A 144,179-nucleotide genomic window follows, 5' to 3' on the forward strand; every position below is an offset into this window, starting at 1 on the left:
ATAGATACGTATATTCACTTTATTCTATTTTGTTTTGTTTATCTTTTGTTTATCCAAATTATTTTTCCCATTTATTGATATATAATAGATGTATAGCACTGTGTAAGTTTAGGGTGTAGAGCATAATGATTTGACTTACACATATCATGAAATGATTGTCACAGTATTTTTAGTGAACATCCATCATCTCATACAGATACAAAATAAAAGAAAAAGGAAAAATATATTTTCCTTGTGATGAGACCTCTTAGGAGTTACTCTCTTGATAGCTTTCACATATAACACACAGCAGTGTTAATTAGGTCTACCATGCTGTACATCACATCCCTAGTGCTTATTTATCTTACAACTGGAAGTTTGTATCTTTTGACCACCTTCCTCCAATCCGCTCTCCCCCAGCACTTCACCTCTAGTAACCACAAATCTAACCTCTTTTTCTATGAGTTTGTTTGTTTGTTTGTTGTTGAAGTTTAATTGACCTACAACACTATGTTAGTTTTTAGTGTACAACATAGTGATTAAATATTTCTATACTTTTCAAAATGAGCATTCAGAATGGTTATTATTGACTATACTCCCCACACTGTGCAGTTCATACCTGGGACTCATTGATTTTGTAACTGGCAGTTAGTACCTCTTAATCTCCCTCCTATTTCTCTCTTAGAAATATCTCATAAGAAATATGTTTCTTTATTGAGAAATAGGCATGGATATAAATTCTAATTTATAATGTGCACTTCTTTGAGCATAATCATAATTGAAGCATTAAAACGTATTTTGCTTTTCTCTACGTTTTTATGCCTGAGGAGAAAAGGCTGAAAAACCTGTGGTCATCATCTGATAGTCAACTTTTCAAGCATTTTGAAAGAGCCTCACTCTATTACTAATTAACTGTTCTTCAGCATTTATGTCATATGTTGACTTCTGAAATCTTGGTTATGCTATCAAAAATGTGTGCAATAAATCATTTTAGTTATGTGAATACTAATTTTAAATATGACAACTTTTTAACACTTAAATGCTATAGCTTTAATATTATACTAATATTCATTTTACATTGATATTCATTTGTCCAGGTTTTGGAGTAAGTTTTATGTGCTAATTAGATTCTTCCATAGCATATTTTCTGTAGTCCAAAATGATAGAATTCAGAAAATTTGTGTGTGGAGTCACAGGCACTATATTTTCATAATCTTAGTTAACATTTCATTATTTCTACCCAGTATTAATCGAGAAGGAAAATAAGGTAGTGAAATTTACACAATGATCCCCACAGTGAATTAAAGCTGAAAGTCAGAAGAGAGAATAAATGTGGAGTGAAGGCTGAAATACACTTGGGTTATCACCTTCCTACACTGCCCATTACATTTGACACAGGCCCAAAAGAATGAACTCCTCCTGATCAGTGGGAAAAGAAGACCAGATTTGTGTCTGGGTAGGTAGTGATTGAATTTTTCAGTCTTCTGGAAAATTAAAGCCTGACCCAAACATACACTTCTGTTTTGTTTCCTTTGAGACAGCCAAGAGTATGAGATAATAATTCCAAGCATTTCAAATACCAAGAGATGCCAAGACTGATGCATTGTTTCCTGTTTCATGAGCTCAGTACAGGATGCTCAGCTCATAAACACTCTTAGGGAGCTTTGTGGGACACAAAATCACTTACCCAGCACTGTGAGCCTCCATTTTTAATTCCCCTCCAAATTAATTTTTATGACTTCTCAGGGAGTCTTTTCAATTCCCTATACAGGTCATGAAATTTTGATTAAACATTTAATGAGATTCTTTGCATAGATCTGTCTTATTTCCCAAGCTCCTTCATTCCACCATGTCTATTCAACTCAGTGCCTCATCTCTAAAATAAACTATTAAAAGAATAATTACTCCTTCACAGTTTTACAGCATACAGTCTTTTCAGTCTTGGCCTCCATAGTTACAAGTTTTTTAAAAAATCTGTTTTTATCTAAACCATTGTTGGGAGCCTACCATTTGCTAGTCATGGTGGTGGAGGATAAAAAAGACAGAGATGAATAAAAATGGTGATTTCTTCTCTCAAATAATTCACAATATTATTCACAGACATCAAAAAAGTATTTACAGTATGAAGGTGAGATGAACCAAATTGCTACGAAATACCTGGTGCCCTGGTATTTTCTAGCACATTTTTTTTCCAATATGGTATTCATATGAATTTACTCAAAAATCAACATAGATTTATCTGTTCAGTGCAAACAATAAAATTTAATCAGTGTGTGTTCTAACCACCTTGACTCATCTACCAGTAAACATGCAGCGTATCACATATACATATATTTGTTTTTATTATGGTGATAGTTCTTAATGTGTGTCTGGTATTCGACATTTCAAGCATACACACAGATTTTAATGTTAAAACAAGGTAAAATAATGATGGAAGAAGAAATTAAACATCTCTGATATAAAAGTAGAGAACAGAGAATAGTGAAGAGGAAGCAACTAACGGAGCCTGGGGCTGAGGAGTTAGGCAAGGCTTGACAAGGGAATCACATTTATATTGAGATTCAAAGAATAGATATATAGATTAATATATAGCTAGCTAGTTAGCTAGATGATTAGATAGATAGACAGGATTTCATGGTGAAGAGATTGGAGAGAGAATACCCTCGTCAGTAAGAAGAGTAAATGCATTAAAGTGTGAAAGATGCCCTGGTGTGGTGAACATTGGTTTCTGCCAAACTAAGAGAGTCTTTATATGCAAACAATAGAGTGTTGAGAATGTGAACTTGTCTTTTTTTTTTTTTTTTGTCAGAGCTGTGTAAGAATTTATAGATTTTGTTGAGCATTTTTTTTGTTTTTTTTTAAACATTTTTTATTGATTTATAATCCTTTTACAATGTTGTGTCAAATTCCAGTGTTCAGCACAATTTTTCAGTTATACATGAACATATATATATTCATTGTCACATTTTTTCTCTGTGAGCTACCGTAAGATTTTGTGTATATTTCCCTGTGCTATACAGTATAATCTTGTTTATCTATCCTGCAATTTTGAAATTCCGTCTATCCTTTCCACCCTCCGCTCTTGGCAACCACAAGTTTGTATTCTATGTCTATGAGTCTATTTCTGTTTTGTATTTACGCTTTGTTTTTTTGTTGTTGTTATTTTTGTTTTTGTTTTTTAGATTCCACATATGAGTGATCTCATATGGTATTTTTCTTTCTCTTTCTGGCTTACTTCACTTAGAATGACATTCTCCAGGAGCATCCATGTTGCTGCAAATGGTGTTATGTTGTCGGTTTTTATGGCTGAGTAGTATTCCATTGTATAAATATACCACATCTTCTTTATCCAGTCACCTGTTGATGGACATTTATGCTGTTTCCATGTTTTGGCTATTATAAATAGTGCTGCTATGAACATTGGGGTGCGGGTGTCATCCTGAAGTAGATTTCCTTCTGGATACAAGCCCAGGAGTGGGATTCCTGGGTCATACGGTAAGTCTATTCCTAGTCTTTTGAGGAATCTCCACACTGTTTTCCATAGTGGCTGCACCAAAACATAGGCAAAACATTATCTGACATACATCTCAAAAATTTTCTCCTAGAAGAAATAAAAGCAAGAATAAACAAATGGGACCTAATGAAACTTACAAGCTTCTGCACAGCAAAGGAAACCATAAGTAAAACAAAAAGACAACCTACAGAATGGGAGAAAATTTTTGCAAATGAAACTGACAAAGGCTTGATCTCCAGAATATATAAGCAGCTCATATGACTCAATAAGAAAAAAATAAACAACCCAATCCAAAAATGGGCAGAAGACCTAAACAAGCAATTCTCCAAGGAAGACATACAAATGATCAAAAGGCACAGGAAAAAATGCTCTATATCACTAGTTATCAGAGAAATGCAAATCAAAACTACAATGAGGTATCACCTCACACCAGTCAGAATGGCTGTCATTCAAAAATCCACAAATGGCAAATGCTGGAGAGGCTGTGGAGAAAGGGGAACCCTCCTACACTGCTGGTGGGAATGCAGTTTGGAGCATTGTTGAATGACTCTGGTTGTCATTGTGATTTCTGATGGAGAAAATGGCTGAAGGTAGACCAATTATGATATACTTGTAAAATACTACACAACCAAGAAGGTGAAATCTAATGTTTTGGAGAAGCAGGGATGAGTTCAAGAACTATTTTCAAATAAAAAAAAAACAAAAACAAAAAAACTCAGTGACTAATTAGATAGAAGAATTAAATAAGAAACAAAAAGTGAGATTTGGTGGGTGGCAGTTACTGATTTGTTTAATCAAAGTAAGGAATTAAAAAAACAGATTTTATAGGCAAAATGAGATTTTAAAATACAACTATTTGTTTATGATGCCTAAAGTGCATCTAAACAGGAATATCCAAAAAGATATGACAAATATAAACTGGAGATCAAAAGACAGATCGAGATTAGATATGATGGCTCTTTTGCTGTGATAAGAATTGTAGTTGAAGCTGAAGAGAGAAGGTACAGAGCATTTTTTTCAGTAACCTATACTATGTTTATTGTTTTAGGCCAAAATTACTTTTGACAAACCAAATTTTTGTAGTTATCTTATTCAAATAGCAGCGTTGAAAGCTAGAAGACCATTGTTTGAAGAGTAGGTCAGACCTTTAAATTTTCTCCGTTGCTGTTTCCCCACTTAGAAAATGTTTATAACAATATTTGTTTTACTGAGTTATTGAAATAGTCAAGGAAATATAAAATGAGAGAAAAAATTCCTGACTAAAATACCTCTGCAAGAGATCCATTTTAAATTTAATATCTACATATATTGAAAATAAAAAGAAGGAAAAATATATATGCAAACAGTAAGCATAGAAAAGCTAGAGTGGTTGTATCACTGTTAGACAAAATAAATGCAGGAGAAAAGGTATCATAAATAAATAGAAATATTGCATAATGATAAAATAAATTTTCATGAAGATATTACAATCCTACGTACATGCAAAAATGACATAAGTAAACAGAAAAATAATAAATAAATTCAAAATCATAGATAAAGATTTTAATACTCAACTCTCATTAATTGATAGGTCAAGAAAAAAATCAGAAAAATATAGATTTGATAACTTTATCAACTAATCTTGAACTAATTGACATTTATAGAACACTTCACTCCAAAACCATGGAGCACGTGTCATTTTTAAGTGGCCATAAAATGTTCACAAAGTTAAATCATATGCTGGGCCATAAAATAAATATTAATACATTTCAAAATAATTAACTCATTAAGAAGATGTTCTCTGAACACAGCAAAATTAAACTAAAATTCAGTAATATTATTATTAAAATTTAATAATATAAAATATTTAAATATTCCCTCAAGTATTTTGAATTTAAATAACACATTTCTCAGTAACTCAGGGTCAAATAATAAATCATAGAAAATTACAAAGTGTTGTTAAATGAATGATAATAAAATACAATATATCAAAATATGTAGGGTGTGGCTCTAGAAAATAAGGAAAGCTTAAAATCAGTGTTATAAGTGTACGTGTTAAGAAGTCAGAAAATAAAAAGTAAACAAAACTAAGAAGAAGAAAGAAAATAATAAGAGAAGAAATTAACGTAAGAAAGATGGACAGTAGAAAAGAGTCACAAAGATGAAAATTGGTTCTTTGAGAAGGTCAAAAAAATTGAAAAAAACACTAGCAGGATTGATTGAGAAGAGAGGAAAAAAGGGAAAACACAAATTACCCATGTAAATTACTGATGAAAGAGAGGTTATCCTTATAGGTCCTACAGACATTAAACAGATAATAAACAAATATTGTGAATAACTTAGGTCAATGCCTTTGACAATCTAGATGAAATAAACAAATTCCTCAAAAAAATGAAACTTTTCAAGACAGATGAAAGGAGAAATAAAAAACATAAACAGCTTGATATCTCTGTTAGTGAGATTAAACTTGTTACAGAAAAAGTTACTATAAAAAAATTCAGATGTAGATGGTTTCATCGATGTTTTCTACCAAGTGTTTAATGAAGAAATAATACCAATGTTATCAAAACTCTTTTGGGAAATATAGGAGAAGAGAACGTATCCAAACTTGTTTTATGAGGCATGCTTAGCTCTATTACCAAAACTTGACAAAACTCGAGTAAAACTAGAGTCCATTATACCTCACGAACATCATCACAAAAATCCTTAATAGCAACAAAAATAATAAGTCAGCATTCAAGCATGCAAATAAAAAATCAGTCAGTGTAATTCACCAAATTAAAGAGACTAAAGAAAAAAAAATCTAAATAAATGCAGCAAAAGCATTGGACATGATTTAAAACATATTCATCAAACTTGGAATCAAAGGGAATTCCTCTATTTGATATAGAGCATCTACAAAAAATACCTATATCATATTTAATAGTAAAAAAATTTAATGTTGTCTCATGAAGATTGAAAGAGGAGAAAAATAGCTCCTCTCATCATTTCTATGCAACACTGTGTCAGAGGCCCTAAGCAATGCAATAAGATAAGATAAAGAAATCATAGCCATAAGGTTTAAAAGAAAGAGTTAACACTCTCTTTAATAGATACCAAAACTAGTTATGTAAAAGATCTTAAAAAAGATTCAAAAACAGGCTCATAGAACTCAAAAATATTTTTAACAAAGTCACAGGCTAGAAAGTCAATATACAAAAATCAACTGTGTTTTTTAATGAAAGAAGCACTAAATTATAAAGGAAATTTTTTAAATCCATTTACAGTAACATAAAAAATGTAAACTATTTAGGATTAAATTTAATGAAAGACGTTAAACCACTGCACATTGAAAACTGTAAAACATTTATGAGAAAAAAATGGAGAGATAAACCATGGTCAGGGATTAAAAAATTGTTGTTAAGATATCAATTCTCTCCATTGATCTATAGAGGCAACTTAATCCCAATCAACATCCCAATAGATTCTTGTAGAAATTTAACAGTCGATTTTGAATTTATGGAGATGCAAAGGATCTTGGATAACTAAAAGAATTTTTACTAAGAACCAAATTGGAAGAACTGCACTATCTGGCTTCAAGACTTTCTACAGGGTCACTTCAATCATGCTAGCATAAAAATAAAGTGACCAGTGGAACAGAGAGAGTTATTTGGTTTTTTTTTTAACAAAGATACCAAGGTAATTCAATTGGGATAGAAAAAATCTTTTTAGCAAAGTGTGCTGAAACAACTGGCTAATAAATAGAAACACAAATTTAAACACTTGTTCATATAACACATGTATGTGCAAGTGCAATTCAGTTGGATCATAGACTTAAATGTAAAAGTTAAAACTATTAAGCTTCTTGAAAAAAAAAACAACCCATAAAACCTGGAGTAGGCACAGTTTCTTTCAAGACAACAAAGAAAGCATTACTCATAAAAGATAAAAATAATAAATTCTACCACATCAAAATTAAAACCTTCTGCTGGGCCAAACTTAGCATTAAGAGAAGGAAAAGGGAAGTCATAGACTGGGAAAAGATATTTTTAGTTCATATATCTGACGTAGTCTTGTATCCTGAATATGTAAAAGACTCCTATAAACCAATTTGTAAAACAGCAAGCAATTCAGTTAAAAAATGAGCAAAATACTTTGTTTCAGTCGTCTAACACTGAGTAATGAGCTACCCCAAACTTAATGACTTAAGGCAAAGACTGTCATTTATTTTGCTTACAAATCTGTAATTTGAGCAAGGCTCAGAGGGGATAGCATATATCTGCTTTAGATGGCCACAGCTCAAATGGCATGAAGACTAAGGGTAACTCAATGCCTGGAGGTTGGAATGAATCATCTGAAGGCTTACTGATTTACATATGTGGAAGTTGTTTTTGGATGGAGACTGGTGCCTCATCAAGGACTATTGTGCATAACACTGCACATGTCCTGTCCATGTGGCTGCTTGGCTTCCTGTTAACAGAGCAGTTGGGTTCCAAGAGCAAGCATCCCAAGAGAAAATGGAAGCTTCAGGTTATTAAGGTCTAGGCTCAGGAACTGGCGCTGTGGAGCGAGTGGCATCTGTTGCCTATTATCAGGAGCAGAACTTTGAACACTTCTGCCCACCACGTCTTGGTATTGGAGTTTCCAAGGCAAACACAACACACTCAAGTACTCATATAGAGAAGAGACAGAACTTGCTTGAGCAGTGTGGGTCTGTCTCTCATAGCCTGTGAGCTCCTCCTTGCAGTTAGCCTGCACACATCCTTCTTGTGCTGCAGCAGAAGGATCCCATAACCTTCCTACAAGTAACAGATATTGCAGTGGGATTGGCCAGGTGCTGTGTGACATGTTTAAGCAGAACAAAGGAGTACGCATTGAGTCTGAAACAGGGAAAGATATTTTCACACAAGTTGAAAAGTCCAGCACAGGCTATGAGCAAGGAGGTGTTTGGTGAGGAAGTGTAGGTCCTGGGGCCCATTCTTAGGTGATTAAGTGGGGGTTGAAAGACTATATGCATGAGACTCTTTCCCAAATGTCACAGTGTTTCTTCTGTCGTACTATATTGGTCTAACACCCACGGAGCCTAGATCCAATGGAAGGAGCTATAGAATCTATCACTGAATGGAAGAAGTGTCAATGAATTTGGGGATCATGTTTTAAAACTGCCCCAGCTGACCCTGTAGCCACAAATTACTAGCATTCCTTTTACAGCTGAAATATACTCAGGTCCTAAAAAAAGAACTTTAAGATCCATATCTCACCCATTACCTCATCAGGCTCAATTTTGAAGTCCAGGATTTTGTCATCTAAATGAGATACTGGTAAAGACAAGGTGAATGTTTCAACTTCTAAATGTGGTTTATTTTAATATGAAGATCTGTGAACTAGAGAAACAAAAGTTATCTGTCCTGTCCCCTAACCCCATCCAACATATATTAGTGAAAGAAGCAAAGAATAACTGAATACCTGCTACAGACACATTCAAAAGGAGGGAAAATGGGAGACACACATCAGTCACCAGTCAGTAGCAATCTGGAGATCCAGCTGGCTCTGTGTTGTCACTTTCTTGATTAGGGTGAAATATTGCTCCCTGAAAACAATTCTCTGTTACTCATGGCTTCATACCTTTTTTCTACTTAAAAGATTTTATGAAGCATCACCTTAGATCTTCCTGAGATCTTAACAATGGATCTTAAGAGAATGACCCTAGATTGAATCTTTTGCTTGAAATGTTGTCTTACTTTGAGAATCTTCTGCCATCTGGAGAGGCTGGGAATGAGGAACAGTTCCATTTTCAAATCCAGAAAGTCCTGGCTCCTTTGTATTTAACAGGTCATTCTTAAACTTATCTTTTTCCTCTTGCATTGTATCACAAACAAGAATACATAAGGTAGACCTTGTAGTATCCTACCTGGGTATCTCTTTAGCTATATGAAGGCAAACTACGCCCTGTGAGGTGGTACCGATTCTTGTAAACAAAGTTTTACTGTAACAAGTTCATGGACATACATTTATGTATTTTCTATGCTCGTTTTCCCACAATAATGGCATAGTTCAGTAGTTGTGACAGAGATTGTACGGCCAGAAGGCCTAAAATATTTACTTTTTGGCCCTTTGAGAAAGTTTTCAGATCCCTGATTAAGTTAGCCAATTTCCTATTTCCCTTTTTACCTCAGAGGCCGGTATGGCCACATATCTCACCAATGAATTACAAGGTTCCCCTTTCATTCTGGTGCCAGTATTTTCTTTACATAACTTTAAACTTTCACTAACAGCTTCTCTCAAGCTTCTGCCTAAGGTCTTTAGGATTCTACTAATATTCTTTGGTTTTCTCTCACCATTCAATCACAAAAGCCATTGTCACGTGTTTTAGTTTTTGTTATGAAGTAGCCAAAATATATTCTAATGCTGCATAGCAAACCATTCTACAGCTAAGTGGTTCAAAACAAAAACATTCATTTTTTTTTTTGCTCATGAATCTGCAATCTGAGTAAATCTCAGTGGAGACAGCTTGTCTCTGTTCCACTTGGTGTCAGCTAAGGCAGTTCAAATGGGGCTAGAGGACTGACACACTTACATGATACAAGTGTGCTGGCTGTCTCTTCCTATCCACACGGATCTCTCCACAAGGTGGTGCAGGTTTTCAAACTGCATGATGGCTGGGTTTCAAGAGGGATCATCCCCAGAAAACCAGGTAAGGTATATAGCATTTTATAACCTAGCCTCTGAAGTTGTAGAGCAACACTTCTACTATACTCTGTCAGCCAAGACAGTCACTAAACTTCACCTATTTTTTAGTTGATTTTTTAAAAAAATTTACTTTTATTGAAGTATAGTGGATTTACAATATGTTAGTTTCAAGTAGACAGAAAATTGATTCAGTTTTATATATATATATATATTCTTTTTCAGATTCTTTTCCATTATAGGTTATTACAAGATATTGAATATGGTTCCCTGTGCTATATAATAGGTCTTTATTGTTTATCTATTTTATATATAGTAGTGTGTATCTGTTAATCTCAAACTCTTAATCTGTCCCTCCCCCATCCCTTTCCCCTTTGGTAACCATAGTTTTTTCTATGTCTGTGAGTCTATTTCTGGTTTGTAAATAAGTTCAGTTGTGCCATTTTTTTAGATTCCACATATAAGTGATTCCGTATATTTGTCTTTTTCTGACTGACTTACTTCACTTAATATGGTAATCTCTAGGCCCATCCATAAGCTTCACCTGTTTTTAAGATGAAGTGACACATACCCCACTATCTGATGGCAGGAATGTCAAGAATGCATTATACAAGAAACATATGTAATGGGAGATATTATTGTGGCTATTTTTATTATTGTTATTTTGGAAACTGTATCTGCAACAGATTTCAAATAGATCCTTCACAGAAGAAGATGGAGAGATGAGGGATAAGCACACACAAAGAGATGCTCATCATCTGTCAACAGGAAAATGCATATTGAAACCACAGTAAGACATTATTTTACCGCCACAACCATTTTATATGGCTCAAATTAAAAAGGCTGATAACACCACACTAAACACTGGCAAAGATACGGAGAGAGGGGAGCTGTCATATATTGCTGGTGAGGACATACTATGATACAATCACTTTGGGAATCTGGTTGTTTCTTAGAAAGTGAGTAACAGTTCCACACCTAGATATTCACCTAAGAGAAGCAAAACATTGTCCACAAAAACCCTGTATAAGAACTTTTATAGATGATTTATTTATAAAAGCAAAAATACCAGAGACAACCAAAATGTCCATCAGTAGGAGAATGGATAAACAAATGTGGTGTGTTCATACAAGGATGAATAAATAAAAAGTAGTAAAGTATTGATATGTTCCACAATATAAGGTGACTCTCAAAAGTACTATGTTAAGGCAAAGGATCTAGATACGAAAAAGTACATAATAATACTTAATATGTTCTATAGAATTAAGAACAAGCAAAGCTATCCATGGTGATAGAAATCAGAACAGCAGTTGCCTTGGGGGATGACATTAATGTGGGGTGGTGAATATGATCTATATCCTGATCAAAGCAGTAATTGCCTGGGTGTATACATTTGTTAAAAGTTATTATGGGGTTTTTTGCATATAAATGCGTCATTAAAATAGCTTTAAAACTCATTGAGTTGGACACATGACTTGATCATTTTTCTTTTATGTTACAGTGAAAACATTTTGAAGAATATTTGAGATAAATCTGTGAGTTTTTTAAAGAGAAATGTGTGTAAGGTATCTGTCCTGTCTATGACCCTGCTCATCTCAGCCCCTCTTTAAGGGTACGTGGATGCCCCTGAGTTATTCTTGGCAATTTTATATAATTTGAACTTGCTTTTGAACTCTCAGTCGCTGTATGATTCTGAATTCTGAACTCTCAGATTTTCAACATCGACTACATCCTTTGACACTGAAATCCCAGCTCTTGCTAATGTAGCACTTTTCAAACTTTAATGTGCCCAGGAAATTTTGTCAAAATGCAGATTCTAACTCAGGCAGTCTGGAGTGGGATCTGAGTGTCTGTACTTCTAACAAGCTCCCAGGGATGTTGCAGCTGCCGGTCCAGGGGCTGCCTTGGAGTGTCAAAGCTCTCATGCACACGGGTGTGGCTTTCCTCTGACTCCCACTGCCCTGTGTAGTCTCAGGCAGGAATCTTCTCCAGTTTCTTGCACCATAAATACAAATTATGACACCACCCGCCAGACCACTTCCTATGCCAGGCTAGTCCCACGCCCAACCTAAGGATGTTATTTAACCACTATCCCCATGGAAAGTATGTAAGTATCTCATTTATCTGGGGATAAACTTTTCCACTTCTGTTAATTTTCCAAATAACTGAAATTTACTCTAATCTACATCCAATATTATTTTTGTGATCTAACTCTTCGTAAGACTCATTACACTTCCCCGAGGTCTTAATCAGAGAATACTAAAAATGATTTGACTCTTGCATTAGTAACTCAGGGACATTAATAGTCTGAAATGCAGTGAGATAATCTGGAGCTATTGAAATCTGTTTATTCCTACCTAAAGAGGTCCTAGACTGCCATTCTTTCTGCGCTTTTGTGCATTTTTGGGAATAGTTTTTGTTTTTCTCTTTCCCCAATGGACTCTCAGCTGTTAGTTCTTATTATTAGACTTCAGCTTGCCTGTCTCTAGCAGGCATCTTTCCCTCTCCTAATTGCTGCTTTGATTCAATTATAAAAAATTAAAATAAATGATTAAGCAATGGTATTATTCATTTAAAATAAAAGTAAAATGACTCTTAATGAGGATATAAAACTTTCTCCTATTGGAAGACACTGGAGCTTTAGTGTCTAACTTTTACCAACTCGGTAACTTAGAAGCTAATTTTGCCTTCTTTTTATTATGGGCTGTGTTCTACTACAATGTTTGTATTTGGTTTATAGACAATTTACAATAAAATCAGCTGTGGTGCTTACACAAAATTAAGATTCTAGGACCCAACCTTAGAGATGTTTACACATTAGATCCTGAGTTGAACGCAGGAGTCTGCATTTAGCAAACACTTCAGAGGATTCCTGTGCCAAATTTGAAAAACCACTATTCCTGTGTAAGTGCCACTACTGAGTTGAAGATCATGGTGCCTTTTTAAAATTCTCTTTACAATGTCTCCTTAAACGCTCACCTTCTCAATTACAGCTGAGACTAACTCTTCATGCTGCATTAGAAGACTTGTTTCTCACAATTAGGAAGCTTCTTATCACTTAATGGTTCAATCTTTTCCATTTCTTGGGAGTGGAAAATTAGATGGGAATGTACTAACTCACATATCAGGACTCCATGCCTGGTCTGTGACCCTTCAAACTTAAACACTGACTGGGTAGAGCATCAAAGCAGCAAATTCACAGGTCTGCCAACAAGTACAAGTTGTTCCTAGACAAAAAAAAAACACGTGTGCAACTTAAGGTCTGAACTGAAGCTCACCTCGTGGATTAGAACACAATTTCCTGTATTCAAAATATTTATCACACATCTAACAATTAACAACTCCCGTCTGAATTTTAACAAGCCCTCTAAAAGTGACTCATCTTTCATCATTGTCTGTCTAAAGTTTCATAAGACATAAAAAGAAACCCATGATATTGTTGAAGGTAGAAAACAAGAAAGACATCTCTGAGACAATGTCTGGTGGAAGGAAAGCACTCTCCCTCCCCTTCCTGCCCCTGTCCCCTTGCAATTACAGCTGTAGAGGAAAATCACATACTCATGGTCACCACCATCAACTTGGGTCCTGCATTACTAGATCTCTTAGTACATTTTAATAAGCACCTGACTCTCTCACTCTCTATAACAATTCATTCACTCAACAAATATTTATTGAGCATCTATGAGCCAGGAGCCGCTAGCAATACAGGAGCAGAAAAGCAGACAAAAAGCTCTGCTTTTCTCACTTTTACATTCTAGTAGGAAAGATAGACAATAAACAAGACCAAAAAATGAAGTATGTAACATGAAAGGCAATTATAAGTGCCAAGGAGAAAACAGTAAAGAAGGCATGGGGATAAGAGATGTCGGTGGGATCGTTGACATCTTAGTGTGGCCAGGAAAGTCTTCTCTGAGAGGCAAGTTTGGGGCAAATCCTGGAAGATGTGAAGAAACTAGCCTGTTGGGTGTGTGAAGAGTGAGAATCCCAGGAGGAGGACGAAGTACACTGAGATCATGACTTGTGTTTTCATGGAAGGCAGAAGCTGAGTGAACAAGGAAGAGAGAAATAGGAGATGATCTCAGACAGGAGACCAGCAGGGATAGAATGAATTGCATGGTCTTAATTACTGCTCGGTTCTTCATCTGAACCAGACAAGTCATTGGTGAGTTGGAGCAGAGCGACAGGATGTGAACTGAGTTTAACAGCTTCACTCTGCTGCTATGCTGGGAACAGACTGGAGAGAGATGAAGGTACAGCAGAGTGATTGGAGGTTACTGCAACAGCCGGAGCTATAGATGAAATGATTTCTAATTTGATTTTATTGTTATCAAATCCCCAACATACCCTTTCCTGCTCACTCTTAGTTGATGGTGCAGTCCACTGGGAAATTCGGAGCAATCTGATGGGAACTCCCTCACCTTTCTGTCACAAACACCTTCATATCCGCAACTGTGTTGAACCTCTCCTCCTTTCTTCTAATCACAATGGAGGAGATTATCTTTTCCTAATAAAAGGGAAGTAGTAAAGTCCACTGAGTGAATACTGGCTCTGGGAATGGATGCTTGAAATATAGTTTCTCCCCTCCACTTAAAGTCTCTGTGACTTGGGAAAATTCCTTAAAGTTCTCTGTACCTTAGTTTCTTCATCTGCAATATGAGGACAATGGGGAAGATTACTTTAACAGATTGTGTGAGAACTAAAAAAGAAAAACAGTATATTTTTATCATTGAGAAGGGAGCCTGGCACATAATTAGAGCTTAATAAAACTCAGTTTCACTTTCCACGTGTACTATGGGACCCCTCATGTCTCTGTACTCGAAAACCACACCCCAGTGATGAATCTCCCTTTCTCCTGCATCTTCAGTGTTTCCTTCCTGACAAGATTCTTCTCTTTGGTAGATAGACATGCTCAGGTCTCCCTATCTTTAAAACGAGGCCCCCTGATCTCAGTTATACTATCAGCGAGGAAGCCTAGCCATTTTGTTCAGTTACCAAAATTGAAGCACTAATGCCACATATGAAAGGGGAAAAAAAAGTGAGGCAAGGGAGGGCATAAAGCAACAGCAAACAAGGTGTTATCAAACAGCTGCCCCCTCCCTGTTAGCTCTGAAGTGTGCAGAAGGTTCTTCAACAGACATGACTGCTTGACTCTTACAATTTCTCTAGAAAGGCTACAGGAAGCAAATGTGCCCCTGGTAGTCCCTGGAGAGGAAGAAGGATGAGGGGTTGATTTGCTTAACTCCCTTCTAGCTTTGGTTTTCCACTGGGCAGTGCGTGGCCTTTGAGGAGTGCAATTCTCTGCTCTTTGGAGTTTTTTGTGGTCTGATGCTCTGGGATGCCAGAATCCACACTGGAATCTGTTAGTATGATTGTGGTTGTGATTCATCCAAGTTCAGAAGTGACAGGAGAAGCCAGAAAATCCTGTGGTGCAACTGGTCAGCTTGGCTGCAGAAGGGATCCGAGAGAGAGAGCCTCTTAGGCATGTGACTGGTCAGGCCCAGACAAGGAACCCGTGTTGTTCTAACAGAGTTGCTTGGCCTCCACTGAGGCCAAGGATCTGAGAGGCGGGCAGTGTCAAAGGAATATGAGTCACAAACTATTTACAGCGGATACAGCCTTATAGCACCTCAGATTTCCTCCTGCCTCTTCAACTCTTTAAAAACTTCTTGAAATAATAGTCTATACACTCTGTCTGTTCTTTACATCTGTTAACTCTGACATTGGTTTTCACGCTAACCCTAACCGCCAACCCTATATTCAGCTGGCTCCCAGTTTAGCCATCAATGACCTCTATGACCCTAAATCCAGATAACATTTTTCAACCCTTCTTTCTCTCTTCAGAATCATTTGCTGCAAATTGATCATTTTCTTCTCTAGTCATTTTCTGCCCTTGGCTTCCAAGACAGGGACCCCTTCTACATTTCCTCCTGTCTTTCTGCTCACTGCTTTCCTTCTTCTCCTGTGTCTACTGTGATTCCTTTAAGTGGAAGAGTGCCTCAGGCTTGCATTCTAGATCGTCTTCCCTCCTGTCTCTGCATACGCTTCCTTGATATCCCATCTATTCCGTGGCTTTAACTACCACATAATCCAGAGCTGCCTCCTACAAAATTATATCTTTGACCCAATCCTCTCTTCTGAGCCCCAGTCCAACTGAAGACAGTCTACTTTTATTTGGTGCTTTTACAGACACCTCAAACTTTATCCATACTCAAAAGTTAACGTTCAACATGCTGGACTTCAATTCCTGCTCTGCTCACGAAGCCGCTCCTCCTATAGTTAGTTCTTCTTTTTAGTAAATAACTCAATCACTCATCTGATTATTCAGACCAGAAATCTAGGAATCATCCTTGACTCCTCTGTTTCCCTCTGATTATACAAATAATTGGCAAGCCTTGCAAATTTTGCTTTCAAAGTATTTCATGAATTTATCTAGTTCAGGCCATATCTGCCCTAGTCAAGCCATCTTTTGCGTGTATGAAAACAGTGACCTTGTCATGAATTCCCTCTCCTGGGCCGTTCCAACCTATTTGTCACCCTGCAGTAGAAGTAATCTTTTCAAAAATATTTCCTAGGCTCTATACCCACCTCCCAATAATAATTTCCCTTTTGACTCTACTTCCCAGTGGAACAGAAAAATCTCTCATATGTACTTGCAATCTACATTTTCTGTTTCCCATTTCCTGATCATAATTGGCCCAGTCCAAAAGAGTTTCCACTTCCCAGTAATTCCTCTCCCTTCTATGATTCTCCCCAGTTAAACTCAAAAAATTTCTCCTATGATTGCAGCCTATATTTTCTCACAATAATTCCCAATCTTCTGATCATGTATTAAACCATTCCATTAAACCATTAATATGGCTTCCATCCACATTACCTATTGAGATATTGCTAAATCCTTGGGGTCATTTAAGGGCCTTATCTTACTTAATCTTTTTAGCAGCGTTCCAGGGTGTGAGTCTCTCCACTCTTTTTTTTTTTTTTAATCATTTTTCAAAATTGAAGCATAGTTAATTCGGGTCTCTCCACTCTTATTGAGACACTTTTTTTGTCAAGAGGTTTCTGTCTTATCTTTTGGAAGTTCTTTTTGTCTTTGTACACTGCTTATCCTTCACCTAACAATTAAATGTTAGAATTACTGTAGGCCCTTTCTTCCTTTTCAGTTTTATCCATTGCAGTTACTTTAAATGACCATGTATACATAACATGTACTAAATTCATACCTCTAGCTCATGCTTTTCCTCTCATCTTTCTGGTCCCCTATTGTACTGTCTCCCTCCTGCTCATTTCTCTCTAGCCACAATGACCTATTTTCCTCTGCGTTGAATTTAATGAGATTTTTCTGTTTCCAGACTTCCACAGTTTCCCAACACTCTCTTTCTTTGTGTATCTAAGACTCACTCATCTTCCAGGTCTTGATTTAATGTCTAGTCTTCAGAGAATTCTAAATTACTAGAATACGGTTTCCTTGTTATATATTTTCGTTGCATAACTTCCCTTGTTAGTCTTACTTGTTACTCTGGAGTGTAACCAGAAAAGCATTGGACCAAGAGCAGGAGACTGGTTCAGAGCCTGACACTGCCCTAGTTAACTTGTGAGCCTCTAGTGTGAGTACTATACTAAATGAGGACTTCTCAAGCTTATTTTAGCATAAACCCATCCAGCTGGATGCTTTTCCTTTATTTCAAAGACTGTGGGAAAAAAAAAATCTAGTCATTAGTTTTGTAGATTCAGTTATAAGATCTATTCATCTGATCAAGGAGTATCTTCCTTGTGGTTTTCCTGGGGAGAACAGAACCTTTCTTCTGCGTGATTTTGCGCTGTGGTCCTGGTTAGCATCTACAGCATAAATAATTAAGGACAGCTGCTCAGAAATGTAAGAGGAGTTGAAAGATCACACTCAGAAACCCAGAGCAGATAAACATTGTTTAGGGACATAGAGGCTTGAGAAGGGTGAACTTTCCACGTAGATGTGGAGTCAATAGAGGGGAAGTATTATTTGGCCTTTTGTGGAAACAAGAAAACAAAGTTACAGTAGAATTCTTCCACTGAGGCTTAGTGATTGTCTATGCAAATTACAATGTTGAATGGAGAGAACATCCATTCTGTTCTTTAAGGTATGAAAAGCCTAGACAGCCTCTGTGTGTGTGTGTGTAGGGGGGGGGGGGTATGAGAGAGAGAGAATATGAAATTGAAAAACAGAACTGGTACAGTTTCATCTGCCTTACACAGATTTAGAGACATTCTCCCAGAACCACATTATCTTTTAGTTAAATATTTTAGACATTTTAACATCCTCCATTTAGCTCCCCCAGGAAGGACAAGAAAAAGATTTTGTGGGGACTGATACTTATAAAAAGTGATAGTCATTATTAAATAAAAGATCTAAGGTATGGAGGTAATTATTCATTTAGAGTGAGAGAAAGCACAACGGTTTACATGTTTTAAAAGCCAACAAATATCACAAATGTCAAAAAAACACGCTTCTGTAATACTTATTTTCTGCATATTTTGGCTTTATAGTATTTGATTACTCCTTCAAATGACAAAAATTTTGTAAAACCATTTTTTTTACAGGGAAAAGAGAAAGATAATCAGTCTTTCTCTGGCTGGGCTGAACAAAATTTGTTTTAGGTTACTTACAGCTGAGACGCCCAAACACGTGACTGCATACACATTTATACTTGCTCTTTGTAAAATTAACCCAAGAAATACTAGCCACCTGATAAATTCTGTTTCTCATGAATCCTATCAAAAGAGAAAATAAATTACATTGTGTTTTAAGTGAATATATGGCAGATTGTTTTCCTGAGAAGAGAACAAAAGGAAACGCATGGTCAGCATGTAACTTGATGCATCTCATAATTAGAAATTATTCACAAACTACTATTTGACTCCATAGATTTCACACGTTGTTTTGCTTCCACAATTCACAAAATTCCATTACCAAGAGCTATCAAACACATTCATATCACAAGCAGACAAGGGGCCTTGCTGATTCATGCACAGCACAAGGCCAGTCAGTGCAGGGACCAGTAAAGACATTCCTTGAAAGGCAGTGGTACATTGGAGTAGCCAGTCGTAACTTAATAATACATAGAAGTGACTGCAAACCACAGAAAATGCATACCACCAAATCCTAAATAAATTCTGAACTCAATTTCCTGTAACTCATATGCTCATAATATCCATTCCAATGCTACCCAGCAGGAAAGAAATGGAGACAAGGGAAAGAGAGACAAAAATCCTAACTGGTTTCAGTGAAAGCATCTTCCTTTTACAAATTTTACAGCAAAAACACATAACTACATGAAAACATTGCTAGGTCCTGCCCAGATGACCTTGAAAGTAGTATATGCAAGTGAAAGTCTCTGAAGCATAAATTTCATTAGCTTTGTGATAAATCTGCCCCCAGATGTGTCTCTGGTAGAAGTGCCATCCATCAACTGATGGTGTTTCACACAGAATGAAGACAGGGGGAAGGACAGTAGGTGGAGAGGAAGTTTGGCCTCCTGCAGGGTAGAGGTTCTACATGGCCTCTTAAAGGACCATTAGTCCCAAGCCTCATATTTTATCTTCTAGATCTTTGTCTCCTGGAATGTGAAAAGGGAAAGTATGCTCAGTACAGCGAGTGCTTCCATTTTTCACTATGTTCATCATGAAAAAAATTGACAGAAGGAATAGGCACTGCTCTTCCAGTGATGCCCAGGCTGAACTTGTGTGGAGGCACGACATGGCTGGGCTGCAACAGATCAGCATCTAGCCTTCAGTTCTGTAGACCCAGAAGCTCAAATGTGTCATATCTGAAGAATTAAACCAGGCTAGTTATATTCCAGTAAGCTGGTTGTATAGAAACACAAATGTTAACTTACTAATTTAATAGGATGTAATTACTGCTAAGGAGCTGAGACACTTACCTTATGGGTTAACATCTTTTTTGGTTTTGTTTGTTTGTTTGTTTCCCAAGATAATTCTACTTAGGTGGCAAAGGTATAGTTAGAAGATTATTTGGACAACATAAAACAAAATATGGTACTAATAAACTGATTAGACAGAATGACATTTTAATGGAATCACACCCTGGTGACCATATCTCAAATTTGAGTGTTCACAAAAATATCTCAGCCAAACAGAAAGGAAAAAAATCTAAAACCATTTAAAATATAATCATTACTTCAAGAGCTGGAGGTATTTTATTCTTGTTCTATAAATCAGGATGCAAATATAATGAAATTTAAAAGGGGATTCATGAACAATTATTCAAGGCAGTTTGGAATGTTTGGGATTTAAGGGCTCAAAATCATAAAAAATTTAACTATATCTTTCAATAGGCTGGACTCATTGTCACTTGAAAAGATCAAGCCAGGCTTAATTAGCTGTGGGTTTGATGATATAAATGGAATTTATATTTTAATTTAAAGCAGTAAAAATTCTGTAAAAGTGAGTTTCTGAGATTTTATTGCTGTTTTTTAAATCTTTATTTTGCTGATACTGAGAAGGCCTGCTAGAAATCAATTAGAAACACTTACAGATTCTTAAAGCAAAGACTTTCGGAAAGGATGTTGAAAGTGTGGACTAGGAAATATAGCTACTTCCTTTTAAAGAATAGCAAGCAAACATTTTTTTCAAAAATCTTTTTATAATAGTCTAGATCAGTAATTATTAACTGAGGGTGACCATCAGAATCACCAGCGTATATATATATATGTTTATTTTTTTCTCATATGTATGCCTGGTCCCCACCCTGGACTTCCTGAATAGAAATTTTATGGGTGAGGCCTAAACATAACATGCTTTTGAAAAATTCCATAGAGTGATTCTGATATTAAGATTCATAGATAACCATGAGCAAAACTGCCAGTGGTTTAGTGTCAGGATATCACTGTCCAGGATATAAGAATCCAAAACCTCCTAAGACAGGAAACTTGGATTCTGTGATTGGAAATGTGCTCAGATGCAGCACTTTTCTGCTTGTGAAAGTCATTGCTATGTCACTTCCTCCGACCAAAGTCTGGATTTGGAAGAATGGGTCGAATTGTGTCCCAGCTTTGTTGTTCATCCAAGATATTTTTGTCTTTAATTATACAGGATGGGAAAATACTAAGCCAGTGCTAGTTTAATGAAGTTGAAAACATTTATAAACAATTTTATATGTGATAAAATGGAAATCACTTATTTTGAGAAGCTTGGTGCAAAAACCATTAGCATTTTGCTAAAATTGTTAGCATTCTGGCAAGGCGAGTCATTTAATAATGGCCATGTTCTTAACTATTAACACCCTATTCCTAAAATTATTTACATTACTTTATGAAGCATATTTTTAATTTTCAGAAAACTTTGAAAAAAAATCTTACTTCTATATAGAAATGAATAGGTTTTAAAATACTTTCATTCAAATCGTCCTAAACTTTTGAAACAACTGCATAGTGTCAGAACTAAGAGCTGTCTTTGTCATTCTGTAGATGAGTAAACTAAGACTCAGAGAAAAAGTTCTTTCTCTCCTGGTGTCATGCAACAGGACTGGAATGTGAGGAGTATCAACTGCTCTGGGTAATTACATATACAGATCTCATGTATTAGTTTGATAGCTCCTGAGAAAATTATTTTTTCTCCATTTTAAAGACAAGAAAAGGATTAGCAGCCTTTATTAACTTCCCTTACTCATGCAGAGAAAATAACAGAGCTAAGACTGTCTGCCCTCAAAGCCTACGTTCTCATGATATACTAACTCCTTTCAGTAGAATGAGGAACCCTACATAATCCTTAAGAACCTATCTGGATCTCCTCTCTCCCCACTCACCTGAGTCCATCAGTGAGCCTTTAATTGGATCAAGAAAGCTTCCACTGCATTTTACTGCTGAAGGAAAAACAGAGCAGATTAATGTGGAGGAGAAAATAAAGCTCAGTATAAGACCTTCCTAAAAGGTTAGAATCAGAGCTGAGAAATCAATCTAGTAGATACAAAAATTTAATTATTTTGCATCAGGCACTGTGTGAAACTATGGGGATAAAAGATGAATGCTTTGCCACTGAGAAGTCTATATCTGGTGTGGGAGGCTAATGATGTCTGAAAAGTGTGACCAATTTGGTCTTACTTCTATCAAATCAAGATTTTTGAGAGAAGGTAATAAGTAGCATCTTCTATTTTTCAGAATAGGCTTCAATAGCAAAATAAACAGGAAATCTCAGTGGCTTAGTACAATAAATATTTATGTGCTGCTCATGCAAATTCAGAACAGATCTATGGTGATGGAAGTGGAGGCTCTTCTCCACACAGTCACTCAGGGGTCTAGACTGCACCATCAGGGACACATGGTCTCAAAGGTTGCCATGGAAGGGAAATAGAAAACAGAGGACTCATACCTGCTCTTTTATGCATTGTCCTGGAAGTAACTCATGTTACTTCTGCTTAAAGCCTCTGGCCAGAACTAGCCACAAGGAGCTGGACATTATACAGGGAGCTGGACATTCATTAAGCACTAAAATTCTCGGCTACCGATTTCAGCCAGTTTTGACAAGAGTCAAAGTGGAAGGTATAGAACAGCATGATCTGGGAAATCTTTCCACAGGTTAGTAGAATGTTGATCTGAGATATGACATCCAAGGGGAAACCAAACTAAAACACCAGTAGGTAGAGGCCATAATGAAGGGCCTGGACTAGATCCTAGAAAGGAAAGACCAAAGAAGATGGGACTTGATGCAGACAAAGAGCAAGCAGCAGTTTCTTGAATCCCTGGGATACAGCCCAGGAGCCATTAGTAAGGTAACTAACTCTTTGCCTGAGTTATGTGTAAAGAGTGGTTTATTAAGAGGAATGAGCCAGTGCAGACACTCATTTCTAACTTTACGTTTATATGTTTCTATGAATACCAGAAGGCTGTGCCTGCAGTTGGCTTTCTTTATTTGGAAAAAAGAGAGAAAAAACAACCCAGTTTCTAGAGAATTAACTTCAACTTCCATTTGTCTGGAAGCTTGGAAGAGAGAAGTAAATAAATCACCTCATCATGTTTTTAAATTGTTTCAGATCTGGTGCTATGAAAGATTCCTTTGAGTATTACGAAATGGCCACAGAGGTGAACAATGCATAAAGCAATTTGGGAAACTGAAAATAAGAACGAAAATGGGTAGGAAAAAAAGGAGTAAAATCTGAAATTAGTAAGACTGGATGGAGCATATATAAACAGCAGAAGCACTTAGATGTCATTCACTTATGTCACATTTTTGCACGAACATATCTGTAAAAAATCACTGGCATATACCACTTGCCCAATTTTATTAGGTGTCATTTGACATAAGAAAAGAATATTTCCCTAAGATACTATTTATGGCACACCAAAAATAAGACATCTGTGCAGAAGTCTTGGACGTGGGGTATATGGTAACAGCTGAGCTAAATGGAACGTTGAGTAAATAATGAAGTACTTTATATTTGCCTACTTATTTCTGAATTCATTTACATATTCCAGAATTCCAAGGAAGTAATCATACCTGTGCTTCACTAGATATAATTAAATGAATTATACTCAATCTTCTTCCCCAAAAGTTCTTGCAAAAATCTCATTTCCTTATTAATGTATTTACATGGTTAATGGAAAAAAAAAAAAACCCTTAAGCTTCAGTTTTGTACACAAAAAATTAATTGATGACAGTGATTTCCAGAACTTTTTAAGGCAGATAAAGATGGAGAATGGTGTTTAAACTTTGTAGCAAGAGGAGTGGTCCAACAGAAGAGCTGCCTTAGAGAGTAATGAGCTCCAATCATTTCAGCTCTTGACATGAAAGCTGACTCATTATTTGCCAAAGGGATTCCTAACAAATGATAAGGTTACTTAAGAATTTTTTCTAAAGTAACTTTTTGCATATCTTCTCTATAAGCTACTGTGTTTTTATGATTCCCTCATATTTATGCCCTTATATATTGAGACTTAAGAGATTGATCCCTTTCAAGTTAGGGAGTTAGTGTGAGATGAGAGAATTGTCTATATGTGTTGATGTGTAAAATTGTAATGGACCACTGCAGAACGTAAAAGATAAGCTCTTTGGAAGCTTCAGAAATCAGCTTGCCATGCCTTTTCATTTGAACAATAATGAAATAGCACTGGCCCTAGGCCCCTGGGAGTTGATTAGTAGAAATACAGTAAATGAAGAAGATATTTTACTAACATAAGTTTGGCCAAATGGCTGGGCCTACCCACTATTGATGCTCATATCCATTTTGGCTTTCCAAGAGTGGGACTTTATATCTCTAGTACCATAAGCCTGTTTGTCTTCAGCTCTGTTCCGAACACCTTCAGGATATCCCAGCCTCCATTTCAGAGAGGCAAGTAACAAAAATAATCTGTTAGATTCTATCTTCAGTGAAGAAGGTACCTGATATTTAAAGTACCTTAAAGTGAAGCATGGAATAAATTCCTGAAAATAAGAGTTGGGAGTCTGTTTAAGCTGTTTTGCAATGATATTTTGGGACTCTCATCATCTGAATACTTCTTAAGAAATTGGTTAGTCACTCTGGAAAAATATGGTTTATTTAAAATCCTAACAACCTGAAAACATACCGCTGAACTAAGACAATTTATTTTAGCCCAAACTAGAAGTTTAAGGCTTAATTGCTTGCTTTAATATATGCTTTCTGGACTCTCACTTAATCCTCTAAAAACATTTGAAGTTGCCATGGTAATTATCTCCATTTTTTCATGGGGAAACCAAGGCATAAAGAGGCCAAGAAACTCAGGACTAAGGGAAGGAACCAGGATTTGAACACAGAGCTCATGCTCGTTGCCAGTTCATGAGATCATCTTTTGGCATTTCTACCATTTCAGATGATTTTTTTTTTCTGTGACAAGCTGGCAGAGAGAAAGAAGGCAAATATGGAAAGGAAGTTTAATTTGGGTGCTTACTAATGGTGCCCCCTGAATCAATCTCAGCACCACACAAGTTAAATTAGCCTCATCAGTGTTGGAGTCTCCATTATACAATTTCTTCAGTATCACAGATGTCAGTGGCCAACTTTGAGATGTACTTGGATAGAATCCTGAGATTGCTCTGGTATGACCTCACAACAGCTTACCTTTCAGATTCAACAAGGATACAGAAGATGGATTGTGAAAAAACACAAGGAAAAACATCTTTTCATCTCTCAGGTTAAGGTGGTGTAGGTCTCTTCACGTATTTTCTTTTATTAAAGTGCTCTTAAATCACACACTTCTCAATAATTAAAATACTCAAGGAGGTTAGAATACAAAATGTTTGTATAAATATTACCACTCAAAATATTAAATTAAACAAAAAGTATCAGATTAAACAAAAGCTTTGTTTTTTTAAAGACAGAAATAATGTTTTACTCTGAAATCTTTGTAAGAAAAATAAACAAATATAAGATACACACCATCTATAATTCACTACCTGGAGATAAGCATTGTTAACATTTTCTATTTTATATGTATATATATATTCAAACATATATATATATATGCATATGTGCATTTAAATACATATGTACATGCAAAGAAATATCATGAATATATTTCCACATCTATAAAAATTTCTCTAATACTATTTTGTGGCAGAATATTGCATCTTATTCCCCAATAATTAATGTTGTTGACAAATGTGTGTAATAACATAAACTTTAACGAGCACCTTCATTTTCAGAATAAGTTCCTAAACATATTATTGCAAGTTCAGAGTATGGTTCTTTAACTTAGACATACATTGCTTTGATGTATCAATAACTTTGATGTATACAGCCAAGTCACACCTCAGAAAGGTTATACATACACCAAGAATAAGACAGTAACTTTCTTTGAACATTCATCAAAATTGGGTATTGTCAGAAAATATACCTAATTATATTTGAAAGACAAAAACTGTTATCTCAATTATTGAATATCCATTTCTTTGATTTCTTCTGAGATAACTATACTCTTCCATTTTATTGGCCTTCTGTTTCTTCTTTGATGACTTATTTTGTCCATTATTCAGTTGCAGAGTCATTGTTTTATTGTTGGTCAAGAGGTCATTACATATTAAGGATATCAAATCTTTATTATGTATTGTTTTTCAAGTTGCCTTTTCATTGTATGGTGTGTTGAGTCAAAAATCTTTTAACTTATATGTAAGAAAACAGATCAAGTCTTTCTTTTATGTACTGTGCTTTTGCTGTCATGCATAAAGTGTACTCTCCACCCCAGTTATATGCAGATAGTCACCCACGTTCTCTTTTAACATGTAAGAAATTTATTTTGGTATTTGAAGTAAAATAGATACCTAACTTTAATTCTTAAAAGATTATTAATAACTTGTCAAAACTCATTTATTAAAGAACGTATCCTACTCATCATATTTGCTATATGTTAAATTCACCTATATCTAATCTCTCTACACACACACGTCTAATACACAAACATATCTGGAAATACATCTATGTAAATATGTAGACAGCTGTATATATTTCTGTCCGTACTTTCCGTTTTATGTCATTGATCTGTCTGTCTCTTCTGGTAATCACCTCTGTTTCAATGAATTATTTTTACCTTAAAAATACCTTCTTAGATAAAAAACAAATTTCTTCTGTATAGCACAGGGAACTATATTCAATATCTTGCAATAACATTTAATGAAAAAGAATATGAAAATGAATATATGTATATATCTCTATGACTGGACATTATGCTGTACATCAGAAATCAATAGATTGTAACTGAATATATGTCAATTAAAAAAAACCTGATCTATTAAGACAAAGCTGATCCATCATATTACTTCTATTTTTCCCTTTGTTTTTTTTTGCCTAGCCATTTAAAAATGCATTTCTTAGATTTTGTTTTTTATTTTTTCATCTACAAGTCTTATCCTTTAAATAGACATCATATTCTACCATCAAGCCTTCTTGGAATAGGAATCTAGTTTTTCTCATAAATGTTTAGCAGTCAGCCATGAAAATCAAAGAAGTCAAAATGCTATGGAATCCCTTCAGCAGTGATTGTGACCAACATCAGTGGTAACCATATGTGTTGAAAACTCCAGAGTTAAAGCAGAACAAGGAGCAGGAAGTGTGGCCATGCGAGTGTTCCACTGTGAGTTCATGGCCACACCCCAATTTATTTCTGGAAAGTACATGTGACATCTATTCACATACATTGCTATCTTTATACTCTCCAGGATATGCCAAATAAAGTAACAACTCCAAAGGCTGTCTGTTTTAGAAAATTAATTAGAAACAAGGGTAAAATTAAGTTGTATACACACAATAGAAACTTGGAGGCTCTTCTGAAACTTGGTATAACTTAGGATGAAAGAAGCTAGTGTTTTGATCAGTTGACTTGGTCTAACCACCCTTATAATGGGTCCTTCCCAGCACCGTGCAGCAGTGAAACGTGCGTCCTCCTTATGAATAGGTAAAGGTATAATTTTGGAATAATTTTCTTGGTGGAGCAGATGAATCTATACTGATCCATCGACACCCATTTGTCCTGGAGGTTTCATGCCTAAAGATGCATGACAGGTTGATTGGCTGAGATTAGATGAGCAGCCTGTGGCTGAGGAAAAGTATAGAATTACTCGGCATACACAGAGATTTTAGCTGAGACTATGGCAGCATCATCATCATGTTCTAATCAATTGTTCCTGACATCAAAGAGGCCTCTGATACACACAGTATCTTGCCTGATTGGCATTCTGGTCTGAAGACTCCATCTCTCCTGACCTCACTGGTTACCCCAGTGCTGTTCAAATCACATTTCCTAGAGAAGAGTATCCATGGGGTTTTATAAGTAATTTTTCCTTTTTCTTCATCAAGTTCCAACAATAAGACCAGGAACGACCAGTGGACATTCACACATCACTGCTCAATTCTATCAGAAATAGCCTGAAAAATCCCCCTGACCACCTGTCAGAAGTCTCTCACTTACCCAAGTCAGAGTGTAATCTGTGTTTTTTGCACTTTTCTCCAGAAAGGTAGTCTTTCCCAATCTGGGCTTTCAAGTTGGAAAGAGAGAAGAAAAGTGGATTCCTTGTGGATTCTGCTCTAAAATTTAACCCTCAGGCAGCTAAAGCCTCTTTATCCAAACCCAGTCGCTGTTTAATGAGGCCCCTTGATAATCACTCAAAAACACACTTTCAAAACAAAAGTTAGAAAGCCTGTATGACCCGTTCCCAAGAAAGATCTCTTTCTGTTCAAAACCCGTCCTGACCTTTTTGTTGAAGAAGAACAAAATAATGTAGTAACAAAAACACAAGTGGCTGCCAAAGGAAGAGAAAAAAAAAAAAAAAAGTTCCTGTAAGGGACTGAAACAATAAATCTCCTCTCTGCTGAACTCCCAAAGGGAATGTGTGCATTTCCTCCCGTTCTTTATCAGAGCCCCTGCAATAAGTAGGAATGGGCAGTGGCTGTTCACATGCAGCACACCTTTTCCATTTGCTAAGAAGGACCTGCCAGGCCAGGAGGGAGTTGTCCCTGCCTGACTCGGGAGAGAGGAGCCACGGTGACCATCCACAGGCACCATGAAACGGCTTCAAGTGACCATCCTTTGTCTTCTTCTGTCCAGTCTTTGTAACAGTGAGGACAAAACAGGTACTGTTTTCTCTTATTGCTCTGTTGGTGTGGATACTAGTAGGGGAGCTCTGAGCCTCAGTTTACCTCCAGGGAACTTCCCCGGCAACGTAGATGCAGCAGCTCATTTGCTGAGTCGAGTGTGTGGATGGTGAGTGGGAGTCGTGGAGAAGGCTCCACAGAGAGGATGCTTGTTTCACTGAAGGAAAATGTTTGGTGTTGCAGTGGCCGTGAAGTGTGTTCCATGGCATCAGAAAGGCACTGGGATTATACACTAGCCTTCTTGGAGAATAAAAATCTAGGGAGAAAATGCTGGCTGAAAACATACTATTTCTCAAAAATGTGCTCTTTTCAGACATAAGTCTAGAAGTAACAAGATCGTCACGTATGGGTGAAAGGCTGTAATCAGAAATACTGCATTTCAAATGTTGGCCTGTATTTGTCCCAATTATCTTTTGGCTCTAATAAACTGAGAAGTTGGAGAAGGCTGCCTAGGGAAGTGAATCTTAATATCTTGAAGGAGCAGAGTGAGAAAAGAGGAAAGTCATTTGATTAAGGTTTATAGATGCTTGCTTAGAAATGAGCACATACCTACACATATATGTACAACATTTTGCATAACATTTCAGTGAATTTATAGACATAAAAACCCTACCCGTTGACGGCAGGTTCTGAAACTTAGGTAAAGGATATACACGCACCTACCTAAGCCCTGACTATATTAATGACCAGTAGCAAGAAATGATTACATATGACTTTTAACCCTTCGAGAGGGGTTTACTGTGAGCAATTAAATTTAATCAATATTTATTATGCTCCCTCCATGTACAAGGAATAAAAAAAAAGAGTAAGACATTGTCCTTGCCCACAGTGATAAATGTACTATTGGGAGAAATAACTGTGTAATTCTAATATAAGACCAATTTAATAAGTGTGAAAACCAAAGTACACACTATCATAAAAGAACACAGTTGGGACACATTGATTCTGCCTGTGAGGAGCCCTGGGGAAAAAACTCAGTTCTAATTTTATTTTGCATGTGTTCTTTACAAAAGTTTACTGCATACAAAATTCAATTTACAGTGATTACGTAGGAAAAAATAAGCACAACCCTTGAAAAATATTTATCATTAATTTCTCAAAATGTGTACATAAATTTAGGACAGATTCCCAAACACTTCAAAATCACACACATTTGCTTACCATCCATCTGGGAGTTGCCAGCATTAAGTTGCAGTGGGTATCAAGCCCAGGAAATTTAGATGAGTTACTAAGTTACGATTTTTTAAAATAAATAATATTTATGAAGTGACACAGAAATCAATGCACTAGCTTGTAAGTAACTCTACAGTATGCATGGGAGAGATTGATAGGCTCCCGATGCTGTGAGAAACACTGTTCATAAACGTGTGTCAGGTCCATATGAATTCTGAACGTCTGGGTTCAGTGGCTCCCCATCCCAGGTCTGCAAGCATCACTAAGTACACTACTTTCCCGGGCAGTGTTAAACTCTGAATGGATGACATGTCCTTCTGAAAGCAAAGTGGGATAGAATCAATAGAAGCAGCCTGCAAAATCTGGCCATAAGGAAGATGAAAATGTAAAGGATAACCCAGAAAGGACCTGGTAGATTTTTCTCTTACGGTTGTTTTGGGAAAATACCAATGTCCTTTAGATCACTGGTAATGAGCCCAGTCTCTCTGTTACTGGTATCTTCTTTCTAATGAACTATTCACCCAAGTAAGATAATTTCTCATGTGAGCAGAGACAACTGTTACATAATGACTATCGCCTTTACCCTCTGCCAACAAGGCTTTGTTAATTTAAGGCAAGTGTCTGTAAAATCTACCTTATTTATCCTAGAAAAAGAAGCTCTAGCTCAGGAGCATAAATTGACCATCTAAGGGGTGCCTAGAAGGACCTGTAAGAGATTTTCCCATCCGTGTGTTTGATTTTGTTGCCCCTGGCTCTGCCTGTTTTATGTTTTCCTCCCCAGATACGGCACAGGAAATGAAACATTTCCTAAGCTGATTTATTAAGTTCTTTTCCTAACCCCCTGTACCGGAAACACATTGATTTCAAAGCTATATATGTTCCCCAAGCTTAGAATGCTTAACATATTTCATCAGCAGAGATGATTATAGGGGTACAGAGGGAGGCAGTTCATCTGCCTTAAATTCACAAGTTGTCAAGAAGATCCATGCTTTTTTGCATAGTAATTTATTCCTAAATAATAATCTTTTAAAGAAATTGACTACTTTTTTTTTCTTTCTGACTTTTTTGTCAGTCTCAGATTTAAATAAATACAATCTAGTCTTTTGTGCTTTTTGTGAAAATCAAGGAAATCTTTGTACATGACAGTGAGTGACTTTCTATTACTTGGTTGGTGGTATAATATTTTACAGTCTCCAATTTGGAAAGCTGTTCTATTGAAATATGTATGGGAGGTTCCTGAAAAGGAACTGTCATTCTTTCCCAAGATTTTCTAAATTGTATTGAAAACTGAACAGACCCCTACAGTGGCTTTTAAGCTCCTTTGGCTTTTAAGTCTAGATCGATGAGTTTTTCACTGTCAGGACTGAGTAAAATTAAATGAAGAAGGATTCCAAGAAAAAGGAGGCTCTGGAAGCAATTTACTTTTCAAGTGCCATTTGCTTTTTTGAACTTTACATTAATTTAGGAAGGATTAAAATGTTTTAGGCATTTGCAAGCTGGAACAAACATCACTTTATTGGTCTCTGAAGAAGAATTTAATTGCTTGTAGAAATTCATTTGTTAGTGATTGAACATTCAATTTCATGGGGTAAAAAATGGATTAAACACAGTTATAAGACAGATATTATGCTAAACACTGTAGGTTTATAGACATCAGTGACTCAGCTTTTGCCCTAGAAGAGGGGGAGACAGGAGGATAAGCCAAATCATTACAAATTTGATTCTATTGTAAGCCTTAAGTGGTAAATAAAGACTGCTATGGAGAATTCACAACTAGCTTAGTTTTGAGTATAGGGACATCAGAAAAGCCTTCATATGAAAGTGGAAATTATAATAAACTTTGAAACTTAAAAAACAGGAGATTCTAGATGGATGAAATTTCTTGAGTAGGAACATTAAAACATCAGTCAGTATGTTCTAGTATAAAGATGTAGGGAGGTCACAGATTGGACAGAGTGACCAGAGTGTTGGGAAATACAGCCCTCAGATATGTTGAATCCTGGAATGAGACATATTGACTCATATAGCTAATTAGTTTAGAGTCTCTAAGTGTGTTTGAGCATGAGAATATCAGAAATAGGGAAATGGACTTGGAGGAGAAATTGGAAAAGATAAGAGGAGATGGTTTAGGGAGAAAATGATGAATTTGATTTTGAACATAGTGAGCGTGAAATCCTAATAAGATACTCAATAGAGATGTCCAGTGGTAAATTAAAATTGTCTGCTGGGTGGTTGGAATGCCCCTGGAGCTGCAGATGATGGTGAGGGGTTGAATGGTCTTTATGCTTGTCTCCCAAGAGTATTTTAGTCTCATCCTGCCCGCTGGGAGATTTAATAACATAGAGAAACAGTTTATTTCTCTTCTGGATGCCCATCTTTATAACTCTCTCATGGCACTTACTTTCCAACCTTATCATAGTTATCTGTGTGCATATCTGATCTCCTTTACCAGACTGTAAGTACCTTGAAAGTCAGGGTCATATTCATTATAGTTTGTCCATTAACAGTTCTAAACACATAATAAGGATACAATTATCTGAATGAATGCAAAAATGAATGATATAGTAGTTGTCTTAATGTTTTTTCATTTTTTAATTTTTTCCTATAGTCATCACTTACCAGTTTACTACCTTGTCCTTGTAAAAAGCTTATGGACAAGCATGAATCACAGAACATAATGTGCAAACAGGTGGATTATTTTGGTTCCTGGCTATGAAAGTGAGCAACAAATATAAAAAAAGGGGGCTCTTATCAAAGTAAATCAATTCCCAAACTCCAGCAGAAGTGAAGATGACAGGGATAGGTGGATAACCTAGTGCCAGGTGACAGTAATTTACAGCAAACCTGGAAGAATGAACTGCTCTGACTATAATCACTAGGAGGAAGGATATCTAAATATGATTGACTCTACTTCTCCTTTTGGGTATCAAATACTTTATGTAATATCTTCTTATGGTTATAAATATTCAAGGAGAAACCTTATTCCTAACCAACTTCTCAAAAATACAAACTGGCTTTTTTTAAAAAAAAAAGCAAAGTTCACCAAAGAAAATTTGGAAGAAAATTAAATATTGTACATCATTAATTCATGTGTTATCTTACTTATTACTTCTGCTTAGCTTAATCACTATCAACTGGTCTTATATGAAATGGGTGATGTATTATATAGGAAGAGTGAACCAATATGGAAGCAAATTCTATGGAAGAGTATTCAGTCTCCAAGCCATTTGTTTAGTATGCTTTTTTCACTACTCTTTTCTTTTTTTCCTTCAATGATCTCTACCTAAAAGTATAAGTGATCATTCTAATATTCTTATTTTCAAGAGATTCATAACAGTTGTCATCAGCAAGTTGTCTGGCAGTTTTATCTTGCTGATTGTAATTATTCAAATACTGAGGAAAAAAAGAATATTTGAAGGTTTCAAAAAGCTTCTAACTTACTGAATAATTGCCCATCTTTTCCTTATTTTTGAGGAAATTATATTTCAAGCTTCAGATAAATATTTTAACTTGTGAGTAATTATCTAACTCATGTTGTTTATACTCTTTTTTTTCTTAGTCACCCTTTCCAATTTCCTCTTTACCTTTGAGAAATTTGAGATGCTTCTTTCTGAACATTGAATGTCAAAGCAGGAATTTACTCTAAGCGACATTCCATTCAATTCCTGTGTAGTAAGTGTCTCCTTTCCTGTTACTGAATTCCTGTGGGTCATTATAGCTTTATCAGGTTAAGATAATAATGCCTTTTTGGTGTTAAAAGAAGCTCTTTTAGTTAGCAAATAAGATCCTTTTTGTCCTGTTGCACACAAAATCATCAGTAGCATGGGAAACAGTGGTGTCAATTAAAAACATGGGCAAAACTGCCAGTGGTATAGTGTCAGGATACCACTGGCTGGAATGTAAGAATCTAAAACCTCCTAAAACAGGAAACTTGGATTCTATGATTGGAAATGTGCTCAGATGCAGTACTTTTCTGCTTGTGAAAGTCATTACTATGTCACTTCCTCCAACCAAAGTCTGGATTTGGAAGAATGGGTCAAATTGTGTCCCAGCTTTGTTGTTCATCCAAGATATTTTTGTCTTTAATTATACACTATATGATTCCCAAATTTCAGCAACTATAAAAATAATAATGCTCTAAACTTGAATAGAGGTTTTGTGTCTTGCAGAATGCTGTAACGGTAAAGATAATCATAACTAATCTCTGAATAGAAGTAGCCACCATATGAGTATTAGACACCTGTTGTGCCTTTTCCTACATCCTCTCTGGACATGTTTGGTCCAACCATTGCTATGGCAACCTGTCAGGTGTCACCTGACAGTATCTTGTCTCATGAGAACGTGTATCTCTTGCTTTCCTGTCTGCTGTTGTTCTGATACTAAGGCATGTTTCACCTGCAGAACCCTGCCTGGCACTGGTATGTGTCTGAGCTAGAAGTGCAGCTGCCTTAGCACTCTAGGAGACATCCTTTGCCCAAAAGAAGAATGGGGCCGGTGAATAAATGCTTTCCTCTTCTATTGCTGTTCTAGTTCCACTATTTTAGTCCTCTACTCCTTTTCCTTAGATCACTTTCCTTAGATCACTTTCCTTTACAGACTGTCCGCATACAAACCTTTGTCTCAGGCTCTGCTGTTTTGAAACATCCAGGATTTATTATTTTTCTTGATGGGAACATTTTGGTTAGGGTGATAATGTATATATGTTCTACCAGAGTTTCTCTGACACTCTGATATTCACTACCTTTCTTCCCCTTCACCTAAAAAAAAAAAAAAAAAAAATCTTGAAAGCTTTTGTTGAATAAGTTCAATAATATTCCACACAGGTCCTGTTCTAAGGCCATCATTAGTCTGTTTGTATGGAGTCAGTAATGAATTATATTGTGAGGTTAGTAGTCAAAAATGTCAATATTGTTGATTTTATTCTGAGCGTACTGCTCATCTGACATGTAAACTGTTTTTTATTCTGTTAATCACTCATTTTCTGGCCTAAACCTAAACTAGGTGTGTCAAAAACCAGAGAATGGAGATCACAGTTGGGTCTGGTCTACATCTCCCAGATAAGTATTGTCACAGCGTCTGCTGACATCCACCATTTGTCGTGCCTGGCACTTCAACGTTACTTCTATCAAAATGTTTCAAGGCCAACTCTGTCATTCCCATTCTACTAATTAGGACACTGAGATTTGGAGATGGTATAAAGTTATCCTAGAGTGATATGGCTTAATATCAAACTAGAGAATATTGTTCTTCAAAATCTTCCCTTATAGCTTGCCACTTTCCAATGTAGTGAAACTGCAGTAAGTTGAGTCTTCCTGGTGGAAAAGAGTAAGAGTAGAGACTTCCCACTTGACTAATTTAGAAGCACTGCTGCCTCTCCTGGCACCTTCAGCACCTTTAAACTGCAAACTAAGACCACAGTGCCATGAATGAATTTCTACTCAGTGATCATTAGCCTCTTAATATCCTGGATTCAATTAATTATTAAAGGAAGGGTTGAAAAGAATTTTAGGCATTTCCCTACTTACCCATTATTATGTTGTTAGGGAAAAAAGTGTGCTTGGCTCTAAAATAAATGTAAATGCAACTAATATGGGATTTAGAGGAAACAGCAAGAAGCAAAGAGGAAATAACTATTAGTGAATTAATTACTTAGTGTCACATTTATAATTCTTCTGGAGCCAGACTGTCTGGGTTCAAATTCCAGCTCTGCCACTTACTATCTGTGTGAACTTGAGCAAATTACTTAACCTTCAGCTTTCTCAGCTGTAAAGTAGAAATGAGTATCATCTTATCTCACAGGGACATTGGGAGGATCATGTAAGGTAATATACATAAATACCTAGAATAGTGTCCAGCGTATGGCAACTCTGTAAGTTTCACTGAGTTTTGGAACTCAGAGTCCCACAGTTTATTACATCCCATTCCTTAGGTAAGCGATTTTATCACCAAATTGATTCCAATCTAAAATCAACAAATATTTAAATAATTATGTTGATTCTCACAAAGAGAAAAACCAGCACATGAAAAATTTTCACAATAGAATTGATATAGGATACTAGAAATATGTTTGCCTAGTTATGTTCTCAACCACAGTTTATACAGGCATAATTTGGCATACACAGACTGATGTATATGTTATTTAATGCACTGTATAAACTAATCACTCAAATCAATAAGCAAAATTGTATTTGTGTTTAATGAGAACTCTAATTTTTTTGGTCTGAGAATCATCAACATCTTTGAATATTATTTCCTATCTTAAAGGATTGAGCATTGCTTAATCTGAGAGATGGACTATGTTAGTAGAAGGAACCTTGGTCTTAACATGAGAACCAACTTTGGATCTAGTATGTTGAAGTTGGCCAAGACACTAAATGCTTGTTACACTCAGTTTCTTTATCTAAAAATGGGAAAAATGATCATTGCTGACACAGTATTGGCGATACACGATAATCAGGAAATCTATTTTAGAAACTATAAATCATTATTAAAATGTGGTTATTAGTTTGTATAAGCTAGCATTTAACTTGCAGAATCAACTGATGAAGAGGAATGCATTTCTTAAATTTGAAGGTTCTTCCTTACTGGCTGGACTTTTAACTTTTAACCAGTCCATCATTGCTCTCTTAGTCATACACCTTTACATATTTTTTATGGCTGCTACACATTCAAGTCACCAAGTGTTGAAATTATGCTAGAGTTACAAAAATCACACACACGAAACACAGAAAATTATTTGTATCACACATTGAACTTATTTTTAACTGAAGTAGGAAAAGAAATAATTTTTTGTGGTAGGAATTGTGAAATCATTCTCCTAGAGCATTCAGCAAGTGTGAGGACCTAAACGCTGAACTCTTGCACACTGTCCCTAGGGAACAGGCCACTCCTGAATCTGTCAGCTCAAGGCTATTGTGACAACTCCTCTGTCCAACAATGAAACATCCCCCACTTACCTCTTTCCCTGCAAATCCCATTTTAAAAAGTAGAGAATTACCTTTTTAGATGCACAGAATTAACTAATTTAAAGATTTTTCATGGTAATTGCATTAGTGGGATTAGGATAATTGAACCATATGAATAAATAAACTTTTTTTTTCTTTTCTTCCTTTTTCATTTTCTGACAGCCTCATTTGTTGAGTGCAAGTTTTATGACAATTAAAGTTTAAAACTCTATAGATTTGTAAAGTGGAAGAAAGAAATATGACAATGCTGCCAACAATTTAAAAACCTGTTATTAGGGTCGATTACAACCTGACTGAATATAAATCTCTTGGAAGTAAGGACAATGTATAATTGATGGATTTCCCCTCAGTGATGTCTTACTAACTAACTCTTGGCTTTAATTTGGAGAACTGTATTTCTTCAAAAGTCAACAGAGTTGGAAATACCCAAGGCATTCTTAGCTTTGTTTTCAGTGACTTGAGGACAATAGTAATTTTTATCCTTGACCTGGGTCATAGAGAAGTTGTGAGTGTCATTTTGGGATACTCTCTTGGTGGGCTGAACTTATTTGATTTGCTTTATGAAGTTGACCACTGTCTTACTATTGTGCCTGTCTTTGGTTTATATCAATTGCCCAGATCACAAAAGAATGGAGTGATTATCTGAACGCAAGTGTTGAATCATTGCTGTGTCTTACTCACAAGAAAATACTGGTATCCTATTATTCCATGCACCATTCATCAGGTAATCCTGAATCATTTAGTTCTGACTAATCCTCACCCCAACTAGAATAAAATGTAAAATTATGGAAATTCAAGACACATCGATTACAGATTTTACCTCTCTATCTCTGAAGCCTTAGTTCAGAATGTTGACTTTATTCTAACTAATCCTGTTCAGAAGTAAAGGCATCCAAGAATTCAGTTATTCCCAGGTGTTAAAATTTTCACTGATTAATAGCTAGTCAAAATACCCTGTGAAGAGTTGACATGGGACTAACATCATTTTACTTTGTCTAATAGACACAAAACTCCTACAGTGCATATACTATTTACCAGCATGTTACATAAAAGAAAATCTACCTTAGCTCTCTCTATATATTTGGAATATAATGATATTCTTATATTTTTTTCTCATTGAGCTCTGGCTGGTGTCACACGCCAGAGCCCTTGGTTTTTAGTCACCAACGACCACAAGCTTGCTATGTGATTGAGCCAAGCGATATATTTTTTACCTCTCAAGGCTCTAATTTCCCGATCTGTGAAGTGATGTGGTTTGACAAAATGATGTTGAAGTTTTCTTTCAGATCTACAATCGTATGATCTTACTGTAACAAGCACTTTCTGTACATTTGGCCTCCAGTTATCTTGCTTCATTTTCATTCTGTTATTCCTCGATATGTTCATTCTGGAGCAAGATGTTTAATTCTATCTCCCTCATGTTTACCTCCTTTGGGAATTTTCAGATAGGGCTGTTAGAAAGCATCTACTTTGCATGTGAAAAGCCAATTCTCTGCCATGAGTGACATTTCTGAGTGCACAACAAAAGACATTTTTTTCTATTTTTCTATGTGGCATTATTTGTATCTAAATTGTAGAGATTTGGTAGCAGGAGGGGTAGAAAACAGGATTGAGAGAGAGAAAGAAGGTAATTCATTGCTATCAGAAAAAGACTGAGAGTAAGAATGAGAATAAAAGAGATTGAGAAAGTGGCAGAGACTGGGAGAAAGAGAGCGCTTCTCTGACAGGGTTGGGATGGAGAAAGATGCAGAATGAGACGGGGAGGGAGGCTGGTGGACAGACGGGAGACGTACTCCATGCTCTGATGAGTAGGGAGGAGCTTTCCCCGCAAGCCCTCTGGCCGCTCTTACAGCCCCGTACCTTGTGAACGTCTTTCTTATCATTGTATCTCTTGCCAGTTCTTCAATCCTTCATCCATTGCTTTTGCTGAACACTAAATTTTTCAAAGCACTTCCACTGATCAAATATCTCGTTTAATTCTTGCCATCACCCAGGGGATTGGGCAGGCTGGTATTATTTATGCTCATTATCAGAGGAGAAAAGCCCAGGGACACACACTTTGTCCCTCAAACTAGTAGCCCTTGATGCTTCTTATTTATAAGAGTCACCTAAAGTATCTATTAAAATATTTTTTCCTAGTGCTCATTTCTCATGATCTCCAGGTCATTCCCTTTCAGTCAAACCCAGAAAACTGTGTTTCCAGCAATTACTGCAGATAATTTTTATATACTGATATAATGACACACACTCTGAGAAATTCTGGACTAGACTCAAATTTCCTGACTAGTCATCTGAGCTCTTTTCACTGTCCCATACCCGGGAGATAACCAGAGGTGTTTATCTTTCAGAAAAGTGTTAGGGTGTAGTGCCTGCAGGGAAAATTTTGGTATTGATCCAGTGTAATCTAATTCTTTTTTTTTTTTTTTTTTTTTGCTTATACTAGTTTGGGATAATAGGAAATTCAATTTGGCCAGGACAAATATTAGTAGAAACACTGAAATTTCCCTAGGCACACAGGCTTACATTCCAGCCTTTTGGACCATCTTTTCATAAGGAGATACTCTTCACTCCCTTCTCATTTTAAGATCTTATTGATTGTTTTCAATTCTACTATTAATTTCCTTTCTGTTTTCATTAGCACCAAAAGACCCTGAACCTCTACCATAGGCTCAAGAAAAGTGGCCACCTTGAGTAATGGTTTGATTAGGGAAACAGCTACAGTGATCCTATCACAGTTTCAAATGGGGTCAGGATGTATTTGATAATTCAAATGCAAGTATTTTTGGTCCCTAGAGAAACTGGCAAGAGCCAGAGGAGTTTGAGAAAGTAGGGAGGATTCAATGAGGAGCATTTGAGCATGAAGAGAAATGGAGGCACTACAAGGTTATGAACCTGGGCTAAAAATCCAGGGAAATTTCTAGTATTAGAGAACAACCAACTGGAGTTTGTAAACTGGTCATTACCCTGCTGTTACTTAATAAATCAGGATGAGTTACAGGAAGAGGTCAACAGCCTCTCTTTCAGAGTTCACAAACTAACGTCTACCTCTGCAGATGTGTGGTGTTTGTCCACACAATGCTTTCTGACGACAGGCTGTTATTTAAAAATACTCTAATTTCACAAAACAACAACAACAAAGAAAGAAAGAGAAAATCTTACTTGCAGCTCTTCTGGCAATGCCAGGTCTCATATTTCCTCACGGCAGCGTTCAGTTAAGCGTGAGTAGTAAGTGCCCCCTTTAAACCAGGGAATGCTCTCTTTCCTACAAGTGCGTGTGCACTTATACCCTGTCTGACTCTCTCATTTACTGCTCTTCCAGACCCCTGTGGGCATTGGGGTAATCCTTTCACCTGTTTCAGGAACTTGTAGGCTTCCATCTGAGCATTAGGTATTCAGTTTGCAAAGCTATCACCATGTTTATGATGGTTCAATGGATTTTGCACAAGGACAGGGCTCTGGGACACTTTTCTATAACTAACTAGGCTTGCCAGCTCAGTATTAAAATTTTAAAGACATTCCAGTCACCAAATTATTTTTTTAATTTCCACAAAGATGAATGTTTTTATTAAAAATTGCTATAAATAATTAACTTAGCACAGATCACTACTCTTGTTTCACAGTCTTAAGAGAGCATAAAACTTAGAAAATAATTTAAAGAATTTGGGAACCACAAATTATAAATTGTGATTAAAATTCTGCTTTATTTTAGTTTCCCATCACTTTCTTACAATTTATTTTGTGAACATAAACTTCCTGCCCTCAATAAAAATATTGAAGGGCCATGACTTTTGCTCACTCAGTTCTGTAGACAACTAAATTTGCAGTGTATCAATTTAAAATTTGAATATATGATCCAAAATAATTGAAAATTCTCTCCTGTAGCTCAGGCCAGCAGGGGATAGAATTCTACAAAGTGGCTTCTTTACAAGTTCTCTATTTTCCAGTCCCCTATTCCCTCTCCAGTCCCTTTCTGACAATGCCATATTGGGAGCAGGATAAGAGAGGAATGAGAAAGTTGAATGAAACTTATTACTAGACCTGGCACCATATGTTGTGCCCAGAGCCTGGCAGGTGGTTAAAGCCAGTAGCTGAATGGTGCATTTTCATGGGTTCCTCAAAGGTGTGCTTTTGAGCCTGTCTCCCCCGTAGCTCCTTGTTCACGAGGATGGATCCTAGTCTGCGAGTCCAGCGATTACTCTTTCCAAAGCACTGGTAATCCTCCGTTAACTCAGAGCCTCATGATGCTAAAGTGGCCAACTCTGCACACAGCCCTAACAGGACTCAAAACTTCTCTAAGCCCGCGCCCTCATTCTCACTCTTCATTTGGTCCACAGGAAACAGCCTTAGGTCTCTTTCTCTAACACTCCCTGTCAGGGCGGGCTTATTCTCAACATAACAATAACCTTCCTGGTACTGCCCCCAAACTGCTAGACAGCAATTCTTCGTTTCTCCTGGTTTCCCAGGGATAAGTCAGATCCAAGGCTACCATGCCTTTCACATGTAGGGACCACACAGTAAGGTAGGTTTGAATCGCAGAGGGGCAGACAAGCCTTGCTCCTCAGGGGTGAAGAAAGTTAGAATGGGATTCAAAAGAAAGATTCTGCAAAGACAACTTCCTCTCATATAATATCTATATCTTTCTCTCCACATTTTCATTCTTTTTATGCTATAGAATGAGTTAGGAGATTGAAGCCTTCACAGGCAAGTTTTGGATACTTTATTTGAAATTCTACATATGATTGTTTATCCTGCCCCTTGGTAATTTCACATATTTTGGTACCTGATTAAAACTTTAATGTTCACATATTGTGCCAGATGTCTTGGACAAACTTTTCCTTTGAAACAACTAAAGACCTGAATGTGTATTTTCTCTGAGTTTAATGTAATTATACTATAAATCAATATTATGATCAGAACAGTAAAAAATCTCTGTATGTTCAGAAATTAAGATATTTGCTTATAAATAACCTATGGATATAGAAAAAAGAATCATGATGGAAATTAGAAGAATATGAAGAGAAATAAAATATTTTACAACAATGTATGCATGATACAACTAAACCAGTGATGGGGAGCTTTATAGTCTTAAATGCACACATTAGAAAGAAAATAATTTTTAAAAGACTAAAATAAACTCACATAAAGTATATGGGAGAAAATAATGAAAGTAAAGGCAAAAATTAATGAAATAGAAAAGAAATACATAATGCAAAGGATTTCTATATATTTTCTTAAGATTGCTAAGCCTCTGCCACTATGAATCAAGGAAAAGGAGGTAAGAAACAAATCAATAAAAATGAAAAAAGAAATATCACTACAGTTTCTGCTAAAATTTAAATTTAGTAGATGAATATTATGAAAAGCCTAATGTTAAAAACTTGGAAATTTACATAAAATGAATAAATTGCTAGAAAAATATAGTTTATCAAAACTAACTCTAGAAGAAATACAAAACTTTGGTAACCCTTTAACCATTAAAGAAATTGAATCAGCAATTGATCATCTTCCCATACACAAAAACTCTCAGTGCAGTTGATGTCACTAGAAAATTACACTAATTATTCAAATAATAAATAAATCCAGTTTTACATAAACTCTCACAGAGAATGGAAATAGAGGTTTTACTCCCCAACTTACTTTATCAGGCAAGCATATGGCTAAAATCGAAACCTGCCAGAATATTGTAAGGAATACTATAAGCCAATTTCATTCTTTAAAAAAAGAATTTAAAGTCCAATAAAATATTTTTAAAAGGTCCTTAACTGTCCCCAATTTGGGATTATATTAGCAATATGAAGTTGGTCTAACACTAGGACATGAATCAACACGACCCACCACACTGATTGAATAGAGAGAAAAATACATGGTCATCTGACAGATGCAGGAAAAGCACTTTTAACAGTTCAATATTTATTCTTGATAAAAACATTTAGGAAACAGGACTATAGGGGGTTTTCTTAATCTGGTAGGGTAGCTTCAAAAACTACAGCAATCATCATGCATAATGGAGAAGTGTCACCTTTCTCTTTGAGAGGGAGAGGAAGGCAGTCTTGCCCAGCGATGCTACTTTTATAAAACCTTGTACTAATATGCTAGCTAGTGCAGTAAAGCACAAAAAATAAGCATACAATAATTAGAAAGGAAAAATAAAAACTGCTATTATTTGTAGATGCTGTGATTATATAAAGAAAATCCACAAGACTTTATAGGTGAATATTAGAATTAAAGAATTCATCCAAGTTTCAGAATACAGAACTTAAATAAATTAGTTATATTTCTATTATGCAACAAATACTTAAAAAAGAAAGTTTAGCAATTTGCCACTTACAGAAACAAAATTCAAGTACTCATAGATAATTCTAATAAAATATATTTATGATTTCTCTGAGGAGAATAATAAAACTTTATTGAGTGCCATTAAAGGAAACCTTAAAAGTTAGGAAAACATACTATGTTGATTGATTGGGCAATCCAGTATTTTAATGATGCTAATTTTCTGCTAATAGACCTATAGATTGATATAATTCCAATTAAAATCCTAATAGATTTTATTGTGCAATATAAGAAGCTGATTATAATTTTTAATAGAAATGCATAAAGTCAAGAAAATATCAGTAATTCTTGAAGAAGAAAAATGAGAAAGGAGAACTTGGTCTGTCAGTTATCAAATCTTATAACAAAGGTATAATCATTAACACTGTCAAACTGGTGCATGGAAGACATGCCAAGCAATAGTGGCGCTGATGCCCCATAGATTCGGGGAGAGAATAGAGTTCTGAAAGACCTACAGATGTGTTGATCTTTGATATACAACAGAGCAGTGGGGAAGGGATTGGCCTTTTCCATAAATGCTGCTGGGACAATCAGGTAGCCACTGGGAAAAATTATACTGGATTTCTATGCCATTTTCAGAAAAATACGAAAGACAATTCCAGATGAATTACTTACTGATTTAAATGTAGAATATAAACTTCAAAAGTTTAAGAAGAAAATATAAGAGAATATCTTTGTACCTTTATTCTAGGAAACTACACAAAAAGCACTAACCGTAAAGGTAAAGACATATTTTATTGCATTAGAATTAATCACTCAGTGTATCAAAAGCCACAGTAGCAAAAGTGAAAAGACAGCCTCAAAATAGGAGAAGGCATGGCTATAACTGACAGAAAAGACTCATCCAGAATATACAGAAAAAACTACACATCAGTAAGGAAAATAGAAACCCAATCAAAAAAATTTCATAACAGGAATACATGTACTTCACTTATGCTCAAGAATAGGAATACAAGTTTGCTTACAGCAGCATTTTTATGCTAGTCAAAAATTAGTGACAGCTCAAATGTCTACTAATTGCAAAACTAATAAGTAAATCATGGTTTATTCATTCAATGAACTATATAGTGTAACGGCAATGAACATACTATAGCTATAATCAATAAAATGAAAATCTTAAGATATAATCCTGAGCAAAACACAAAAAAATACCTGAAAGTTAAGAACAGCCAAATCTAAATTCTATTATTCTCAGATATACACATACACAATAAATCTATAAAGGCTAGAAGTAATTACCATAAATCAGATTAGCTACAGGTTACTTCTAGAGCAATAGGAGAGGGACAGAATTCCTAGAACATTCTCAGGGAGCTTCTGCACTGCTGGTAATATTCTATTTCTTTATCTAGGTTGTAAATGCACCAAGTTCTGGCCAATATTTATTCATTATTCATTATATGTATATTTATATTTTTGCACTTTTCTGGTTATGTAATTTTCTATGTTTGTAGCAAAAGTTAGGCAGAATGAATAAAATGAAGATCCTGAGCTTAAGAAATTTAAAACTGAAGCTGGGATCTATTAAAAGGGAAATAGGGTATCTTAATCTACAAAGAAGACTCTTCAAAGTCTTAAGAGTGATTAGTACACAACACAGGTTGAATGTATTTAATGAGAAAACTTTAAGAAATACCAAGAAAAGAAAGCTATGGAGAGAAACGTCCTCAGCCTTCTGCAGCATTTTGTGACAGGAACAATCTTGTTTTAGCAAATAAATCTCTGTTGTCATTAATCATACACTATTTGTGGGTTCTCCATTTTCCCTGCAGGTCTGGAACAAATCCCTTATGAATAGGGAAGACACACTGTGTGCATTTAACTTTTAGTTTTGTTCTTATCGATTTCCTCTCAATCTTATTCTCTTATTCTCTTGAATTGTACGTTACATTCACCTTTGCCCTTTAGGGTCAAAGGCCTTCCACATAAGACTAGTCTTTGTTCATGTTTGTCCTCTTGCGTTGAAGCAGCTTTCTGTAAGATGTTTCTACCTGGAATTATTAGGTAGTCAGAGGCATTCATCATATTTAATTTAATATTCAGTAGATGATCTGTAAATCTCTCCCTTTAGACTGAAGGCTGACCCTGATGTCAGTGTACCCCAAGATCTCCAGTCTCCACCATGTCCTCTCTATGGGGGACCTGTCTTCTGAAGGGTACATTGAAGTTATACCTTTGTATGCTTCTTGGTGTTTCAGACAGGCTGTCGTGAGATGGAACAATGTTTAATTCTCCTTCAGACTTTAGTTTTATTTAAATTCAATGTTCTTCTATCTCCCTCTGATTCAGGGTAAGAGAAGCACTTAAAATTTTTTTTAACTATTTTTAAAAACTGACAAAACATTTATTAAAAGTTCTTAGGAGCAAAGCTATGTGCTTTGTTTTCTATAAAACCATTTCAACATTGTAGCACATCTGATATTATAACTTAACAACAATAATGCCATATTTGTTTATTAATTGAGATTTTGCAAAGTACTCTTACATATGTTACCTCTACAAAACCCTAAAAAGCAGGTAGATTGATATATGGTTACTATTTTCAATTTATGAATAGAGTTTTAAATACTTAAGGGAGTTTAACCAAATACATAAATGGAATTAAATGTTAAAGAGACCCTAAAGTGATTGCTAAATTTGCTGTATTAATAAATAGATTAATAACATTTGTAAATTGAACTTAAAAGTTTAAGAGAGAAATAGACTTTTTATTCTGAGTTTAAAAAAAAAACTGACTATTAACTTCCAAAACCAAATTAGCCTCTGCAAAACCTTTTCTACATACAAAATACACACTTGGGGACATTAAAAAAAAAACTTACATTTAACAACTGGAAGAATATACTTGCAAAATATATATTAAATATTAGCATCATGAATATAAGATACATAAGTGAATTCTTTGGTTCTTTGGATTGATAAGGGAAATAAATAATTGATGTTATGCCATCACCTAGCACAGCCCTAGAACACAATAGGCATTCAGTTGTTGTCTATTAGATGAATGAAAAGGACTCATTAAGTGTTCAGGTGTGTGATTTAAGAATTGTACATTTAGAAATTTTGAAGGGAGGATGGTCATCATAGATAGAACCAATAAATAAGGCTTCATGCAGATAGTACAACTTCAATTGAGCTTTAAAAAATATCCATGTTCTATAAGAGTTTTATTAAATAAAAAAGAGGGAGAAAAAACATGAACAAAGTAGGAAATAAAAAAGCCATGTTTAGGGGAGAGCAAAGAAACCAGATTATCTTTTGAGGAACAATGGGAAATCTGAGTGGGCAGATTCAGATTTTAAACAAAACTTTGATGTTTCTTCTAGAATACAGAAATTCACCTTTTAAAATTGACTAATCTTTGTACTTGAAAGTACTCCAACAAATTGTAAGGATGGTTGTGGCAAGTCCCCAAGCTGGCCTGCAGTGATCCTTGCCTCTTGGTAGTTAAGCATTTGGATGGACCAGTCTCACATTCACTTAGGACTGAGTCGTGTGAGTCTTGGAAGTCAATGCAAGTGATGTGTGATTTCCAAGGATAGGTAGTAAAAGACATATGGCTTCTACCCAGGTCTCTAGATTGCTTTCTCTGGGGGAAGCCAGCCATTGTGTTTTGTTGTAAGAACATTCAGGCAGAGAGACCCAGTGGAGAAAAACTGAGGACTAGCCATCAACAGCCAGCATCAACTTGCCAGCAATGAGAGTGGCCACCTTGTAAACGGGTCTTCCAGACCATCAAGCCTTGAGCTGGTTGCAGAAACCCTGAGAGATAATAAATGGTTATTGTTCTAAGAAAAGTGCTTAGAAATAATTTATTGTGTAGCAATAGATAACTAATTCAGGTGTCATCAATAAAATTTGTAATACATCAAGTTTTTGACACAAATTTGATTGATATTAAGGTGAGAAGAAAGAACACCCTGTATCAAAGGAGTTTTTCTAGATTGCAAGGTAAATTCTTTTGTGTCAAGTTATATCCATAGAAGATGTTCCATTAATACTGGCTGAATTTATTTAATTGATCCATTATTCACAGGCACCCGAAGGCCAAAAACATCTTTATGATCATATGCCTTGCCTATTAAATTTATAAGGTTCAGAGCTTTAATTTACCGTTGAGGAACTGGTGCAGGTAGAATTAAAATGCTGCTCTATTACTTTTTTTGTAATACTTTATTACCACTACTACTACTACTACATTTTATAAGCATACAGTCTTTTTCTATTCTTCCGACATAAATAATTAAAAAGTTATACACTGTAGTTATGGAAGCTATCATGTTATTTTCATGGCAGATGTGTTTTACTAATTAATTCGGCTTATAGTTGTCCTTTACATGTCTTGATGTGCTTCCCTGAGAATTAATTTGTTAATGAACTATATTTGTCCATTTAGTTTCTCTGAATATTAGTAAAATAATTACTGATTTTCGTCATCTTGTGAAACTGAAATTTTAAGGTGAAATTCCTTTAACTTTCATTCACATATTGGGAAATTAAAAAAGACAAACAATACTATAGAAACTTAAACGTGGAAAGGATTAAGTTAGTTTCAGAGATTGTTTCCTCAGATTAAACAGTAAATCATTCCAACTCCTTTTTCTTCTCCTCCTGGAATCCAGTTTTCCTCTTTACTCATATTAGTTTCTGTTCTTTGACAGTTTTGCTCCTACTTGTTTAAACTACAGAGATGGAAACTGATGCATGTTGTAATAAGATTCTAACTGCTGTGGAGCAAAGTAGCAATAGCTGCTTCTTAGTTGTACGGAATGATCTCATCATGCAGTGTGTGATGCATAACAAGTATAATTTTAAGGTAAAATATCATTAATTATTCATTCCTTGCTTTGGGTTTCCTCTGCCTTTATGTCTGTCTGATGTGTATCTGTTCCTATACTATTTTACTAACTTTGTACATTTTTTGTTTTTGCTCTTTTGTTGTTCACTTTATATTTGTTCCTACTAAACTTTATCCTGTAAATGAATAATAATGTATCTAATTATTTTTATACTGTATATTTCCTTACTATTATCCAAGATATTAAAAATGCAGTTCAACGCACTGTCCTTTAAAAACCTGATTTGGATTCTAGTGGGATTATTGTAGGCCCTGGGGCTCCTTTTTTATGTACAGTTGATCCTTGAACAACATAAGTGTGAACTGTGCAGATGCACTTCTATGTGGATTTTTTTAATAATAAATACTACAGTATTATACAAGTGGAGGTTGGTTGAATCTATGGATGTGGAACCTCAAATACAGTGGAACCACAGATAAGGAAGACAGACTAACTTATGTGCAGACTGCATACTCCTAACCCCCGCATTGTTCAAGGATCAACTATAGCATTTTCTCCACTTATGTATCTGAGACATCGAATAATTATTGATCACCTACCCAGCCCTTACTTTCTACCTCTATTACCAGTCCCTTAAACAATGCTGAGCATTGGGCTCCTTTGACCTTGATTATTAAAGAAAGATGGGAATAATGCGTGATGGTGTGAGATAAGACAGGAAAAATAAAAATGGAGTCGGGGCTGACCTTCTGCCATGTGGAGAACTAAAATTTAGTGCATTAGAAGGTACTTTAAGACCTGCTGTGTGGCCTTAAAAGGCTTTCACCCAGAGCAGCATTTCCGGGGTGTGTGATAGGTACAGCTGGTGGTACCTGAGATCATTGTAGGCATAAATGGAATTAAACAGCATTGACTCAAATCTCTGTGATACTTACAGCGATCTAAGCGTATGTTTGGTGTTATGTCTTTACTATACCCTAACACACACTAATTTCACTTTTCAACACTGAGAAAGTAGGACTCAAGCATGGAACCATCATAGTTCATCTCTATAGAATATGACTTTTGCCACAGTATTTATTTTTATGGTTAATTCAATTACTGACCAGTGATCTTACTTTCTTTTTGTAATAGTATTATAATATTTTTTTAAAAAATGAATTTATTTTTAATAAATAAATTTGGTTTTAAGTAAAAGAGTAAGAAACTAATAGTAGGTGGAGTAAAGAATGTGAATAAACTATAAAAGTGGTACAGGAATAAATGAAAGTTTGGATACACATTCCTAGAGATTAAACCTTAGGAGACTGTTACAGTATGGCAATCCCTTCTGTCAACTTTTTTTTTTTCCTCACTGGGTGGCTATTAAAATGGACAAGAGTTTTGAGGACACTTTGATAGTTGATAAGGGACTTTTCTGAATTTAGCAAATGTATTTCACTTCAACTTTTCTCACCTAGGAGAATAGGAAGTATAATGCTTTAAAATGTTACAGAAGTCTCACTAGAGATAAGAAAAGTGCCAGGAAAATAGAAAATATCCCATGAATTCTTCCCAGATTTTAAAGTGACCCTATACCAAAAAAAAAAAAAAAAAAAAAAAAACAAAGAAAAACTCCATAAATCCAGGTTTATCCAGCATTTAACACTGAGTTCACAAAAGAGCAGAACTATCTTTACAAATAGTAATAAAGCATGAAGAATAATGATTCACCAAAAAATTGAAACTCAGAAATTTTATTTCAATATGAAGTTTCAACAGTAGATCATATGTTCAATATAAACATTCTATTTACATTCTATTTTTAGCCAGTGGTAATTCTATTTAAAATGATAGATTAATTATAATATTTTGAAGATTCTGGCTATTCAGGAAAAACTTACTTATGTTTTATGTTTAGCATATAATAAACAGTTAATAAGTGTCTATTATCAAGTAGTGGGAGAGACACAGATGAATGTTAATGCTATCTAGAGATTTGCTTGAAAATTGATTATTCTGGTATATTTTACATAATGAGTCTAAACTAATAAAAATGCTTAGTTATACAGAGCACCATATTACTTAGGCATTCTGGATTAAAAAAATGAATTACATATTGATAATAATGAGAGTTTACACCTATTAGTTTTCTCTTATTAATATCTCTGTTAGAAAAGTAAATTTAATTGTTCTGGCAGGAATTCATCTTCAAACCCAGAAAAAATCAGTTTACAAATAAATGTCAACTGTGATCTAATGGTAGCTTTCACATTTAGAAAATGTTTTATTACTTAATACTGGTGATACCTCAAATTTAAGTAATTATTGCTGCTGCACTGAAGTGCTTATGCTATAGCTCCAGTCCGTTTGTTCTGATTATTCATCCCGCCATGTCTGTGAAGAAAACAATTTATAGCCAACTCTAGAATGATCTGCTATAAAACAAATCTGCAGTTATCTTCTGCCGCAAACACATACTCGTGACTCAGCAAATTTGATTCGGAATCTAGTAAACAGCACTTAATAAAATAAGAAAGTAATTTTATATAACTCAGATAGCACTTGGTTATCTCCACCTTTAGCATAAAAATATGTTCAGACTGAAGATTTACTCTCTGCTCTGGAAAAAAGCCCAATGCCCCACATTTCCTCAAATCCTTTCGATGGAGGGAGGATTAAGTTCGTATGTTCACCTTTCTTTCCAACTTCCTGCATCCATCAAATCTTGTACTCCCTTTGGTTTCCGGGGACAGTTTCTTTAACTCTGACTGGCAGCAACCAAAATGGAGTTTCCCTTTCTTTCATGCAAGCTCAGAAAGACCCACTTAACTAAAGCCTTGCTGGGTAGTTGCAGGCTTCGTGTGGACAGCTGACTTTACTGAAGGGAGGAAGGTTTCACAACAGGGCGGTGCAAAGGTAAAGATGAATTTAGGCATCCCTGTTCTTAAGTCTTTTTGATGCTTTACCTTCTCTCTCGGCCTGTTCTCTCTCCTGTTCTCCATGTCTTCTGCTCTCACAATCTCAAGGGTGAAAAAAAACAAAACTCTTCTATTTTCTTGGGCAGAGCAATTCAGTTCTCTTTGCATCTTTCTCTTACATTTCTTACAGTTTTGGACATCCTTTTGAATTCCCAAAATCACCTCTTGTAAGTGTACACTTGATCATTTCTTCTTAGATAAGAACAAATTTTCCATCCTAGTGTTCATCTTGGTGTTTGGGAAGGGATTTTGGAGTTTTTCATTCTTCTAGTTAAAATTGAACAATATTATACAAGAGGGCACTACTTTTAAATAATGAGACTAATCTGAGTCAACTGAGAAGCAAACATACACGGTTTCCTTCTTATTCTCCTTCTCTTTAAATATGGGCTTTCCTGATTTCTTCCCCTGTCAACAGAGCAGATATTTCCCAATCATGCTTTAAAAACATATTCTGTAAACGTGTCTGTTGCCTACTATTAAATAACAAAAATCTGTTGCAATGTTCAGTGTAAGCTCTTTCTTTTTCCAAAGGCTGCATCTGTCCCACAACATGCAGAATTATTTTTAAATGTGTTAGATTTAATTAACCCACCACAAGTGACTCCTTTGATGGCATCCTAAAGGAATGTTCAAAATATTTTAAATTTGGAAAATCCACCATATAAAAGCAAGTCTTCAACATCAGAAAGTAGACACCATGACTTCTCTGTTCTTATATAAATACATGAGAAACTCCTACTGGGCATGTGGTTCAGAGCAGTTTTTCCATCTCCATTGTGGAGAAACTGGAGAAACATTCACAGGAAGAAAAAGTATGCTTTTGTTCTAGCATTTAGAATTGGCACGTATTAGAAATAAGGGGCTATAAATCCCCTGCTCTGTAAGTCTTTGCTTGTTTGTTTCCAATTAAAAATTATGAGTCATGGGTGGTTAAAGACTGTCCCTGACTATTTGCAGGGAGTGGATCAGACAAGATATCAAATTCTGGCTCAGTTTGTGATGCTACACAAAGCCATCAGTCAAATTAACAAAATTGTACTTTGATTGATGTACTAAAATCCAGAACGAAGTGGTCCCCCAATTTTTTGAAGATAAAGACGTCACTTATATGAAAATTGTGAGCTCCCTTTCCAGCAAGATAATAATTGCACCCACTAATGGAGAAAACAGAATACTGCTAAATATTTAACACTTTTTACAGATTGAGCCTATGCAACATGTAAAACTGCTTTCTTCTACTACATGAAATGAACTTACAAGTTTTATTTATTCTATCCTGCAATCTTTCTGTTGTGTTACTATAATTTCTTGAAAAGAATGGTATGAAAATATTAGAAAAAGAGAATACTAAAAATAATTGATAAAATCTGGTAAAGTGATTGTCAAAGTCAGGACAGAATTGGGAGAATCAGGTTATGACTTAGGGAAAAGCTTGTTTTTTCCAGGAAGACTTCAGTAGCTTGAACCTACTGACTATGTTGGGCATGGCTCTGTAAATAGTTAAGTATTTAGGGGCAATATAAATAAGAAACATAAATTTGTCTAACCCGATGGTAGAATTCTAAAATGTATTTCATTTCACTGAAGTTTTTTTTGTATATATGTTTTTTATTAAAGTATAGTAATTTTGACAAATTACTACAAGATATTGAATATAGTTCCCTGTGCTATGCAGTATGAGTGTGCTGTTTTTCTATTTTATATATATTAGTTAGTATCTGCAAATCTCAAACTCCCAATTTATCCCTTTCCACCCCCTTCCCCCCGGTAACCATAAGTTTGTTTTCTATGCCTGTGAATCTGTTTCTGTTTTGTAAATAAGTTCTTTTGTCTTTTTTTTTTTTAAGATCCATATATAAGTGATATCATATGGTATTTTTCTTTCTCTTTCTGGTTTGCTTTACTTAGAATGACAATCTCCAAGCCCATCCTTGTTGCTGCAAATGACATTATTTTATTATTTTTATGGCTGAGTAGTATTCCATTGTATAAATATACCACAATTTATTTATCCAGTCATTTGTTGATGGACATTTAGATTGTTTCCATGTTTTGACTATTGTAAATATTGCTGCTATGTACATCGGGGTGCATGTATCTTTTTGAATTAAGGTTCTCTCTGGATTTATGTGTAGGAGTGGGATTGCTGATCACATAGTAAGTCTATTTTTAGCTTTTTGAGGAATCTCCATACTGTTTTCCATAATGACTGCACCAAACTACATTCCCACCAGAAGTGTAGGAGGGTTCCCTTTTCTTCACACCCTCTCCAGTATTTATCGTTCATGGACTTTTAAATGATGGCCATTCTGACTGGTGTGAGGTGATGCCTCATTATAGTTTTGATTTGCATTTCTCTGATAATTATCAATATTGAACATTTTTTTCATGTGCCTATTGGCCATTTGCATGTCTTCACTGGAGAATTGCTAGTTTAGGTCTTCTGCCCATTTTTGGATTGGGTTGTTTGTTTTTTTCTTATTAAATTGTATGAGCTGTTTATATATTCTGGAAATTAAGCCCTTGTCAGTCTCATCTTTTGCAAATATTTCCTCCTATTCCGTAGGTTGTCTTTTTGTTTTACTTATGGTTTCCTTTGCTGTGAAAAAGCTTATAAGTTTAATTAGGTCCCATTTGTTTATTTTTGCTCTTATTTCTATTGCCTGGGTAGACTGCCCTAGGAAAATATTGCTGAGATTTATGTCAGATAATGTTTTGTCTATGTTTTCTTCTAAGAGATTTATATTGTCTTGTGTTATGTTTAAATGTTTAAGCCATTTTGAGTTTATTTTTGTGTAAGGTGTGAGGGAGTGTTCTAACTTCACTGATTTACATGCTGCTGTCCAGTTTTCCCAACACCATTTGCTGAAGAGACTGTCTTTACTCCATTGTATGTTTTTGCCTCCTTTGTCAAAGATTAATTGACCAGACGTTTGTGGGTTTATTTCTGGGCTCCCTATTCTGTTCCATTGATCCATATGTCTATTTTTGTACCAATACCATGCTGTTTTGATTACTGTAGTTTTTAATCAGGATAAATTCTAGTGTAACCCAGATGTTAGCTACACCCCCACCTTTTATATGTATTAATGTTTTGTTCTGCACAGAAACTCTATAGGTTATGTTTCTATGATATTAAAAACAGAAGCTAAAGAGATTAAATGATTTGTGTAAGGTCACATAGCTGGTAAATCATTGGGCCTGCACTCAAACTGGGCAACCCGGTCCTGGAGACCTGTGGTCACCTACTCCCTACACTACACTGTCCCTGCTTTATTCCTTCCCAAGATAATTTTTCATTTATTTAGTGTTTTTTTCTTGCATTCACAGGGAACACTAAATATATACACTAAAAAATAATTTGATGCAAATAAAATAAAGAGGGAAAAATAGTTCTCTGATATGATCAAGGTAAGGTAATTGGTGATTCTGCTTTAAAAATGAGACCAAATAATAATACATTTACCATATCACTGTTGCTTTACCTCAAAACAAGAAAAAAAAAACAAAAAAAAACAAAAAAACGCTAGCATTGCCCTAAATCTAGAACAAGTAACAAACATAGTGAAAAGGATACTAAAAAAAAATTGTATCTTAGAAAGCCCTTCATAAACCCAGAGAAGGGACAGAACAGTGCTGGCTACTCCTCCTGGGACTGAGAGGGCCCCCAAATTGATCCCCTTGCTGAGACAAGCCCCAAGAGACTTGCTTGTAAAGTTTGCTGGTGCCATCTCGTTTCCCTGGAAGATGCATTCTGAGCTGCAGAGCCACAGCTCCTGTCTGGGGTCAGGGCAGATCCTGGTAGGAGGGATCTCGGGGTGGCCAACTGAAAGCCCAGGGGTATGGCCAGGCTGCCCCTTTCCCCTGCTGTTGCCACCTCCAAAAATATTAAACACAACCTGTGCCTTTTTATACCTCAAAGAGCTGAAACTCCTCAAACAGTATACAAAAAGCCCCCTTATAATAGAGTCCACAGTCTCGAATAGCTCTTTATTATGGAACATGACTTTTAAAGAATCACAGTTATCTTGTGAAGGAAAAATGCGTGCATGGCCCGTAATCTCAACCCTGACACCTGGGTGAGTGGAGGAAATTTGCCTTGTGAGCCTCCGCCCGTTTGTCAGCCAAAACACCTCAGGGCCTCAGGTTCATTTTGCAGATATTTTTGTTTTCTGTTTAAGAAACTCACCGATGTAAGGCTGGCTTCCTGTCCTCCCCCGAGGGGCCAGGTGGCTGAGACACCTGTCCCCGCTCCAGCCCGCCAGGCCTGGCGCGCCCTCCCCACCTCACAGATGGCTGGCAACCTGAGGAGATTCCTCTTTTGAGCACAGCTAACTCCCACTTCTCTGCATATTTTCCTCTCTGTGAGAGATGAGATTTTCCTCTAACGTATCCCCCAAATTCCTAGGTGGAAAGGTAAGCATTCTCAAAACTTTTGTGCTTGCTTCACTCTTTAGTTAGCCTTAATTGAAAAAAAAATAAATTTCAAATCCTGTTTCAAGAGTTGCCACTTGCTCTGATGTTTACATTGAAAATAGGATTTTCCTGTTTTCCTCTCCACAAAAATTCTGCTTTTAAGTGTCTAATGTCATCAATGACCCTCTCAGACCCAGGGTTACATAGCCTCTGTTTTAGTTGGCACTATTGACTTTCCCTTTCTATTTGAATATTTTTCTTCCTTTTCTTCCGTGAAATATTTTTTCTTTCCTTGTTGTGCTCAATTCTCTTCTTCCTCTTGAAATCTTGAAATCAAGAAGATGATTCTGATTATTCCAGACAAACAGAGAGACATCACCTAACATTGTATAGAACCAGCTGTGCATAGTATTAATTAGCATCATTTTTATATGATGCCTTAGCATAACCTGATAGTTGTTTCATATATGTATAGCTTGAGTATCAAAATAAACTCTTAAGTTCCTCTCAGAAAAACGTATTTTTAATTTTTGCTTAGCTCTTATTGAAATGGATGCTTAATAAATGTTGATTGAGGTAAATAATTCATTGGCTAGTAAGTTACTTACACATTTCAATTAAGATATAAAAATTTTAGATCAATGAAAATAGAAGTCATCGAGAATACATCATCACACAGTAACTGTTGTTTTCTTTTTAATTGAGAAAAGTTAACTGTATTTAATTTGGTTGGCAATGAAGCAAAGTGACCTTTGCTGTGCCAAAAGACAAGGATCACTATTAACACAAAGATGTGTTGATGTGACACTGACAACCAAAAGGAGTTGGTGCCTTGCTGTTCAGGAAGGCTCGTGTTTTGATGGGAATCTTGAAGGTGGTACCGTATTTTATTTATTTATTTTAATTATATTACTATATAAATATATTTTACTTTTATATATAAATTTGTAGTGTACTATGTTGTATATGTATATTTTTTAGTCTATTTTTAATGTGTGAGGGAAAGTTGAAATTTTCAACTTAAATTTTGCTAATTCACTGCTACTCCTTTGCTGACAAGATACAAGGTATATGTTGAACGAAAATTACAATGCTAGCAATTCCTGACAAAGTACTGTGGAAAAGGACTTTCTCACTACGTATAATGCCCCAATTTACGCATTGCTATCACATGCAAATGTAAGAAGTGGATCTATATTCATCACAAGCTGGGATACATAGGGCCTAATATCCACAAATAATAAGTGAAAATTGACAGCTACTTCGTTTCAACATAAAACCTGTATAAAATTTCTAAAAGCCCATGGGATGGCATAAATAACAAGTGGCTTGCATGAAGACAATGTGAAATAGTAGGAATAATATGTTATAAGCTATTGAAATACAAAATTATCTACTTTACCTTGAATTCCATGGATCAATTGATCTCGATAATGAAATTATTACCTAATAATGTTACTTTGAGGGCTTATAAAATAATTTTGTAATTAGCATTTTGAATATACTGTAATTATATATTTCTAAAGAAACCGTCCTTCTATTCCCTTCAAGAACTTGACCTTCTTCTGAAATTCTGTTTATGGTTAAAACTGGCAAAATAAACATTTTCTCATATAGTTCGAAGGGAAACTTCAGCACTGTCTCTGTCAAAAGGGCATTCCACATACTCAAATAGTAGAATCAGGAGAAACAAAAAAGGTTTTTTATATAATAAAGATTTTTTAAATGTAATTGGGGATCAAGGGAACTTTTAACTAATTGGTGTTATGATCTTTTGAAACTACATTAAACTCATACATTTTCTAAGCTTTAAAATGCGGGGATTCTATCACATTAAGATATATTTTTTAAAGTTCTTCCAGGTCTCAAGTGCTCTAATTTTAAGTTACTGTCATTCAGTGTTTGTATTGATCTAGAAAAAGTAAGATCAGTCTTCTTTAGTAGTGGATTTTCAGTGGACTTTAGACATAGACTAGGTAGGGAAAAAGATCACCAGAGAAGTTGCTGTTCATTATGAGTATGAGTGAAATTCTAACTTACAGACTATTTGTGAGTTACCTAGAAATGTAATTACAAAGCAAGTCTAAGAAGGTTGGAGTCGATAACTTGATCATTTGAAAACAGGAGAAAATATGATACTTGATTTCTAGCCATAAAGTGAATTCTCCAATTTCTTGAAATTGTTACAATTAAAATAGTTATTTTGTTAAAACCCCAATAATGCTTCACCCTTTCATAACATAGGAAACTGGTGCTATGGTATCCCTCATGTGCTCTCAGTTGGAGTGTGTGGGTAGAGGGTGGAATCAGGACAAGATGCCATCTGTTTCTCTTACAGCATCCCAAGAGCAGCACTATCTGGCTTGGCACAAGCAAAGCCATGAAGCGCAGGTCTTGTTAAATTTATCTTTGATCATTCTGGAGATAAAGAGAGGAAAAATGCTACTTCACCATGTCCTGTGAAGACAAAACGATTCAGAATAAATTATTTTCCTCAATAGTGTATTATGAGATCAAATCAGACCTAGAAGCAATTTACAGATAATACAGTAAAGCGTAACTGGTGGTTAGTTGTATCCTGGTCGATAAAACTTTCAACAGTGGTAGTTAGAGGAACTAATTCTTTTTCTACCGTATCAGAAGAGAAAGTTCCTATCTGCAGAATTTTTCAAACTGAGTAAATCTAAATTTTTATTTTTCAATTTTAAATAGTTTTAAAAGATTGAAAACATCCTTTAAAGCTTTAAGTCTAATATGAAAACATTTTATATCTGTGTTTATGTATGTGTATGACAGAATGAATGCTTGTTATTGATAAAAAAAAAAAAGGGTCATGTTTTGTCTCTTTCCTCATCCTAGGTACATAGGGACAAAGCATCTGTATATCTAATCACTTCACCCTGTTAATATCATACCCTGTCAAAGGCAGAAAGCAGGTGCAGCAGGGGCACGTGGCTTTGCATGGAGCTACCTTCCTGTGGCCAGATGTCTGATGGTTAAAGATATATACTATGGAGTCAAGGGTGTCTGGACTAAAATGCCAGCTGTATCACTTCCTGGTGTATAATGTGGGCAAGCTGCTTACCAATTTTGAGCCTCAATGTCCTCTTAACATGATGATCTTAAAGGGACTGAGCTTTGTAGGGTCATTCTTAGGCTTAAACGAGATAGTCCACAGGGTACTTACATGTTACCTGACACATAGTGACAATCAGTATTTTTAGGGGTTGTTTGCCAGTCCTTGCCAAAACAGGGAATTCTCTCTGTTGAACAATATGAAGAGCTAATAATGGAGACATTAAGTGCATGCTAATGGACTAAGATTGTACTTAGGGAAATCAGTGGCAAAATGTGTAGAAGGAAGGTGAGGAGGAAAAGCCTTACAGTGCATCTTAATCTTACCACAGAAGTAGCTCAAAGTTTGCCACCTCGTAGTTTGCCTGCAGTCATTTTACAGGTGTGAACTCACTGATCTCACTTGATGACTTGAGGAGGGCTGATGACATTAGTAAACAGAAAAATGGGGGTTGCGGTTGAGTTCAACTGGTATCTTTTCCTTCTCTGCCCCACTCATTTCTCCATCATTTTCCCAACAGTAGAATTTCCATTTGATCACTTCTCAGGGCTCCCCACTGACTTGTAGATAAGGTCCCAAGTCCCTGGCTTGATGCTCAAGGTCCTTTATGATCTGGCCTCCAGAATTTTACCAGACAACGTCCATCATGTCCTGTCATGGCATACAGCAATCCAGCCAAACAGAACTGGTTATAGTCCTCTCAAATACCTCTCACTCCCCCACTTCAGACCTTTGCCCAGGCTTTTTCCTCTTCCTGAGTGTACACATCACTTACTCTTCCAGCTCCAGCTCCTATGTCAACTCTCTCATGAAGTTTTCCTTGCTCATGCCAGTAGGCGGTCATCTTTTATCTTATCAACTCTTGCCCCAACTATTTTTTGTCCCTTAGCTTTCAAATTTTTTTAGCTGGAATCATAATAAGAAATGTATTTTGCACTGACACACATTTTATTCAAATACACACACACTCTCCTAAACAAAAGTTTCATGAAACAATACTAGCCCTCATTAGTTGTAATATTACTCTAATACTGTCTCTTTTCTCTTTCATTTGGCAAAAGCTCTGACTGCAATCCATTAAATAGATTTAAATTACTCTTTACTTGCATCATGGCCTGGAGTTTGAAAAACACTGGTCTGCACAACTCATACAGGATATTCTTTACTTTTGATTGTGTGCAGGCATTATGTTCCCTTCCAGAGGCAAAGCTGGGCAAGGGTGATGTGATGTGGTACAACATAGCGTCTTTTACAGTATCTAACTGTGCTTTTTATATTAGTTACCCAATAAGTGTGTGTGGAAGCAAAAACAGGCAAGAAAGAAGGAAATAAGGAAGTAAGAGAAGGAGGCAAGAAATACGATAAATATCTCTGGAAATGTTGATTATGCTCAGAAATTAAGGTTGTTGCTATTAAGCAAGTCAACAGATAGAGATCATTCAAGTTATTTGCAGGTTAGAGTTTCAGTCCAAGTGGGATATGCTTCTTTGAGTATCTACTCCCTCAACCTCAATTTAACCTTAGAAATTAGTGTTACATCATGGACACTAGGCCAAAAGGAAAGATAATGAGAACAAAATGCCTAACAGAGCAAAGGTAACCTCGTGCATGCTGTGTTCCTTTCCCTGCTGCATATTGCTGGGGGCGGGGGGTGCGCTGGGGGAGTGGAGGAAAGTAAGACCAAGGTGTGAATTGTATCTCGAGGTGAAAAAAGCTTTTGACTTGATTTCCGTAAAGCCTGTGAAAAGGCAGTTCTGTCATTCCCGTCTGTGCTGAACACTCTGTATGCGCTGAATACCTCAAGCAATTTCTTGTACTGCCTATAATAAACAAAGTCAGCGCTAATGCTTCCAAGCCTGTCAAGTCTGTAAAATGAAACAGGAAGTACACTCTAGCTCATGACATCTGAAATACGGCTTTTCATTGACTTGCCAGCTTATTGCCTTTTCTCAGATTCAAAATTTTGGATGAAATTTAAATTTGAGAAGTCATATTAATGACATACATTTACTGTAATGACATACCCAGTTTGGGATTTGAAAGTAAGTCTTTGTTACTCAAAGTCCATCCTCTTAACTAATGTCGTACTGACTCTACATACAGTTGACCCTTGAACAACGTGGGTTTGAACTGCTTGGGTCCACTTACACATGGATTGTTTCGATAGTGTATACTACTGCTCCACAGTCTGAAGTTGGTTGAATCTTTGGATGCATAGAAACTTTTAATAGGAAGGGCTGACTATAAGTTATCCTCAGATTTTCGAATATGTGGAGGGTCTGCACCCCCAACGCTCAAGGTATTCAAGGGTCAACTGTTCTGTATACAGATGAAGTAACATCATAAAAATAATGCTTCCCATGAACAGGAATACTTTTCCACATTCTTTGTAGACATTTGTTTGCTGTTTTTTGATCTTCAACTTAACAGTGAGTATACAGAGACAAGTCCAACAAATACAGGATTAAAAAGATTATACAATACCAATAAGTTACAGTAATATTGTGTGAAACAAATCTTTCCACAGATCACTGAGTATTAAGTCCTATGTACTGCACTTTGAAAAAAATAATATTGCAATGGAAATTTTAAGAATTATAATAATTTTTTAAAAATTCTAAGATGTTGACTTTCTATTGCCAAAAATTATTAAAAATAAATATATGATATACATAACAATGTATAAAATGTATCACCTTTACTTCTGTGTTTTTGATTATTACAATTGAGAGAAATAAATCATTTGAAAACACAGATTTATGGTGGCTCCATAGCCAAAAATGAAGATATGTTGCAATTGTTGAATTTCTTTAAAATTTATTGTCTTTTTGGAATATGTATATATATAAGTAGTATATATGTATGTATACATATACATATGTGTAGAGAGAGAGCAGACAGGAGAGAGAAAGAGGAAAATGCTATATACCAAGAAGAGATGTACTAATATGACATTTTAGTACTTAGTAACTTTAAATTAACATACTACAAAAACATTTAGCAGAATATCCACTGCCTAGAAAATGCCTATTTAATTATTTCATCTGACAATGTTCATTTAGTTGGCTTAAGAATATTGTTAAATTTCACATTTACACGTTTACTCCTCCCCAGTTCTGTCAGATATTATTTTACTATGGAACCACACATGGCTCCTGCCAGCCATCTTGAAAATTCATGCCATTGGTGAGAAGTAGATGGATTTAATGAATGAATACTGAACTCAAGGCTGAATTCATTATAATTAGAAAAATAACTCCATTGTAAATCAATTATACTTCAATTAAAAAATTAAAAAGAAGAAAAGAAAATTAATTCCAAACCCATACCCTGCTGCAGCAGTATACATACAGTTTACTTTATACTAGTCTAGTCTGTTGATTGGCAAAATAAATGTAAATTTTAATGTAACTACTTTAACGCAATTTACTTTTTTCCCCAAATCAAAAATACAGAACCTCCTGCTTCATCACCATCGACAAACTCTACAATAACCTCTACAGTAACCTCTACACCCATGCCAACATCACGTGAGGTGACATTGACAAGTCCTGCTGGGAAATCAACAGGTGGAACGACTCCTAAAGGTAGGATTAATTCTTCATGAAATTTACTCTAAATTTAGCAAATAAAGTTAGTAGCACCTTTATTATTTAATCATAGGAAAATAATTTGGGATCTTTTATCTGTTGTTTGGATGGTCTGTGCTATTTCACTATTTTGAAATTCATGTGTTATTTTGTGTTGACTACAAAACCCTGAGATCACAGTGGGTTTCTTTGATTACATCCCTTTGGATTACTTCCTGTTTGAGAATGATCGTAGTGTGAATGTTACATATACAAAGTTTATTTTTAGAGAAAAAAATGATCATTCCTCAGTCATAAAAATACCTTTCTAAATATTCCAGTTCTCCACTTAAGCAGCACAGCTAATAAGGTGAAACTTTATTAATAACAGACTGATTTTATTAGTTACATTAGGCTGATAATAGATTTAATTTATAAACCTCAGTAGCAATGTCATCATGATTGCTACTGGACTGAGTGACAACTGTATCATATTTTATGGCCCTTGGTATTAAAGGGATGGCCTTATTATCCATGAAAATACAATGAGCCATTAGGATCAGTCAATTAAAAACTTCAGGGGTTATCAATTCTGTGCAAACTGCATTGTCAATCCTGCAACACATAAAATGAGGCATATCATTCAGGTCTAGTAATCAGCGGAGGGGGGCAACAGAAGTGTTTATGGATTGCCTATGGGCAGAGACCTGGTTAGCAGCTGAGGTCACAGAAAGATCTGAAAAACAAACACCCTAATGAACTGACATTCCCACTGCTGACTTCCTTGCCTCTCTATTCTTCATTTAACTTTTGTTCTAAGACATGCAGATGACTGATGAGGGCTAGCTCACTGGACTCAAATGGGATGGTGATTCATGGAGAAAAACGGTGTTATGAATAGAGTCCATTATTTCTGAAATGTCTAATTCTAACGTGAAGACAAACCAATTCTCCTTAGAACTTCTCTACCAAACCAGCAGAAAGCAGTACACAGTGAGGGCAGCACAGGGGATTTTATTCTCAGAATGTGGTACACATTTTGTTGCCAACCAAGAGAAAGTCCAAATGACACAATCAGGAAACCAGGGCCCACGAGGCCTCTAGCCAACACCGTGCATACTGTGTTTTATATTTTATTTAAAAAAATTGTCTAAGCCCTATATTCCCAGAGTTTAAGTGGTGGTATTCTAGTGCTTTTACAAGGTGTAACTATTTGCTCCCTCTTGCTCTCTCTCTCCTTCTCTCCCTCTCTTTTTGTGAGTTGCCAGTTGAGTCCTTGGCATAAAATTGCACTAATCTGGTAAAAGTATATTACTTGGCAATCAATCATATGTTCCCAAAAGTACCAATACAGAGAAGGCAGGTGCTGACCCTGCATGAACACCCAAAGGGTTGAAGTTCAACAATTTTTATATTAACTACTTGGAAATTATGTTTTCTCAGTGGGAAGATCTCTAGTCCTGCCTACAGTGATCTATGGTGAATAACATTGTCCAAATAATAACACAAGTCCTAATCACTATGTTCAGTGACCGGGAAAGGGCAGAGGTGGGGGGCTCGGGCTCGGTGAATGAATTCGGAATTGTCATTTTTGGTACCAGAAGTGCATTATACTGCTCTGACTTGGAAGGGAAACTCTATACCTACTCATGTAAAAGATAACTGGGGAGACTTTCTATCAGCTTGACCACGGGTGGCTCCTGCAGTGGGGCACTGAAGCACCTTTCTCTGAAACAAGTGTGCATTCAAAATCATGTACACACACACACATGTTTCTCCTAATTCATTTTGGGGGGCACTTTTACTACTTTATGTTAATTAATAAAAACTAAACTCTGGTCTGTCTGTATTATTCAAAAGTTCTCCAGATGAGTTTCAAATTATTCAAATTCAATTGTAAAAATTGTAATAGGTCAGAGCAGATTTTCTTTTATTATTTTTGTTATAAAAACGTCCAGATGTACCCACCAGCAGAGAGTACTGGAATTCATTTCCATGCCCATCTCTCAGAATCAATACTTATCAAGATTTTACCCCCTTTGCTTCATTTTTCTTTTTCTTTCTCCTTCTTTCCTTCCTCCCTTCCTCCCTTTTTTCTTCTTTCTTTCCTTCTCCCTTCCTCCTTTCCTTTCTTTCTCCTTCCTTTTTTACTTCTTTCCTTGCTTGCGTCCATTCTTCCTTTTTTCCTTTCTCTCTCTTCTTATTTCCTTTTCAAATATTTTGAAGGGAATTCAGATTTTTGCCATTTTACCTCTGCACACTAAGAGTGCATCACAACAAATAAGGTCAATTTATTACAAAGCTACAATGTTGTTATCAAATCTCCCAAAGTAATAGTAATGCATTAATATCATTTAAACTCCATTTCTGAAGGTTTTAAGGGTTAAAATCTGGTAACCATGAATATAGCAGTGGGAGCGGGGTGAAGGGAAGGAAATGAGGACGTTCTGGGGTCTCAGGAAACTAGCTGAGAGAGCAATCGATGGTGGAGGACAGATGAAGATAAAGGGGACAAAGGGCAGGCTCTGATGCCCACGAGCGACTGCGGTCCAGGAGGAGAGACAGGTCCAACGTGGTGGAAGTGGGGTGTGGAGCCCGGCAGCTGGGGGTCCGCTGTGCTTGTAGGAAAATAGAGGAACAAGCAGGAGGAGAGAGGAGAGAAAGGAACTACTTTTTATCTGGCTTACTTGATCACCATTTGTGTATGAAGAGTGTAGGTGAGTTGGGTTTTGTATACGGATATTGCCCAGGTTCCTAAAGACTATGATTAAAGCACAGGTAAGGAAGAACATGGAAATATGTCTCAAACACTCATATTCTAAGCAGTATATCACTATATATGGCTTTCTGGCTTCAAGCTTGTGAGGAGTTTACATTTGGGGGAGTTTTATACATTGTCTCATCCTCCAAGATCACCACTTTTAGACTGTGCAATAATACCACAAAAAGTATACCTATAGTGAAATGATTCTTTATTGCCCCTTGCTCATGGCCACCATGATCATTTAAGAGACAATCAAATGATTTACTATGCCCCCCCTCCAAAATACAACGTGGAGAAGCTTCTTTATTTTCATTTTAAGGTTTCCCACTCAGATTTTAAGGATCAAAAGTCATTTGATTAACTAGTGCTTATGTCTATCTAAAACATGTACATTTTCTTCCTTCTGACGATGGCAGAAATTCTACCGTCAGAAAAGTAGAAAATGTGCGGCTGAGATGGGACTTCTCACAGCAGCGCAGTCACAGTGGCAGAGGTGACTGACAGAGCTTTGCCCAGAGCAGAGCTTGATTTCAAAGGTTCACCCAATTAGAGAGATGGGACTTGATCTCTTTCTAGATGTGTATCAAGTGCTCTTCCCATTTTGTTCTAAGGCCAAGTAGCCAGAGTTGAAATCAACATTTGGCAGACACTGAATATCATCATCATGAAATGGACTTCAAAGATTTAGCAATAAACCCAAAATGTCATTCTTGAAATGTAATTATGATTCAGCTCAATTTTTAAAACAATGAACAGTCAAAAAAATTTAATGAGCTGAATTATAACGCAGAAATAAAACTTTCTCAGCACTGATACTTCAGAATTTTGATACTAAATAGATACTCAATTTCAGCTGAGGTCAGTAGAGCGGCCAGGTATTTTTGGCCATCTCTCCCATACAGGGTGCCAGTTAACTAAGAGAAGACTACAAAGAACAGACTTTTAAAAGACATTCTTATAAATTTTCTTATATGATTCATGGGGGAAAAATAAGTTTAGGGACCTCATTTTTCTCATGTCTTTCTTCTTTTATCCACTATCTTTATATTCTTTGTTAAGTTTGAATTGAAGATGAACTACCTGGGATATCTTTGTACATGACTTTTTTTTGGTTTTTCCTTTTCATAGAATGTTGAAGTGATAAAGTTGACATTTTACTTTTAGTTTATCTTCTAATGATATGAAATGTTTACAAATTAGACATTCTTAAAACCCTTGTGTCCTAAAATGGAATTAAATATAGCTCTAAAAGATTATATTGGAAAGTGTTATGAATGATAGCTTACTAGACAATTTTATAGAGAGTAGAATTATAATATTCTTTTAATTTAATCTTTTATAAATATTTGTTGACTCAAAATGATATAATACCCCTAAAGATTTATATAGCCATAGCATTTCTTAATGTTCATATTAAATTCAGTCTATTTCTTTCATTAACTACTTTATAGTATTTAATCATTGTTTTGTGCATAAAATTAACAGAACTCACAAATTTCAATAGTTACTGCAACATTCTAATTTTGCAATAATAAGGATGCATTTATACTATAGAATTTTAACATATTTAGCACATAAGAAGAATTTCACTAAAAATTATATGTGGAATGCTTGCCCGTATTTGAAAGTGAATATTCATACATTAATAACAAATTCAAAATAAATTGTGTCCTGTTTATGTTCTCAATACTGTTACACTGATTGGATCTAGAGATCATCAGCAACATCACAAGATCACTGTTCACACACAAGTTCAGGAGCACCAGAAATGTATAGCCACTTAGCTATTCCGTTTTCTAAAGACCAAAGCTGAAACTGAAGCCAAATACAAGACTTGAGCTGAATACTTGTGCCAAAGCTCAACTTTGTTACATCTCTTCCCTGTATCAAACATGAAGTCAGGATCTTTTAGACCAAGGTCTAAAAGAAAAGGGTCAAGGGCTTCAGAAACTCAAAGATTCTACACATCTGACATTTTTTTCTATTTACCATTATGTGTCCTAATTATTTCCTGTAATCATCTCTGTGTCTTGAATTTTTAAGAAATATAGGACACGTATGCCAGTAAAACTCATGGCAGGGTGATTGTAAAAATTCAATTAAGTCTGTTACTGGTACCAAGAACCCAAGAGTAGTGATGAAGTGAAAACAAAAACACCATGTCTGGGTGGAGGGGACACTTCATTTATACCATTAACATATTTACCTTAAGATGTTGGGATCATGTGAGCGGGCAATGCAAAAATCTCAAACCTAAGCTTTTAAGGATAATGATTCCTTTGTTGATTTCTTCTTTTACAATACAATCACATTTGGGTGTAGAAAACTTTTAGGAAATCTCAAGTGTTTTGATACCCTCCACATTATAATTCATAGAATCTGCTTATTACAGCACCTTTCCATTGCTGTAATAACCTATAATCCCTAAAAGCAGTGAGGACAGAAGAGTGAGCAGTAGACAAAACCTTCACCACCTGCTTAGAAGCATTTGTCCTCAACAGTCCTCCAAAGTTCTTATCTTCCTCTTACGATCTTTAGTTTATTCTGACATCCAGTTCCAGCCAGCTTACCCTTGAAAACGCTCCTCTAGACTAGGGTTTGAAAGTATTAGGTAAACCGTGCAGATCCAGATAGTTCCTCCCTCATGCATATATATAAGAACCAAGATTCTATATATGCCACATAGTAAAAATGGCACCCTTGCCCCTAATCACAAAGGGACATGCTAACGTGTGTTAAGAAAAAGGGGAATGCTGACTATTACGGGTATCAAACTGGTAAGTTGTGTTCACTACTTAAAGTAGATCTCTGTCCTTGTGTTGGTCCTCCTGTCCTGTGTGAGTGCCACCTCATCTGAAACAATGTTTACTACATGCTCACCGTATGCCAGGAATGACTCTTCATATGACTCAGAATAAAAAGATGACTAAGAGTTAGATACTTCCCTTAAGAGTCCAGTAGAGGGCCTTGTACAGAGTGGGAACTCAATTGTTTCATAAGTGAAAAAATTAATTAATTACAGGAGTTTGTAAGTTCTTTTATGATTTATGTTTATTTGGAAGTTTCAGGTCATAACTAAGTCAACAAAATGAAATTAATTTTGAAAAAAGAAGGCACATTACTCCTATGTCCTATTGATCAGGTCATTGAAAAATAAAATTATTTTAACTCATTCATTTTTTACAATTTTTTTGCATATTTAAAGATACCCAGGTAACAATATGCAGTGAAAATTTGCTTTTGGGTCTACTATACAAAAATGTGTGTGTGTGTATGTGTTTTCATAGAGCCACCCAAGCATTCAGCCCTTATATACTTACGTTCCTCACTTTGACCAAAAGAAGCTAGAAAATGGCAAAATTAAAGACAAAGGCTTACCCACCTTTAGGTTTGACTTACTTTTATTTATTCCATGATAGGGGAGATGAAACTGCAATTAATAATAATGTCATCTATCTTATCAAACTAGGAACTACCAACAAGGAATCCTTAAAAACACCTCCAAAACCACCAACAATAGTTTCTTCATTAACCACAACAGTTAAAGATGAAGATGAGTAATGCTTTGTTTTGCCACCTTTTTTTAATGTGTATAGTTCACATACCATAATAGTCACCTTTTTAAAGTATATGATTCAGTGGGTTTTAGTATATTCACAAGATTGTGCAACCATCACCGCTATCTAATTCCAGAACATTTTCATCCCCCCAAGAAGAAACCCTGCATCTATCACCAGTCCCTCCCCATTTACCCTTCCCCCCAATTCTTAGAAACCACTAGCCTACTTTGTGTCTCTATAGATTTATTTACCTATTCTAGAGATTTCACATAAATAGAATCATATGATATGTGATCTTTTGTGTCTGGCTTCTTTCACTTAGCATAATGTTTTTAGGTTCAACCATGCTATAACATGTATCTGTAGTTCATTCTTTTTTTATGACTGAATAATATTTCATTGTGTGGCTATACCACATTTTACTTATCTATTTCTTAATTGATGGACATTTGAGTTGTTTCTGTTTTTTTGCCTGTTGTAAATAATGCTGCTAAGAACATTCATGTACAAGTTTTCAGGTACCCATGTGTTTTCATTTCTCTTGAGTATTTTCAAAAATTAATAAACAGAAACCTCAGTTAAATAGAGTTGATGCACCAAGAGGGGGAGCTCTCACACCTTGGGACAACAGTGGGACAATAGCTGAGCTCAATAGAAAGAAGACTCCTTTTCTTTCCTGGCAAGGAGTCAGCCAATACAAAGCCATGGACTCTTTGTTCATTGTTGCCCTCCCAACTTCTTTTTCCCCATCTATAAAAGTGTTCTTCTTCCCTTGTCATGGGGGAACTTGCATGTTTGCAGACCTTGAATTGCAATTCTCTTCTGATCCCAAATAAACACATCTTTGTTGGAGAAATATTTAGCAGTCTGTTTGTTTCCGTTTAGATTTCCTATTTCTTCCTGACTCAGTTTTGGTAGTTGATGCATTTGGGGTGTTAAAGTACTCTACTATTGTGTTGCTGTCAGTTTCTCCTTTACATTTGATAATATTTGCTTTATATATTTTGGTGCTCCTATATTGAGTGCATATATATTTACAATTATTTTATCTTTTTGTGGATTGATCCCTTAATCATTATGTAAAGTCTTTCTTCATCTTTTGCTATGGTCTTTGTCTGTTACGAGTATTGCTACACCAGCTTTCTTTTCATTTGCATTTACATTAAATACTTTTTCCGTTCTCTCATTTTCAATCTATATGTGTCTTTAAATCTGAAGTGAATCTCTTGTAGGCAGCATAAATGTTGGTCTTATTATTTTTGTTTTTTAATCCAATCAGCCACTCTATGTCTTTTGAGTGGAACATTTAGTTCATTTACATTTAAAGTAATTATTGATAGGTGTGTATGTATTTTCATTTTGTTAATTGTTTTCTGGTTCTTTTTTGTTTTTTTTCTTCTTCTTTTGCTCTTTTCCTTATGATTTGATGACAATATTTGGTGTTTTGTTTGGATTTTTTTTCTTTTGTTTGTTTGTAACTATTATAGATGTTTGGTTTGTGATTACCAGGAAGTTTTTATATAACAACATAAATATATATATATGTGTATATATATATATATTTTTTTTTTAATGTTTTTGACATCAACTTTTATATCTTTTTGTTTGTGATTACCAGGAAGTTTTTATATAACAACATAAATATATATATATGTGTATATATATATATTTAATGTTTTTGACATCAACTTTTACATCTTTTTGTTTGGGGTATCCCTTAAATACCTATTGTTGGTATAATGATTTTACTACTTTGTCTTTTAACCTTCCTACTAGCTTTATAAGTGGTTGATCTACTTTTCCTGTATGTTTGCCTCTGTCATCTCCTTTCTGAACTCAAGATCTGGTAGACATAGAGGTCTAGTTTGTTGTTTGTTCTTCCAGAAGAGTTCTCTTCTTCTTTTACTTGGGAGTGGTTCCTTAGCTTCTTCATTTCACTTGTATTTCTCTAACTCTATGAATTTAGGAGTAACAGTTACCTACTGTGATCTCGAGGAGCTGTTTGTTCGTGGAAACGTCCCTGAATAGACTGTGTGCATCTATTTTGTTGTGAGAGCTGTTTTCAGTCTGAATGCCTGCCACGACTTTCCTCCATGTGTGCTGGCTGCTATCCCCTTGACGGGGGCTGTGACTGGTGTTGTGACCAGAGCCTGCACTGGAGGTTGCGTGGGGCCTCCTCTTTGCTCTGTGGCTGTCACAGCTCTGTCAGGGGCCAGGTCTGCTCCCCAGCTGTCAGAGTAGAAGCCCCCAGGTCCGTTTCCGAGTTGGGATCTGTGGTAGGCAGGACTAGAGGGCTTCTGCGGGGAGAGGGGCCGCTGGGTGTTCCCCCACAGGAGCTGTCCTCCGGGAAGTGCCCTCTGCGGTATCACCTGCCCCCTGTTATGCCGGCTCACAGAGCTGATTAGCAGTCGGGCTTTTGTGATCAGACCACACCCTGTGGTCTCACAGAAAAGGAGGTTTCTGTGGCAGCATTGCACCCCACCCTTCACGAGAACGCATTAACAATGGGGCCTTTGTGGCAAGCAGTGCCCCGTGGGTATGCTTGCCTTTACCAAGGAGATTTCTACTTTCATAATTTTCCTATTTCTGGCTGTGGTCTTTTCTACTTCACTTAGAGAAAGAAGTCCCGTCTTGTAGCACTGGTTTAGTGGTGCTGAACTCTTTGCTTCTGCTTGTCTGTAAAACTACCTCTTCTTCAAATCAGAATGATGGGTTTGCCAGTTAGATTATTCTTGGATGTAGATTTTTTTTTTCCTTTCATTACCTTGAATATATCATGTCACTCTCTTCTGGCCTACAAAAATTCTGCTGAAAAGTCAGCTCATAGGCTTATGGGAGTTCTCTTCTACGTAACTAGTTGCTTTTCTTTTGATGCTTTTAAGATTCTCTCCTTATCTTTAATATTTGCCATTTTAATTATAATGTTTCTTGGTGTAAACCTCTTCAAGTTCATCTTGTTTGGGATTCTCTGTACTTCCTGGACCTGAATATATGTTTCCTTTCCCAGGTTAGGGAAGTTTTCAGCTACTATTTCTCCAAAGGCATTCTCTGCTTCTTTCTCTCTTGCTTCTCCTTCTAGGACACCTATAATGTGAATGTTTGTCTGCTTGATCTTGTCCTAAAGGTCTCTTAAGCTGTCTTCATTTTTTAAGATTCTTTTTTCCTTTTTGTGTTCAACTTGGGTGATTTTCACTGCTTTGTCTTTCAGCTCTCTGGCCCCTTTCACTGAATCATCTAATTTACTGGCGATTCCTTCTAGTGTCTTTTTTATTTCAGTTCTTGTGTTCTTCAGCTCTGTTTGACTCATCTTCTTATTTTCTAACTCTTTGTTAAACTTCTCACTGTGTTCATTCATTCTTCTTCCAGGTTCATTGAGCATCCTTGTAATTGTTACCTTGAGCTCTTTGTCGTGTATGTTGCTTATCTACATTTTATTTTGTTCTTCTATGGTTTTGTCTTGTTCCTTCTTTTGGAACACATTCCTTTCTCTCTTCATTTTGCCTAATTCTCTGTTTATTTCTGTGCATTATTTATGTAGGTTGGTTATGTTTCCCAATCTTTGAGAAGTGGCCTTATATAGGAGACGTGCTGTGGGGCTCAGCGGCACACCCACCTCTGCTCACCAGGGCTGTCATGCTGTAAGGGTACCCCAGTGTTGACTGTGTAGGCCCCTCTGTTGTGGTGGAGCTGACCACTGTGGGCGCACCGGCAGGCGGAGCTGGCCCCCAGCCGGGTTGGCTGTCAGGCCCTAACTCGTGTGGTGCCTGCCTGGCCTGCTGGTGGGTAAAGCCAGGTTCCATTATGACTGGTTGTGTGACGCAGAGGGTCCCAGGGCTAGTGCCTGCCTGCTGGTCGGCAAGACCAGGTCCAGGTGTGGCTGGCTGTACAACCTGGGGAGTCCCAGGGCTGGTGACAGGCTGTTGGTAGGTGGCATGGGGTCCCAGAGCAGCTGGCTGCAGAGCTCCAAGGGTCTGGGGGTTGGTTCCTGCCCGATGGTGAGTGGGCAAGCCCTTGACACTTAAAGGCTAGAGGGAGGACTCCAAAATTGTGCTTGTCAGCACCAGTGTCCTCGTGGCAGACAAGGCAGAATGAGCTCCCCAAAATGTTTGCTGCCAGCATCAGTGTTCCCAGAGGAAGGTCCCGTTGCTTCTTGCCTCTCTGTGAGGCTCTCCAAGATCAGCAAGTGGGTCTGACCCAGGCTCCTTTCAAATTACTGCCCCTGTGCTGTGAAATTTTACATGTGCCCTCTAAGAGTAGAGTGTGTTTCCTACAGCCTTCTGGCTCTCCCTTGCACAAGCCCAGCTGGCCTTCAAAGCCAGGTGCTCTGGGGGCTCACGGTTCTGGGAGTGCAGGACCCGCAGGCGGGGGAGCCCGACGTGGAAGTCAGACTTGCTCCCTGGGGAGAACCTCTGGAACTGTGATTATCCTTGGGGCTGGGGGTCTTGACTGTATTGCATCTCCACCCCTACCGCGCCTGTTGTGGTTCCTTCTTTGTATCTTTAGTTGTGGAAAATCTTTTCTGCTAGTCTTCAGGTAATTTTCACAGATAGTTTCTCTGTAAATAGTTGTAATTTTGCTGTACTATGAGCAGAAGTGAGCTCAGGGTCTTCCTACTTCATCATCTTGCCCACACCTCAGACTGTATTATCATTTTTTTAAGATTATTTTAAAATCATTATTTTAAAATAGGAAAACTCAGTTTCAGAGAGGTTAAATGACTTAACAAAAAAGCACAAAATTCATAATAACAATTTGGAATTTGAAAGCTGGTCCTTTAATTTCAATTTTTTTCCCCAATGAACAAGTTCACAATCACCTATTTCTTAAGCATTCCGTATTATTATTTTAGTCTCAATTATTACACTTGGCTATTAAATAGTAAGCCCCTCAGGTATTAATGAGCCTTATATGGCATTTTTTTCTTCCTGCACAAAATAGTCACAGAATTCTGTAATTTTTGCCTTTTTTACCTTTTTTGGTACATGTTCTTGTTCTTTCCCTGCTTTTAGGCTATACTTTTGGTGAGATTGCCAGCCTGCTATGAATGGTTATTTCTTTGAAGTTGCTCCTTTAAGTGGAAAACACATACACACACACACACACACCAAATTTGTTAGAATTGTGTTTATAAAAGAGTAAATAAGTCCAGGTGAAAAGCGATGCTCTTAAGCAGAGCGTAGAAATACTATTAGCACATGAATTTCACAATAACAATAGATCTGCTGTCTACTCTGATGTTGTTCATCTTGTGTGGACCCGCAAGGTCTAATTTTAGAACTCTCATTATTAAGGCAATTGTTGACTAAAATTGTTTGTAATTAGCAGAGATGTTTCCTCCTAAGGTCTCCTAAGGTCTCTTGAGAAAGTCCAGAGTGTGCATATAGCAAACAGACATTGAACCCTGCCCGGTTGGAAGCAGTGTGGTGGTGATGTGTGAGGGTGGACTTCTACCCGCCTCTCCCCATTTCTCTCTCTTACCAGTAAAGACTGTCTGTGAGGCTTCCCCACGGAGCCCTTAGGGCTTTAGTAGCACAGTTAAAATTTCCTGCAATAAGTCATTATTTTGTTTATCATAAACATATCATATTCATAGTAAAATAAAAACTGTGTATTCTACAACTGGATAACAAACAAAGCTACTCTTTTTCACTCACCTCCTGAGCTGGGAATAACTTCATTGGTAACTGTGAACTACAGTTTTCAAACGGGGCAGCTCAAATGTTTGAGAAGCTTTTAACCTCCCCGTAAGCATTATGCTGATTTTTCATGTGTCGGACCTGATAGGTAAATAAGTAAACAGATCTGAGAAAATAAAGAAGCAACTCCTACCAGGATTTGCTCTGGCTCCAGGAAACACCATTAAAATAGACTTTAAGGAAGTAGAAAGTCAACATCTATCTGTTAGTGAAGTCTCTAAGAAAGAACAAAGGGATTAAAAAAGAAAGCCTAAATTACTACATTGCTCTGAATCACCAAATCCCCCAACCCACTTGATTTGGGGTATATAATGCAAAAAGCCACTCTAAGTGCAAGTCTAAGTTTATTCCTGACCTGGAATCAGTCCCAGGTTCCTATATGAACTTACCTTGGTGAACTGGGCTAGAAGATCGATACATCTGGAGACACCTAGACACCCTACTAGACCAGGCATAGCCAGCAAGGAGCTCTCAGTGGTCCTCTCCAGCCTACTTTCCTGGGATTAAACCCAAGTCCTAGATGGTCTTGCAAGGTGTAGGAAATTGCTAAACACACAATTCCAAGGGGCCCTTAATTCCAACTTTAATCCACCCTCTAAATAATATGGAAACGAAAGGGACATATAAAGTTTACGTAGAAATGAAACTTTCTCCTCTTCTTGTCTCCACTGAAAGCTCTGGCCCTACTCCACCTGCATTCCTTCCCCACCACCATTTTGTTCTCTTCAGAATCTTTGGGGATCCCATGATAGTCTGGTTTCATTATCTGAGGTCCTCTTCCTTAGGAATGAGTACTGGAGGAGATGCAATCTTACCTTCTCTTTGAATTGTTCAGGCATTTAGCCTACATTCCTTCACATCTTTATTTTTTCTCTTGGGCTTTGCATTTAAACTTAATTGTATTCTGGGGTATTGCTTTTCACTCCAAGGGAGGCATTTGGAAGAATCTGAGCAAACCTTAAGAACCTTCTTTTCCAGTCTTTACCACTACTTTGACACATCCCTCTAGGGCCATTGGTTTAGGCTCCTCACAATCTCTCCATGGGCTCTTTAATATTATCTCAGAAGTCACTTAAATGAATCCGGATATTAATTAAGTTCATCCCAGATTACCCTCATTGTCATGGGTACAGAATTCCTATGAAGCACTGGTCTATAAAATGATCCCTGAAAATGGAGTTACTTGGGCAGTTATTTTAGAAAATACTATCCTCCTAGGGGTTTTATAATGCACAATAACATTTTTTTTAATCTCGGTAATCCTAACATAAAGATATCCATTTGACATTTAAAAAGTTTATGCATCTCCAAATAATTTGACTATAAAAACATTTTTTAAAAACATAACCAAATAGTGTGCCACAGTACTAGTATTCTGTAGCGTATTTTTTTAGTAAATGTTAACTTTGTCAAAAAGTCACTTACCCCATATTCTATTTCTGAAAACAAAGTGATCACACAAGAAGCTTTTGCTGTGTGCATTAGATAAAATAATACTGTAAGTCAAATCATAATTTCAAAGGGTAAAGTTGCTTAATCCTCTTCCCTGCACAATTTAATCCTCTATATACTCTCCCTTTCAAGTCAATCTGTTGTAAATACATCTTAAATTCCTCATATAATTAATATCCACATTTGTTGCTTACTCCCTAAAATTTAACCTCCCAAAAGATACAAAATGAATCTCACATGGATAATTCCAAGACCAATTACAAAACAGCCCATATTCTTCACACTCATTCTGCTTGGTTCTAGCCAGTGTTTCTCACTTAAGGCTATGGTTGGAATGAAGATCTCTTCTCTTCACTTATACTCTGGTACTGATACAACTTTCTTAAGCATCTCTTGTGTTAGATTCTCCTTATTACAAGTCAAACATGATTTTAAAATTCCTTATATGAGTTTGGGATTAACAGATACACATTACTATATATAAAATAGATAAACAACAAGGACCTGCTATATAGCACAGGGAACTATATTCAATTTCTTATAATAACATGACGGAAAAGAATCTGAAAAAAATATATACATATGTATGTATATGTATAACTGAATCATTTTGCGGTACACTTGAAATTAACATTGTAAATCAACTACACTTCAATAAAAAACAATTTTTTAAAATCAAGAAAATGAAAAAAGAACATAAATTTCAAAAACACAGGTCCTAAAAGTAAAGCCAATGTTATCTTGATGCTGAAATTGAAATTAGTATTTCTCAAGCAAAATAATGTATGTCAACCTAATACATGTATTATTACCCAGATTTCCAGTACAATTCACACCTGTAGACTAAAGCAGACACATGGTGTTATCTAGGAGAAAATAGCCGGACAGAAAAACTGAAAGAGAGCAAACCATACGGACTTAAAGAACAGCTTTAAGATTGGTTTCCTTTTTCTCTGAGGTGTCGATCACTTCTTGGCAGGAGTCCAGAATCTACTATGTATGAACTCTAAGTGCAGCTGGGAACATTTTTCCAATAAGATGTTAACACAAGACTGTAGTTCTCATATCTTAATAAATGTCCTTCACGCATTTTCTTTCCTCCTCAGACTAGGATTTGAAACATTCAGTGTACCAGTGAAATTTGAAAAGCTATGGCTGTGGCAGCATTGGTTGCTACATTTTTCACTCTATTCATCTTTTACTCTATTCATCTTTCATTCTATTTTATTTTCATGGTCTGTCATGTCTATTTCTCAATATTTTGATTACTTTCTAAGCATTTTCATCTTCTGTTGTCTAGTTGACGGTGTATAATTGACAACATGTCCTTAATTGAGCGAGGGCTCTAATTCTACCCTCATTTGTGAAGTATATTCCATAGTAATAATAGCTAATCCTCTAAGCAAAATCTTTGGCATTGTATCTCCAGATATTCCATCATTCTGCTCTGCTCTTTAGTGTAGTTTTGTAGTCTGGCACTTCCCCACATCTTTCTTAGTTATATACCCTTTTTTTCCATCACTAAGACGGTTGAGCCTGCTTTATATTAGAAAATTCTTTAGGCCATCAGGATAGCTTGTATATGGTTTCCAATTTTAGCTCAAGCAGAAGAATTCTTCTCTGAAGATTTCTAAAGAACTGTTCTGATATTTCTAAGCACATATTCTTGAAGTTCCAGTGAGAAGCAAAATCTTTATCCCCACAGGTTCTTTCATCCCCAGATTTTGAGTTTCTGCACCTTTCCCATTTCCATGCTATTACAAACAGCAATTTCTGCTTTCCTGCTGCAGTAAGACATTTTTTTACTTCCTCAAGTGTTTCCATCTCAATTTAACACTTCAAGATTCCTGTGAAGTTTGTGCCCATTTCCGCTTATTCTTCCTCCTATGTGGTGTTAATGCTATAGCCTATATTCAAATTTATTCACTTTTTTTAGTACACTGATTCCTAAAGGCTTTTTTGCCTGAAGACATATTTACCCACTGTCTATGAGGTCTTCTTCCAAACTGTTGCTTTCTCCAGAATGAATCTCTCAACTGCACTAAGAATTTGCATTGCACTGTAGATGCTTGTTGCCATAGAATGAAAGCTGATTGGCACTTCTGACAGACACAAGTCATCAGGCTTCCAAACCTCTTCGTGATAGTAATCTATTAAACTGGTTTCCCCCATCTCCAGCCAACATCGTATCTAGCTAACACTAAGCATTTTCCTTACCCTTTTCATACTAACTCAGTGTTTCCCATATTAGACTTTGAAAAGACCAAAGGGCTTTAATCATTTTGTTTTTATAATATCTGTGCTTAATCTTATTTCAATGTTATTTTTGAAAACTTAGCTTATCTTTGTTGTTAAATTTCCTTTTTTCCCCCAAGAAAATGAACTAAGTATAATTTAAAGTTTATTCTATTTATTTCCTGTTGTCTCTTTCCTCTTAGCTATTCCACCTACCTGAAAATTCTCTCCCAGACAGCATGGGAACCATGGTACCATCTTCAACTACTACTACTTCCTTACCACCACCCCCTTTCTGAGTAATTAGGTTTTGTATCAGAAAGGCTTGGCTCTCTCCTGTGGGAAAATTATTTAACTCTGCTGAGTCATACATAAAATTATGATCATAATTATTACTTACTTCATAGAATTACTGTTATGATCAAATGAAATAACCTATAGCAGGCATGTAGAAGAGTCTAATGTCCTTCCATTTTTAAAAAATGTAATTAACTGACTCACCAAAAGGCAGACATCAAAACATTGGATTTCTGTATCTTGATCAGAAGACTTTAAGTGACTAATCTTCAAGTTGTACCTGGATGTTTATATTAATATTAATGAGACTATCTAGTGATTGATTATACTCCTGATAGCTATTCATTCTTTTTACATAATTAGGAACCACAACCAAAGGTGTCATGACGACTGAAGCCAATATTACAAATACAACAGTGAGAAAATGTCCACTTTCAACTGTTGCTTCAACATTACAAAGTTCCCACCCCAAGAGTAAGTATAAGAATTTGTGCTGAAATGTTAAACTGGTATATTGGATAGAACCACACTCAGAACGTTTTCCAACCCACAGCTACCAAAGAACCATGCCTCACTTATATTCTTTCCTAGTCTCTACCAAATGGAACACCCATTTGGCATCTTTGCTTTGTACAGTGATACTCTATTCCTCCATAGCCACAAATGAGTGGATGGCAAAGAGGATCAATCCAAGACTGGGCAGTAATCTATGATATCATCTGGCACAAAAAGGTGACCTTGCTTAAAAATTAGACAGTTTGATGAAATGGGAAAATTCTTAGAAATAAACAAATTGCTAAAACTTATCCAAGAAGACAGGAAAAGACCTAAAACAATTTACGATTCTGTATTAGAAATTTAAAATGGTTGCATGAAGAAAACTCTAAGCAAGATGACTTCATGTGTGAATTTTATAAAAATAGTCTCAAAAGAAATAATACCAATTCTTCTCAAACTCTTTTGGGATGTAGAGAAAACTTTGCACAAATAATTATCTGGGGCCAGTATATACCTTAATTATCTGGGGCCAGTATCTACCTTAAAAGCTAGAAAAGAATGAAAAGAAAAACCAAATAAAGAAAACTACAGACCAATATCTTTCATGAATGCAGATGCAAATATCCTTAATAAAATATTAGAAAAAATTAGGCATATGAAAAGGGATATAAAGCATGAGCAAGAGGGATTTTTTTCCAGGAATGCAAGGTTGGTTTAACATATGAAAATCAAGTAATGTAATACATCATATTAATAGAATCAGTAGATGAAGAAAAAGCATTTGACAAAATATAACACCCACCCGTTCTTTAAACTCTCAATGAACTAGAAATAAAATAAAACTTCCTCAAATTGATAAAGGATATCTATTTAAAAATATACAGCAGATTTCATACTTAATAGTGAAAGATGTAATACTTTTCCCTTAAGATCTGGAAATATGTCCACTCTCATCAGTTCTATTTAAAATTATAGCCAGAGGTTCTAGACAGTACAATAAAGTAATAGATAGGTAGATGGATGGATAGATAGAGATACAGCCATTCATCCAAATTGGAAAGGAAGAAATAGAAGTGTTTTTCTCAGCAGACTACATCATTGTCTGTATAGAAAACCTGAAGATTTCACAGTAAACTACTGCAACTAATAAAGAGTATTCTATATCACAAGATACAAGCTATGCAAAAATAAGTCATATTTCTGTATGTTAGTAATGGCAATCCAAAAATAAAATTAAAGAAATAATTCTATTCATAATAGCATCAGATAGAGTAAAATATTTGAGAGTAAATTTAACAATAAAAATGCATGATTTGTACACTGAGCTATTCTACACTTCTGTGAGGGAAAAATTAAATATCTAAACAGAAATTTCTGAGTTGGTGAATATATGGTGATTTGAGTAGAGTGGTGTACCAGGAGAGGGCGTGAGAGCTCTATGTCTTTTCTCCATACCTTGCCCAGTGCATCTCTTCTATCTGGCTGTTCCTGAGTTATATCCTTTTACAATAAACAAGTGATCTAATAAGGTAAGTGAGATTGAATTATCAGGAAAGATTTGTCCCCATCAGTAGGGCTGGTGAGTACTAGAAGTAACAACTTGGCATGTCTGACTCCTCACCCTGTTTTCTTTATTGCACACTGCCACCTCCCAGGGCTTTTTGTCCTAGGTCAGATAGTCACATGAGCATAACTGAACTGAGTAAGACTCATCAGTGGTACGTGGTACATCATCTGGAGGGCTCTGGTGGGTGTCTAGGACCTCAGGAAGGACACTGGTCACCGGGTTAGGTTTCAGGCAAGAGGAGCCAAAGAACTATGGAACCCTCAAGGCCAAAGCAGAGCTGAGCCCCTTCTGATCACATGCTCTGGACTTTCACAATGTGGAGCCTGGCAGCAGAGCACATCTGGGAGATGTGGTGAGTGTGAGTCATCATGCCAGATGTGGCAGAGCAGTGAGGAGAAGGCAATTTGTGCCCTTTTAATGTGATACACGCAGAATTTACATAATACATGTATTTTAGCATTATGTGAAAAGACCACTTGTTCATCTTAGTGATTCAGATAAGCCCATTAAGGATCAAAATAGAAAAATTTTCATTAGTACAGTTACATCTGGTACTTGAGCAAAGAAATCAGAATTTAAAACTTTCCTGCCAGGGGAAAGTGCTAAAGAGATGCAAAAAATGACATCATTTTGATTCTGACTTTAGTCACACAAAGCCATTTCAAGAGTTCATAGGAAAGAGGGAATTGTGAGGAGGGGGAAAAAGTAGAATGTGAGTGCTGTTGCCACTGTATGTTTAAAAATTTTAAAAGTCATGTGATGAATGTTTTGAACATTTGCTTCCTTAAGTTTTACATTATAATAATGTTTCATCAATTTTCATAACAAATTTGTTTGTTTCTAAGTATATAAGATTAAACAAAGACAGAAATAGACAAAAATTAAATGCAAACAGAAATACTTCACCTAGCCATATATCAAATTGTTAATAAAGCACACAAAAATAAAAAAAAAAGAATCCAAGTACTTTAAACAACACAGTCCTAACTGCACACCCTCCTCAGTAGGACAGATAAAGAAAGGGAGAGAAAAGAAAAGCACTGCAAAGAAATCATGAAATTCACTTGATGAATTTGTTTCATTGAAATGGATGTAACAACTCTAAGTACTTGGTTCTACAAAACTGAAAAAAAAAAACCACTTTGATGTGTTCTTAAAGTGAAAAAGGGAGATACAAAGGCCGAATAGGGGAAGGAAAAAAACACTGCATAATCAGATTGAAATCGAAGGCAGTGGCATAAACTTGATTAAAATACAAACATATGTTTAACATTGCAAATAATAAACAAACAAACACACAAACAAACAAACAGATGTGTTCATGGATTGGAAGACTTGATATTTTAAGACAGTAATTCTTTCCAAATTGATCATAATAGATAATACAGAATGCAATCCCTGTTAAAATACCAGCAAGTTTTATTTTTCTAGAAATTGATAAGCCAATCCTAAAACATACGTGAAAATGAAAATGACCTAGAATAGCCAAAACACTTTTGAAAAAGAACAAAATTGGAAGACCCAAGCACAGCCAATTTCAAACTTTACTCTAAAGCTACAATAATCAAAACAGCGTGTGATGAGTTCATGAATATTAATAACAGCATTATTCATAATAGTCAAACACTGGAAATAATCCAAATGTCCACTGACTGGTGAAATGGAATATCCCATTGGATTTTCCACTTGAAATGCATTTGTAATATTCCAAATGGGTTAGCCATATAATGGAATACTATTCAGCAATGTAATGGAACAAAATATCTGTACATGCTGTAACAGTATGAACTCAAAAACATGTTCAGTGAAAGAAGCCTTGCACAAAATACAACATATATGATTCCATTTAAGTGAAATATTCAGAAAAGATGTTTCTGTAGGGACAGAAAGCAGGTGAGTGGTTGCCCACAGCTGGCAATAGGGCTGGGGATTGACCACAGAAAGGCTCAAGGGAGTTTTCTGTGTTGAAGAAAATGTTCTAAAACTAGATTACAGTGATGCTTACACAACTCTATAAATCTACTAAATATTAATGGGTTGTATACTTAAAATGAGTGAATTAAGTGGTGAGTTTCCAAATAAAGATTTGTTTAAAAACAAACAAAAAGAAAATGTTGGTCTAGGCCAATCAAATTTCCTTTCTGGGTAATCTGAACTAGAAAACCCAGAACAAACCAAGCAAGTGATAAGCAGTGGGGAACCAAAGTAGCAAGGTGTCAGTAAAGTGAATCTGAGACAGCCGCGGGGATTCCTGCGCATGCCTGTGACACAAGGAGGCAGGTGTTATGAGTAAGTAGAGTCGGTAGAAAAGAATGGAGAGAGACCACGTGGGGAAGTGGAGAGACCCCAAGAGCAAGCCTGAGTTGTTTATGGGAGACAGAGAGAGTGGCAGAACCTAGAAATCCCATGATTCCTGACACTTTTCCAGTTCCAGTCCACATGTATCTTCACAGCAAGCACTTCCCCTATTCTGGCCTCTGTGATTTGAAGTAATCTGTCCTTTTAGTCAAAATATCCTGATTAGAAAAGCTAGTAATTTTCTATAACAGCCTTATCAGATCCTGTTCCTTATAAATAATGGATGTATTTGGGGGATACCCTTAGTCCTTAATAAGAAGCAACTACAGGTGACTCATAGTCTCCGAGTCTCTTCTTGGGAGACCTCCAAGGTCGAAGGAGACAGCAGGTGGGAAGTGTGGATGTCCAAGACCTACTCTTGTCTAGAAACACATCAGGAGCATCCATTTCCCTGCTTCTTACTGTAATCATCTTAGGCACGACATAAGGAAGGTTATCCAGAAGAGGTCTAATTTCACACCATAATTGTAAACTATTAATTTTATTTAGTTAGTCACCACACAGAGGAACTTGAAGAACAGGGTCATTTCTCCTTCAAGTGAAGAACATTTCCTTGTGGAAGTGTATTGGGCTCTGATCAGTAGAACCCATTTTGCAGGCAATAAATGTCTGAAAGTCACCTTTAACAAACCAAAACCTCATCCATCTCATAATATGGTTGTCCCCAATACAAACAAGAATAAAAGTGAATATGTGTCTTCAAAATGTGTAGCAGATGAAGATTAAATTCAAATAATTTGTACTCTGTCGTAATACCCACCCATTCAGTGCCTGATGAGGAAAATGTCAAAGACCACAGTTTATTAAAATTAACATTGATACAGAAGTCTGTGGTCACTCCCATGGGTCATTTAAAATTCCTAATTCTGCCTTGATTCATGTAATAAAATGCCGTCTGTGTCTCCTTTCTGGGGACTATTGTATTTATTTTGCTTCTAAACACAGTTTGAAGTGACTTTCTTCCAAGTAGTTTAAAAAGATACACTCACAGTGCCATTTCTTGAAAAATGAAATACCTTGAAAAGCAATGAAAGAAGGGTATTTACTACCCTTTGCATTTGCCTTTTGATTAAGCAGTTCTGTACTAAGTCCTTAGATATTTTGTCAAGCTCATTCTTTGGGCAGCCATTCCTCCCTAGATCTCCCTCGTTCCTCAAGGTGCTTACTGCTTAGCATGAACCCCACTTCGTATAATGGGTTTGCACACATTTCCATCTGCACACGATGAAACTAAGAGCTGGCCCAGGTTGCTGTTTAGCAAGACAATGCTCCCTTTCCATCTCTACCCCTCACACACATAAACATTCAGAATTAGTGGAGCCAACACAGGGGAGACAGAAGGAGAACAAAACAATCTATTGGCAGGAGAAGATTGAACAGCTGAAGAAGCATCTCCGTCTTAAACTTATGGGCAATGAGTCCTTGGATAGGGACTATTAGATAAAGGCATTCTGGGTACATGTCCTCCAATGCAGGCCTGATCTGGAGTAGAGAAGAGTTAGTAAGGTTTATTGCTTTACTCCCTAGGGAGGTGGAATGTAGATCAAAAAAGAAGCATGTCCTCAAAACATTTCTAATTGTTTCCGATTCTCTTACAATTGTGGGTATTTCTCCTGTTTGACTTTTTTATTCTGCCCATAGAAGACAAATTCCTAGAATACTAGAATATTTAAGATAAAAATCTTCATTAATTCAGTGATTTGACTTTATAAAGAATGAGGGTCCTTTGAATTAACTAATAATTGCTCTTTCTCCCTTTGGTGAATTCTGACCACGCTGGGGAAAGAATGTGGAATAAGGTGAAAGGTAGAAGACAAACTGAGATGGACAAGTGTCAGTACGTAACCTTATTAAGGGACGGGGGTAAAAATACCTTTCCACACCAGAGCTTCTGCCACCACAGCGTATACAATGTTACAGGCTTAGAATCTAAAGGGGAAATCTGACTTTTTTTTTTTTAACATTTTTTTATTGATTTATAATCGGAAATCTGACTTTTGTTCAGCAGAAATGAGAAACATTTATAAGTAATCAGCTGTTTATTTAGTCAGAGTTAATAACATTTATATGTAATAAATGGTTTATCATACATGTTCCCTTTTTGCATAGTTTATCCTAGTTTAGTATGGAAAGTTTTTTATAGAAAAAATATAAGTAGTTGTACAATAACCAAATAGCCTCTTCAGATATACTACTGGCTGAACATGAGAATGACCTCCGCCCACGCCTGTGCTTTTCAAGGCAACACACCCTTCCTAAAAAAAAAAAAAAAAAGCCAAGAGGAAGTTAGCTTACTGGTTATGAACAATGATTCTGAAATCAGATAGCGTAGGTTCAAATAATAGCACAGCCATTTATTTGGACCGTGGCCTTTGGTAAGCAACTGAACTTCTCTGTGCCTCAGTTTCCCCATCTGTAAAATCATTATAATAAGGTTACACCCTTACAGGATTCTTGAGAAGATTAAAAGAGATAAAAGCATATAAAGCTTAACACAGCATCTGGAAAGTAAACAATGAATTTTAGCTGTTATTTTATTAATATAATCCTTTACAAAAGCCAGGCAAAGTTGGTGTTTATGATACTTGTTTCACAAATAAGGAAACAGGTTCAGAAAGACTAAAGGACTTGGCCAAGGTTAAATTAAAAGATGAAATCTGAACCCTGTTTGTCTGGCCCCCAGCCCCATAAACATCACTGTCCCATACTTGTTCTCATCACAAGTATTTTACATAAAGTATCCTAAAGGAATTAGAAAACAACTAGCTTTTAAGTGGGTCCGTCATATGTTCAACAAGTAGGAGTTCAATAAATATAACACAAGGGATTGACAACTGACTACCTGACTGAATAATAAACCTGTGATTCTAACCAGCGGGTATCTCTGTTGTTGGCCACCATGGCAGATTTATTGTGTGTTTTGTTCATCCTGTCCTCCTCGTGTGTACGGTCCTTTCTTCTTCCCCTTGTCCTTCAAATTCTATACAATCACCAAGAGCCTCTCTACAAGATACTACCTCAGTATTTCCCACAACTTAATGAGTGTTGCCAGATATGTGTACCATCTGTACTATTACTTACTTAGTATTTTCTTTAAATTGATGCACTTTCTATTTTTAAATTTATTTGAAAAGGAAACCATCATAAATGAAAAACCAATTTTACATGGCATAAATAGCAGCTATAAAATCACTTTGATGTAAGCAAAATAAAATAAAATTCTAGCTAGATTTTGTTTCTGGCCAAAGGCTCTGAGTGTGAGGCTTGCTTGTCCTTGTTTAAAAAATAAATCAAATACTTCCCTGGCAGGGGACATACCAGGAATATGAAGGTGGTTTTCTCCAGGGGAGGGGGGCGGGGGAGCTCATCCATTTGCACTCTGGATATGCTGACCCCTGTGATTTCCCCAAATGTGGGAAACTCGGCTGCATCATTTGTGGTTGTGGGGAACTGTGTTTGCATTTCCCCTGTAGGGGGACAAAGATAAGCACCAATTAGGTATTAATGACATAGTTGCATCAAATTGAAATTTTGAAACTTCTTCATTGAAGAAAGTAAATTTAAAAAAAAAAAAGCTGGAAAGAAATCACTTTCTCACTGAATGTTATTTAATGCCACGTCCCAGTACTGCCTTATAGACTCTCACACAATGCTATGCCTCTCATCCTTTGGAAAACACCAATTTATCTGATCGCCAGTCTTTTGTGAATGGCACTATTTATCTATGGCATTTATTTGAGAACTTAATTACAATGCTTCTTATATGATATTTAATTGTATAATTTCCCGTAGGGAGACATAAGAGGAATCCTCAGGATAATGACGTCTTAGTCAGAAATCATAGTTTAGCCAAGCCAGAAATAATCTCACATACAATGACTCAGTCAATGCTTTATTTTGGGAAAATGATAAGGAAAATTTGAATTGGTCATAGTAAGTTATTTTTATGTAAATCAGTAAAGAATTATATATGGGCACGGCTGTTTATATTTTCTCTCCTAGGCCTGTTAATGATGAATCATGTTCTATGTGTGTAACTACATACGGCTATATATATAGCTAGAAGCACGGTGGCCTTTGTAAGATAAGACTATTTAGCAAAGTTATTTGTCGTATTATTGCTTAAGCTTTCTGTTTTAAAAGCTAATAGTCTAAGCCAAGTTTAGTTTTGGATTAAACTGTGGATTAAAGTTTAACATTTTGAAGTTCATTTGCATTTCATGAGGCTTCAGTTTCATATTAGAGAGTCAAACTCAGCAGAGATTTTAAGTTGCCAACCCATTGAGACTAGGTTAACAGAATGCACTACCATCATTTGCTATTTGACTTCAAAGTAGTATGCCATATGAAAACACTTTATTATCTTCAAAAACACTTTATTATCTTCAAAAAATATATCCTGGGTTTTAGAAAAAATTACATATAATATATATATATAATATATATATATATTCCAATATTGATTAAAGATTTGCAGAATTTTGTCCTCCAAATAACAATATATTTATTCAAATGTAAAAGCCTGGACCTCTTTAAGTCTCAATATAAGAGTCCTGTATCAGTATAAGTTACTTTTTTAATATTCAGCTATGTCTTTAAGGCATAATTATTTTTCTTTTATGCAATGTCCTTCTAAATTAATTATGCATTTTTGAAGGATGAAAAAAATGCAAAAAAGGATTGTCAGAAGGTTTCATCCAATATGAGTTTAATTTTTTTTCTTTCTCAATAAAGTCTATCAGCAAGAAAGTTTATGACCCGATATTAAAAGCAGAGAAACAACGAGTTTTGATCTCATTTGTATTCTAATCCTCTGACCACTGATAAATATTTTAACTTCATCTTCCAAATATAGCATTATGCCATGTTCACAAGCATTTTAACTAGTTATCAAAAGTAGGAATTAAGGAATTAATTACAAACGCCTTCCACTCAGATAGTTTATTGGAAGGGAAATCTGTCTATTTCAGTAAAAGAGGACATACCTTAGAACCAACAGACCTGAATTACAATCATGGCCCTCCTATTGAAAAAGTAGCTTTGCTTCTTTCGGCTAATATTTGCCAACCTGCAAAATGGAAATAATACCATCTTTCTTGTAGACATCAGCAGTTAAACTGATCATAAGAATTGCTTTAAAAATGGTAGCTATTATTATCCAGCTAGTAATTTTAACTAAGGCATTCATTGTCCCTTAAAAACTGAATTCGAATATGTAGAATTAGTTTTATTTCTATTATTGTTACTTTCTATTGGTATTCTTTCATTCCCTGTGTTTCACTAGCGACCTGACGTGAGGCACTGCAAGTGCAGCTGAGTAAAACACGAAATCTCTGTCCTCCTGGGGTTACATTCTGGCAACACATGTTTTAAAAAAAGAAATGCCACTGGAGTGATAAAAGTACTGTTGAGCGAATGAAGCAGAGTGGTCTACTAGTGTGGAGGGAGATGAGGGCCAACTTCAGATGAGGCGGTTGGAGAAGGCTTCTCTGAGGGCTGCTCACAAAAGGCGGGAGGGGCCTGACAGGACAGCACTGAGGCCCGGGAAGAGCCAGCAGAGAAACCGGGGGCAGGAGGAGCCCCGGGACGTTCATCTACCACAGAAAGGCCAAGCAGGGCGAAATGGCTGGAGGTAGTGGAGGAGCAAGGCGGAGGCCATGTCCTGTGAAGATGTGCCAGCTGTGGTGACAAGAATCAGCAACCACTGGAGCAGCTGAGTTTACGTGTTAAAAGGTTTTTCTAGGTGACTGTTGTAGGTACCGAGGGAAGAGACACAGGTGCTAGGTGAACGGTAGTTGATGAAATAGTGAGACAGATTTGGGATATATTTTGTAGCTAGAGCTAATAGGAGTGAGAAAAAGAAGAGAATCAGGAAAGGCCACTACCTTTTGGCTTGTGCACCTGGGAGACGCTGGTACCACGCTTGTATCCAAGGTGAGGGAGGAGGTGGTTTTGAGGTACCAGTCAGGAGTTCTGTTTCGGACATGCCAAATCTGAGATGCTGCTAAGGCAGTCAAGTGAAGATACAGAGGAAGGAAATGGAAGTTTAAAACCATCATCATTGGGCTTCTATCTGTTTCCATTTTTTTCTATATTTTTTCATGTGGCAAGTCTTGGTTCATGGTGTAAGCACTCAAAGTGGTTGAAGTGATTTTGATTATAATTCTCTCAAGTGATTTTACTTGTAGAAAGCTCTTCTGGACTAGATTAAATTTAAAGGAATTCCTTAAGTGTCAAAGGTATCTGAACCTTTCTGAATATTCTTCTGATCAGGAGGTACATCGTATCTTTTAGGAGGAGTAAGACACACCGTAGTGTTGTTCACAAAGTACCTACCAATAGTTCTGTCATTGTCTGGGTTACCTTGGAGCATTCAAGATGTTGGGTAAAGCAGGATTCAGCAAACTGTGGCTCACAGGCTGAATCTAGCCCCCACCTATTTTTCTAAGTAAAGTTTAACCAGAACATAGCCGTATCTATTCTTTAGGTATTATGTATGACTGCATTCACACCACAATGGCAAGGTTGAGTCGTTGCTACAGAGGCTTATGGCTCCCAAAGATTAAAATACTATTTGGCCCTTTAAGAAACAGTTGGCTGACCCCTGCTCTGAAGTTTCTTCTAATCAGCAAGCCTTATGATTTTATGAGTTGAGGAAAAGAAAATCAGAAGCAAGCTAAGATCTATATCCATTTGCCACCTGAAACAATTGTGAGAGGAGATCTGATATGCAACATTTAATTTTAGCAATTTTTCTTTTCTTTCCTCTAAAGCTGGGACTCCGAGTTCAATTACAGCAACAGAAACATCAGGTAAGTTCATTTTCTTTTCTCTGAAAATATTCCTGGCTAAAATCCCAAGAATGAGACAAAATAGATCAATCAGTTTGAGGGCAGGGTGAAACAGTACGAGGGAAAACATTACACGGCAACTAAAATATTTAGGAGATCGTGTGTTAAAAAATGCAGACCAGGGGAACATACAACGATGTGCCTGAGTGCTCTGGGGTTGGGGTGAGTGGAACCAGCTCTGGTAAAAGCGTAAAATCTGTGGAATTTTCCTCTGCCCAGAACCTTCTGTTCCTGGTCTATTTCCGTGGTCAGCGTGCCCTCTCCCAGCAGTAGAGCGTGTGCGTTTGTGCCTTCTCTGCTGTCTTAACACAGCCCGGTCCTGGCCTCCAAAGAGATGATGTTATAAACCACAGTTTATAATGTTAAGCCTAAAGTGTTATCACTCTGAGAAGTGCCTATGCTTTCCCATTCTTAGCTTTAAACTGAATGAATTTTGGATGATGGAACGACAGAAATTGAAAAAGATTATTGGGCAGAGGAAGATGGTAATGTTGAATCTTCCTGTTGTTTTGGAATTATAAATATTGGGGGCTTTTTATCTTCCTACATCCTTCCTCATGCTTATGTAAATAACAAATCTCTTAGGTTCTCAATCGTGATCACCTTTGGTATATATAAAACGAGAAATATGTGAAATAAACCTAGAAGTTCATGTAACTTTAAAGAAATTGGAAAAATAAAGCTATGAAAATTATGAGTGACTCTAATAACATTTTCACAGCAAACATTCTAAATAATTGTCATAGTCTACCTTCTACCTTTTATGTTTAAGGAATTAGAAACTGAAATTATTATGCTTTTAACTTTTAATGATTTATCTTCTACATAATATATGAAGTGAATAAAGAAGTTATTTTTATATTGTTAACTCCATACTTATCACCATACTTGTTATTCTTACTTCCATCTACATAGTCTAGAAACGCACTAGAAAAAGCATTGGGAAAAACAAAGCAAAACAAAACATAAAAATAGTAAATCCAGGCAACGAGGGCAGCTTGGCATTGGCTGCTGCTTTGCGCTGTTCCAGAGAAGTCCTTTCCCTCTGCTTCATGGACCGGTTATCGAGGAGAAGCTACAGATGGAAGAGAATTGGGAAGCTGCCAAATTGTTGGCTCCTTTTAAGGAGAGACTAAAGCATATTTTATTTTGTTTAAAAGAGTTGTATTTACAAAATGCCAGGTTTAACTATAATTGATTTTTTAAATGTAATGAGAAGCCCAGTTAGACTACTTTAATTTTGAGTTATAGAAACTAATTCTCCTAAAACAAATAGTAGACAAACTATTGATTTGACTAGCCAACCAGAAAGAAGTGAGGCTGGTTCTGTTAGCCACAAGAAAGGCCAGTCTCAAACTTCAGATATGTGTTGTGGCCAAAGACTAAGTCCAGATTCACTAAACAAACAAACTAACTAACTAACTAACAAATATTCACCCATATGATCAAGGATAGGCATCTTCCTTAAAATAATTAGTATTTCTCTTTTAGGTAAAGTTGAAGTAGAATTCTAGCCTGCAGAATTATTAGTACTGCTTCCTTCTAATAAATATGAGCTAATAGATATTTAGTATTTGACTAGAACATACATAGTTCTCACATTTGATATTTTCTTTCATACTATGCATCTGGCTTTAATTTGCTTGAAAAATTACGTTTTTATCACTCTCTTGAAAAGTTATTATCAAGGATCTAGAAATTGGTGATTGCTTTATGTAGGATGTTTTTTGGGAATTCAGAATAAGTAAGGCAACTGTATATAAAGGTAAATTATAAGCAATTATACATAGATATAACATTTAACTTTATATCATATGAAATGTAAGAAAGATAGTCCTGGTCATAGTGGAAATGATCAATCAAGGTCTGAAGACATATCCATTTGTTCTATTCAACAGAGCAAAGGTAGTATGAGTGGACAGCTGTGTTTTTAACAATGCTAAGCATGAGGAATTCATGCTCAACATCTAAAGGATGTGGGAAAGTCAAACTTCGACTGCCCACTGTCACATACCTGGTGAGACTCCAAATTCAGTATAATCCTCTGCTAAATATACAGAATGGTATATTCAGCCAACCACCGACTAATGGAGGCATTCAACACATATTCATTCTGTTCCATCACATGTAACTCTAGCTAAGAGTTATGAGTGATTCATGGAGCCAGCCATTAAGGGTTACTAAAGCAGAATAGCCAATATTAGAAGTAACTATAATAACTCTAGTAGTCATGTATGAAGTGATGTGTCATAGACCAGCCTCAGATAAACTTATGTTAAGATCAGAAGAGGGAGAGGGGTTTTTCCCTTCACCTGTGGTTGTAGTATACATTGGGTGGGTGACCCTGGGCAAATTATTTAAACTCTCTGAGCTTCAGTTTCTACTTTATGAAATGCAAATGCAAACATTATTAATACAATAGTGAGTATAAAACACTTAGAACAATGCCTGGCATACAGTGTCCCAAAAGGGCTTGAAAATAAAATCCTTCTTCATACTTTCATGTCCACATTTTAGATCACTCACATTCACCTTCTCAGAAAGCATATGGCACGAGCTCAGTTACATACTGAAAACTTTTCAGTGTTTTCAGGTCATAGTATCCAAATTGTGAATTTAATGTAAGATGTGTACCTATTTTGGGAGACAGGTGAGAACATTCTAAAACTTTCAGAATGCTGAGAAAAAAATTATTGATCTCATTGATAATGAGGCCATTCACAAGTAAGATGAACTCAACTCACTTAAAATCTGTTGGCTGCATGATGTAATGGAAAGGAAACGGAAAGGATTTTGAGTCATACTTGGCTTATGTCTTAGCTCTTCCACGTATTGTCAGACATGTTACTTTATTTCTCTGAGCCACGGTATCTCTCATCTTTAAAGCACAGGATAAAAATATTCGAGAATAAGATGAGTTAGCACATATGGAAGTAATTAGCACGATGCCCCATTCATTCTTTTATATTGTATATAATTTTCTGGAAATTAATAACTATTTATATTAAATCACAAAAGAAAAATATATCTCCCTTCTTCAACATACACTTCTACAGAGTTCCCTAAAGTAAAGAAATCTCTAGTCATCGTTGTTACTGGATGAGAAGGTGCTGTTACCTCAGGTGAGTCACATGATGGCCCAAAGCAAAGTCAAAGAAATTTGAGATAAAAATTTTTTTCATGTAACCTTGAGAGTACAACTAGGTCAGAAGGTCAGGTCTGATGAGAGCAGAAATTAGTTTTTATCATGTGAAGGCAGGAATATTCCCTTTAGACATTTTGCTCATTAAGTAGACGGGGTGTCCCGTGAAGGGTGGAAATATATACTGGCTATGACAAAATCTAGACTGAAAGGAACCCTGACCAGAATCTAAAATCTTAAAGCTAGAAGAGACCTCAGGGGATCATAGCCATATATTCCCCTCCCAAAACACAGAATGGGACCAGCCATACTCCTAGCATTTGTTGACCGTACTGCGTGTGTGCCACGTAATTACCTAACAGACCGTTTTGCTCTCTGATAATGAAAGCCTAGAGTACGCCGTGCTCCCTTTCCCTGGGAGTCGGGATGCTCAGAGTCAGCTCTCATGGCCAAACCAGCAACTGTATGAATGCTTGGTATGAACTCTTAGAAGGAGCATATTTGTTTCTTCCATTTGCCTTTGTCCTGATTTCCTATTCATTTTATGGCGTAGACCATTGCTTAAGCTCCTCAAATCCTTTTTGTTAAGAATTAATTTATAAGTAAAATCCAATAAGCAATAACATGGTATCTCTTATGTTGATCCCTGACGTACTGTTGTGTCTTATTATCTCTTCTTTCACATCTGTCAACTGTGCAGCTCACCTCTGCTACTCAAGCTCCTTAAAGGCAATCACTATGCCACATACTCTGTTGTATTTCCTTCAGCATCTATTGTTGGACCCAGAGTGGGTGTCTATTTTTTTTTCCTATTATTGAGGAATGAATGACAAAAATGAAATGATAATGATTTTAAATAAGTACCAGCCCTAATATTAAGATAAGAAAGGAGATTTCATTAATTAACTTCCTCTTTAACTGGAGTCATTTCTGCCACCAAAATGTTTTGTTTGGCCATTCATTCCACACACTGCTCTAGCATTTGGGAAGTATCAGTGAGCAAAATAAAGATCCTTGCTCTCAAGGATCTTATATTCTAGGAGTGCAGACAAACTATCATCAATAAACATATGAATTGATTAAATTATAAAGTAAAGTAGAAGGTGCTATGAGAAAAAGAAGATGTGGAGCAGTGTGGAGGGAGTATGAGGGCTGGAGAAGTGGGGACCACTTTGTGGCACTGAAAAAAGTGGTCAAGGTAAGTCTTACAAAAAAGGGTTTGAGCAAATACAAAGAGGAGGTGAGCCACCCAATACATGCGGAAGAGCATCGAAATGAAGCTAGGACTTGAGGAGAGGCCTGATGTGTTTAAGAGTAGGTGGGCAGGGAGAAAGGCAGGGGGCTCTCCAGGCAGATTGCCTGGGGTTTGGTGGGCTGTTACAGGGACTCTGACTTCTTCTGTAAGTGCAGGGGAGAAGCACTGGGGGTTTTGAACAGAGGGGTGACGTGATCTGACTCATGTTCTGTAAGTTTTGCTCTGAGAGCTGAGGAGAGACTGTCAAATGAAGCAAGGTTCTCTTTTGTAGATTTTCTAGGAGAGAGATGATGGTAGCTTGGACCAGGGTGGCCATAGGGTCAGTGGCATGAAATCTCCAAACTTGGAACACATTTTGGAAGTGGTGCCTACAGATATTCTTGATGGTTGCATGTGGAACAGGATAGAAAGCGATGAAATCAAAAATAACTCTGCGGTCTTTGGCTGAAGAAGTGGAAGGGAGACCTACCATCAACTAGGACAGGAAGGCTGCAGAAAGAGCAGAAGTTCAGTTTTGGACATGTTCAGCTTCAGATTTTTATTATTTGCCTTATTATGAATCTGGAGTTTAGAAAAGAGGTCTGGGATGGAAGTACTTTGGGGGGATTCTTGGCATGGACATTATATTTAAACCTTGAAATTGATTGAAATCACCAATGAAATTAGTGTAGTTAGAGATGAGGCAAGGACTATGTCCTGGGACCATCCTAGATTGTGAGTCAGAAAGAAGAGGTGAAACCAGCCATGGAGACTGAGAAGAATTATCCGTAAGGCTGGAGAAAATCCAGTGGCGTGTGCTCTACTGGAAGCCACATGAAGAAGATGTGTTAAGGAGGAGTGAATGAATTATTATGTCAAATGCTGAAAAGTTTTTTTTTAATGAAACATGAGTCCATCAAATTGCAATTAGAGACCAGTTCCAATTATTTATAAATAATGAAAACAATTGATAATCATTCAATTCAATTGAATTTAGCCCCTCAGACACATACTAAATGTGCCCATATCAAAAAGAAGCGTAGGAAAGGTAAGGGAACTAAAAATAGGACATGGTTTTATTTTCCTTCTTACACTAGAACGTTTTATCCTCTACTGCCTCTCACACTCATCTCCCATTAATACCTGTGTACTATATGCCTTCCTCTACGGAAGGTACATGAAGGCTATCAGGGACTCCTCCAGCCCAAGTTCCTCCTAGGAGGAGATCATGGCTCCCAGGAGCAGGTCTGCTTTCATATCCTTGCCAGACTCAACCATTGGCTGAGAGCATCCTACAGGAGGCGTGGCATCAGGGCAAACAGCGATGGAATTCAGAGAGCAGGTGGGGAACCTTGGTGGATTACACTGTCTGTAGTTTGCATTCTGTGAGGCACATTCTCAAAGCCACCACAGGTGTTCTAGGACATCAGTAGGTCTTCTGTCTTTAAAAGTGCAAATGATTTACCTAGTAATTGGTTTACACCACAGGCCAACTATGTACCACTGTAGATGCTAATGGGGTAAATTTGGACACACTTTATGACAACAGACTTTGTTTTGAGGGTCTCTGCCTTAAATAGCTTGCTCCAAGTTCCAGCCTGAAGTTAGCAAACTAAACTTAAACCATAAGATGACCTATCTGCAATTCAGTAGTCATTACAGTCACTAAAAGTCAGGGTCCAAGAGCAAATCTATGTCGTCTAAGAGCACCATATACTCCAGTTTCTCCTGTTCCTGACCAGAGCAAAGAAGCATCTGAAAACATGTACGTGGCTGAAATGTCTGCTCATTTATCTTTACATTTAGAATATTTGAGGACAGAGGATAAGTTGACTTTAGTTGAAAGGTACAACTTTCTAGGTGCCTAATCACAATACAATCTTAGGATGTTATTATAAACTAATATAGTATATTAATATAACATAACATATTATAATTTTATAATCGTATAATACAAACATATAGTATCAAGAACTGTTCTAAGCAATTCAAATTTATTTTTACTCATTTAATTTTCACTACAACACTGTGACGTGGAATAATTGTAATCACTATTTGTAGATATGGGAACTCAGACACAAATTGCATAAGTGACTTGCCCAAGATGCCACAGCAAATAAATGCTAGAGTCCAGGTACTCAGTCTTCCGAATCATGCACTTGACCATCCACTGTTCCTCTCCTGTACCTTTTCTGCCAAGGATGCTTTAGTAATAATGTAGGACAGTAGAGTCTCAGTGAAATCCACAGATCGTGGCATGGATCCTCTATCTTAGCCACAGAAAGAATCACATTAAGCTCACAATTTATGAATTCAGCCAAGACCTGTAATTTCATCAATATGATCATGCTAATGGACAGAGTTTCTCAAACTGTAAGTTAATTCCCATTAGTGGATCATAAACAGTATTTTTAAAAAATTAAAGAGGATAGGAAAGAGAACACCAGAAGGCATTAAATGTAATAGAAGTGAATTGTGTGCATGTGTGGGTGTGTGTGTACTGAATTCTGAAATGATTTATTAACTGGAGGCTGAGGTTAAAAGAAACAAAAAATTAAGTCTGTTTCAAGGAGCCAGTAAGTCCTTTGTTAAGGAGGGTTAATTCTACTGCCTGCCTCTGGATCCTGAGCAATAACAGTTGGCACACGACAGTCAACACGTTTTAAGGAGGAAAACTTGGAGATTCATCTGAACCAGATAGATGATACTCAGAACTGTAGCTGCCGCCTAGCCTACAAGAAGGTTATAAGGTGCAGTGTGGAGCCTTGAGGACGAACCCTTGGGAAAGCCCAGGGGGATTAATGCCATTGGTTATTTAATCAGCCGTCTCATACTCTACCGACACAACCAAAAGAACATTCATCCTCACTAGAACATTTGACACTGGAATCAGCAGCTAAGGACCAAGGTTTCAGTTAGTTCCCACTCTTGTATTTAAGTTTCCTTTTTCTGCCTGCTTCGTGCACTAGCCTGACATTTTTCTTTGTTCTTATGGGCATATATCTAGCTTCCTCCCACAGATCTCTTGCATGGCAAGAACGGTACAGTCTCTTAACAGTATTCTTCGCCCACAGATGTCAAAAATGCATAAGCATGCAGTGCGCCCTGGGCTGTGGGTGGCAAGGAAGGAAAGATCTAAGGCAGCCAGAAGCAGTATCAATTTCTTCCATGCAATTATGCATGGCCTTAATACTCCTAAGGGGGCTGTGTTTATAAGAGATAGCTCTTAGTTCAGCCAAGCAGTCGGCTACATTTTACTGCACACCCACGGTGGTCAGAGCTTCATGTGGTAGGTGGTGGGAGTTACAGCCCTCACACTCCAAGAACCTGCAATTCAGTGATGAGACAAGGCAAACAAGCGTGATGAAAAGATATTACTTCATACTTCAAGAAAAAGAGAATGGTTTTCCAAAAATTTTTCTAAATACAAACTACATTTGATCCCAGGTTCACAAGAATAAATGCTGTACACTTAGAAAATATGTAATTATTTATATTTCTTTGAAATGTGTTGAGATTTATGAATTTAGAATAATAAATTTTTATTTATTTTTTTCTTTTAGTCCTGCTTGAAGATGGCAAATGTTGACTGAAGCACACAAACAATAATAATACATTTAAAATTAACATTTTCCGTGCAAAAAAAAGAGCATGGACAGTGGTGAAAATGCAGCCAAGCAGCTGTTACTCTAGAGAAGGCACACAAGTACAAATCACTGCTGACCATCAAAGATGAAAATAAATGGACCTTCTTTGATTTTCCTCCTAATTCTTCCAAACAAAGCCTCATTTGTAATCTTTCTCTTTAACCACTAAAAAACAATATAAAATATAAAGTCCAGTGCATTTATGTCCATTTAAATATGTATGATTAAAAATCACTATCACCCAAAGTTGTAATAGCTAAAATGTAAATAATGATTTTGCACAGATTTGCATCCTGTAAAGAGTCTTGTGCGGTAGGTGATACAGGCTTTTGCTAGAGTAGTAAATGAGAAACTTACTCAAGTTTTCTGGCCAGTTCTTGAAGCTATAATACTAATACCAAAGTTTTGTGATTCCAAATTTAATCATCTCTACAGGAGGAGATAGATGAACTCACGATTTAGTGTATAATAATATATACCTCATTATTCAACAATAAACAGTTTTTACAGATCTTCAGAAATGCAAGCTGTTTGAATCTGCAAAAAAACTCAGTAAGAAGAGTAAATACTATAATCTGACTCTATATTTATCATTTTCTTACAGTTAACATCTCACTACCAGATGCATCATCACCTCTCCAAACCAGTTCATTAACCTCAACACCAGTAATTCCAGAAAACATCTCACCGTCTCAAAGTATGGCTTCTGTGTGCATGAGTGGAAACTTGCTTCACTTAACCCTTCTCACCAAGAAAATCCCACCAGTCTAAAAAAAAACAGCTTATTGAAGTATAATTGATATACAAAAAAAACTGCACATCCACAAAAAAGGGAGGGGACAAGAGGAAACTTTTGGGGGTGACAGCTATGTCTACTACCTTGATTGTGGTGCTGGTATCATGGGTATATGCACGTGTCCACACACATCAGATTGTGTATGTTCACTCCCTGCCATTCTTGATTCACAAAACAGAGCTCTTTCAGACAAAATGTTTTCACTTTGAAGCTTCATAGCTATAGATCTCAGACGCCCATATAAATGAGGAGTGGAGAGGTGTGGGGAAGATTGTAAGGATTGGTACTCATTAACCAAAGGTTTACTTCTTTCTTTCTTTCTTTCTTTCTTTCTTTCTTTCTTTCTTTCTTTCTTTCTTTCTTTCTTTCTTTCTTTCTTTCTTTCTTTCTTTCTTCCTTCCTTCCTTCCTTCCTTCCTTCCTTCCTTCCTTCCTTCCTTCCTCCCTTTCTTTCTTCCTTCCTTTCTTTCTTTCTTTCTTTCTTTCTTTCTTCCTTCCTTCCTTCCTTTCTTTCTTTCTTCCTTCCTTCCTTCCTTTCTTTCTTTCTTTCTTTCTTTCTCGATTTCTTTCTCGATTTCTTTCTCGATTTCTTTCTCGATTTCTTTCTCGATTTCTCGATTTCTCGATTTCTTTCTCGATTTCTTTCTTTCTTTCTCGATTTCTTTCTTTTCTTTCACCAATAGGTTCTGAGAATGGAAAAAATGCAAGCGCGTCTTCAGCCAACCCCTCTTATTCCAGTGAGTAACAGACATACCTTCATTCGTGGCAGTAGATCTGCAGAATGTCTGAATGTTGTCAATACGGGAAAGGAGTCAATCATAGACAGCCTTTTTCAACTTTACTGAACCTGCAATCCCATTATAATCCTATATAACTACCACCTGCTTTGAAAATTTCCTCCTGTTGAGTCTGGTTTTAATGAGTACACTTTGGGGATTTTTTATTTCTTACCTTAGTGCTCAGCAATTACCACCAGGGGTCAAGGTAAATTGATGGGACTAGTCTTAGATAAGCCAAAGTGCACAGGTAGAAAGATCTCCATAAAAATGAATTATCACCATTATAGGACTTTACCTTAATGTTAAAAATGGCTTTTTAAGAAGTGTTCCATTTTAGCAAGAGCATGTGTTATACAACACACTGCGTACACTAGGATTGAATAGAGAATATTCATAATTTCCCTGGAAATTAAGAATGTGATGAATATACAGGAAGCTGTGATGATAAAAGATTATCTTAGGTTTAGGTAAAGTCATTACATTCAGTAAGTCAACATTGCATGTACTGACCTGCTGATTCATGGCATCTTCATTTTGGGAGGCACTAACGATCTCACCAAGGTCTAATGTGCACCCAGCAGGACATAACTAAAACAAACTCTTACCCATGAGAGTGGAAGTGTAAACCACCCAACAAATGAACTGGATAGCTGTTCTCAACCCCTGATAAACTTAAGGAGAACAAGCAAGCGGAGGAGACTACCCGACTAAATGGGAACCTTAACGTCTGTGTCTCTCCTTACGTCCCGATGGCAGCTTTCTCCCCTCATCACTCGTTTTAACCTGGACTACGATTGTTAGAAAAGAAGGCAGATGCTAAAATAAACAAACAGCAAAACCCTCCTCTTAATAAGAACAGGAAAAACTAACTCTAATTACTGCATCAACACCACTCCCCCAAGCAGGTATTCACAAACACACACATGCTTATCTTTCTTGGACCATGTTGTTCATGTTTAGAAATTAAATCCATGGTGATAGCCATTTATATCCATTTATGATACTGTGTGCCTTTTTAGAGTTTTAGGATAGTATTACAGAAAGGTATCTATGAATTTTTTAGGAAGCCAGCTTTATGACTAGAACATTGCCAATAGGGCCAGTAGGGGATATATTTTTTTCCATTTTTATTGAGATATAATTGACACACAGCACTATATACATTTAAGGTGTACAGCATAATGGTTTGACTTACATCATGAAACTTATCACAGTAAGTTTAGTGCACATTCATTATCTCACATAGATACAAAATTAGTGAAATAGAAAAAATGTTCTTGTGATGAGAACTCAGGATTTACTCTCTTAACAACTTTCACATATAATATACAACAGTGTTAATTATATTTATCAAGTTGTACGTTATATCCCTAGAACTTATTTATCTTATAATTGAAAGTTTGTGCCTTTTGACTGCCTTCATCCAAGATATACAGATACAGATTCAAATACAGATATGTTAGTAACTTCATTATAAAGCAGTAGAGAATATAAAGTGTGCATGTGGGTCTGACCATAGTTCTAGAGGACATCTGCCTGGCCAGTCTCCCATCTCCTCATTCCTCCAGTCTCCAGGAAGGTGGGAGCTGCCTTCCTTAGGGCTGGAGTTTTATTTTAGAAGGGCTACAAGACTGACATCAAGTGGATATATCAGAAATGACAACTAGAGCAATCGGACGCATCTTCTTCATCTAAAATATAAAGTCTGTAATAAGAATGATGTTTAAAGAAGAAAGGAAGCATGAATGCTTTTGCTCAGTTCATAAACTATTTGTTGTGAAATTCAGTAGCCACTCTAACTGACAATGTCTCCAATACTTTTTAGGTATTATTTTGCCTGTGGTTATTGCTTTGATTGTCATAACACTTTCAGTCTTTGTCCTGGTGGGTTTGTATCGAATGTGCTGGAAGACAGACCCAGGTAGGTAACAGTGTTTTGTTTCATTTTGTTTTCCTAACAAGAGAATAAACATGCTCAGTCTAAACCTGAATTTACACTCTTAAAGGGAGAGAGGAATTACACACAGAAACCAAATGCCGTACTGCTTGATCACAGAAATAGAGGAAGAGGGGCAGAGAAATCCAGTGAACGCTGGTGAATGTAAGGAACAGGAATTAACTACTAGTGGCAGATATGATCAAACATGGAGAAGCTCTTTTTAATGAAATAGCCCTCATTTTGTGGGGTGGTCGGGGAAATACGGTAGAAAAGAAGCCATAAAATGACATGTCTTAGCTACAGTTAAGATTTGTTCCATTTCCATGTAACAGAGAATGAAGGCAAGTATTGCTGAGGATTTCACTTAGGGACCCATGATTTGAAGAGTGTTTTGTGACCGATTTCCCTCCTGGGAGGCACAGCTTCCTTCCAATGAAGGTGTCTTCCATGACTGTATGTTCTGCTGATTGAATCGGTTCCTCGGGATTGAACACAATTGCAATTTTTAGAGGGATTCCAGTTTGACAATTCTTTATTATCCTCCTTAATCTCTCCATTAGCGTCCAAAAGCCTTTCTTCTTTCATTTAACACCCTCAGTCTTCATTTTCTTCTTTTTGCTGTGTCATCTTCTTCTCCCTGCCTCTTGAATATTTTTGGTTCCCATAATGGCATTATATTTTCAAGACTTGTCCAAAATAAACTTTTACATTTTAAGATAGTTTTAGATTTACAGAAAAATTGTGAAGATAGTTACAGAGAGTTCCCACACATCCTTATTATTAACATCTTACGTTAGTATGTTATGTTTGTCACAATGAATTAACCAAAATTATTAACTAAAGTTCCTGTGTTATTCAGATTTCTTTCAGTCTTTGTTTTTTTGTTCTAGGAACTTGAGTTCTCTTTTTACTTGATGCTTCATCTGAATCCCCATTTAGTTCCCATGACTCAGCACTCCTCTGTGTTGTCTTAAACTCCAATCATCTTTCCATTTCAGCCACCTTCTTGGCTGTATTTTGTAGTGCTGTGTATCCGTGCCTTCATCCAGGTCATTCCTTCTCCTAGAATGTCCTACCCACGACTTAACTTTCATAACACACCTCATCTCCTACGTATCCATTAAGATCTGGCTTAAAAGCAAATTTAATGTATATTTTTAACACACCATCTCTTTAAGCAGAGTGGTGTGTTCTTGTATGTCTAATTTTACAGAATTTAATGATATTTTTCATCACACTATAGTATAGGGATGTCTCCATATACCTGCTTTCCCTGCAAGTTGAACATCTTATTCTGTTTAGGTTGCTACAACAAAAATGCCGCAGCCGGGTGGCTCAAACAACCAGCATCTATTTCTCACAGTTCGGGAGACTGAGAAGTTCAATCAAGGCAGCATCAGATCCAATGTCTGATGAACGCTGTCTTCCTGGTTTTTAGATCCGCCTGTGTCTTCACATGGCAGAAGGGACTAGAGAACTCTCTGGGGTCTCTTTTATCAGGGCACTAAGCCCATTCATGAGGACTCGCCTCTCATGACCTAATCATTTTCCAAAGGTCCGGCATCCTAATACCATCACATTGGGTGTCAAGGTTCAACATTATGAATTGTAGGGGGACACAGACCTTCCGTCCATCCCATCAGGTGGCCCCTCCAAGTCCCAAACTATGTGTCGTTCACATTGCTTTGTGCACAGTATATAGCAGAGCCTTATGATATGCTTGTTGAGTCAATTTTTTTTTAAATTTTCAGTAAAATAGAATCTTTTTCCTCACTTTAATTCTAATTATTTCACTGACTGAACTCTAAGCCTCATATACTATTAAAAAGTAAAAATCAATTATTTTTACAAGATACATAAGCCACGCTCTTCTTTGTTACCCCGTGGACAGTGTGCCCCCAGGACACTAACGAACACTGTTCCCGAGGCCAGAGACCATTAGCGCGTGAGCCCGACAGTGCAAGGCAAAGTGATAAGATGGAAACAGCAGTGTTCATTTTACTTTTGGTGGAAAATAAGAGGAAAACAAATCAATGTCTTTCCCTTTGGGAGTTAGTGAATAAACTTCTTAATAATGTCTGAAATATGTTTCCTCACTCAGTTTCCAGGGGGGAAATAGCATTTTTACAAATCAGTTTAATTTCTCTATGTTTCTAAACCACCAGTACTATCTTCTATGGGCAACCAACCAAGCAATTGGAAGCCAGTGGGTGTTGAGTATCGAGGGTAGGGAAAAAATTAGTGGGTTAAATTCATTTGTAAGAATACCCTGTAGTGAAAAACTGCTTTGCTTAGGATGATTTGCAAGTAAGTTATCTGAAAAGCTGACATTTTCTATGAAAGAGGACTTTATGGATGAACTGGATCATGCAGGAAAAAAAGTGTACAATCCCTACCACTATGGAGAGTTATTCTGAAGGCATAAAATACTTTATAGCCAAGTTTGACAATCGTACAATTAACCAAATCTATTTGATTGTTGTCAACCTGGTTTTCTAAACAGAATTTACAGTATTGTTATCATTAAACTAGCACCATTAAACACCACAATTAATCGTTCTTCAGGTATGTGGGTGAGACTTCATTAAGTTCGGAAAATTTGTAAACCCACTCTGCTCTCTGGAAGCCAACACGAATCAGAGGTTTTGGTATGAAAACAAGCTTATCTGGATAATGCTGACAGTAGTCTGAGCTTTAACTCAAATGAGAATGGCAAATACGCAGAAAGTCGTCTGTTAGTATGCATATCTGCTAATGAACTCATAGTATTCTAAGGAAAATAATAAAGGCATAAAAAATATCAACTCATTCTAAAACAGAGCTATGAGCATCACATGTGGTATCATACATAACACTTATAATGGAAATTTTAAAATGCTGTTAAAACTGTACTGATGGTAGGGAAGATGAGCTTAGATCTAGTTGGTGAACAGCATATGGTGCCATGAATTAAACTCAAGGGATTAAGATTCATGTTGGAGCATCTTTGCCAAGGGGACAGAAGTAGAAGTAGCCAAAACATTAGTGGAGATCAAGGTCTTTATAAAACAATGGTAGGCAAAGACAGGAGAATTATATTCAAAGGGCATATCCTGATAACAGAAGACAGATTAGAGATGAAAGGATATCCAAGAGATAGGAAGTGAGTAGCAATGGAATAAAACTACAACAAAATCCGGAACCAAGCAAGGAACCTTAAGTGATTACATTACATATTTTGCCTAACAGGCCACAGATTCATATAAGGTTTGACCACCAGGTCTGCTCCCAAGAGGCCATGCTCTCGAGCAGAATGAATCGTTCTGAGTTCCCGCTCTAAGCCCAACTTGCTTCCTACCTGACCCTCGTGGAGCAGGCCAGCAAAGCAGATGGAAGATTAGTTGCAGTTAGCAGCTTCATGGACATTTTGCAGGGCTCTTTTGAGAGGCTGAATCCTTGAGCTTCAGATGCAATTAGAAGCAATATCTGCATCGTGGTGCACCATAAATACAGTGATTTGTGTCCCCAGAGAGAGCAACGTATAAAGAAAAGCCAAAAATTCAATTCTCTGTTATAAAGGTAATTTGATACTTTAAGGAGAATTTTTTTTTTTCAGAGATACTGAAATAAGCTGAGACATTTTCTGGTGTCTGCAGGATGTGCGATCACAGATAATAGTTTCACACAGCAATATGAAATGATAAGATTAAAATTCGTCCAGAGCCAAGTTCAGTGGGGTTGGTCTAGCTGAGACTGAACCGTGAATGTGCTAGCTGAGACTGAAGAAGGAGTAGTAACCATGTCTGAGAAAATGGTCAACGGGACGTGGGGTGCGGGGAGAGAATAAGTTAAAAATTGGCTTTAGAAACATCTTTGCACAGAAAGGGGCAGGGGTCTTAAATTTTTTTGTGGCCAAGCTCCCTGCAACTCTAGTAACAGTTCCCTCCTCTCCTAGGCACCCCGGAAAATGGAAATGACCAGTAAGTAATGCCACATTTCTGTTGTTTCCCCTAGAAACTCTGACCCTATTGTTTACATAGGGAAAAGTATTGATACTCTACTCATACCTTTTCTTTTGTTTCTTAAAATATTTGTGTAGAAAGCACGACATACAGCATTTGGTTAACTATTATCAGAGAGCTCTCTCTATTCAACAGAGAAATTCCAACTAAAAGCGAAGATTGCTCTTAAGCTTGAGTGAAGTCGTAAAATCAGAAATCAAACGTTGAAATGGAAGATAGAGGAATGGCTATAACCATGAGGGAAAATTCATAGAATACATATTTAGAGTTTTAAAATAGTTTTCCTATTGAAAATCTCAATATGTTTCTCACAATTTGGGAAGAATCATGGCTGCACCTTGATATGGCTCTGGATGGCTTTCCTTTAACAGCAGATGGTTTCTCTGCTTTGACTTTATTAAAACACGTAAAACAGTTGTTAGCACTCCAGCCAACTGTTACACTCAAGGTGCTGCACAGACAAAATATTTTAATGTCAAAACCACATTCTGTGGTTAACTTTTCTGTGTTGACCTGACTTTGTAGCCTGCCTTTTTATGGGTGTTCGTGTGTGTTCATTGGATTGTGAACTTTAAGAAAATGCCCCTACATCACCTACCCTCCTTAATTAAAAGTAGAGGTTCCTGAGATGCCCAAGGAGAGGAATTGGGGTTTGAAACTATTTCCAATCAGAGAAGGGATAGATGGGAGGTCTTAATTAAAATAGACAGTTCAGACACTACCCTGCAGTATCATGACCTCATGAAAACGAATGTCCCCAGAACTCAGCATCAGTCCAAAAGCTTTGGAGATATTTCTGTATCTTCCCCTTCACAATTCACAGAACTGGGGGCATGTGCAACATGGAGCTTGTGACAGGTGTTTCATGTGACGCATCTTGATGTTGAATTTATCTGATGATCATCACTGGAACAGAATGACAGAGGTTTATTGGCTTGATTCCAGAAGTGAAATTGCTGTAAAAGTGTCTGTGAGTTTGTATGTGAAGAGACACAGATTTTGCTGTAGAAACACATAAAACAATATACATCTATGCATGTGTATTTTCTTCTTTCTGTTTATATCATGTTTACTTTCTTTTACAGATATGTAATGCTAATTACTGTGGTGTTAACTCAAACGTTTTCTGTTCCAAATAGGCCTCAGTCCGATAAAGAGAGTGTGAAGCTTCTCACTGTTAAGACAATTTCTCATGAGTCTGGTAAGCTCCCAGATTGTTGATTAGATGAAAAATGGTTATTTCAAAATCTAACTTGGATTTTGTTCATGTGAACATAACCAAAAAGCATAACTTCTTAGAAATAGTTGATTATTAACCCCCAAGAAATAGAAAATTCTCCTATGAAGGAAAGGAAATATTATTTTTGGTAAGACTGTTAGACTGTGGCTTTCAGAGGTTGAGTATAGATATGTTCTAAAGAATGGGTGGTGACGAGGCATTTCTATTCTGCAGTAGTGGCATAAAAAATTATATGCTACAGGGTTTTTAAAATTTTATTATTGCTGTGGATTTGTTTCATTTTTGGTAATGACTATATAGTCGAATGGAACCAGGATTCATCATATAAAATGTAAATCATATTTTACACCATTTCATATAATTTTAATTGAACTTCTCAGTAAGAACAAAACATAATTTCCTGTTGGTAAAATTTATACTTCTTTTTTCCAACTTCTTAGGTTTTGATTTTGTTTGGTTTGAAATGTAAAAGTTTTCAAAATATAGATATGGTTGTATGAGTTATATTTATACCAAGGGCGATGAAAAATGAGAGGCTAGATAGCTTTTAAATATTAAAAAAGTAGATTACTTTTTTCATTTTGAGTAGACCAAGTATTTAAAACATCAATTTGAAAAAATAGATAAATACAAAGTAATAATTAGTTTTACAAAACAATCCATGTAGCTCTAATTTAAATATCAGGTGACAATAAAAACACTTAAAGTATTCTGCCCTCTCAATTTTACCTAAACAACATAGTCTCAGAACACATGTTATGTAAAGTGAGAACTATTGAATGATAAATGACATTATAAATATGTTGCAAAAAACAATTTTGTAAAATATAAGGTTATAAATATAGTCCCAATTCAAGAGCAAGATGTCAAAGGCTGAATGTGGTCCCAATTTCAGGTAGGAAATTCCAACTCAAACAAAGTACAACAGACAAACAGAAGAGTTGAAAAGCAAGAGCATCCAAAATCTTCAGACATGGCCAAACCCCTCACATGAGCCATTTTCCTTTGAGAGGCTTTCATCCTTGTATCTCTTCTGTTCTTTGATGTACACATTTCTTTATTCCCCCACTGTTCTCCTGAATATAACCATCTGAATGAACAAAACAGTAAAATTCGCCCATAGAATAATCAGAGACCACTCACCTGTGTCCCCTGGCTATTTTCCAGCCTTGACTAAGCAGCCAAGTCTATTCTACTGGTCAGGCTAAATGTGAACTAGTCTCGAGTAAGCTCATGAAGGACCCTGAGTGTGACTCCACCGTTTATCAAGGAAAGTTCTGAGTCTGCCTGTAGCTTGTAAAGCAGCGTCACAGTGATTTCATGCACTGTCCTTTATTCCCTTGGAAATTTCATTAAACATACAGCAGCCTCTGGGGCTCTCCAAGCTGTGGTTTGGAAGCCTCTGCATAGGAGCCCCTTGGTCTCCTTGTGAGGAGGGGGCTGGGACCAGGACCATTTGCTCCACCACCTGCTTCTTCCAGGGAAATGACAATTGAGGCTTCCAGGAGGGGAAATCCCCAGGGAACCTTGTATTTCTTGGTTGCACATGTGGTATCTGATTCTTCATTAAGGCCTAAGGCAAATTCTATGTAAGATTAATTCCATCTCCCACTCTCATAGTAACTACAGTAGTAAGTGGATAAATCGTGGTGGGATGATTAAGACTCTTAACTCTCCAAACTTCCTTTTCTTCATAAGTAACTTTTCAGGTCACAGGTCTAAGGAAGAAATATTATTATTGAAATAGTAAGATCTAGTCTCTGGTACTTCTATTTCTGCCAACCTTAAATTAGGAAGCACATCTCTTTTAATGAAATAACCTCTCAAAGGTCAACCTAGCTGATTAACATAGAAAATATTTGGTTATAGGGCAAAACTGAGATTGGTGATTCGGAGTTGATTTCAATAGCCTAGAGTTAATCATCTCAAACATAATGAACTCCAAATGCCCTTTGTACTACCACAGTCTTTGTTAAAGTCTGTCCGCCATTAACAGGACTTATTGACTCCTAAAACACATGCAATCAAATCTCTTCCCACCGTCTTTCAAAACTTATTCAAACGTGCTTTCTTTATAAAACTAGGCTCACCACACGCAACAGAAGTTACATTATTAGAAATATTTTTACTTAAACATCCTACTAGTGGCATCTTTCCTAAAATACAACTAGAATAAATCTGAAATGAGGTTTTATATAAGTTTACAGATTTAGCCCAAATTTCTATTATCTCCTATATAAATTTTTTAAACAGTTAAAAAATACAGAAAAGAATTTGATAGAACAAATGTGTGACTACCCACCACTCAGAATTGGTGATTGTTACATTTTATGTTAGCTGCTGCTTGGCCTAAGAAACAGTGTTAATTAATATACTGAAGTGGGTAACAACATGACATTTGAGCTTCAGTGGTCTTAAGAATTCATTGGATTGGTCAGTACTTCAATTTATAAACTCTGGTCTTAAATCTCAAAATAAATTTTGCCATTTTAGAGGTCAATAAACCATATCTCCAAGGAAACAGAGCTCTGCAGAAACCTACCTTCAGGTGGAATGCCAGAGGATGCTAACTTTTCTGGGTTTTACAAGCCTTTATGAGTAATGATTATTGTTCTCAATATTTTCTCCTGATAAGGCAGTTCCTTGCCCCAAATCCTCCTCCTTCTCTGACTGGCCATGATATTCAACCACGCACACTTCCTGCTTCCTCTAAATATGTTCTCTCTCAAGCAAGGTCCTTCTGTTAAAAATGTAGCCCATAAATGTTTAAAATGTGATTATTTCAATTGGAAGCTTTCTTTAAGGTAAAAGAGAAAGCCTTCTAGGCTATAAACAAGAATGTGTTTCCAGAAAAAAATGAGCGCCAAAAATAGCAGATCAAGGAGTCCTTTGTGAGAACATGTAAGATCTCATTAAGGTTTAGTGAGAAATCTTGCCAAATTAAACATCACAATGATTGACTGCAAAATATGCATGTGACATGATGCATTTTAAACGTAATTCCCACCTGCACATCTTAGAAAGTTAATAGACATTATCTCATTTTAACATGTAAGGCTATAACAATTATGAAAGAAACTAGTCGAAATTAAGGAATACATGATTCCACAAAAGAAAGAAAACATGGTATCACTGAATTTAATTTTAAAGCACTATTTGATTTTGAACTACTTAGAAAAAGAAAAAAGCAGATCTGAATTCATTATAATTTTCCTCTGATTGGAAAACTCTGATTAGTTTGCGTTACCTTAGATTAAGTGCAAATACTTTAGCATGTCTACAAGGCCTTCTGTGATGTACCAGCCTTCTCTTGCTCAATTTCTGAACCACTTAATAACATATTTTCCCCAGGTCTCACTCATCTCCTATCCCCCGTCTTCCTCACTGACCTCAAGCGCTCCTGAAGGAGGGGACAGTGCGTTGATCCCCTTAGTCACTCCCACCTCCCCCTTCTAGCTGGTCATTAAACATTATTCATATATTATTAGTATACTAATACTAATTAGTATATTATGGTAATTACTCATAAATGTACAGTTTTTTTGTTTATTTTTACAAATAAAAGTTCATTAACAACTAGAAATGAACTGAAGTATAAAGATAAGCTAAGGATTCATAGATTTAGAAAGCCATACATAGATTCTGTCTTCTCAGTCCTTCAATACTGGACTCAGTCTCTGCATTTACACCAGGCTTCCCTGACTGTCCCAAATGTCCATGGTCTTTCTCGCCTCTTATTGTTGGTTTGGCAAGTCAACATGCATCACTGCCCTGTAATATCTCTTCATGGCTTAAACTGCCATTTTAGTATTTGGTCACATGATGCATAAGGGAGAATAAAGAAAAATAGAGAATAGAATTAAAAATTACATACGAGAGACAACCGTGATAGGATCAGTATTGGCATTTGGTGTATTTCCTTCCAGTTGTTTTGTTCTACGCCTATATGTATTTTGCTTGCTTTTACCATGTATCATTATTGTAACTCTTATTGGAATCTTATGATTTTTGAATCTTTCCACATTTTCTGTTCCCAGTTAGACAGACTTTAGAAGATATTAAGGGAGATATTAAGAATTGTAATGATTTTCATATGGTTTGCTTTGCATGACTTCTGGCAGACAGAAGCGGTTCAATAAATATTTCTTTCTTTCTCTCTTTTTTTTTTTTTTACTTCTCATTCCTGTACTTTACAGCCATGGATTCCAGGAGGTGCTGTGCCTTTTGCAAAATACACAATAGTGAGCAGAGGGCTGTGCTGGGGCAGGGGCTGTGAGGGCTGTGCTCCGTGCTTGGCATTCCTCAGGGCACAAGACCTAAGGAGCTCTTGAAGGGGAGTCCTGGGGTTGTCCTCACAGGTCTCCAGCACTGCTTAGTATCGCCAGGACCATGCAGGTGATAGGTGAGATCAGTGGAGTCCCCAGAAGACTGGTTTCCTAACTGGCAGATAAAAGCTGGAGCAAAACGATGACATTTATTCTCAAAGCTGGAGACTTTGACCCCTGATGTTTTTATATCATGTGGCTGATGTTGATACTTGAATCTACCTGAAAGACACAGGTAATGGGAAATGCTGTGACCACAAATCCAGGAGAATGGAAGAATGCTTGGGGTCTCCCAGCTTCCCATCATCCTCAGTTAATATTTATCTTTAGATTGGATGATGGAATAGCTGTTATTGTAATGGTCCCTGGGCTGTTTTGTATGTCACCAAAGTATTTGTGTTGACCTATACATTTATTTTCACGAAACTCTCACTGAATTAATTCAACAGAGGTGCCTAGAACGTCTTCCTGATAAAATGGCACTTCCAATATATGACATAGCTCTGCTTAGGCAGAGCCAGCTCCTAGAACAAGCAAAAGTCAATAACTCATTCCCTAGGGGCCTCCCTTGTTTTCACCTCCCAACTCACACCCCCTACTCCCAGGGAGTGAGTAAGCATTGCTCCTCTAGGGTGAAAACAAACAATGGCTGAAAAAAGCTCATAAATCTTGGTGAACAATTTCCAGGCAATACCAAGACGTAAACTGCGGTTCTAATGACATTCTGGAAGGAAAATTAGACTTCCGTTGAAAAACAAAAAACAAGCCAAGAAACTTTATTTTCATCCTTATTCACTCTCTGAGCTTATAGATCCAAATGTATCTTCTGCTTTTAGGTGAGCATTCAGCACAAGGAAAAACCAAGAACTGACAGCTTGATGAATCCTCCCCACACCTGGGCAATAAATATGTAAGTTTTCTAATTTCATTCACTGAGATGCTCATTAATATCTGTTTTGTTAGCTTGCTGCAGCTCAGATTATTTTTTAAAGATTTTAAAAGCTGAAAAGTTAATGGCTTGTGTCAGTGAAACCATCATTTTCCATTTGTCTGAAAAACAAACTCTAAGAAGACTTGCCAGAGAAATGAGTGTCTTGGGGGCTGTAGCAGATTCTTCCAGTTGCCCTGCCTACCTCAGGAATGATACAGTTCGCTCTTTCTTCCTGTTGGTAACATTTTCTCACAGATGCAGTTTGCCTCTGCCTGGGTCAGTACACACACTAACTAACAGTGGCGGTTAGACAGGGTTCTGTTGCTGAGGAAGACTCGCAGGACCCAAAATGTCAGTGCTGACAAACTTGCAGTTTATTGCAGGAAGAGAGTATGATGCAGCAGCTGCATTAAAGTAAGGATGTGCGTCACAGCCAAAGGCTGGCTCGGGGCGAGGGGTCCAGGGATGCCAGGTAGGAGGGCCAGTTGTCCTCCCCGCTAAGGACCGTACTGGGATGTGCTCTCTCTCTGGGACCGGGAACCATGGGTGTGTGCACAGAGTACCTCAAACAAGGTGATCCAATGTACGCTCTCCACTAGGGTTTCTTGTACCCAGATAGTCACATAGGCATATTCCAGCTATATAACTGCATGAGTGACAGAGCCCTCCAGGTGTCTCAGTGAGAGCAGATGCAAAGTGATCAATCTCATTACAATTATTGCTGATCAATAAATAATTAAAACTGCTCAAAACTTGGGATACTGGTTTTCTGCAGCAACTGTTATTCTGCAGGTTCCACACTTTGACCAGGAGTCAGTGCAATGTAGGTGCATGTCTTATTTCAGTACAACAGTCAGGCCAATTTCAGGCCTGCGGGAATTACCCTTCTCAGCTCAGCATGCGATTGTCTTTTGCTTTCCTAGAATTGGGTAAGAAAATTTCCTTCCGACTTTAATTTAGTTTTCACAAGAAGCATTGAATAAGTGCCCTCCCAATTAGCGTTTGGTAATTTTTAGAACCTGCAGGAAAATGTAGCCTTTGGCAACTAATAGTAAAAAGGCAAAAGAACAAATAAATAGGTATATGCCAAGAATTGGCCTGACCACAATGGTAGTCATGCTGGGTAATGTCCAGTGGGAGGAATATCACTGCTATGTCCACTGCCCACGCCTACTTCCCAGCACTAATGCAGCGCTGTCACCGATACTCAGCGAGTGTCTGTTGAGTAAGTGATGCCAGCCACACTTCTCTGACAAGGAGCGGAGACACAGACAAAGGGGTGTGTGTCATCCAGACATATGCATCAGTGTCAGAATTTCATCCTTCTCCAGCCAGCAAGGGGTGGGTTAGGATGAGAGGAATCGGGAAGTTTGCCTGTCCTTTTGCAAAGGACTCTCAGATGCAAGAGTCAAGAAGCAGAGAAGTTTGAGAAATTCATGGAGACTTGTGGTTCAGCCCTCCCTAGTGCATGGAAAGCCTCCTTCCATACCAGCTATGGTTTCTTTGCAACCCTGTGGTTGGTACAAGGATGCTTTCTAGATGATCAGAATGCTCAAATCTTAGTGACTAATTGTCCAATTTGGAGAAAGACAAAGTCTTCTGTTCAGCTGGAAAGAGAAAGAAAGAAGAGTTGTATAGGAGACGAGGACAAAATGAATTTTCCTCCAACTCCCTTTCCTTTCAGCTTTTGTACTTTAAAAAAATATTCCTAGTGTCTGATTTCATGTCTTTTGATTTGCAGAGGCAAATTGCTTCTGTTGCCTTTCTGAGTAATTGTGGAATTATATAACGATGTTCTGAAGGGTAAATATCAGAAAGTAATGGGAAGAAGCACATTTGACATCTGTCAATTCTATTGCCTATTTGTCTCACCCTTTTTCAATATATTTCTCTTAGCAACCACTGTACTTTAAATGTAGTAACCAGTGAGTAATTGCTTTCTAGGTTATCAGCTAGAAATCAGATATAAACTCAGAAATTCAGGATAAGTAGGAATGTATTTATCAGAACTAGAAGTTGAGAAAACAAAGTTGAGAAGTCTTTGGATCTGTACTCAACAGCAAACCCTGATAGAAACATTCACTCATGTTTAAAATTTTCATCTCAGTAGAAATTTTTAGATGTATTTAATGCTTACTGCTTCATATAATGATCATCTATTTTGTGCAGAATATTATATTTAATGTAATTTGGCAGTGCAGACAGGAATTCCAAAATACTTTTCATCTATGATCCTTGCCCTCGCTGCAAAGCTTTGTCTAGTGAGAACATGAAATCAGACACAAGAAATAAGAAAATAATTAGAGAAAAAAATTTACAGCTATATGGACATGATTGATACAATTCATCAAACTAGTTCTAAAATCTCTGAGACTTTTATGTCCACAGGAGGAAGGTTGATAGGAGCTTCAGAAAATATTATCCTTTCACTGTAGATTTATTGCTATAATTTAGGGACCATGATTTCTTGAGAATAAAAAAATGATTATTTTAGCTTAAACTTTTCCTGTATAACTCACTTTGGTCCCAGCTAGTAGCTGATGGCACCCTCAAAATGCCTATTAGTGCAAAAACAACTTGTGTTATGTTTTGAAGGCCACTGGAATCAAAGATTAGAGACATATTAGCTGTATGTATTTTTACACATATTTGTGCCCATTTACAATGCAAATAGTCTGTTATCTTCTTCTGAAATTAATTCTCTTATAACAAGGAGTGACAAGGATAACATAGCTAAAGGAATTGATTTGATTACATAGAGCTTCTGCTGAGGCCAGAATTTCTCCGTGAAAATGTAGAGCAGGCAAGCACATACTTTTCTTATTGATGCCAACAAGTGGTCTGAACAAACCGGGTAATAATGAGTGTGAAAGTGAGGACATTAGCTAATGATACCTATATAGGGAAAATGTATTAAGAACTGCATGTAAAAAAACAGAAAGAAGATCAGTTAGATTTTATTACACGTCTGATTAAGAATTTTAAAAACACGAAACAATATAAGAAAATTTAACGGTAAAAGCAGGAATTCTACCACATCATGACTTAAAACTTCCAAACATTAAAAAAACTTATCCTAAATAAAATTACAAATTATAAATTGGGGAAATGTTTGTCATAAATATGAGGCCAACTAATTAATATCCTAAATATACAAAGACATTTATACGAATTGGAAAATTTAAAAATGAGCTGACAATTCATAGAGGATGAAATAGAAATAGTAATATAAAAGTAGAGAAGAGGTCCCATACTATTACTAGTCAAAATGTGAATTAAGACCAAAAAAATTATAACCTTCAATTTACTTGAGCTTTCTTTCTTTTATTTTTAAAAAATAATACTGGTGAAGCAAATATTTCATATGCTGCATTTGAAAATATAAATTGGATTAATCTTTCTGAAGAGCTGTTTGGTAATACTAACTAAGGGACTTAAAATATTCACATTTGTCAGCTAGTAACTTCACTTTTAGGAAATTTTCATAAGGAAATTATTTGAATGTGATTAAAGATTAAAATACAAGGAACGGTAGCAAACATTTAGAAACAGCATGTCTAATGGTATGGAAATTTCAAATAAATTATGTTTCAGCCAATCGATGACATTATACAACCAACAAAAGTAATTCTTGAGACAATTTTTAATTACGTGTAAACATGTCTAAGATAACGTTAAATGTGGAAGGGGGTACAATTTTAGGACTAAACAGAAAGCCATTTGAATGTTCTGAGACTAATTTGGGCTGTAGAAGGGAGGGGACCTGGTACATCTGGGTCAGCCCTGTTCCAAGCCACCTGACAGCTTAGGAAGTAAGGAAGGGCACTTCAGCTCAATGAAAAACCAAGGGGCAGCAAGACCACTGGCTTGTATGAAAGTCTCATCCCACAGACCCTTAACAAAGTGAAACGTTACCCACTTCTATTTTTCTCCCAGGTACAATTCACTGTACTTCCATTATTTTCTAAATGATACCCTTGATAATCTAAAAGCATCTTTGTAAACTTCCAGAAGAACTTAACTCGTTTTTCAATTATTTTTCTTACATTTTAAAATGAAATAATGAGGGCTGAAAAGACAACATCATAAGTAAAAAGAGATTTATTTTTTGATCCTAATGCATGACCCTGAACGCATTTCTTAGCAATGCTTTGCACTGGGTTTCACATCTATATAATGAGGACAGAATGATCTTTTCTCCTAAGACCACTGTGCTCTTTTGTTTATAAAGTGTTGTCAGTATGGTTAATGAAGCTAACATGATACTTTATTGTTAAAGTGACCATTAATTTTTTAGAAGAATTATAAATTTATAAAATGTTAGGGTTGTGAGAGATTCAGTGACCATAAAGTTCTCTATTATTATTGAAGCCAATACACTGAATTTTAGAGATTATAATGTCTGAAAGAGAGCAAACACTGATACTGGTATGGAGATTCAAATTGAAACTATCAACTAATAAATAAAATCACTAATGAAGCAAGCAAAATCCATTTCTTGAGGAAGATTATCAGTGTAGAGTACACGCTGATGAAAACTCCAGTTTGTTCCTATATTGGTTTCCGATCTTGCAAAAAAATGATTGATGCAATATTCATCATGAGCATTATCCTGCTCAACAAATCTAGATGTTTACCTAGCTGATCGATGCTGCAAACTCTTAACTTCACTTGGAAACTCACCCACAGACGATTATGGTTCCGTTGGAAGAAAAAGTGACAGAGATCTCGCTCCTTGCAGATACTAGGCCAAGTATTAAGAGGGATGAGGTGGGAAAGGGGATGGGAAGGGATAAATTGGGACTTTGAGATTTGCAGATACTAACTACTATGTGTAAAATAGATAAACAACAAGGTTCTACTGTAGAGCACAGGGAACTATATTCAACATCTTATAGTAACCTATAATGGAAAAGAATGTGAAAACAAATATATGTATGTATGTGAATGACTGAACTATTATGCTGTACTCCAGAAACGGATGCAACATTGTAAACTGACTATACTTCAATAAATAAATAAATAACTCAAACTAAAAATTTAAAAAAGAGGGATGTGACATGGATACTGTCCTCACAATGCTTAGAGGAGTGAAGAGAAAGACAAATAAGATCATTTTAATAGAATATGGTAAGTAATAAGATAGTGGTATGTAAAGACAGCCATTGAAGTTTAATGGCAAATTTCTCAAAGACGGTATTTGAGTTGAGACTTACAGGATAAGAAAAAAAGAGAATGGCATGTGTAAAGGCAAAGAACTGTGAGACTGCATGGTATATGAAAAAAATCACGAGTAACTGGTTAGCCAGGAGCTGTGTGTACACATCTGCTGCAGGGTCAGTGAACCGTGATTCTGTTTCGCAAGGAAATTAAGTGCAGAAACTGAGTGTAAGCATTTCAAATTGGGATAGCAATCTGATATCGCTTCAATATTTTATTCATGTTATTGTATTTTTAAAAAATATCAGTTTGCAGCTGATTAGAAATTTTTGAAAACCACCCTGGTCCTTCACCTCAGATAACGGGAAGCTTGGGCCTGGAAGATGTATTTCAAGGCCAGAAGGGCTGGGCGGTGGGGCCAAAGCAGTTGCGGGCTCCACATAGTGGGAGGTCTTGCTTCCTGTGCTAAGCTAAATCAGAAACGACTTCATGTGGTGAGAATGAAATATTTTCTTTTTCTAAGCAGAATAAAATCAGATTCTTTCCTTTTTATTAATGCCATCAAGAAGCCATTTATTCATTTTGGAAGGCTCTCTGACCTTGAGTGTAAAATGCACCCAGGAAATAAGTCCAGAATTTAAGAGTGGGGACTGTTTCACAGTCATCCTTGCAATCATTTCTCTCCTTCTAGAGCTACCCCATGCTCTGGCCTGTGCTGGACCACCTGTCAGCCACAGATGCTCTGGGGGGACATTAGAAATATCCCACTTAGTAGTCTTTTCCACAGCCTAAGTCTTGATGTAAATCCCATGTCCAACTCTCTAGTCTTCAAACTGACCCCAAGCCACAGCAGCCCATGTCCAGGTCTGCCCCATGTAAGGCAGCAGTGCAACCATCCCTCCCGAAGGACCTGCCTCCACCAACCACGCTGCGAAGGAGCAACATGCAGGTCTCGACCCTGGTCCCACTGCCCACCCTCACCCCAGCATCCTCCTCCTCCCAGACTCCGGCAGACCACCAGCACTGCCATCAGCAGCACCACAGCATCCTCCCCCTGCCACAGTGGACCACTGCCCTCCCCACTTGAGACACAGAAGCTTCCCTCTCCTGCTCCTTTTTGGACCTGCAGAGAATGATGTTTCTGTCCTGCAAACAAGGAAACCTGAAGTCATAAACCAAAGCCCTGGCTCTCCATCCTGTGGAGAAGTGGAAAGCTGCCTGCTCACTCTTCTTCATGATAAGTACACAGCAGCAAAGCATGAAAGTTGCCAAGAAATAATTACTCACAATGTCACCCTGAGCAACAGACCTCAAATGATGCCCCACTGGTGATAAGAAACAGTGAAGGGCTTTCATCAAAAGTGGGGTATGATGAGATGTGTGCTCGAGGCACATCACTGAATATTTAATGTGGAAGATTCATTCAAGAGGAGTAAGATTGGAAGCAGAGAAGACAAAAGACTATTGCAATATACCCCAGAAAAAGGATGAGGGCTTCACCAGGTCTGCAGGTACAGTGGGAGAGAGATGAAGAGGCAGAATTGAACAGAGAAATGTCTGGAAGATACAGTTCTCCAGAGGTGCTGATTGCATGAATGTAGACACTGGGGAATGAGGACTGTCAGGGGTATAGGTAATGCCCACACTTCCAGGTCGAGTGCCTGGATGGATCACGGAGATAACAGCAAAGACTGGAATCACAGAGTGAGAGGGAACAGGTTTGGGAGGCAGTGTCGTGGTTTCCTTTCAGACTTGTTGAGGTTGAAGTGCTTCTGGGACATTCAAGTGACTCTACTAAGTGGGAAAACTTCAGCTAGTCACTAATCTTTCTTATCAAGAGACAATCTCGCCCAGCATCTCTGCTGCTGCTTCACTTTCTTGGAATCTGAACTGTTCTGTTTCCCCCCCACAGGCTTAATCTTCAGCTTCTGGGCTCCAGGGGTAGAAAGGGAGAAAGCCCTGTGGAATCAATCCTGACTCTCAGTCCTGCTCGCCAGTCTGCATCTGTCACCTGTCCCCATAAACTAGATGACACACAATAATCTGATGGAATCAAAAAGAATCCTGGGCCTCTCCTGTCCTCTGAGATGTGGAAAAGCACCTTAGCGCATTTTACAGGAACAATCCTAGGAGAATGAATTTTAGGAGGGGCGTCTGTGAGCAGTTAACCTGACAGCCCAGGCCGATGGCTTCACTGATGAAATGGCTGTCCCTTGAGTTTAAAGTTTCCAGAACCAACAGTTTTTATTCATGGAGACGTTCCCACTTTCTCGGTGTTCTTATATTAGCTAATGTTTGTATTTATTGTTTTCCACTAATGTAGGGGAAATTTGCGAGTGTATTATTAAATACCAGGTCAAAATCCTCCTTTGTACATAAAGATATTTTATTCATACTTTCATGTGTTACTTTTAATAAATAATTACTGTACTCAATACACTAAAAATATCATAATGTGACTGTGAAAATGGCAATAGTATTGTCTTCCCTTCATTATGAGTATTTTGGGGTTGATTATTAGACTATGAGAACTTACTCTGAAAGGCATCTAGTAAGTGAGAAAGGGACAAAGGATTCACATATCAGGCCTTATTCAGGGGAAGTCAATTGAACATTTCTTTGGTCTTTCTATTTGCAATTCACACTGTGTGACAAGGATGTAAGGGCATTTGTGACACTGTACTGCATTCATTAAGAAGATAACAGGACTGAGATTTTTCAGAATCCATTTGATTGATACTATCTCTGTGCATTTTTTATTTCTTTTAGAAATGTAATGATTTGTTCTAGACATCATTGTTAAATCTCCAGTTTGTAGAAACCAACATTTCATAAATACATAATTGTGATATTATTTTCCAGTGTATCACTTTCCTAAAAATACCATATGATTATAGTTACCACTCCATCAGGGGCAAATTCTTCTGTTGAAAGCTGACTGATCAACCTTGACCACTCCTTGGACACTTGGGATCAAATGTCATGTTGGTTGAAGTTCTGTGGTAAGCTGTGGAACTAACAAGCTGCCAGGGGCAGCTCTTTAACGTTTATGATTTATGATTACCTAAGCTGATTTCGATGTTAAACTATCTTAGTGATACGAGGGCAGCATGTTGGAGACAGAAGGTTATGTTTAAAATTATGTTTTACAGTTTACTTTGTTGCAATCTATTTTGAAAACGGTCAGCATTGAGGATTATATAAATTTTGGTTTTTGCTCCCTGATGTCTGGACCATTTCTAATCAAGGACACCAAGCAAGCATATTTATACTTCTGACTGGTGTCTCTTTATGGTATTTGGAGAAGAAAGATGGGAGTAGAAAAAAAAATAGAAAAGCAATAGGGTAGAGAAAAAAGCAAGGATCTCCAGTACATACACTTTCCCTGGAGAGATGCTTTGCCCATGCTTAATTCTAACCTAGAAGCCTTTAAATGAGTGCAACAGTGTCTAGAGCATGCCAACCATGGAACACCGATCTTCAAAAGGAAAATATCCTGGGGATGAGGGGGACAGTATAGCTCAGGGGTAGAAGGTAGAATGTATGCTTAGCAAGCACGAGGCCCTGGGTTCAACCCCCAGGACCTCTATCAACAAAAATGAATGAATGAATAAAACTAATTACCTCCCCCTCAAAATATTTTTAAAAAAATAAAATAAGGACAATATTCCAGCACCCCTAGAATGCTTTACTGAGCACCTCAGCAGCAGCCCTGCTACCCAGGATGTACTGCAGAAATACAAACTCTTCTGCCATTTAAATTACTACGAATGATACGTTACTCTAGCTTCCTAAAAAAAAAAGAAAAACACTTTCTTGACCTTTCATAAGCATTGTTGGAAGAAAATTTACAAGGATCAGGATGAGGTAAAGCTTTTTAATCGTAATGAGAGAATGAAATTCATTCTAGTTCAAGAATTACACATAAAGAATGCTTTATACTTCATTAGTATTAAATCTTTAAAAAGTCAAAGTGATGAGAGGATTGAAGAATCTGCAGAGATATTCATGGCATTTTGTATTGTCAGTTTCAGAGGTAATGTCTGCATTTTTTGTCAACCTGAACTTCTCTTGAAACAGGGTACTTGGTTTTCAAGCCAAAATTATCATTAATCAGATTTGTTTTTAATTATCTGATTTAGATGATCTACCTTTTATGCCTGACTTCTTAAAATTTTTTGTTCTCACATGTAGTTCAAGTGTCACTGCGAAAGGAAAGGATGTGTTTAGATCAAGGGCAAACATTTCTAGGTGTTTGTTCTGTATGACAATACGAATATAATTTAAGTCTGCAACAGTCAAAACGTAAACAAGAGCTAATTAACCGGCACTGTTGTCATCTGAGTGTAATCGGATGTTACTGGCTGACACATTGGTTGTGCTCAGCCAGCAGAGAAAGGTTTCTAAATTCCCCTTGCTGAGCTGAAATCTTCCCTTCCATATCTGACAAATCTGTGTCTTATTTCTTGTCTACCTGTCACACTTACGTTCTTAAGGATCAACTTAGGACATCGGCAAACCTTCAACAGTGAACATGCTAGCTTTTCCTGATTTTTCTCCATTGAGCCCTATTTGTGATCATTCAAGATTTTATGGGGTTCTAAAAAGAAAAGTGGGTAAGTCCTTTAACAGTTATGTTTTGAGTGACTGTCTCAGTACTATGAATTTGTTCATTATTACCTAGTGTTGAAGATATCCATCACAGTGATTAATTAAATAATAGATACTCTGAATTGAGAATTTGTAATGGATTATCCACAGATCTCCCTGTCAGAATTTCTCCACAAACACAAACAAGACTTCTCAAGTTCTCATGAGTATATTTTGTCTTCTCTTCAAGGGGATTTGTCCTATGGGCCAGAATACACCTCTTTTCCTGTTCAGGATACATTTTTTTAAACACCATTACTATGGTATGGTTCCTATACAGTAAACTACACATAAAGGAAAAAATTTAGTTTTGATAAATAATGGAAAAACATTTATCTTGTTCACTAATATTACATTCCTGAACTTGAAGTCAGAATTCTACCAAAGTGATTATGGATAATATCACTAGTTAGCTGACATCATATCCAAGACTCACTCTGTACCAGGCACTGCATATGTATCATGTCGGTTAATATAACAACAATAGTAAGATATAATTTGTAATATTACATCATTATATGTATCATCTGCAGCAGCAGCAGATTCATTTTAGAGATACGGAAACCATGACAGAAAATTAAATAACTTCCCCAAGTTTGTATAACTAGTGAAGAGTTAAAATTTGGATTCCAACCTAAATTCCAAATTCCTGTTCTTTATAACTATACTCTTAGTCTTTCTGATCTTAGTTTACTTATCTATAAAAAGGGGTGAAGCATTATGCTCCTGGCTGTAGTTAAAACAGAAACCATTTTATCATCCCAGTATAAACAAAGATGACAAAATCATGCATAAATCCTACGAAATCCACAAAAAGCCCCCAAATTAATAAGTTGTTATAGTTGCTGAACATAAGATCAATATATAGAATCAACTGATTTATTCAGTAACCAAAAAATGAAGATTAGAAAAAAGATACCATTTACAATAATGCTAGCAAATATAAAACTCTGAGGGGTGAATTTTACAATACATTCACTCCCTGTACACTTAAAACTGTCAAACTTCTAAGAGGAATTAAAGAATACTGTATCATGGATTAAAAGACTCAGTATTATTAAGATGCCAGTTTTATTCAAATTGATCTATGAATTTATTACAGTTTCAGGCCAGATCTAGTTTTCCTCTTTGTAGAAATTGAAAAGTGATTCCAATGTTTACATGGAAATAAAGTGGACTTAGAATAACTAAAACATGTTTTAAGCACAAATTTGAAGGACTCATACTATTGGATTTTAAAGACTTACTTGAAGCTACTGTAATCAAGACAGTTTAGTATTGACCTAAGAATAAAAGTTAATCATTGGAACAAAAGAGAGGTTATAGAAAGAATTAAACGTATGTTTTTCCCCCATATACTCATGAATCAACTGATTTTTGACAAGGGTGCCATATTAATTCAATGGAGAAAGAACAGTTTTATCAACAAATTGTTTTGGAATTGATATATGAAAAAAGCAAAGTTCAACCCTTACCTTATACCACACACAAAAACAACTCTAAATGTATTGTAAACTTAAACATTAAATTCAGATCTATAACACTTGCCTTATATAAACATTAAATCCAGATCCATAACATATACAAAAAGCCATAACTAAAGACAACATGTTAAGTTGAACTTTATCAAAACTAAAAATTCTGCTCTTCAAATTGACATTAATAAACTGAAAAGGCAAAGTCAAAGAATAGGAGAAAATATTTACATTATGTATGTCTGATAAATGGCTTGGATCTAGGACATATAGGGAACTCAAAAAACTTAAGAAGTCAATCCACTGAAAATCAGAAAAAAAAATTAAGAAAATTCACAAAAAAGGATATATAATTTTTCAATATGCACATGAAATGATACTCAATATCATTTAGTAATCAGGAAAATGCAAGTTTAAAAGCACAAAGAGCTAAGGGGAGGGTATATAGCTCAAGTGGTAGAGCACATGCTTAGCATACACAAGGTCCTGGGTTCAATCCCCAGCACCTCCTCTTAAAAAAAAAAAAACTTAATTACCCCCCCCGCCAAAATAAAATAATAAATAAATAAATGAATAAAACCATGAAGAGCTACCACTACGTGTCCACAGGAGTAGCTAAAATTATAAAGGCCAATAATACCAAGTGTTGTCGGAAATATGGAGGAACTAGAACTCTCATACATTGTGGGAATGTAAAATCATTCAACAATTTGGGAAACAATTTAGCAGTTCTTCCTGAAAGAAAGTTTAAAAAGCTAACTGTATACTTCTCATATGACACAGCAATTTTTTTTTTTTTATTTACCCAAAAGAAATGAAAACATGTCCTGGCCATACAAAGACCTATAAATAAATGTTCATGTTAGCTTTATTCTTTAAAAAAAAAAACTAAAATCTTTAAAATAGGAGAGGAGGGAAATAGCTCAGTGGTAGAGTGCATGCTTAGCATGCACGAGGTCCTGAGTTCAATCCCCAGTACCTCCACTTAAATATATATATATATTAGCTTTATCCATAATACCCAAAAGCTGTAAACAATAAACAAATTGTGGTATAGTCACACAATGGGATACCACTCAGAAATAAAATGAAACAAATTACTAATATACCCAACAAAATGAATCTCAAAACATTATGCATTATGCTACAGAAAAGAAGCCAGACATAGTGGAATGCATACCTTATGACTCCTTTTATATGAAACACTAGAAAAGAAATCAGATCAATGGCTGTCTGGAGCCAGGAAGGTAGGGGAAATGCCAAGAAAGAGGGAATTTGTTGAGATGATAGAAACTTCTGTAGTTTGATTATGGTGTTGGTTACATGGATGTACATATTTGCAAAACTCAAGCTGTAGGCTTAAAATGGGTATACTTTTATATGTGAAATACACCTTAATAAAATTGACCTTTTAAAATATTTTTATAAACTTTGGTCAAAAAGAAGGTCTATATTACTAACTTCCTCTTATGGACTGAATTGGGCCCCTCCCCCAAATTCATATGTTGAAGTCCTAACCCTCAGTACCTCAGTGTGACTGCATTTGGGAACAGGGTCTTTAAAGCGATAATTAAAGTTAGACGGGGTCATTAGGGGAGACCCTAGTCCAAGATGACTGGTATCCTTGTAAGATGAGGTTGGGGGACACACACACACACACAAAGAGGGAAGACCGTGTGAAGACACAGGAAGAAGACAGCCAGCTACAAGCTAAGGAGAGAGACCTCAGAATGGAACCAGACCTGCTAACACCTTGACCTTGGATTTCTTGCCTCCAGAACTGTGAAGAAATAAATTTGTTGTTTAAACCACTGTCTGTGGGTCTTTGTTATGGTAACCCTAGCAAACTAATACACTTTCCTAGAAGGATACTGAGAAAATTAAATGAGATTGTGATGTACTGGAGACACAAGAAATATCAACCTTTTCCCTTCTTGATTTTCTCAGTGACAACAAGGGTTAAAACTACTCATACCTACATTCAAGATTAATTAGCAAGCCTGAAATCTCTTTCCAACAGCTGGGAGAATTTCTAAAGCCTTCTGTTCTACCGCTAGGTTAGAACCTTCTATATTTCTAAGCATCATGATTCTAGGTACCATCTATTAACATAAATGAGCTTTTAGCCACGTTAACATTAGTGTGATAAGCTGTGAAAATACCGCAATGCTTCCATACCCTTGATAAATAGCTGCTGTCTTGAGCCCATTTCTTCCCCAAGTGCCTCCGTCGCAGCCCTCCTGATCCCTTCCCTGAGACTGCGGCTCTCTCTCTAGGATTCAGCACCTAAGGGGTTAAAGCCTGGCAAAAGTGAAGCCATCTGTTCTTATAAATCCATGTCCCATGCCACACTTATGATCAGATATTTTCAATATCACTGGTGTTCAGGAGTGTGTTTTGATAATGAGGAGAAAGACAATAAGGATGAGTAATTTGAGAGAACATAGGTTTTTAAAATATGGATTTGTTCGATTTCTGGAACACGTTTATTTTGTTGGCCAAAGGTAAGCCTGGGTCACCTTAAATTTAAGCACACCTAGAACAAGGTGATGCTCGCAAAGTTTTAAGGTATAAAATCTGACCTGTAGACTCAAATTTAGGGTTAGGTCTTGAACAGCCTACTCTAGTATCAGGTGTCTGTGGTATCTGTGTACTCCCTTGCTCACAAATATAAACCAAGCCTGTGTGTGTGTGTTTGTGCAAGTGCATGTGGGTGTGGTGTGTGCACGTGCTCTAATAAAGGACAGAGTTTCTTCAGTGTTCTGGCCATATATTATCAGAGGGTTTCTCCTGCTGGTGGTACAGTAAGGTATAATAATGCTGTGTGCATTTAAATTATAAACATAAATACAGTGCAGGATTTACAGCATTTTGCTTGGAACTAAAACTAAAGCAAATGAAGGCATTTAAAAAACACTGTCAGCCACTCCATTGCTGTTCCCCTTGCAATGCCACTTAATTATCTCAAAGAGCTTAGATGAGTTGATAGATTGGAAGAGGCACAGATGAGATCATCTCTGGCTTTGCGGTAAAACCCTCTTGTTGGCTGAGTGCAGTACCACTGTTTGCTGTGTGTGAGCTACAAGGGGCGGGTTTTAATTAACGCCTCTATTATCTAAGAACTACAGTTCAGAAAAGCATTGAACTTCACTTTGTTTCCTAAACAGATGTGCCCAGTGTCAGCTCTGCCCTTTTATTGGGATACAACCCACTCCCTGGGATTGGCATGTATTTTTATTTCAAAAGAAGAATAGTTCCTCTAAGATTCTGCTAGCTGAGGGTCCCACCCTGTGGAGATTCAGAGTGTGAAGCACGGAAATGAAGTCAAACTGCCTGGATAGAGGAACGTGGGACGCTTTCAAAAGTTGAAGTTTTAAGAAACATATGTGGGAAGGGAACAGAAACTGAAATCACCTATTAATACCAAATGCTCATACTTAACATCATCAATAAAATTTTATTACCACCTATTAGTCCAAGGTATTCTTTTAGGCACAATAGTTACCAACAAACATCGTAGGGGATCATTCCCTCTAGGAGCTTATAAGTAAAGAAAATAAGATGTATAGCGTAAAGGGGAAGGCTCTTTTTGACTTATTGCTGATATGGGCTAACGAGGTGAAGGAATTAAATGCAAAACTAAATGTTATGTGACATTACTTGTTCTCCAAGCTCCTTATGTTGGGCACAGAGCACAGGCGTGGAATAAATGATGAGCTCTGAGTTAGATTTGAGCCTAAGTCTAGGTTCCGTCAGTAATCCTCTCAAATCTAAGATGGAAATGTTACGGTTTTGAGAAGATTATGTAAAATAACGCATGCAAATCATTTAGCACAATGCCTGGCATATAAACCAAGCATGAAAAACTATAAATTTAAATCAAAACAAAATGAAATTAACAGAGGGCTAATACAGACAGATAATTATGTATACAAGGTTGGAGCATAAATAGAAGCCACATCCTGAAAAGGGTTGCCCCTTTTTTCTGTAGGCACTGCAGAAATTCTAAATGTATTTCAACCAAGTAAAATATTATAGAGGCAAGAAAGAGTTAAAGGATGATACAGCAGAAAATCTTTCTTATTTTGCTTTTTAAATTACTTTTAATGAAGAAAGAAAGGAAAAACACATAGACAAACATGTTTCCAAAAGAATAGATGTGACTTTGATGCTTATAGAATAGCTCCTTTGAGTGGCAATTAATGACACAAGATGATACTTCCTTCTCTTGGTCTATTTCATGGGATAGTTTTGGCCAAAGATCAAGAAAGACTTCCTTCTTGCTGAGCCCAATTACTAAAACAGTAAAAGATTCACACCCCTAAGATATAAACATCAGTCTAAAGACACCCAGAAAAGATCCTTTTATTTGCTACTCAACTCAGAATTAATTAATAACCAACTCTTACCCACACTGGACTCTCAAATTTCAGCCACTTGATTCTCTCTCCTTAATTGTTTCAAAAGCCTGAGATTTTCTGTAACTCACACTCTGCCCCCATCTTAAAAGGGGTGGATTTTAACTAATTGATTCATTCAGGATCAAGATCAACAGATCACTAGATCTGTCCTTTGAGGTAACCTGCCAGCTTCTTTTTTCCCAAGGTGATGGACACCAGTGATAACCAATTACAGTCTGTACTATCCAGTGATGGGCATCGGGGGACAGGTTTCCATTATTCTCTAAAAATCATTGCAAAGTTTCATACAGGCAAAACTTCCCACGAACATGCAAGCCATGATGACTTAAGTGCACCTTGTAATTATCATCTTATACATAAATTTGCCACAATAATCTTGTGGATATGTTGGGTGGCTATGATCAATTTTTTTCCCTTCTTACATATATCTGGAAACACAATGTTGGCTCCCAGCAAAATAATTTATTACTGGAGAACATGCAGACAGTTTATAAGTGGCCAAGAAAACTTTGGCTCTAACCCAGGCCTTCTGACTTCTAGTTCAAAGCCATTTCCATCAGAGAAGTTGAAATTTATCTTTCCCTAAACTTGAAAGATCAGTTAGCCTAATGATCTTGCCTGGAATATAATTGTGACTGCTGGATTACCCCAAATTATCATTATATCAGCAAGAAGTCATTCAGCCAAAGACTTAAGAGCAAATTATCTTATCAACACCTAACCTTTGTGAGAAAAAAATTAGTAGGTACATATTTAGAGACATTTATTATCAGAATGTTTTGGGCTAACAGAATTATTAAAACTCACATATCTACTGACATCTAAGCAAATTATATCACTATACAATCCTATGGCAATTTTTCTGTAGTCTAAAGCAATGCTATTCAATAAAAATATAACGTGAGCCATATATGTGATTTAAAATTTTCAGGTAGCCACATCAAAAATTAGAAACAGATGAAATTAATTATTTCAACCTTTTTTAATTATGAAAAAAGATATATTTTTTAAACTAAGTCTTTGAAATCAGATGTGCATGTTACACTTACAGCCCACCTCATTTCAGACTTGCCACATTTCAAATGTTCAATAGCTACTCGATTTAATGGCTACCTTATTGGACAGCATAGGTCCAAGGAGTCTAGGGACCCCAATCCTGGGATGTAGTAACCCTAATACCCAAAACTAAAAGGGGAAGCAGGGAGACAGAGCAATACTTTAAAATATCAAATAGTTCAGAACTAGTCATTTGTAATGGAATCAAATGTTTATCAAACCCTACAATTAATTCTTCAAAATAAAGTATTGTCTGTATCATCTTTATAAAGGAAAACTATGTTAATTATAAATCAGTTGCTTTACTAGATATTCCCCCTGTCCAGTTTTCTCCTCAATAAAAGATTATAACTAGGTTTTTAAATCTAATAGCTTGAACCTGAACCCAGCAGATATTTCTGTTTGGTATCAACAGTGAGATAACTATTAAGAAAACAGTTAGAAATAAAATTATTTTCCATTTTACCAACCATTCATCATATTGCAAAACTGTAAATAGGAACCACCTGTGAAGCAACTGGGGCTTAACATTCTCTTGGTCTTACACTACAGTGCTTTCTGGAGGCATTGACCCATTTATGGATCATGTGTTCAACTACGTTATCTGCATTGAATCTGACGCTTGTCAGGGCAGATACATAATTAGAAAAACCAAAAAAATCTTCCCCAGTCATTGGCATACTGGTTTATGATCTACCACCCTTCTGAAACTAGTCCCATCCATGAATTCTAGGGAAGTTATCCTCCATGATCCATAGGTAACTATTTTCAAACCTTTCCAGTTGTTATCCATCCTCTTATTTCAATCACAATTAACTCCATGCAAATTCCTGACTATTCCAGACTCTGAGTATTACTACCTTCCCCAGAAATGCTCTTCTTCTTAGATCTCCATCCTCCATACCTCTTAGCTTTTACAGTTTTCTCTGAAGACCCACAACATAACTCAAATGTCACTCCGTGTCTCACTGTACATTTTATATAACTTTATTATATCTCACAACACATTGCAGTATTTTGATATAAAAATATATATATTTAACCTGTGCTTTTCACATTTATATGGGCACTTCCAAATCCTCATTTCTCATTCTTCCTCTATAGAAAGAATTATAACTGGGCATAGAGCCACCCTAAAAAGGCATTCAATGCATGTATGTGGAATGAATGATTGATCTTAATACAATTTCTTGCATATCAAAGTTTCCAGATCAAGTCATTAGCCTATGTAAGAGTTACTGTCATATTACTAGGTGGGAAGGAAATAAAACTGGCCCTGATATTTTTAATGAAATCCATCTTAATAGGAAAGTCTAGCTTAAAACTTCTTCCAGCTAATTGTCCTTGGTACAGTTTTTCCTAATACCCCAGTAATACAACAATGGTGACATGCTTCCATTTATTAAATGAATTTTTTGGGGGGAACCTAAGATATTCCAGACACTGTGAATATGTCGAAGTAAAATGGCAAGACATAGTTGCTGCCCACTTAGAGGTCAGAGAAAAAGATGAAAACTCATACATTTGCCTAAAGCTAAAATTAAAATAATGAAATGTGACTAGAAAAGTGCCCCTCCCCGCCAAACACTTTGCTTCTGAAAAGAGAGCAAACCTGTTTTTCTGAAAAGCAAGATGATAGAAAGAAAAATATCTCCTTCTTTCTTTACTGTTTGCCCCACTCAGAAAGAGGATATGAACTAACTAAAACATTGAGCATGAATCCTGCTGCTGCATGGATTCTATTTTTTGAGGTGAGTAAGATAATATTCTCACACGCTTCTCCCTTGACATCTTAGCTCTCTTTCTATAATACCTCTCCATTCTCTATGTAGAGACGGCAACACTCAGAAAATAACAGGCTGGAAAGTAGAAACAGGTCTTAAGCACGTGCGTAGGGAGTCTTAGGAGTAGAATATTCTGACTATTCTTCTTTTCATCAATTGTAACAGAAGGAAGTCAGGGTAGGGGAGCTGGAGGAGGAGTGTCTCATGATTGAACCTCAACAGGGTTTATCCAGTAAAAGGCTGCCAAATTCCAGAAATGGAAATGGAAACTGTAACAATTTGTTCTCTTGTCATGCCCATGAGAAGACTAAAAAACGCTCAAGTGGATGGTCAGTGAGATCAAGGCAATCTACCTAGTGTATGTGCTTATAAACACCAGGTATAAATATATCTATTTCTTTCAAGTAAGAGTAAACAGCAAGCTAGTAAAATGCAGCTTATGAAGAAAAGCTGCAGGACAGGAGAACAGAGCACGATAAGGAAGACTCAGCAGAAGAGCACGAGTCTGCAATTGACTTACTGTGAGAATCTTTCCAATAAGCCAGGAAAAGAGCGTGACTTCTACGACACAAAGAAACTGACATTAAGAGCACAGGTTAAGAGGCGGTGGCAGCGTGTGAGCACAGGTGGTCTGAGGATTCCAAGGGGATGAGATACAATAAAGGAATTAACATTCACTTTTGAGGCAATAAAGAGTAGTGAAAAAAAAAGAGGGAAAAGACAAAACAAGAAATGAAAAAAAGTCTGTAATAAACACAGAAAATTCATTTTTAAATTAGAAAAGAAAAAATTCTGTACCATTCTGTGCTAATACTTTTAAAATTTTTGATGAAATTGATGACTTTATGGGGAAATATAAATAGCACAAATTTACTCCAGAAGAAATGCAAAAACCTGAAACTGCCAAGATTGGCATTTTCTTCTCTTCTGTGTACATTCCTCTGGCATAACCAACTGGAGGCTAAAACTGGTGTGACGTCAGGGTAAGGAGAGAAGGCATCACTCTGTTCCCCAGCCCAGCAAATCAGAGTTCTCTAATGGAATTCGACACCAAGCTACGCTCACCACAGTGCTGTAGTCCTGCCTTCGGGGCATGGCTTCCTTGTGCCTTGGGAAGGAGAGAATTGTGATCTGATGGAGGGTTAGTTTCTCTTGGGACTTCTTGAACAATACTATCTAACAGCCCAGTCTTGCTGTAAGTAACTAAAACATTTGAGTGCACTTCCCCTCCATCGCTTGCAATTATCTTCCTGAATCCCCTCTTTTCTTCCCTCACTAAGATGTTGTATTACCTTGCTAGGGTTGCCATAACAAAATGCCACACACAGGGTGGCTTAAACAAGGGGAATTTCTTTTCTCACAGTTCTGGAAACTAGACGTCTGAGATCAAAGTGTCAGTCGGGTTAGTTTCCTCTGAAGCTTCTCTTTTTGGCTTGTAGATGGTCGCCTTCTTCCTGCATCCCTGGTGTCTCTTTCTGCATTTCCTAATCTCTGTCCTATAAAGATAACCAGCCAGATTAAATTAGGGTCCACCTAACAGCCTCATTTTAACCATGATTACCTCTTTAAAGATCTTATCTCCAAATACACTTGCATTCTGGGGCCCTAGGGGTGGGGAATTCCACATATGAAATTTAAGAGGACCCAATTCATCCCATAACAGATTTTTTCAAACAACGTGTATTATAAGTGTAAGTAGCATGAGTGTAGACTTCCTAAATGCTTAGCTTATGACTTTTCACTGGAGTATCTACCCAATATTCTCTGCTCTTCATTTGTCCACATGTGACTGTGAACAAGTTGCCTCTTACCTCTACGGTTATCAATTTCCCTCTTCTATAAAAGAAAGGTATTTGAGTAGATACAATCTATGGTGTCCTTCAGCCTTCACAAAACCAGGATCCTAAGTCACTGGGTATAAATTCAGTCAGGTGTTACAATGAGAAGGCAAGAGGCTGGTGGAAAAAAGTGCCAGAGCTCAAGAGAAAGGCGTGGCCAAGTTTCTTCCATGTGAGCGAAAGCCCCAACCCCCTCCTCCCTCCAGCCCTACAGGGACAGGAAGCAGGAGGAAGGGGAGGGTGCAGTTCTCTAAAGTTCTCAAGAAGGCCTGTCTATACCCAATCAGATGTGTCCTCCTCATTTCTCACAGACATACTGAGCACAAAATGTCATTGCTACCTACCTATATGCATATATATGCGTATAGAACTTCTTACATATATTTACAGAGGTTCCCGTATTTATTTAACAAATACCATGTTTGCTGTTTCACTTTTTTCACTTTCAACATCTCTAGAAAGAGGATACATCTTAAAATCACTTTGGCCCAGCAGCAGTCATGATGGAATTGTCATTGCCTGGGCATGTGTATACAAATACATGAGGAACGGGTATGAAGTTTGCAAGAAATTCTCAGAGACGATGGTGGATCATCTTTTTAAGAAGTGCTATCACCAATGCTCTTGATGGCAGAGGATACTTGGAAGACGGGTTGGGGTGGGGTGGGCAGAGGAGAAAAGAACTCCTAAAGAAAGTGTCAAAAAATAAATCTCACAACAATGGGAACGTGCTGAAAGCCACTGACCTATACACCTAAAAATGGTGAAGATGCTATATTTCATGTGATACATAGTTTACCACAATAAAAAATAAAATCATCAGAAGTCAGACTCTGAATGTGAAGATGTTTAGGAAATGTATTAACCAATTTATTCCACTTTTTCCTTTCATATATGTACGAAAGTGATATATGATTAAAAAAAATCTGTGTACATGACTGAATAATGTCTTGTATTAAATATAGAATAAAAATTCTAAATGATAAAAAAAAAGCATCATGTCATTGTTTAATTGGAAGTGTTTTTCTTCCTACAGATATATGAAATTCTGGTGTGTCTTACAATCAATGCCTCTTCTATTCAATTAAATATAGTATTTAATGAAGTACTTCTATGTGCAGTAATAGGAACAGAGAATATGGAATGATCACAGGCCCTGCCCTTCAGGAGTTTACATTATCTTAGTATGTATAGTTACTAAAATCGATAGTAAGAAAAATAATTTAGAGATATGGGTGCTGGGGTGAGGGTAGAGCTCAATGGTAGAGCACGTGCTTAGCATGCAGGAGGTCCTGGGTTCAATCCCCAGTGCCTCCATTAAAAAAAACAGAGAGCGAGATGGATGCTAGAAGATAGGACTATGTATGCTCTTGGAGAGGTTGAATCTTGCCTGGGCGATCAAGGAAGTCCCCTCAGAGAAGTGGTACCTAATCTAGGACAGAAAGATGAGGAAGAGCTAAGCAGGAGTGAGGAAAGAGCATTCACCATGGAAGGGAGCACATCAAATCATGGAAGTGAGGATGAGCACGGCTGACCGGCGGAACTAAGAAAAGTCCAGTGTAAGTAAAGGAGAGAAAAGGGGAGGGGACAGAGACGGAGCTGGAGAGGCAGGTAGGGGCTGGACCGGGGCACTAGGCCCAGGTCTTCCCAGGTGGCAGGGTTGTGGGTCGATGCATTCATAGTGGCAGCTGAGGGGAGGTGTGTTCCGCAATTGCAGTTTTGTTCTCAGGTTGTAGGAATTTCAACTGGGTCTTTTTTAGGAAACCATCTGTGGCGTTTCTCAAATTCCCCTCACAGGCAAAGGTGCTTTGTCTGGCAAGAACTTTGCCTTAATTTAGCAGTTTTAAAAGGCTGCTGTCCAATTGATGTCTTAAAATTCCGACACTTCAGGGAGGTCCTAATATTTTTACACATGGGTCTATTTTGAGTCTACTGTCTTTTCAATCAACCTGTTACTCTTAAGTTATCTCATGCCTAAACAAGATGTTTATCTATTAGCAGAAATGTCCTTAAAATGTAATTGAAACTACTTGGTCAGCCAAGCAGATTAATCTCTGGATAACGTGTGTGTTTGCCTAAGAAATTTAAATTTTTATACACATTATCCACATTAGCCATTTATAGTGGTCTATATTTCAGTGATGATGTGGTTGATTTATTTGCATAGATTTCTGCTCCACAAAAGAAAAAACAATAAAAATAACCATATTAGCTTGGCTGGTTAATTTTATGCAACAACTTGACTGGGCCACAGTGTGCCCAGATATTTGGTTAAACATTATCTTAGTCCTTTGGGGCTGTTATAACAAAACAGCATAAACTGAGTGGCTTACAAACAACAGAAATGTATTTCTCACAATTCTGGAGGCTAGAAGTTCAAGGGCAAGACAGATTCAGTGTCTGTTGTGGGCCATGCCCTAGAAAGCTGTCTTTTTGCTGTTACCTCACATGGTGAAAGAAACAAAGGATCTTTCTAGGTCTCTTTAATAAGGGCACTAAACCCATCCATAAGGGCTCCATCCTCATGACCTAATCACCTTTCAAAGAGCCCCCTCCCCCAGCCACTTCCTACTGCTCTTACCTTGAGGTCTAGGATTTCAACGTATGAATTTTAGAGAAACATAAATATTCAGTCCATAAGAAACTTTACTTCTGAGTGTGTCTGGGAGGGTGTTTCTGGGTGAGATTAACATTTGAATTGGTAGACTGAGTAAAGCAGGTCACCGTCCCCAGTGCGGGTGGTATTCATTGAAGGCCTGAATAGAATAAAAGGCTGATAAAGAAAGAATGTTTTCTGCTTGACAGTCTTTGAGCTGGGACATCCATCTGCTCTTCTGCCTTTAGATTCAGACTCAGATTGAAATTTACACAATTGGTTCTCCCGGGTCTCCAGCTTCCTGGTTACAGATCGTGGACTTACTTCTCCACCTCCATAGCTGCATAAGGCAACTCCTTTGAGTTAAAAATACATGTATATATAAAAATAATTTTTATATGTATATATATATATATATATATAAAAATAATTTTATATATGTATATATACATAATTTGTTCTGTTTCTCTAGAGAACCAGACTAGTTCAATAGCTAACAAAAATAGAGCCCTTAATAAGTCCCCAGGCATTATATTAAGACCTTACGTTGAGTCCAATTAGCCTTGTAAACACTTGTAAGGTAGATGCTTTTGTTATCTCCATTTTGAGGATTAATAGTAAATGAAGCTTAGAAAGTTCAGGTAGATTTCCTAATGTTGGCTAACTCTCAGAACCAATGGGGTATATTTATTTATTTTACAAACATTAATTTAGTATGTGTGCCAAGCATGGCTCTAAACATTATCCAAATACTACTCATTTAATCCTTCTAACAGCCCTGTGGGGCAGAGACAGAGAGGCTGAGTAGCTTACCATGAAAAGAGGAGAACCAGGATTCAAACCCAGATCACCTGGCTTCAGAGTTCTAAGCCTAACCACCATTTCAGTCATCAGAGGCCAGACTAGCCAACAATTTCAACCTTATGAATTGTCAGCTTTATGCCCTTGATAGAATCATTCAATCAGAATTAAACTCTGAGCCTAAATTTTCTAATCTAAAAATGCTGAGTACACAAGATACTGTAAAAATCAAATGTGCTGATACAGATTTCACTATTATTTTAGAGGTCACTGTGATCATGCTTAGTCCATCACTTTAACTATTATTGTTGTCACTAATGATTTATATTAATTATATCATTATCATTGATATAATCACCAATTTGATGATTAACCCTCACACCTATGGGTGCTTCATTAAAAGCACTTCACCTTGATAGTATTTTTAAGAAGCTTTGTGTAAATGAAGCTTTATCACCTACTACTTATTTTGCTAGCTAGTCCTCAACAAGAATGAAGAGGGAGGGAAGGACAAAGGCATCAGGGTGAAGTGCCAAGAGACAAAGGGATGGCTTGGAAGTCCATTCTGAGTCACAGATCTCAAGAGAAAGGCCAATCATCCCAGATCACTGTTCTAGAGCCGAGGCCATTTCCTGCTATTCTGTCTTAATGTTTGGAACAACAAGTGCCAAAGGGAATCCCACTAGGTCCAGTGCCCTTTTCCAAATCCTTTCTTCCAGAATGGTACAATCCAAGTATAGTATCCAGGCAAGGATCTAAATAAAGTGACCTTAAGTATATAAAACAAAATACTGAAAGTCACCACCAATTAAGTAATCAGGGAAGTAAAACCTTCTCATCTCACTTGCAGCAGCAGCGTACTTGGCCACTTGATTGACTGACCTCTTACCTGGGTTTGTTCTTGACCATGGGACCTTTATCAGCTCTGCTTCCTGCTTCCCAACCCCTACACATCTAGGGAAACCCCAGGGTATTTTTCTAGCTAAAGTCAAAATCTCAGTTGGCTGCATGCAATGTTTTTTTTTCCTCATCAACTCCTACTCCAAAATGCTTTAATCCAAAAAGATGTGAGTTGTCATGGTGACTCTTACTGTAGTTGCTAGAAGCTTTTGTAAGATGCAGTCATCATCTTGTTTTATTTCAGCTTTAAAATTTCCAGCAACAAGAAAAAAATGAAGTTTCCTTTGTCAGAATAGGAAGTGAAGTGCTTAGCAAATTTGTAAGCAAATGAAAGCAATCTGGGGAGTGAGCACCATGGGACACTCACGAGCTCCCCAGGAAAGAGCCTGAATGCTGTCTGTAGGGTGAGGTACTTCTAAAGGAGAAGATACCAATGCAGAACACAGATTCTCTGTTCTTTTTAGCTTTAAATGATCAGTTTCCAGGGGCCTAAGTAAATAACTGAATAATTCAGCCAAAGGAAATCTCCAATATTAACCTGAAAGACCCAGGGTGGGCAAAACAGGACCCACAGGGCAAATAAGCCCTGCCACTGGTTTTTTTTTTTTTTTTTTAAAGTTTTATTGGAACATAACCGTGTCCATTCCTTTAGAAGGTGTCTCTGGGTGCTTTCACTCTACAGTGGAAGATTGTGTAGTTGCCGCAGAGACCATCTTGCCTTTTACAGAAATATTGGCCAGCGGGCTGCGAAGAGGCAAAAGGTTAAGGGAGAGAGGGGAACCAAGCACAATTTGGAATTCCACTTGAGTATCTCCTTTTTGTCCCTCAGTTTTTTCCTAACACATTATTTACATTCTAATGTAGAGCTCTAAACCATGGGAGAAAGTCTCTTTCCCTTGTTTCAGCTCAACTCCTCTGAGGAACAGTTGCGAACACAGCATTAGACCTGCAAGAGACTCACTGGAGAAAATCCCCCGTGTGGGGCAAAGGGGAGGAGCCGGGGAACCTCCAGAGGGCGCTGCAGGTCCGACTCCTGCGGAAGGACCCGGGAAAGGAAGGAGGGCTGGGAGGAAGGGTCTAACGCAGCGGCCCAGCTCCAAAAGTTCTCAGGCAAGAGAGAGTCTGCAAGCTAGTCGTCTGTGAGTAGTCCTGCCCCTCACAGGCACGGCCCTGCCAAAAGCAGACCCTGCTCCAACACCAGGGAGGATTCGGGACCATTCATCAGTTAGGGTTCCTACGTTAGATCCTCACCCTGTCCCATTCTATTATTTCAAATGTATCATATTTCCAACCTGCCCACAATTGTTGAGAGGCCAATGTGCATACAGAGCACTACACATACAGAGCACTACACTGAGTTTTGTGATGGGGAGGAAGAAAAAGCATAAAAAACTCACTGAGTTCAAAGCAGGGGAAAGGTAACTTTGGAATTGCTGACAGACGGACAATGCAATGATCTCTTGACTTTTCCCTGCAACTGTTTGCTAGGTTCTCACAGCACCTGTAAACCTGACAAACTCCCTTCCCGACAGAGCCCTCTGACTCGATGGGCCACAGAATAAAGGCTCTGTATTGTGCTGGTTCTCTGATTGCTGTGCTCTGGGCTTCCTCCCCTCTGCTTTCTGCACACGCTGACCAAGGGGCGATGTGAGACACAGGAAGTGGGACAGATGTCAAACTTTCAAGTTCCCGACTCATCTCCCTGCTTTACAGTGGAAGCAGGCAGAGATGAGAACGGGATTTCAAAAAGATGAATCCCTATAGTATTATTTCACAAAGCAAATGCTTGGCATCCTTAGTTTCGTTTCTTTCTTTCTCTGCCCAACCTCCTTTTGTTAAAATCTGACTGAAGAGTTGCTATGACCACCAACTGAACACTGAAATGATACAGCCCAGAGTCACTGCAAGAGTGCCAAACAATTGTTAAATAAGTATGCTAATGGATTGGGGTTGATATTTATAATGTTATTTTTGCTCTTTCTTGGAGCAACTTAAAAGGATGACCAGGAGTCTCAAGAACTTGTTAACTCTTGTTTGAAAAAGCAGAATTCTTCTAGAATGCACTTTAGTTTCAGAATTAAACAACATCTTTCTTCCAGGAAAATCAGCAAGTCAACCTTCTTTCATTGTTTTCTTGCTGATACCTTGGAGATCCCACCAACAGACCCAGATAATTGTTCATCTTGAACCTACGTCACCCTTCTCATGCCTGTGTTCCTCACTGCCATTTTACAGAGCCCTGTCACTCTTTGTCCTTCTGCCTCTAATTCTAATTGGAATTATGAAGAAAGTAGAGAAAAGGACAAAGAGCTTTCTGCTCCTTAAAACTTAAAAGCCTGGCCGCTTTCAAGGGCTCCTATCTCTGCTTCATGATTTTCTTGCTTCAGCAACAACTTTCCTAATAGGTGGCTGATAGAAATTCTTACTAATTCTATAATAGAAAGAAAGAGATCCAAATGTCCAGACTCTAATTTATCAACCATTATACAAAAAGTAGTGACAACTACATTAAAGAGAATCATATCTGCAGATTTATTTTTGAGGTCAATCATTCATACCTTATGTAACACCCAGAACTTACTGATGAGAGTAATTTTGTAAAAATGCATTCTTAAGTTGAGCCTCCCACAATCTCACCACCCACGGCACCCATCCCAGGAAAAGCAAGGGTGTGGAATTCAAATTTACTGAAGATAAATAAAACTGGAATAATTTTTAAAGGTCATAATTAAAATTAATAAGTGCTTACAGCTGTCAATATATGGAGAACCCTCTCCTTAATTAATAGACTTGATGTTCTTTCTCTAGTTCTATTTCAGAACAATATACGTATCTGTGCCATAACATACATACAGATGTTACTATCAATAAGTTACCGATTAAAGAGAAATCAACAGATATTTCCTAGTAGAAATTCTTCTGAGATAATTCTATCTCATTTGAGGCCAGTGGTTGCCAAAACTTTGAGATGCTGCAAGCCCTTTTAATTATTTTTTTCTATGTGTTCTATATTTTGAAACAGTCTATGTATCAAATAACCATACTTAGTTAAATAGAAATTCATTTTTCCATTTCTATTCACCAAGGCATTTGGAAGCATTCATCAAGAGCTTCCCAACAGCTGGAGATAGTGAGCTCATCACCATGAGTTGATACAACTTCAGCTTGTAGCAAGAGACAAAGTTTTATCCAGCAGCTAGAGCAGCTTTATTGTCAGTAGGCTTATAGTTTCCATAAGGTTGTTTTAAAAAATAATGAACACCGCCTACAGATCTCCGTTACTAACTTCATAAATCCTGAAGAACTCGGGACACTGTCAAGAAGCATTGCTCCAAGACACAGGAACTGTTTCTCAACCTTTTTCCCACTCCAATATCTAGGCGCCACAACCCACTCTTATAAGTAACTATTAATCACAGTGACAGATTATAGCCGTGCTGCCCATGGGCAAGAATGCACCAAAATCTTGGGGAGAAACGGTGCCTGTTGAGAGAAGAGAATGCATGAGTTGAAAAAGTGTCACAAGTGACTGATATAATCTTCACGTCACCTCCTTAGTTGAAAACGACTGCTAGCAGTTATATAATTCCTGAATAGAAAGCGAGCCTATTTCTTCAGTTCTGAAAATAAAGCCCTCTCTATGAATCCTAGATGTAGCTAGATTACTAGGAAAATTCATGATTTGAAATATTTCTATTAGTTTTTCTGTATTTTGGAACAGTGAAGAAATTTCTTTTGTCACTTCTGAAGCCCAGTCAATCTGAGAAGAAAACAATGCTATTCCAGAATCCCTAGAGGCCGAGTTTATTGGGTAGAATATCTATCCCATTATAAGCACTCAAGTATTACTCTATACTCATTACAAATACAGGAAAGGGGCTTTTGGGGACTGCAGTCAAATTTCACCACAAATTCCTTACCATTCTCCTTTCATTCCAGCTCCTGGGTGGCCTTTTGCTCTGGAAGAAGCTACTTGGAATTTCAGATGCAAAGACAAAGCAGCATCAGGACACATACTGAATGTAGGAGGCAAAGCTTACTGTCCCATCCCTGTGATTATGAAAAGTGCTTCCCACACTCCGATAGTTACCATTCCAAATGAAACAGTAAACCTCGATCCACCAGCCTATTTTGGAAATGGTAGTCTTGGATGTACATGAAGTTGATTTTGTTGAACTTTGATAATCTGCCAGTGTCTTCATCATATTTTCCAGGGAGCTTATTATTAGCTGTACTCAAAGTACATGGACACCTTGAATACATTAGAGTAATCCCCATAGCTTTATCTTTCAAAAGATTTTGAGCTAAAGCTTTGGCTAATTTTATTTTCCAGTGGAAGTCCAACCCTGCCAAGGAATCAAAATTGGAAGTATTCCCAAAACCAAGCCTATTTCTTTTCAATACGTTATCTTCCTCTGCAGAGTTTTGCCAAACATAAGAATTGTGCAAAATTTTAAGCTTGTTGCTTATAAAATAAATTTCAGGTAGTCAGTAATTTGCATTCATAGGGATAAGAAGGATATAGCACAGAAGAAGCTAAAGACAAATAGAAGGTAGCATAAGCAAACTGATTTCCAAACTGAACAAGTAGGTAAATTTACATCTAAATAACAAAAGGGCCATTATTGAAATATTCTATATCCACTGGACTTTCTTTTTACACTGGAATTCCCTGCATGGGCAACATAATTACACAGAAATGTGTTAGAATAATAGACTCCCCAAACAGTGTATATAGGCCACTGAAGCTTCGTTAATCTGAAAGTCTGAATTCACACATGAGGAAACTACTAAGACTCTGATGATTAAATGCCTATTTCAGGTTACACAATGGCAGATCCAGACCCTTTGGATTTCATTCTTTCCATTACAATATCTAATTCCATATGAAGATCCAAAATGCATTTGATTTTTTTTATCAAAAAGGATAAGAGTAGAATTAGGAGTTTTAAACCTGGCCTGTGGAGAACTGAAGAACATAGACAGTGAGGATAGAGGTGAGACCTATTTACTGTGTGTGCTGTGGTTGTGGGACTTGCCATCCTCCTTAGTCTGGGGGAAACTTCTTGAGCTAAAACTCATTAAAAGAAGTTATCAATTATTAGTTATCAATAAAAGACTGACCCCATGTGTTATGTTATTTTAACACTGGCTCCTCTGAGTCTGCCTTATGCTATTCCTCCACTTTGGAAAGACGGAATTGAGAAGACTTTACTTTAAAATCAGACATTTTTGATGCATATCAAGGTCTCTGTATGGTTACACTTTAGAGAGTCACTAAAATCTCACAAAGTTTATTTCATTTATTGACCTGTGACATAAACAAACAATTTGAATGTCAGGACAGTTGTGACAATTTGTGACAATTGATCCTTCAATGAAAGGTGTTTCATTAAAATATATATATAAAAAAGTAAACCTCTCACACTCTTACAAGAGACTAGCACAGCTCTGCACTGAAATTGAATCTTATTAGAACATATTCTCTATATTTTCCCTGAGGATCCTAACAATAGTTTATTCACTATTAATATTCACAGACTCTGTGCCTCAACAATCTTAGATCCCTGTAATATTTAGTACAAAAATTTGTGTTAAAATGAACTGAATAGAATCCTTTTTATTTCTAAATGAACGTAAAGGACTGGACATAGATCAGAAGTGTGCATTCCAATGCAGAAATTATTAGAAAAGTAAAACAAAGGGGGATCTATCCATTTGCAGCAACATGGGTGGAGACTGGAGATCGTCACTCTAAGTAAGCCAGAAAGAGAAAGAAAAATACCATATGATGTCACTTAGATGTGGAATCTAAAAAAAAAAAAAAAAAAAAAAAAGACACAATGAACTTATTTGCAAAACAAAGACAGACCCACAGACATAGAAAACAAACTATGGTTACCAGCGGGGAAAGAGGTTGGGAAGGGATAACTTGGGAGTTTGGGATATGCAGATACTAATTACTATAAATAAAATAGATAAACAATAAGGTCCTACTGTATAGTACAGGGAACTATATTCAATACCTTGTAATGGCCTATAATAGAAAATAATATGAAAAGGAATATATATATATAACTGAATCAGTATGCTGTACACCAGAAATTAACACAGTATTGTAAACTGACTATAGCTCAATTTAAAAAAAGGGGTGAGGGGATCTGTTGCTATTTTCTGAAGACAGTGATGGCTCACATGGAAGAGAGTCAACTGCTCACTAAAAATTGCCAGAGCCCAGAGATGACATTGAGAAGTGGCTTCGCAGGCACAGATTAAATTTCCCAACCTCCACTGCAGGTAGGTGAGAACATATTACTAATCATCCTTGGATTTCTCTATGTGTGAGAAATAACTTCTCTTGTGTTGGGCTACAGAATTTTTGTGCTTTTAATTCTTGCAGCAGCTACTCTGAAGTGAATGTAACCACAAAATATCCCTGTGCCTACCAATTCTTTTTATGAAACTTTACACACAAACATTGTTTTCTCCTGGATACACTGAACTGGTAAGGTTAACAGCATGTCACTCAGGAGTTGCAACACTGCTTTTGAAGTCCTTTATTATGCAACAGGATTTGCTGCTTTCCTAGCTGAATTCATTAACAAAGTGACTCTGCTGACTTTTTTGCTGGTGGCAGATCTTTGAAGTGCTTATTCAAATCTTTAGAAAAACATCATTATTTTTCTCTTCAATCAAGCACAGGTGGATATCTCCTCACTTTCCTCTCTTCCTCCTCTTTTCATTCTCTTTCTGTCACCCACTTCTACTTGGATTCTCTAAATACTTATAGAAAGAAATTTCTATCCAAAAAGCTTAATTTTAACTGGATTTTTTGTCATAATAAAATCATTATTTTCCCATGTCTGATGAATTATTGACAACTGAAGAAGTAGGTATTAGCTTGGATTTTATTTATGATTCTGTTGAATTCTCCACTGCATTTAAAACATGGGAAACACAGACCTGTCAATGATATCACCTATTGGAAAATATTACTGTGGTGCTGATCTTTTAATGAGACAGTAAGTAGGCTGCCTTTGGAAACTGGAGTAACTCTTTGATGTTATAAAGATGTACAAATCAAATTTCCTTTGTACATATTCAGCACAAGTTCAGATTTATGCCTTTAATAAAGCACAGCAGTGATCTGGTTGCATATCTGAAAACTGACAATGTGCAGTAGAATTTTCCCAGTGGGTGCTATTTGCCTGCAAGTCATAAGAGTAGAAGGCTGCATGGCCCCAACAGAGCAAAAACATTGTCTAAAATCCTGCTGGGTAAGTCAACAGTGAGATGGACTTCTAATGAGGAACTAGGTAGTTAGAAATTCTGTAATCATTTAGTTATCATTTTCTCTGCAAACATTTGTTGTTGGCTAAGTGCTATCATGCTTCAAGAAATGATAATATCTTTACTATTTGAATGAGATCTGTCTCCCTTTATACTGTTGAATTCTATCTGGTAGAGTTCCCACCTAGCTCTTCTAATCAGTGAACTGTGCCTAGCACCTACAGCCACAGCACTGTTAGTGGGATGCAAGACCCCAAACTTCTCAAGGTAGATTATAAGAGCCTTTGTCATTTAGGTAAAGCTTGCTTTTCTCGTTCTATCTCTTATAACACATCCTTCCCCACCATCCGTCCACGTTAGCACACACACGTATGCACACACCTACTCTCCAACCACGTGAGCTGTTGGTACTTATTGTACATATTCTTATACACACTTTCTTTAGTTCTCAGGTTGAATATCCTTTCCTCCAGAAAGCCTTTTCTTGTAGGTCATTCTCTAGAAGAAGAATGACACAGAGATTACTCTGCCGGAAAATTTTTAGAGAGTACTCCAGAACAGTATCTGAGGGAAGAAAGGGAAGAAAACAATACTGGACAGGAGAGATACAGCTGTGATGAAATAGCAGCAGAAACCTGAGCTGACTCTAAGGGGAGTTTTGAAGCTGACCCTTGAGTGCTGTCCCATGTTGGGAAGGGAGGGTCAGGAAGTTACAGCCCAGGTCAGTCAGGCACTGGCTGCAGGTGCCCAGGGAAGGAAGCATCACCTTGCACAGGCAGCTCTCATCAATCAAGGCGGTAGATGCAGGGGGCCTGGAGGGGAAGGATTTCTGCCTGGAGGGCTCTCAGCAACTGGTGAGCTTATTCCTTTCTGAAG

The 144,179-nt window shown here is 36.8% G+C and overlaps 1 protein-coding gene and 1 pseudogene across 5 annotated transcripts; both read left to right on the forward strand.

The window, feature by feature from the left end:
• The first annotated feature begins 28,470 nt into the window (after positions 1-28,470).
• On the forward strand, positions 28,471-119,346 carry EMCN (endomucin). Of its 5 annotated transcripts, none has more exons than XM_031468753.2 (12): positions 28,472-28,706; positions 61,908-62,039; positions 78,389-78,499; positions 89,222-89,260; positions 97,927-98,019; positions 98,801-98,854; positions 100,722-100,817; positions 104,770-104,794; positions 105,976-106,037; positions 110,273-110,317; positions 111,238-111,311; positions 117,496-118,398. In XM_031468753.2, exons 1-11 carry the CDS (start codon positions 28,637-28,639, stop codon positions 111,270-111,272), a joined length of 762 nt encoding a protein of 253 aa, XP_031324613.1. In that variant the 5' UTR covers positions 28,472-28,636; the 3' UTR covers positions 111,273-111,311; positions 117,496-118,398. The 5 variants fall into 5 exon arrangements, with proteins under 5 accessions (XP_064340691.1, XP_031324613.1, XP_031324624.1 ...); XM_031468764.2 differs by lacking the exon at positions 117,496-118,398 and adding an exon at positions 117,184-117,489; XM_031468736.2 differs by lacking the exon at positions 117,496-118,398 and adding an exon at positions 118,405-119,346 and having other exon boundaries at positions 28,473-28,706.
• On the forward strand, positions 85,743-85,919 carry LOC116149087 (U1 spliceosomal RNA; annotated as a pseudogene).
• Positions 119,347-144,179: the final 24,833 nt, after the last annotated feature.

This window comes from Camelus dromedarius, chromosome 1 (assembly GCF_036321535.1).
Source record: "Camelus dromedarius isolate mCamDro1 chromosome 1, mCamDro1.pat, whole genome shotgun sequence".
Classification (NCBI taxonomy): Eukaryota; Metazoa; Chordata; class Mammalia; order Artiodactyla; family Camelidae; genus Camelus; species Camelus dromedarius.

Bases quoted from the DNA above. Each gene is read 5' to 3' on its own strand.
- EMCN (XM_031468753.2), top strand. From the start codon at position 28,637: ATGAAACGGCTTCAAGTGACCATCCTTTGTCTTCTTCTGTCCAGTCTT. The intron at 28,707-61,907 runs GTACTGTTTTCT...TCAAAAATACAG, and splicing joins TAACAGTGAGGACAAAACAG to AACCTCCTGCTTCATCACCA. The intron at 89,261-97,926 runs GTAAGTTCATTT...ATTTTCTTACAG, and splicing joins TACAGCAACAGAAACATCAG to TTAACATCTCACTACCAGAT.